We start from the raw sequence: 105,740 nt of genomic DNA, 5'->3' as shown, positions 1-105,740 counted from the left end.
AGGAGCACAGAACAATTGGAGATTATGTATTGGAATTTCAGGAGCGGGATCACGCCTCCAAACACGCTCCTTCTATATAGGTTCCCCCAGTTCTGCAAGCTGTCATTCTCGTTTATGTGCTCCAACTGCCCTCCCATTTTCAATTATTTAACTTCTTTGCTTCTATTTAGTACATGGGGATCTGTCAGGCCCGGGAGCCATCGCCAGTCCCCTTCGAGGCCTTCCCCAAACTGCAGCTCAAGTTATGTCCAAGCATTCACCTTTACCTACTAAAATGCTGTCAAACCTAAAATGAGGACGTGGGCCCAGCTAGTGAAATGTGCCTGATTACAGATCATCAACTAGCATGAGTGCCTCTATAAAAACTGAAGTTTTGACAGTTTGCCAGTCTGGAGCATTCAGGTGTTAACACAAAGCTAAGGAGCAAAGACGCTGAGATGATCCTAGAGAAGAAGTTGTTGCTGATCGTGGGGTCATGGGGTCATTTCCAAATTGTTTCCACACTGAGAGAGGTCTGAGAAAGATTATTCACCAGTGGAAAACATTCAAGACAGCTGCCAGTCTTCCTAGGATTGGACATGCCAGCAAATTCACCCCAAGGTCAGACTGTCCAATACTCAGAGAAACTGCAAAAAACCCAAGAGCTCCACCTCAGACTCACTATTAAACTTCATGGCAGCATGATTAGAAAAAGACCAAACAAGTTTAGATTGTTTGGAAGGGCTGACAGGAGAAAGCCAGTTTTCCTCTTAGGTTCGCAAAGTTGGATCTGAACAAACCACAAGACGTCTGGAACAACGTCATTTGGACAGATGAAACAAGAGTGGAGCTGTCCATTAAATGGTCATGTAAAAATAAATATTTCACGTATGAAAATTTTTCCTCTATGACTTTTTCTATTTATGGCAAGAACTGGCAAAAGTTAATGTTATTAGGACACATGCAGGATTTAATAGAAAAGCACTTCCCTTCATTTCACATTTGCCTCTTTCTGTAACCGTGGGTTACGTTGGTCTTACCATCAGATGCTAAATTGAATTAATGAGCAAACGCTGAAGGAGTTTTAGTTGTGTTTGTTTAATGTGCCTATGTGGGGTTTCTTTAGATAATGCTTTGTGATACAGACAGGAAATCTCAGTGATAACCATGTTATCCATTTTAATGCAGAAGGTGCACAGAGAAATATCCAGTATTTTTGTTGGTGTGCTACTGTGTGAGCTGTTTGTGAAAAATTACATCCTTCCAACTGATTTCACTTTACCCGAGGTAAATCCCATCTAGTGTAAACTAAATTGCTTTGGCCAACACAGCATTTCTAATTTTGATGACAAAGAAGTTTCTTATTTTTCTCCCTTGGTGCTTTATCTAAAAGTATTCCTCACCTAAAGAAAAATGAGAAATTATTCATGAAACGCATTAAATATGCCAAAAAAAAGACCCATCGTCCTTTTTCAGCGGGGGCTTTTAATCCAGATTGAAACCTGATGTATAAAAGAACCTGCTGTGCTTCTACCTACTCACACACAGACACACACATACTGTGGATTTTCCTCCTGTATAGTTGAAGGGCCATCCTTGAAGCCTTGCTTAGAAAACTAAAAGCAGGATGACACAGTCAGGAGAACACTCTTGTCACCGTGCAAGAAATCCTTCTCTGTCACCTGTTTGACTGAACAGTAAACACCACAGAACGACATATCTAATAAATAAGCCACCACCCGTGATTTCCCTTTATTTACTCCTCTTTGACGTGTCGCAGAATCGCAGGGATCAAACTTTCAAGCTGTTGCCTGCAGATAACAGGCATTAGGTTGTGGGGAGTGCTGTGTAGTTGTGTGATCTTTTGCAGCTGTATATCATAAACTGTGTGTAAACAAAGCTTCTCATCCAGTGACAAAGTACTTGTGCATAACAAGTCTCCAGTGATACATAACCTGACATGATATTTGAGTTTCCTGTAAAATATTGCCGGCGCCGTTCTTTTTACTCATCTCTTCTGATTGTTTTCATTCACTATGAGGAAGTCTATGTACAGAGCATGATAAGAACAGTGTATACAATGGAAACTTTAAAAATAAATCCAGACACCACTGAGATCATTTTCCTCGAGACACGAGACACTTTTTTTGTCTCATGAAACAGATAAATCTTGATTAGAGACTGTTTTCAGGGTAGGTCGTGGCATGTTTTCAGTCGATTGATTGGGTAGCACTACAAGAACACTACAAAAGGAGGACAAGATAACGAACAGTGAATGAGTTAACCGGTAAGTCTGTGGATGCGTGTCGAGCATGGTCCAGTACTCACAGGGGACAAAAGTCAGTCTTAATGAGACAAAATGTCATTTCTGTCATCCTTGTGAAGTGTTGGGGGTAAAGGGTGAACTAAAGTTAGGTTAAGATTGGAGTTATGTGCACTTTTCAATCCTTTCAAGAGCTGAAAGAGGACTGTTGTTTAGCAGAGAAGAGCTGCATGAAAGAACTGCGTAGAGTTTTAGAGATAACAGAGAGAGAAAGAAAATGCATTGCATCCCTAGTTTAACAGGGGTGTGCAATCAGCATCAGGTCTTTTATAAAATGAAAACAAACACTCTGAGTGGTAACAGTGAAAATTTACTAGACGATAGGGGATAGACATCTTAAATTAAACATAGGACCAAATAAATCAAATTAGTTGGAATGTCAGTCAATTTAGACCCCATAAAATGATCGACATTTATTCATATTACACCAGTTAAACTTCAAAAGAACTTCAAAAACTGCTGGAAGTGTGCAAAAAAAAGTAAACAGGTGGATTTTTGTATTGATTATGAGAGCGTCTTATTGTTTCTCCTTTTTGGAAACAAGTAATTGAAAATATCAGCCCCTCTCTGGGTAAGCGTCAATCAAAATCTTCCTAGCTGTGCTTAGCAGGACACCGGTCTCTTCTACCATCAGATGTACAAAAATGCAGACTTGTTCTAGCAGGGAGTTTGTGGAATACTTATAATTAATAATAAATAGTTATAATTAGCATGGTAAGATGGACTTCCTGAAGCACATAACGGTGCATTCACACTGGGGAAAACAGCGGCACAATCAAAATTATTTGCATGATTGCTTGAATATCTGAGACTGTGACCACTCACAACTGTCTTCAAAGCAACTCTGGTGAATAAAAACAGTGAAAAAACATCCATAAGATGGCATCGGTCTCCTATCAACCTGCTGTTAGTCATATGGAGTCCAGCTGGCAAACACGTACACCTTTTTTGATAATACAGCGATTAACAGTGATGTATATGTGAACAGCTAAAATCTGTAGCCATAAATAGAAACTCACATTTACTACTTATGTTCAGAATCCAGGCAGAATGTCATCGATCTAAATTAAAAATTCAGAAATTCAATGACGTAGTTGCTACAGGATGACAATTTAACTGCAACCTTACAGAAATACAACCAGAATACAACCAGCTGGCAGCCACCTGAGTCGAGTCTCCAGCTGCAAAGAGACACCTCACAGATGAGTTCATCGGTGAACACCGAGTTTTTCTGTGCATATAAATTAGACAACAGTTATGTGCAACACTTCACCAATCTGTGTGAAGGTGATTGGAAGTTCCTCCCACCAGGAGCCCTTGGAATTTCTTTGTGATCAAAAGCAGCTGCCAAAAGTTTGAAGGCATTGCATGCTAATCGTCAAAGTTTGTAACACTGCCAAAATAATTCAACTCCAGATTCTTTTTGCTTGTCGAAAAAAGTTTGCTGTCCTATTTTTTTAGGTTTATGCCAGAGGTGCCCTATCATTAAGAGTTTTAATGATTACCAAAATCATGTCTGTAATGGTTAATCCACCATTATGCACCAGCTGTTTAATCAAAATGACATTTTTATGCTAAAATGTAATTGTTTATTATTTTGTTGTATATCCATGAATTTTCAAAATTAATGTTTTAGAAAAAAGCTGAAAAATTAGTAAATCAGGTAATTATTTTTTGACTAAGATTCATAATTACAGTTATTTACTGTAATAGAAAATAGAAAATTAGTTATAGCGGTTCAGTGTGTCGTCTCAAATTAAGGTATAAAACATGAATCCAGTTTTGCCTCATGAATACATTTTTGTAGTTTTAAACAAGATTTTGACAAACTTCTAAAATATTTGTTTTTTCTTTTGTTGTGGCAGGTTGTCTACTACATTTGTCGAGCACTGTATGCTAAACATTTTAATATGTTTATGTCCCCATGTTATTTGCATTCATTATGTTGATTTTTTAAAGTTTTCTTACTGTTGTACTTCTTGGTAAGTGTTAAGTGTTAATAAGTGTTCCCAGATTTATGTTGGTTATTTGTTTTAGCTTGAATTATTTTGGGGATGTACTGAGTGTCTTAATATTGCATTACACTTACTTTTAAATATGTGTGGTTAAAAAATGTAATTACAAAAAATAGTGTTTTGCAATCACGGATAGGTTTATTTGTAATATTCATACAGTGTTGTGGTTTAATTATCCATATTTAAGGTTAAGGTGCACAAGCAACAAAATCAACAAATGCAATCCAAATCAAATCAAATGTCAGCTGGTTTTCTATAACAGAATTAAAATAAAAGTAAAGGTCACAAAGCGTGAACATGAAGAAAACAAATAAACACTCATCAAACTTACTGAATTTAAGAGTCGCATTTCTCACAGTGTTTTCTGTTCATTTGTGTTCATGCACCCAGGACGAGATGGCTACAAGTGTTTGGCCTAGAAGCAATAAAGAGGGAAATTGATGGCAAAAGTAAGAAATAATAACAATAAGTGGAGATCGGAATAGTCTTTTTTCTTCTTATCAAAGTCAGTATATATGCATATTTATATATTTAAATGAAGGAAGTCTCTGTTGTTCTGGGTACAGTTGCAACATCTATTTGACTGGATTTCAAGAAGTGAAGTCATGTGATCACATGATGGACAAGTGGGAGCAAGTGTGTCCTGCAGTTCTGCCTTATCAAGACAGAGAAGTTTTTATTTTGTGTTCGGAAACTGAAAGTCAACTAACTACAGGGAGTAAGTAAGTGCATTTATAAAGCATCTATCAAGATACAAATCACAAGTTGCTTCACATCAAACAAAGACAAACACAAAATAGATATTAGCTTATGTAAGTTTGGAGCAGATTTAGCAAAATTTGGTGATCATTCCAGTCAGTGCATTGCTACAAAACCTTCTATGAACATCCCAAACGTCCCACTAAATATTACATGGTTCTCCAACAATATCCATTGTGCATCAATATTACTTGCAGACAAGGATATTTAATCTTAGAGCATCACAGGTCTCATTTAGCACTACCAGCCTTAGACACTGAGACAGTGACACATGACCATGACTGACTTACAAGATGCAATTAAAAGCAAGATATCTGGATGGAGCCTGCAGTGAAATAACCTTGAAAAAGTCAAGTGAAAGATATCACATAAACAGGAGTTTAGCAAATTGCCGAAGGATCCTCGGTGAAGATATTGAACCCAGATTTTTTTCAATGCATCCATCAGAGTCTGAGTGTGTGTTTGGTTAAAAGGACTAAGTTTGTGTGACTGAGTCCTCAAATTGAGTAGAAAATCGTTATCTGAGCAAGTCATTTTTTTGCAGCTCTAGACCATAAAGATGAAATCATGTAATGATTTTGTAAGTTTCAATAAATTTCTACTATAGTTAGTGTTATTTCTGTTTGAGGGGTTTTAACTTAGTCTGTGTGGTACCAGTTAAATACTTCATCCAAGGAAAGAAAGTAAAACAAGAACAGATGGCATCATATTTGCATAAAGACTTCTCTCACCTGGAGCATATTAAATTGTCTGATTGTAGATACAGGTGAAAAACAGGCTTAGTCAGAAAGAAAGAAACAGATTTACACTCTGGATCATTTTAGGGAGATCTTTAAAATTATGAGGGGAGACACATCAAGCTGCTGTTCATTGGATCAGCTGCATGTGTCTGCTGGCTAAATCCGATTGGCCAGATGTAAAGCCATATGCAAGAGAGCTGAACGTTCACTACAATTTTCTCCTTGAAGCCTCTTCTTGAAACTAATTTGAAAAACCTTTTAAGCAGCACAGGGCTGTATATGCTGCTGTCACGTTTTGGTTTTTGGATGTCACGTGTCAAATGCTGCTGCCCGACACACTTTGATTGATTACCCTACTGCCACTTTAATATGGATCTAGCATCGCAGACTGTGACTGAATAACAACGACCCCGATAAACAATTAAAATCTGGATCTGGAGCAAGAACGGAGCAAGAACACCACAGACGTCAGCAATGACATCAAAGGTTACCCCTGGTCTATTAAGCACAGTCTATAAACAGTTGACCTTTTCTTTCTTTTCTAATCCATCTTTTAGCAAACTAAAATTTGGTCATCCATAGACACTCAGTCAAGTCTTATTAAATATGTAACCTCCTATTTAACTCAGAAATCCTTTCTTGCCAGAGCTGCCCTGTGGGTTTTAAGCACAATATTGGCAATCACAACTGCCAAGAGGACTCATGGGAGCTGATCATCACTGTAGCAACACACACTTCCTGTCAAGCCTGACGGATGGTCACTCTGCAGCAGACTTGCTCAAAACCATCACTAAATCCCCATCTGTCTCAGTCTACAATTCAGGAAGGCAGACAAAAGCCGATCTCTGTAAAATAAACACTCAACACCTCCTCACCTCGCACAGGTCTCTCCTGATGCTCATGAATTGGGCTACAGCCATCATAATCCACTGACCTTGACTGCAATGCAGCAGGTAAATATACAGCTGATCACCTCGGTGCCACAGCACAGCGTGACACAAGCCGGTATCTCAACACAACAGGTCTTTTCTGAGTACTAAGCAGGGACCTGGGGAGAGACTGAGCCGAAGATAACCTAATACAGCTGCTCAAGAGCCCATCCTTCCTGTCAATCCTTTCGCACAGCGCAGGAAGGTGAATAAGGAGGAGACGCAGGTCACAAACAGAAATGAAATGCTGTACAGGAGGGATGGAGGGCTGTTCAAATGAGAGTCAGCATCTTTCAGTTGAACCAATTCTCTGACTGAAGCCAGTCCAGCAATTACAAAACCACATCTGTTCTGTAAAGATGCATTAAATGGACACACATCAGAGGACAGCCCTCTTACACCACACAAATAGTCAGAGCAAGGATGAGCTAAGCTTCTGAAACTCTAAAGGTAGGTTATACTTACTGCCCGAGCTAACAGGACACACACCAGCCAGTATAACATTAAAACCGCTGTCAGGTGGAGTGAATAACATCCATCAGCTTCTTATAAAATGTATCTCAGGTCCAGACATTCATGTGAATGCTAAATTGACATGCACCAATCCCCAAGGACACCAAGCCCAAGGCCTGGCCTTCAGACTCCCAAGATCCCAGTCCAATCAGGCATCCATGGGATGCAACGAAACAGGTCATGATCAATGCCACCAAAACCTCACCACAGGGTATCCCAGAGGTCCTGTGTCTCTCCCCCTGACAAGTTAGAGCGGTTTGAATTACATGAGGAGGACCAGCACAGTAATGGGCATGTGGCTTCAATGTTGTGACTCATTTTAGTATTACATATAATATATATCTCCTGATTAACCAGGATCCGTTAAAACGAAAAATCTTCCCACCCTGGTGAGTGTGTCTCGTCCCACGTGCAACAAAAACCGAGCAAGAGGAAGACAAAGATGAAACCAGCTGAAAACCCTAATGGGCAAAGCGCTTTTGAAGCTCCTCCTGACTGCTCCGAGGAATTCCCACATGCTGGAATTCTGCCGGAAAAAGACAGACAATAAACCTCGGTCGAATCTGCTTTAGTAACGGCAAAGAATAAATTACACTGATGATTCATGATCAGAAAAATATTCCCCATTTAAATAAATATTGATGTCAAAATGATGAAGCGTTTTAATTTTAGATGTTTTATGTGCACTGAAAACTGTTTTTTCTGTCAGGTTTTTCATATCGCACCTTTCAGTTTACATTCCTTCAAAAATACAGATAAATAGTGCCTATTCAGTGACAGGTGTGGCTGTGAGGAACTGTCACTGTTTGTTGACCTTGGCTTATGATGATGCATTTGGATGTAGGCTTACATGAGTATGCGGTTACTTTCTGAGGTCAGATAAAAAGAAAAGGAGAGAGTAAAACTGGATCTCATTGGACATTACTTTCATACTGATCATTCCATGTTTGAATATGTTTTTGTGCGTTATATTTGTTAGAATATCAAAGAGAAACCAGACCAATAAATAATTACAACACCATTGTCTTTGTATGCTGCAATTTTCAGAAAATTAATCAATTAACAGCAGATTCTTCTGCTGGGGATTAAAAAGTAATCACAGCTTATCTCGTGGAGCAAGTACAAAAAATAAAAGGGTGGACAAAAACATTATATATATATATATATATATATATATATATAATGTGTTGTAAACAACCCTATCAACTACAACACCTAACAGCAGTTCTCAGTGCTGAGCTTAAGATCCTGCAGCTCTGTTTTGTTTTCACTCCAGCTAATGGTGCTGGAGGTGTCCAATGGGGTGCCTTTGGTAAGCTCTAAATAATGCAGCATAGTCTCGACACTGGTATTTATGCTATTTAGATGCAGAGCGTGTTTTTAATTCCAAGACTGACAAGCTGGATTTCTGCAGGATGAAGACAGACGATAAACAGTGTCAGAGAGTGATGTTAAAGTCTTTAGACAGATCTTTGGTCCACAAATTTTAAAAGCACAGATGAATGAGGTGAAAAATGGTCTTATGGTCTATTTATCACAACACAATAATAACACAATATTCTGTTGCGTCCTGGTATGTTGGTGGATGTTATTTCACACATATTACCCACCTTGCTTGCAGGACCAAGCAACTCCCTCTGGAAACATCATGGCCTGAAGGCAGTGGCCAGCAGGACCGTGTATCCCACCGGCTTGTTATTTATTTTTGACATAAGGGAACATCATCAGGCAGGTGGCTTTAATGCTGTTGGTCATCCTTGTAAGTCTTTATGATCAGATCTGAAGTCTTTCTTCTTTCAAAATAATGACAACAGAAATGACACAGCAGCTTATCCCCCCCCCCAGAATAATTCATGTGTACTCAGTTAAGGGCATTTTTCCAGTAATGAAAGGAACATTCGACCAAAGCCTTCAGTATGGACATGTTGCTGTGTGTGTGTCTCTCAATTTAGCACAGTTTCAGTGTAACAGACATGCTGGTCCACTGTTCGGATGTCATGCTTTAACTCTCCTACGCGTGAAATGGACATGCATGATCAAGTTGCAGTACCAGCAGGGGGAGATACTGTGTTATACGTCTTGTTGTGATATCTCGATGCTCCCGTTTCTTCTGTGTGATTTGTTATTGCCACCCAGATAGTCAGATAGTCACCCAATATTTCAGGTGCTCTATCCACATCCGTTTTAATTTTGATGTTAAAAGTGGAGAAGGAATATAAATGGATGTGAAAAAGTTAAAACCTGAGGTGTGGTATATGGAGCACACAAGCATGAAACCTGCTAACTAAAATGAAATTCAGATTAACATTGTTTTACAGCTTTCCATTTTTTTAATTATCCATTCAAAGAAACATTTTATCGCTGCTAGGTACAGATCTGCCAGTTTCAGGACTGGTCCCGAGCCAAGATTAATAGGATGGATGTACCTGGAAGGGTATCTGGTGTGACATCTGTGCCAAATCATTCATGTGGATTCAGGTGCAGATGAAAGTATTACATACACATACATAAGTTCTTACATTCATGGTCCCCAGAGGAGGAAGCCTGCTGACTTTGGTGATCCCTTCACTATTCCTCTTTAGCCACTTAGATGTTAAGCATTCTGAATCTTGATCATCTGAATGATCAAAACCCAAATATTTTAGAGTGCCATACATGAAGTGTGTTTTTATGATGGTGTCGACAAATCAGACTTAAAGTGATTCTTGATTTTTATTTAGGGAAACCGGCCTCAAAAGTTTCAAGAGTTCAAGAATTTGTTTTGGAGGTCAACTCAAACCAGAGGAGGCTAATCTGGACATTAAAATAAAAGTCACAACAAAATCAGCATTCAAATGAGGACACTCAGGGTACAACCTGATCCAGATGAGTTGGCTGTAATTTATAATTACAGGTTTCTGCGCTCCATCCAATCATCACATATTTATCTGCAGTATACAGTCCGCCCCCTCTGTGACAGCCCACATCTACTCAGTATTCTCTCTCTTAGAGCTTGAACAGCTGTCCTTGCTTTTGATATTAAAATATATGCATATGGCATACTGCATATACAGAGGGAAATACTGAAATCTAAGATGCTACTTTCTCACCATTCATTCTGATAGATGCATATTTTGATTTGTTGTAATATTAATATTGAGGAAATATTTTGCATCACAGCCATTTGAGATGATGATTTTTTTTGCTATTTGGGTTCAAAAAAGTAGCATAAAATGTGTTAATGTTAATTATGTCAAATCATCATAAAGTCCTAAATTCATTTCTGAGCAAACCAGCTAATATGTTGCCATTTAAAACCCAGTGATTATACGCGCGTGTAATGTCAGAGCAACTGACTCGAACCCTTAAAACTGTAACTGCAACGTTTTTAATGAAACAATTTTGTTATCTCACACATAGGATGAAAAATGTCTCGCTTTATGTAGCGCTGCACACAATTTTTATTCCTCGTCAAACACATAATGTAGCGCAGCTTCCCAGATATCACTTTGTTCTGATTTTCAAAAGTCACAACTACGGGACACTTTTCTAAACCCTGGCTTTTATCCAACAGTTGTGAAGAAAGCAGGAAAGCTGTCACGATGAGTCAAAAGCAGATTAACCTGCCGCTGTCTTTTTTCTGCCAAAATCACAAGCTGTGCAGATTTTGAGGGAATATGATGGAAACTAACACAAGGTAAAACAATGCAGCTACAAAAAGGAAGTGGAAACTACTTATAACACAATTACCAGTGTTTTTGGGAGTCATTTTTCAGTTTTGTATGTGGAAGAATAAGTAGTAATTTAATTCATGTATCTAGTTTAAGCTGGATATATCCAAATTAAAAATCTTCTCCTTTTGCCTTTCAGTAAGGCAGGGGCTCAATATTTATTGCTCCTTATAGGGCAGTAAATATCATTCGCTGAACTTGGTGTTTATTAAACTGACAAATAAGACATTAGCCTATATAAGTTAAAGCCCTCAGCATAATTTTTACACACCAGCCACAAGCTGTCTCCTTAACAACAAGGCCAGTTTTTCTATTGCCAATAAATATTTTAGAAGAGAAATGGCGGCCAATGAGGTTATCCATCATAGAGCATACTGTAATCACATTACCACAGGAGACCAAAACACTTTGTAAACAGTGACCCAGAAATAATAAGTGCAGACAAATAGCACATTTGAAACAATTAGTATCAGAATAAATGCAGCACTCGTATTTCTTGCTGCTACTTCAAGGAAAGTCTGGAGATACATGTGAGGTAGTGTTTTATCACAATATATAACTGCAACATTTGGGTTTATCTTTATGTTTAAAAGTGTGTTTGCATGCTAATAGTGATGCATTTATCGATTCTTTCAATGAAAGTCTGGTCTAATATTCTCCTTACAATACTAGGACTGCATCTCTCCTCTGTAAATAATGCGCCGCTGTCTCTCTGTGATGGGGATTGTCAGATGCTGAAGATTTGATTAGGTTTAAATGGGGAAGAAGACCCGTGTTATTGCTTTTAATCTAACGTAGCTAAGGCACGATAAAATCAGACAGCTGTCGCTTCATCCGACAAAGTCAACCTTTGAGGGCTAAATCTGTAACTTTAGAAAGCGTGACAGGTAAGGGCTGAAAACTTTTTCTTTACAGTTGGTAGAAAGGAACAATTAAATTAGAAGATTAAAAACATTTATTTAAAAAGTGCAAACAAATGCAAATTAAATGCAAATGTGGGACACTTGGCATTTGTTGACACTTTAATTGCATTTTCTACTTTTTGGAGATGATCTTTCCCTTTGGGTTTTGTTGGAGTGACAGCGAAATATGAAGCTGAATGTGATAAAGGACAGATTTTTTTTTCTAATTCTAGACAAGAAAGGAGCCGCTGCCACAAGTGGAGGAGCTCAGGTGAAGTATTGTAGAGTTATGGTACAAAGGATTGTGAGATTGATGATCAGTTAGGGGCACTGCTGCCAGGCTTTGTATGAGAATGAGGAGGTGAGGCGAGCGCTGAGCTATAAATGTAATATATGTAATTTATTAGTCGGCTTTCATTCAAATGCTCACCTGTGTTCACAAGCTTTGAAAAGTGACAGTAAGACTGAGATTGCAGATACAACCAGCCGTAATGAGTTTTCTCCACCGGGTGACTGGTGACTCCTCAAAGAGATCTCAGTGGTTCTGCAAAAACCTCAGCGCCAACCCACTCCTGCTTTGCATTGCGAGGAACTACACATGAAGGTGGTTCAGGTAACAAATGAAAATGCCAAGTTCGCTTTGGAGGTGTCCTCAGGCATGACCAACTGGGTGGACGACCCAGAACAGACACTTAAGTGCTTGTTTCTTCTCTCTGACCCGAGTAAGATGAGGGAAAAGACCATTTGTGTTCACTTAGAAAGATCCTTTTCAATTTTCTGTTTTAAATTCCTAATTAGCTTCAGTGCTAAGATGGATAAGAAGTTAGATGGATACAATTCCTATTTTAAATATTTTTGATCAAGAAGTAATGACTTAAACTTTACTGTCAAACTTCTACAACCTTACCGTTGGACAAGTGTGACTTTACTGTCATCTTCGTCTGTCTCTGAACAGCTTGTACTCTGAAATTGATTTCTTTCTGTCTGGAGATCAGAGCATGCCCTGTCCACACCTCTGCAATCCCTGCTCCTTTTCTTTATTGACAAACCAAGGGCAAAAAAGAAAAAAAAAGGGGGGGGGAGCACATCTCTCTGTCCTTTTATGTGCTATCAATTCCAAAGTAACACAAAAAACAGCCACGAAATTACTTTCCGGCTTTACTGGAAGGAGTAATAAAGCAGCAACAGAAGCATTATCATTCCCACACTGGACACAGAATCTTGGATTTGGTAAAAGAAATGCGATGAATGTTTACTGCCACAGAAACAGGAGGGTTTTCTGTTAGTATCCTTCTCATGAGATACTTTAATTATTTCTGACTCAATTCACAGCACCCCACCCAACTAGCCCGTTTTGATTTTAGAACTGGGTCACCTCCAAAGATATGAAAGTAATTAGAAGGTACCCAAAGAAAAAAAATGCATACACACTCTTGTTTCACATCCATTTAAATTAATGTGCAATGTGCAGCCAGCTTCACACACACACACACACACACACACACACACACACACACACACACACATTTATTTATACATATATATAAATGTCTTGCACTCAATTACATGAAATTAATTTCTCTTGTTTTAAGGCAACCAAAGATTTCACAAGAATATTTTATGTTCAGTGAGCTTGTGTGGAAAAATCACTCCGCAGGAATTGTTTTGCCTTTCCCTGCTGGTGGGAAATGATCCAAAGCTGTCAAGTAACCAAATAAGTTAAATAAATACAAAACATGGATTTGTGATGCTCATTGAACAGCTTGTCATGTTGAATATCTGTGATCAGCCGCAATTGGTAATCGGTTGAGGAGGACGGTTTAATTTCCATTAAAGAGCTGATGATTTTTCTTCATAAGCACCTGTCCAAGTGAGAGGAACAAATAACATATTCCATCAAAACTCGGCTGTACCTGGTTTATTTTGAGGGTTTTGTGTGTGCGTAGGCACCCTGCCAATTTCTTATGAATCTCACGACCGTGACGACGTGTTTGTGTGAATGTCGGGAAGACAGTGTGTTGCACGCGTGTCTGGCGCATGTCTGTTTGGTGAAAGGAAGAGGCAGACAGGTGAAAAGAGAGATGGAAAAAGAGCGAGACATGTCGCATCACCCTCAGGACGTCTCCTCTTTCTGAGCAGCTGTTGTCTGAGAGCTGGAAGCAGCACTGCGGCGCCCTGTCAACTCCTTCTCCCACAGAAGCCCCTGTGCATGCAAAGCAGGAGCAGCCTGCCCTCTCTCCTTGGCCACGCATTTCCCGCCCCTTCCCCCCCGACTTTATTCAAATCAATTTCAAGCCATCAAACGTAGTGTGCTCGGTAATACTTACAAGACACACAAACACAGCAGACAGCAAGTGAGACAATTTTATAGGAAAGAACATTTCAAGGGCAGAGACTGATAAAGAAAAGCAATGTATTGTTTTGTTTTTTCTCCAAACCTGATTGATTGTTCGCTATGAGATGCATCAACTCCCCTGCACAGGGAGAATAAATGAACACATTCATTTATGAACACATTCATTCAAAATGAACACATTCATTTATTCTCTTGGTAAACTCCTAATATCCAATTTTACTCTCAGCTGTCAAACATCACCGATGACTAGAGAATTAAACCTCAGTTTTTTAAGGACTTTATTACTATTAATTGAAACAGGCCATAGCTAAATCAACAGACTTAAAAACTATGGGAATGGTTACTTGTGGGCAAATAACTTCTAACTTCTTCTGGTTATACAGGCCTCCACCAGAGAAATGGTTTTCTGCCTACCCTGTTAATACAAGCTGAATTTTATAAGAACAAATAATGATAACCTTCATGTATAGAGCAACTTTTTAACACTACAGTCACACTAGGGGAAACGGTGGTTTGAGACCATGGCTAAACCAAAATTATTGTCACTTTTGTAGAAAAAGAAACTCAGTTAGCTCCGATCTTCAAAAGGGAGTAAGACAGAGTCAGTCTGCTATCAGTTTGTGATTGAGTTTGGTCAAGTTGGCAATTGTGTTCAACTTGTTTGTGATAATACAGGGAAGAACTGTGATAAATCAGCAAAAAAAAATGTCTGAAACAGAAATTCCTCCATAAGTAGAGACACAGCTGCTGTCGGAAGGCAGTTTGGCAGAAAATCGGCAGTATTTGGCAACCTTGTTTTTATGCAGCAATATAACCAGAACACAAACATGTGGCAACAAGGTGAGTCGAGTCCCTTATTGTAAAGAGATGCATCACAATCTGTTTGCGTTTATAAGTTAGACACAAATAATTGCTCTGTTAGACCGGAGACTGTTTGGAGACAGGTTGCCCTCCAACCTGTGCTATCACCTTGCGATCAAACTACTGAGCACACAACACCCTACTTGCAATCAGTCCCTGACAGCAAGAAAATCCAGTGTAATCACCTAGAAACTACAGATTTATTTATTTATTTTTACTTTAGTGAGATTGAGCCATAAACCAGAGTAGCAAGTGGCTTCACATACATACAGTCAGCAAATTATCTCCTAGCAACCCCAGACTGATCAATCTGAGCACATTTGTTGTTGTTTGCATTTTATGAATCACACTTGGCCTTGAGTCCTCTGACAAGGAGCTGATGACATTTTCTAGGATCTGATAAATACCCAGTGTTCATGCTATGGTATCATCTTTCAATACTACTAAACCTTCAGTAATTTAATAACTTAGTATAGGGGCTTAAAAAAATTTAAAAGTTTCCCTACTGTGAAGACACTTGATGACATTTGATGCTGTGAGAAATACAGATGTAGTGAATTTATGAGACCAGTCTGAATAATGTAGAAAAATGAGGACAGAACCACTTCCAGTTTGCATCACTGTCAGAAAACAAGCAGAAGACCAATGTGGCACAGAGGCTAGCAGCAAGAAATATCAGAATATTTTTTTGTCAGGTAGTTCAGTTGTGTTGCTCTTGTCCATTTGATGCCCATTGATTCACCATCAGCAGTGACAGTTTTTGTTCATGACTCGAGGACGCAACAGTTCACGGCTTGACAGCTGCAAAACAACTTGCTGACACATTAGAGAAAATAAACAGGTAGCCTGTGATTAACAAAGCAGTCAGTGTATTTAATGCAGAGCAAACGACAAGATGTGAAGATATGAGTGAGTGAAAAAGCCTCAAATTTACATAAAGAGTAAACACTGTGTGACATAAATGCACTTAATGCTAAAATACACAATATGTAAATAAAATCAACCTTTACAGTGATTGGGGGGGGGGGGGGGGGGGGGGAACCACACAATCACAGGAATCAATCAAGAGTTTAGTCCATTGCTAGCAAAAGGCTGCCACCACATGGTGCATGTTAGTACTGCATGTTTTTAATCAACAGCTTGTCATGATGATGTGAAAATGAACGTTTTTTTTCTATCAAAGCAGATACATTATAAATCTAGCGTGCCAGAAACCAGATGTATGAGTGCATTTTTCCACTGTACTGCATTGTTTTCACAACACACAAACATGAAACAAAACAAAAGACTTCTGTTTCTTCACAGTTACTGACTGAGCCCTTCAAGATCATGTGGGTTATGGAAAGATATGCCCTTGTAATAACCTGGAACTCCTCCCAGCTTCTTATGAAGGATGCATAAATAAGACTCCCTACATGCCTGAGCATGAGTTCACACTCTTCTACTGACTCACACAGGGCAGGAAATCATTGCTGATTGTTGAATGATCTGTGGTTAGCAACATTCAAACATGACCACAGACAGGAAGATCACAGCAGCTGTTTTGGCAGATAGGAGTGGCTCGATCCACGACATTCTTGCGTAGCATGCTACTAACAGTAATATAGACATGCAATGCAGTAAGTATACAGTCATGTTTGTTTCTGTTTCAGGTGTTGTTCAAAGAAACCATTAGAAGTGTTGGAGGGAGTCTTTTGGATCTGACAGTGGATGCAGATTATCAGCTCTTTCGTTGTTATCAAAGTTGGCTCATCACATGTGGCGATCACCACTCGGCTCTGAATTCAAACTGTAAACATATTTCAACCAGGCTAGAACTGACGCAGGACGCAACAGTTTTAAACAGAAGCCACACCTCAAAGTTCATTTAGCAACTTTTCTGTGGTTTTCGGTCTTCTCAAGATCAAGAGTCAACTCTGGGTATCAGGTTTTTGTAACAACATCGACAAGAAAGTCCTTAAAGAGCAAAAGAAAAAAACCCAAAACTGTTTGGAAATCATTCTGCTTCTATTTAAAAAGTGTAATGTGAAATATAAGTGAAGGCTACGGTACTAGTGTTAAATTGAGAGGTTGTTCTGGTCCTTTGAAGTCAACATGACTAGACAGTTACAAGAAACTGGAAAAAGACGTGACCGCTGTAAACATGTAACACATATTTCTACAGGTCAGCCTGACATGTATTCATTGTTGACGAGTAATTAACTACATGTGCTTAAATCAGTTTGGCAGTAACTTACTGTCAGGTAAACTATGTTTATGTCTGTGAAGTGTTTCAAGTAATTGAGTTACTTTACAGAGCTACAGAAACTGACTGAACCAAAATGATATGACCCCGTAAATGCATTATGACATTGTGAAAAGCACAGATGAATTTTTTTCTTTGAGACCAGTTCAGATCTCAGGAGTCTTCCAAGAATCTGTCTCTTCCCCTTGTACTGTTCTGACCATCTCTCTCACGCACACTCTGGAAACAAACCGCATCCGGACACTTAAAGTAGATCCTGTGTCAAAGGATCAATTTGTATATATGAGTTTTTGAGTCATTTCTGCAAATATGGTATTTCTGTCTAATTTATGCTCAAGATTTGTTAATCTCAAACAAGCGATAACACATATTTGGGTCAGGGTTAAAAACAAAATCACACTGATGATGTAGAGGTCTCCAAAACTCATGAATAAAATATGATACACTTGGCGTTTCAGTGTTAACTAACTAGCTGCTTACCTGAATAAAAATTCTGCCCCTGAGACAATTTCGGAAGACTTATCTTCATTAAATAACAAGCTAGAGTTGAATATTCTGCTTCTGAAGAAATCCTGTCTTCGTAACTGCTTTAGCAACTAAACTCTGACCCAGTGTTCAGTGAACATTCAGTTAAAAACAAGATCTTTTGTCTATTTTTGTTGTGAGATCACGAGTTGCTCATTAAAACCTTCTGAAACTGTATTAGGTGTGTCCTGCCTCTGACTCCTTTTCGTGAACTGTGACAGACATTAACTGTTCAGAGAAGTTGGACCATGTTATTTAAGAAGCTGAGCAACCCCAGTTGGTGTAATATCCCTGCATAGACCTTGATATTCCTCCCACCAATCCTTTGAATAGCGTTTTGTATGAACATGAGGGGGATTCCAGTAGAAAAATCATGATGTTGGATTTTCGTGACCGCTTCTCCTGGTCACGGTTGTGGGGAGCTGGAGCCTATCCCAGCTGTCACAGGTCTACACACTGTGCACAATTATTAGACAAGTGAGTATTTTGCACATATCTTTTGACAATTTTTATGCATATTTTCATACTCTAAGCTTTCATACTCTAAACATGAACACTTATTAGATTTAAGCACATCAGGTGATGTGTATTTGTGTAATGACGGAGAGTACTGCCTAAGGAGACCAACACCTCATATCAAGGGGTGCATAATTATTAGGTGGCTTCTTTTTCTCAGACAAAATTGACTTAAAAAAAAAAAGAGGAGGATCTAACTGACAGTAAAATGGCAAAAAATGTCAGAAGTCTTTCAGAAGGATGCAGCACTCCTGAAAGTGCAAAGATATTGGGGTGCGATGACAGAACCATCAAACATTTTGGTGCAAACAGTCAACAGAGTTGCAAGAAACACCCAAGTTTTGAGAACAATCAAACGTGAAGCTATCATATTCCAGAATTAGACCCTACCTGGAGTGGTAGATTCAGTGCTCACAGATATGGCCAAGACAAGGAAGGCTAAAACACAATCACCACTGAACAAGACACGTAAGTTGAAGCATCAAGACTGGGCCAGGAAATCAATAATAACAGATTTTTTTAAAGGTTTTATGGACTGCTGAGATGAGTGTGACTCTTGACAGACCAGACGAATGTGTGCGTTGCTGGATTCGTAGTAATGGGCACAGAGCTCCACTTTGAATCAGATACCAGGTGTGGGCTGGTGTTAATAAACATGAGCTAGTTGAGCCTTTTAGGGGCAGAAGATGGACTCAAAAAAACTCCCAAACCTGCTGCCAGATTTTAGAGCACACATTCTGTAAACAGCGATACAGGAAAACGTCTGCAACTTTCAAGAAGACCATGATTTTGATTTAGCCCTTCCTCCTAAACCGTACTGAGAACTTGTGGGCCCTTCTTAAACAGGAGCTTTAGAGTAAAGGAACACAGCACACGGCTCTAAACAGTGTCTGGGAGGCTGTTGCTGCTGTGGCACAAAAAGGTTGATTTTCAATAGATCAACAAACTGATGGACTTATCAGTTTGTTGATCTATCATATCATTCTTCTTCTTATTATTATTATTTTATTTATTTTTTGCTTCTTTTTTTTTTTTTTTTTTTTTTGCATTTTTGGGTTTATTATAGCGAAGAAGACATGTAGCCCACCCACTGAGCTAAACAGCCCCCACTGAATTCTTTTTTAATATCAGAAATGTTTATTTGTAAAGTTAGAATTGTTTGTTTTTATTATTCTCACTTTAACTAATGAAAATAAACAACTGAGCTGGGGTATCCATGTTGGATTTTAATTAACATTTTGAAATGACCAAATGAAATGCAGATGTTCAGAGTAAAGTTAATCCTCAGAAATACAGCTTGCCTAATAATTGTGCACACAGCCATTTACTCCCAGTTTGAAGTAGGTTATTTTAAACTTTTTCCTGAAAGTAACTTAAAGCAGATTTCTCTCTAGAGCTGATTTGCTTGTAACTCAGGTTCCTAAAGTGGGATGTTGCTGGTAGTTTAACACAATAAATGTTATGCTCATGATTATCGAAATATTTAAAATTAGGCTGGGTGTGCAACTATGTTCTGAGGGCTGCTCTGGTTGCAACAGGTGGGTTTATACATGTGGATCCATCCACCTGTGCAAAGGGCAGATGTACAGTAGTATTCAAAAGTAAAGAAAGCCCGTCTGGAAATATATTTAAAAAATCGTTACCATATGTGAAGGCTACTTGTCTATTTTTTTCTTACTCTGCACTTCATGGCAAACCCTCACACGCGGCCTCTGAATATGTAAAACTGGTCATTTAAAGTGCGCCCTGTTGTTCCTAAGAGTGTGTCGTCATCGAGACGATCGTTGCGGAAGTGGCATGCGCTGTTTGCAGAGGATGAAACCTGCTTGGCGAGCACGCAGGGGGAAAAGAGCCGTCAGATGAGCAGGCTCTGTCACAGAAACACACAGGTGGATATGGATCGTCTGGAAGCACGAAATCCGCTTTGAATCACTTTGAGTTCATGTGAGACTCCTCTGTGCTCCCTTTAAAAGCGGGCTGACCAGGGAAGATCTTTTTTTGGAGCAATGGGTGCACTACAGTCCTCACCTGGACGGCCAGAATATAGTGATCTGGCGGAAAAGACGGGCTGTGAGTAGTCATCACCGGGCTGTTGTTTGCATTACTTGAAAATGCTTCATTTTCAATCAGACGTGTAGAATCAGCCTGCGTAAAAAATGCAAAACAAAAACAGGAACTCACTGCGGCGGAAATAACATTTTAATTAATTCTTACTTTAAGGCAGTCTTAAAGGGGAAATACGTCCATGTCAACGTAATGCTCAACATTTGGTGTTTCCATTCAGTTACCTGTTAGTCATCACTGTGTATAAGATAAACCAGTAGTTGTGGTGCATTACAGATGAATAATTTAAAGTGCAAGTGAATGGAAGTGGAACTTTACCCGGTTTGCAAAGAGAGGTGGTGTTAATAATAGATCGGACTCTATTGAAAGCTTTGACAGCAGCCATTTACAGTAAACACCCAAAAGCTGAAACTCCAGTTTTCTACTTTTCTAAATGACCTTATGGTTTCACCTGTATGTTCTAAACAGGTGAGTGTGAGAGATGAGAGGCAAACCAAACTGTTTTACATGAAACGTGAATATCCAAATTAGCTGCCTTGAAAGCTGAAAGTGGACAGCTGAACTGGCATTTTAGTGGAACTTAATCGTGGTGTGCAATCTTTACAGGTAGTTTGTCCTAAAGTTTCCGTCTTATTTCTCAGTTTCATTTGAACAGATTGGAGTTCTGCATAAAAGATTTAAGCAGCTGAGTCACAATGAAGAGACTCTACGGTAAGCTGATATTTCATTTGTTCTTGAAACAAATATTCTTTGGAGCGGGAAACCTGCTCTACAGGATTCTACGATTGTGTCTCTTATGAATGAGCTACTCCTGAAAGTCTATTTTAAACCCTCAGGAGAGATAATTTCAATGAAATCGACGACCTAGCGTTCAATCCCATCCGCGCACAGATCATAGAGGCGTTTTTTGACAGAAGGTACAGTAATTAACCATTGCCTTTAATCATTTTACTTGTATTTTTCAAAATCATAAACAATTCTTACATTTAAGATGAAAAATGATGGAAGAAATTGTAGATTTAATGTATCAGTTGTTGTCAGTGCATTTGAGAGCATCTGATTTGCTGTTTTCTTCAGAAACTTCCATCAGAATGGCGAGGGAAAAGTTCAGGAGATTGGCTTTGAAGAGTTCGTGGTGGTCATGTCCCATTTTAGGCCGCCATCGGCGCACATGACAGAAGAGCAGCGTGGAAAGACCAGGAGAGAGAAACTGAGATGTACGTCTCAGTATAGATCGCATGAACTTGACTGCTTGACTTTTACCTGAAGATGACACAAAGTCAAACCTGCGTTTGTTTGTTTTTCTGCAGTTTTATTCAACATGCACGATACAGACAACGATGGGACAATAACTCTAGAGGAATACAGACATGTAAGCTCGGGGGAACAAATGATCGTGCACAGTCACCTTAAGTTTATGATCATTCTCAACTGAGTTTTTAAGCTGTTTAAAAATACTGACTGTAAAAGTAAATTATCTTTGTGTTTTACATGTAACTCTAGTGCTGGGGTTATTAGCTCAATTTCCTCCAACACAACTGATTGGCTGCCAGTAACAGACAGGATGATGCGATTACAGCATTACAGAAGTGATATCTTACTTCAGCTGTTGTTCACGTCTGTTCAGGTGGTGGAGGAGCTGTTATCTCGGAGTGGGACACTGGAGAAGGAAACAGCCAAATGCATTGCTGATGCAGCCATGTTGGAGGTGGCCAGTATTTCAGTGGGTCACATGGTATGTAAGCTAAAGCATCTCAAGATAACATTAAGGTGTCTGGATAAAGTCAACAACTTCACTTTCTGGCACACAGGAGCCTGATGAATTCTACGAGGGCATCACATTTGAGCACTTCCTCAAGGTTTGTACACATAATGCACATTATTAAACAATATGCACTCGTTGGTCACTTTGTTAGGTACACTTTGCTAGTTTTCTGTTTGGTTTGCCTTAAGGATGGCCTTAACTCTTTGTACAGGCCATCTGAGTACAGTGAACTTATTGTCACGTTCAGGAAACCAGTCTGAAAAGAACTGAAAGATGGGTACACCGTGGTAGATATGGTCAGCAACAATACTAAGGGGCTCTGTGGTGCTTAAATGTTACTCAGCTGCGATGAAGGGAACCAAAATGTGCCAAGAAAATACCCACAACAACATTATTCCACTGTCAGAGGCTTGAACTGTCGGTACGAGGCACTTCATGTTATTGATACCAAATTTTGACCTCACCATCTAAATGTCATGGACAAAATCTAGGCTTATCAGACCGGGCGACGCTTTTCCAGTCCTCCTTTGTCTGGTTTTTGGTGAACCCATGCAATCTGTAGACCATATCTACATGCCTAAAAGCACCGAGGTGCTGCCATAGTTATTACGAGCATTTAATCAGGTGTGCCTTAAAAAAGTGGCTGATGAGTGTATGTGTACGCTTTAACTTTCTTTTAACTGATCAGTTTGCATTTAAATTGGAAACTGGTACTAAATAACTGAGGTTTGAATGTAAAACTGTGTTTTACAGTTGCTGGACGGATTTGAAATTGAATCGAGAATGACCATTCGCTTTTTGAATATGGACACGACAACCTTGTGTAAGTGAGGTCGGTATGCTGAACCATGAGGTGCAAAATGACGTTTTCACTGTATTGTCTGTTTAAGTTTATTGCTCGCACTGAATATAAGCCTTATTCATGTTTGAATAACTATGCAAATCCTAAGACTATATATATACATATGCTGGATGTATTTGAAGTAATTTGACTGTTAGCAATACTTGAGATAATTACTACGCACTTCTAGCAGTTGGACAAAGCAATATTAATCAAATATCCAGTGCTAGCTAACCAACAATATGACTCTATGCATGCAAGTATGGATGCTTGATAAACATCTAAAAATGTTATTGCCATAAATCAATAAGTCTCAGTAGTCAGGGATATAAAGATCTGTCTTTAAATGTATCTGGATATGTCTCTATTAAGACAACAGCCTTTTATTAATGTCACAAACATGAACCCTCTTGGTGCATGCTCTTCACGTTGTATTTGCACAATAAATGACCCGATGAAACTGTCCTGACTTCAGTTCATGATGTGGATACTTGATAACAGGAAATGGGAGTGCTGTTCTGCATGAATAAATGCTTCACGGCAGAATCGGTTTAACATTTAAGAAGAAAGTCATGATGTGAATCTTATTTAAGTCAAACCCCTTTTCATGTCGATTCTGCTTCGTCATGCAAAGGTCATTACTCCCTTTTATGGTAACTGGCTGTAGAGGGAAACAGTCTGGTTACATTAAATGTTGGAACTAAAGTGATCACAGGATTTCTCAGAAAAGTCAACGTACCCTGAGAATGGATGACTCATAGAAATGGTTTTAATTAATTGCTTTGTCTGTGGTATAGAATTTCCTTCCGATACTTATACTCGGCAACTTCTCTTTAATGATGAAAAGACGTCACAACACGGTTAGTCAGAGATCAAAGAGAAGCCGTGTTTGGTGTCTGTAAGCTAACGGGCTTCGTGTGAGACTGTGACGTTCTGATGTACAAAAGCATCATTTTACAGCTTTACTCATTAACGAGGAACTTAAAATCGGGGAATAAAATCTTACGTTTGCAATCCTAGAAAGCAGACTTTTTAAAAAAAATGGCTGGCAACTTAGGAAAGTGGAAAGCATAAAATAGGAAGTCAGATGTTTCCTGGTGGCTGAGTGTTTACAGTATAAACCACATACAATAACCAAAGTATCCCTATTTTGAGTGTAGCTGAAAATGACCTCTTTTGATTTTTCTCATCCTGTTTTCTCCCCATGTGTCTGTAGCTCTACTGTCCCGACACCGAAAGGGCTTAAAATATGAAAAATAACTGAAATACCTTTAAAAAAAACAACAACCCTAGTTTGTTAACATGAATGGATGTTAGTCTTGGAAATGTTTTTGCAGTGGTGCATCATGACTTTAAATAATGACTTGAACCCGTGGTTCATACTGCCCCCTACAGGTCAAACCACGTCAAAGCATATAAAATAATCATGACCGTGCACCTGCTTCTCTTGTGGTAACTTGTGTCTTCATCTATAGAAGATGCTTCAGATAATAAAACTTTATCATTACTCGTGTAGATTCACTGATCTGCCACAGAAGCATATGTCACTGTGCAACTTTGGCCTTTAACTTCACAAAGCTGCACTCGTGATGATACTTGTCGCTTCTGTTTGGTGACGTCTAATTTAAGAAGGCTTCAGTGTTTTAGTGGTCCCACCATGTCGTCACCATGTCTGCTGAGCATGACCTGTGTGTCAGTGAAATAACAGACACTACTGATTTCCACCCAGTAGGCAGTAGTCGTGGGTTAATCAAGGGGGATTCAAGAGATATTTTCGGAACAACTTGACTACAATGTAGACTGGAGAATGACTGTTGCCCTGAGGTACCCTCTGTGTTTGTGCCTTAAATAAGCCAGAGTTATAAGAGGGAACTTGATTCATGACCCAGAGTGAATCCCCCTTCTACTTCCAGTTTCCCGACAGCTTGTGACCTGAGGAAAGTTTAGCTAAGAATTACTTCACTCCAGCAAATATCCTTCTTGTCACTGTGTACAGAGGTGACATCTCTGGAGAACCTGTTCATTATCTGTGTGGGGTTGTTTTTGTTTTTTTGTTTTTTTGTTTTTTTACAAAGGGTGTATACTTACACATTTCCTTTTTGTAGCTGCAGTTTCTTCTTTTTAAGGCACACAAGGATACACAGCACACACTATTAATGTAGTGCACAACTATTATCTGAACCACACACACCCACACCTTGTGACTAGCCAGACAGCCCGCCAGTTTCATGAAATCTTTCCTATCTGATGCAGCCTTGTTTTGAACACATGCGTCATTCAGAGTTGATATCACGCAGTCAGCGTCTCAGCAGCTTCCTGATTTTCTTTTAACCCTTCTGGATGGACTGATTCTGTGCAGATCACAAGCTGCAATGTTTTTTGTTTCCATCTTAACTTGTCAGAAGCAAAGGAAGAAGAATTATTATTGTAGAAACATCACTTTATCTTAGATTGTTGCCATTAAGTAGGCACCAGTATTAAACTCCATGCTTTTTTTTTTCTGATGGTCTCTGACAAAAATGATTAAATGGATGCTGACCACATAGTACAGATGCAAAGTATGTTTTTAATTGTTGTGTGTAGGACAAATAAGTTTACATCAGCAACACGGGATTTTCCCAATGGCATTTTGCAAATTAAATACATATTGCATGGACATAACATGTCTTTAACAGCATGACAATTAACACAAAAGAAAATAAATATTAAATACCATAAATAAGCTTGCATTGACACTCCAGCCACTTTTACACTTACATTTGTTTTTCTCAGGAAACTGACTGTGTAAGGCCACCTTCTGGTCATCTTCAGAATGCATTGATTGGTGTCCTCTTCGTGCACACTTTGCTTTTTAGATTCCTCAGTTCTTTGGAAACGTTTGACATGAAATCCTTGTAGGTCTTCAGGACCACGCAGCCGTACACCTTCTGCTGGAAGACGTTCTGAGCTGGTGGTAGTGTTGTCGGCCCCCCTGCCGGCTCAGGTATGGGCAGGTTTGGGAAGAGGCTCTGATAAAATGTGTTTATGAAACTGGCCAGACTCTCAGTGCGACCCCTGACTCTGGTGAGCTCTTTCAGGAGAGGGCTGCCAGGCGATTGTAAGTCTGTCTGCTGCTTGTACACACGTTTAAAATGTGGGAGGAAAGCTTGGAGATGCGTGTAGATGCTTGCTATCCTTGCTGGGGGATCCAGCCCAGAGATGTTGGGATCAGGGATGTCGTTCACCGACACCTTGCAGAAGAGCTCTGACATTTCCCCTTGAGCGGCTTTCTGCAAACAAGGGAAAAAAGGAAAGGAATCAGCCTACATAGCTTATAAGTGCACAAGTATATCTGCCAGTATACTGGTAAAGTAGAGCAGTTTTGTGCCTGTAGTCTACTCACATATGTCTTGATTAGGTCACCAGATTCCTTGTGTACAATTCTGGTGATCTTCAAAGTTTGCTGCAGGAGATTCCCACACTGCTGATTCGTGCTTGCTGCCACAGTTTTTGTTGAATCAACAGTCATGAGCAGCAAGAGAGACAGTAATGCTGAGGAGAAATGAGCTAGTCAGTTATGGTTATCCTTCATCACATTGGTGGGTTTAAGGGGATCTTCGTATAAAAACCACAAGTGCCAAAAAAGAGATTTTTTTTTTTTTTTTTTTTTGTACAGCAAATATGTGGCAAGTAAAAGCTTACGGTGCCATTTCCAATATTTTATGTAGCATTATGTTAAGAAACTAATAAGCGTTGTAATTTCCTTTACTGACGCAGAAAACGGCAAACTGCTCTTAGTTTCACAACAGCTGTAAATCGCTAAAAATAACCACATCCCTATTGGCAAGAAAAGATGCAAAAGTGTTCAGTGCTTTATATTTAAAGCACAAAAAGGAGACAAAAAACTATAAAACTTACTTGCTGCTGTTTCCATGAACTGCTGAAAATGCATATTCTTTACATGACCATTCATTCTCCTCTCGGTATCACAAGCAAATTGTGCGGACTTGTCATAATCACACTGCTTTAAAACTTTTTAAAGACAGAAACCGCACATTTGTCAGAGGAGGAAATGACGTGCACTTGTGAGGCAACCAAATTTCCCAGAATTTCCTCCTTTCGTTCACATGTGCATTTTTTTTTTACGCCCATAACAAGTAAAGTGGGCAATGTATCTAAATGCCTGCTCCCTTAATAGGCATGTTGGGGCATTGCCTGCTCGTTAGGACATGTATGGACATAGGGTTGTGGCATTTAAAATAAGACTTCCATTTTTGTGCATGGAAAATAAACACTTATATTTATATATTTCAAGAAAACTGAAAGAGTAACCTGCAGAATTTAGAAAACAGTGTCATACATGAATGAAAATCGTATCAGGACTGAGGTCAACCTACACTTTTCACACATGCTCACCAAATTGCTTCCTACCACTCTTTAAATAGCAAGGGTGAGAAACTGGTCTGTGCGTGGAGGTAAAAGTGAGCTCATCACTGTCTGTGCAAAGCTGGGTGTTGATAATTTGTTTGTTTGTTTGTTTGTTTGTTTGTTTTATAGATCTGAAAAGAAAACTGTATAGGCATTTGTATAGGCATTCATGCAGGAGGAGTCTGATATTACTCAGGATCTTTCAGTTTGTGTTTAGCTTTCAGTGGCTTCGCTGGCGTAGGTATGACCCCAATGATTCAAAAACAAAACCACATGACTAAAGTGTCCTGCTGCTACCTGGCAAAGTTCACTCTGACATAACCAACAAATTCTAAGGTAAGTGCTGAGGGAATGTTATTTTTGTTTGGACCACAAATGTGAGGGGGGGGGATTTTGAAAGCTGTTTCATATTGGGGTTTTTTTCTACCTTCTGTTAAATTTGGTAAATAGTTCTCCTGAATTTCATCTCTTACTCCTAAATCCCCTCCTAAGACCACGTGTCCTTTTGCAACATTGTTTTCAAACGGGTGTTTGCACAGGAAGCCGGCAGGGTCACAGGAAACAGGTCACATTTCTCAATCACAAATTTTCTGAGTGCGTAAAAGGACTGGGCCTGCTTAGGTAAAGCATGCGATCTGTTGCATGGGCTGACGTTAACACTGGATGATCTCACTGTGACATGCTAGTGTGGTGTGTCTTCCAGAGATTTATGAGTAAACATTAGACATCTCGCAGGATGGGAAAATATGAAAATAACATAAACTGGGCTTTTTTTTTTTGTTGTTGTTGTTGCTAATCTTACAGTCATCCCCCAACACTTCTGCTTGGAGACACCCGATGACGTCTTTTTGGCTCACTATCTGCATCACTAGGGTTAATTTTAGGTCAGACTGCAGGTCAGACTGCATGTCTGCAGGACAGAAAAGTGGCAATCTCCTCTGAGGTAAAAGGAACAGGTAAACTTTTCACTGAAAGTGAAAAAACCTCATGAGCTGGCACCATCCCTTTGTTTTCTGTTGATTATCACATTTTGGTTTCAATACCCTAGATGTATTGTTGCTGAACTACTGACTACTTGAGAAAAATGAGGGGGAACTCAATGCGCCACATCCCTGTCAGCACTACTTCAGGTAAAATCTAACCACTCTTTTGCCACCTTCAGGGGGTTTCCAGTTACCCCAGGGGATTAAAGAGGGGTTGCGGCGAGGCTGGTAACTGCTGCAACAGATGTCGGCAGTTCAAGGAAACTACAGTGAGATTCCTGCTCACATATAAAGTAGAGGCATGCTAAAAAAATAAACCACACTCAGTACCTAAATCAAGCAGGCTTTCCCTGAAACGTGAGGAACCTGGACGCTCTGCAGTGCAACTCCCCTCTCACTACTTGCTCCAACTTCAGGTTTCTGTTTTCACAAGTTAACAAATGTGTGTTTGCGTGCTTGCAACCTACAGTAAATTATGATAAACAACATTTTATTTGATTTGATGTAGGTCACTGCGGTTATAATGCACTAAGAAAAGCAAAAGTGAGACGATTTGCACCACATGACAAAGCTTTACAAGAAAATTTAACCACAAATGATAAGAAATGCACTCTGACATGAGATGCAGGATGATAATTGAGAGTCCTTGTTTTCAACAGAATCTCTTTTATTTTTGTCTTTGAACTGCACAGGAAATGGTGAATAAAGTTCTTTAGGAAAGTCCCCTTTATTCTAACTAAATACATCTTTCTAGTAACATAAAAGTCACACAAATTGTAATTGTTTTGCAGCTCACAAACAAACTTATTCAAGCACCCCAGCAGCACTTTTTAAAAAAAATTGTGTCCACAAGGCTTTCAGTTACACGTGACCAAGACAAAAGGCCTTACTGCATATGAGAAATGCTGTCATCAAATTTCAGAAAGTTCATGAAAACGTCAAAGACTGTAAATCTTAGTGGAGCCGTTCGACCTTAGAAAACAAATTCAGAATATGGGTGTAAAACAAGAGCATTTAAGTGCTATTGCGTTCCGACACTGAATGCCATCGCGTTCGTCTGCTGTACCCCGGGGCGCGTCTTCTAGCGTTCAGCCCTGTGAGGAACATAACCAAACATTAATACAAGTTGTGGCTCTGACGTGAAAAGAAAAGAAAAAATGTAACAGGGTTGCATTCAAGACCACCACATTAAACAATGTTCCAAAAACTGTCCCATGATAAAATAGCATTTATTTTTCCATACATATACTTAATTTTCTTTTAAGAGGGTTTCACTGCATGGGGTACTCTAAATATGTCATGAGTGTTTGAAAAACATAGTAGTGTTTTGACTCAGAGTGGGGGCGGGGGTGGGGCTCAAAATGCTTTACATTTTGTAAAAATCAATCGTCTCTCCGAGACAAAACCCACAAGGCTAAAAGTGGCATTAGAAATTAAGCACCAAACAATTACCCTTCCATTCAGTAGAAATGGAATAATTGTGCAACCTGTTCAATGACCATAACAAAGATGGCAAAAAAGATGTAAATCTTATCATTAGACAGTAATAAGGAGAATGCAATCCGGACCCACATGCTGTTGTCTGCTGTTGTGGAGTCACTGATACTGATATAAGAAGTCTGTGGTTCCATTCACCTCCATCTTTACAATCTCAAAGTCTAGTGATTTGACTTAGCAATATATTGAGCTATTGTATGACCATTTCTCTATATTATAAAACGAAAGAAAACAAAGCAAAATCTTTATCATTAGACTCTGTTATCAGTAACAGACGAGTGTCTCTGTATATTCTAGCTATGTTCTCATGTACAAATATTGATATCAAAAATTATACAGCACAATTCTCACCATTTTCCTTTACAAGAACTTTGATTAGTGAACATTAAATGATTCACAAGTTTAGATGAACTCAAAAACAAAAATGGTGCCGGCCTCAGTAGGTAAAATATAGATATAACAAACACGTAACTAAAATCTGCTTCAGGCACAACTTAAATAAAGGCATTTGTGAAAATTATCATATCAAATATGGCGCTTATGTCCAGTATCCATAGGCCTAAAAAAATGCTATGACCACTTTTATTTACAAACAGCTAAAATCTCTGACAGATTCATGCTTCACTTCACAACCTGAATTTGTCCTTAAAGTGCATGCAATAATAAGCAGTTTTACCAAGTGGGATCTTGAGTTGTGATAAGATAAATGGGCTGATCAAGCTTATGCCAATCGAGTCTACATATCAAATGAAAGAAAAGATCAGAACTGCCTAGAAAAGTGAGGGTCCACAGTATACTGTATGCATAAGCACAAAATGGAAGTATGACTGGAAAATAAAGATTAAAAAAACTCTGACTATCCAGTGACCCCATACAGTAATATTCACATTCAGAGAATAAAATAAAGAGAACAAAATGAAACTAGTAAAAAACAAAAAACAAAACAAAACCAAAACAAAGCAGCTTAACACCACGGGGGAATCCGTAGCTCACATTCCACAATGTCCCTCCATGTAACACACATTAAGCCTCATATGAACAAGATGGGTTTCTACTTAAACATACCAAAGTGCCCATTTTACTAAAATTTCCTGATTTATTCAATTCATACCAAAAGGAGAATATGGCATGGAGGAAAGAGTCTTTTATTTCAGACACATAGGCTTTTGAGTTACACTGACTAGGTTTGACTTTTATTGACATGTTGTTGTGTAGATTCTTTTGTTTTACCCCCCCACCCCCCCACCCCCTCCCTTTAAAGTTTCACAAAAGAGGCTCTCATTGCACGCAACACCCCAATTCAAAGATGCAATATCTAAGAGCAATGAAAAGTAATCCAGTTTTGTCACCCTGGGTGGGACAAACGGTCAAGTGGACGTGAAAAGGGCACGGATATGTTGTCCTTTAGAGATAAATCCACTTTCATCTGTTGTCTTCTTTGGGGAAGTCTATAGATCCCAGGCTTCCAAAGCCGAGGCTTCTACTTTCTGTGTCAAAAGCATTAATTTCTCTGTCCTGACGTTCCAACAAGTGCTTAATCCGTTCGGTACGTTCCTTCTGAAGTGCAGCCAGTTCCTCCTCAATCTGCAATGAAAACACAGCATGGTAAATGGAATTAGATTCATTTTACCTATTTTTTAAATCTGTAATGGCATTATGGTTGGAGATGCAACAAGCACTGGTTAAATGTTGCCTATATGCAAAGGAGCTAAAGCTATCTAACACTTGGAATCCAGCTGCCTCGGTATGAGCAAAGGATCAAAGCTGCCATGAGTGAAAAAAAGAAAAAACGTCGATGTCCTCGTATCTGGTTAAGTTATAAACATAGTGAAAAATAATGTAAATTTGGTAAGGTCAAATATGTAAAGGTGAAGATCCTGTAACTTATTGCACTTTGAGGGGAATTGGAAAATTTAATCATTTCTTTTATTATAATTACAATATCCTGTACTGAAGAAAAGTTTATTTTTCCTCATATATGCCGTCAATCATAGTTCTTAGTAAGAAATTGAATTGGAAAAAAAGTAGGAGTAGGAGGAAAACTGGAAATCAGAATCAACCGCAAAAAATTCAGCTGTTGCATCATAATTGTTGTCAGTAATTTCAACATGTTTACTGTATATAAAGATGTTGCAAAAACCTATTACTACATTTCCATTAAAATTCATATTTTTGTTCTGTTGATGAAAAACTGGGTCTTTATGGGTCTTTTTGGCTTCAGGTTCATATTTAATATCAGAAAACTGTTGGGTAGTGAAACACTTGCCCATTGAAGGCAGTGTAGACAATCAAGACAATAAGACCAAAGGAGGAAAGAAAAACAAAACAAATCACACACAAAAAACACATAGGAAATGAAAAAGTAAAATGAAACTAGATTAAACTAGACATGGGAAGAAGGCATAGGAGGAGATAGGGCACAATGGGGGAACAAAAAACATATTGGAACCCAGAATTGAAGATTCATAAAAGTAAGGAAGTATTTGTAAATCAAAATGTAGATATTAAGCAATCTAAGAAGCAAACAAAAAAACGAAAGAAGGTCCTTAAAGGTCCAAAAACTGGAAACCCTGGGTCCCACGCTGGGTATAGACCTGGACATTTCAGAATTCCTTCTGCTACTTCTATCAGCAGTCACATCATCAATAAACACTAGTGACCCAGTGCTACGCAGCCTTACATGCACGTATTATAACACTGGCTTCACCATGAGTGACAGAAGATGTGGACTGCTTTGAATCATGAGCTGTTTCTCTCACTCACCCACACTTTTCTCTTCCCATCATTCTGGTAAAGGTTAATCTTGGTTTCATCCGTTCAAATGATTTTCAGCACTATGCAGGTTCTTTGTGATGTTTTTTAGCGAAGTGTAATCTGAAGACTTCTTTTCTTAAACATGAAAATAATTCTATCACGGCCCACTTGATGGATTTATTTTGTTTTATCAGCCTAACACTGGACTGCACCTCAGCATGATGTTTATTTTACAAATTATGGTCCAAGTTATTGTAAAATAGATGATAATGGAGGGGATACATGTGTCTGTGTAGCGTCTTCTTATCTTTTCACTGCTCACTTGTGTTGTCTGTTTTCAAAAAACTAAGACACCAACAGACAAAATGACGAACTTCAGTTTGCAAAGAAGAGAATCCAAATACCGTCATTTATATACAGTGTGTGGCATTTTGTCATTTCAAGTATCAGACAAATAAAAACCAGAGAATTTCCTCCTTGGCCTGAGGAGGCAGGAATGTGTGACCCAGGTTTAACTATCTAAAACAGTACTTCATTCAAAACTATAAAGGCAGTTTCACAGTGTCATTAGAAGAAGACTCAAAACAACCACCAAATTATCACCACAAGATGTTATGAAATTACTTTTTATGATCTTTCAGTTTGAACCGAAAGTGGCGAACAGAACAACGCTGTCATCATTAGAGCCCTGCCATGTCATGGCTTTCCTATATTATGAATAAAACAATAAGCATATTTACCATGTTGTCTATGTCCACAGTGCACTTGACTACAAACTAGAGCGCCACTGTTATGCTGTTGTCAGCTGATAAATTGTCTCTCTGGACGCAGATCTATCTACCTACCTATCTGGCATCATTTTCATAAAATATGGTATCATGCTGGATTTATTTTAGAATAGCTTTGATGCTAAACGTACCTTCTGTTCAAGGTGCGCTCTCCGTATGGAGACCTTCTGCTCAAGTTTCTGCTGCTCGCGCTCATGTTGGGTCTCCATCTGTGACTTGGTTTTTTTCTGGTAAGCGTCCAGGAGTTCCATCTCTTGCTTCAGCTGCTGCTTCAGAGCTTGGCACTCCATTTCCTGCTCCGCTTCTAATCGCATCTAGAAACACGGCGAGACCGAGTTAGCGACAAACATCAGAGAGTGTGGCTGTTGAAATTCCAGGCTCTTGTGTTGACGAACGAGCCCCGTTTCAACTGTTTATAACAAACTGCTGCGTACCGCTTGTGAAGCCATCATCTCGTTGATGCTCTTCTCATACTGCTCAGCCAGTATGGCCAACTTGCGTGTCTGCTCCTCTTTCAGGCCCTTCAGGATGGTTTTATGGTCACCTTTGGGAGACACCTCTAGCTGATGGTTCCTAAGAGCCTTGTACTGCTTATTCTGCACCTTACATGTGTCCTGAAACTGTTTTTTGATCTGCATCTCCAGTGTCTGCAACAGAGATAATGATTAAATGTTAGTCTCGTGCTCTTTTCTTGGTATATTTAAATTTAAAGCTGGTTCAGTTGGTTGTTCATAACTCAACTGATTGATTAGGCTTGTGGATTCAAAGCCTGAAGACTGCTCAGTCTACCCTTTCAAAGTATACAAAATAAAGTTGTATGAATAAATAAATAATTTGTTTGCAGCGCCCTTGAACATTTATTTCCATAAGTGGGCTTCTGACCACTGTGCTATTAGATAAAGAGAGACGAGATTTAAACTTGTGAACACGCATGTTTTGGAGGAAGCAGTTCTCATGGCAACGTGATTAATGGTTTTCTACAGGTGACTACCGGGCTAAATATTTCAGTCAAGTCGAATGCTATGAATGCATTGCACAGCACTTGCAGAGCTTCAGCGTAAACGCATGACTTCATCAGGTTATTATGTAGATGTTCATGGGATGTAAACTCTCCACCACACAGAATAGCAGCAAAGAGTAAATCTCGGGCACCTTGAGGTTTCTGGGCTGCTGTCGTTGCTCCAGAGTGTGTTTTCTGTGCAGTTCCCTTTGCCGACGGTTATTGTACTCCTCCTGGTTTTCAAGCTCTGTCTGGTGCTGCAGCCGCATGAGTTCGATGCGCAGCTTCTGGAGCATCTGCAGCTGCCTGCGCTCCAGGTCCTGGGTGGACTCATCCTGCCGGATCATCAGGGCATGTTCCATCTCCTTCTGGGTCCTCTTCTTGTTCAGCTCCTGGGACACGAAAATGGACCATTTTGAAAGACAGTATTAATTTGTCATATATCTTAATACAGGTTTTCTTCTTTTTCTTTTTTAATGTTGATTTAATGTTAAAACTTCTATTTATCTCCATGTGTTTGTCTTTGCTGAAATACATGAAAACTATGTAAGTGACATGCAGTTACAATGCCAGTACTTCCCTCTGAAACCCTTTTCCACTGTGGAAGAAAAACCCTTGCACTCTGTACAACACCTGGATTTTTGAGTTTTTTAACCTTTTCTTGGTTGTTATCATTAATTGTAAAATTAATGCCTCAGAGTTTTTTGTACCGTTGGTAGTGCACCAGAAGATATCCCTTTATGAATGATATCCTATGATCTATAATTGTCATTAATGTAAATAAGTGTACATTATCCAAGAAATTACTAACAGTAAAAATAACTCTTAGTTGCTTCCTTCAAGCTACAAAAAGTTGTTGCGTCCACAAAGCTTCTGAAAACAGAAACAATCATCCCAAAAGCGAGTGACTGTGAATGCTGTTTCATGGTGGTATAGTCTTCTTCTTTCGGCTGCTCCCTTTAAGGGTCGTCAGAGTGGATCGTCTTCCTTCCTACCCGATCCCTGGTATCCTCCTCTGTCACACCACCCCTTTGCGTGTCCTCTTTCACTTCATTTGTGGACCTTCTCTGAGGTCTTCCTCTCTTCCTGCATTGCAAGATTGAGATGTCCAAACCCTCTCAAGCTTGACTGCCTCTCTAACTTTGTCTCCAAACTGCTCAACCTGAGCGTTCCCACTGATGTACTCATTGCTAATCCTGTGCATCTTGGTCATTCCCAGTGAAAATCTTAACGTCTTCAGCTCCAATGTTTCCAAACCATACATCACAGCAAGTCGTGCTTTCATCTTGTAAACCTTCCTTTTCTTTCTCGCTGCTATCCTTCTGTCACAAATCACCTCTCACACTCATCTCCACCCACTCCACCCTGCTTGCACTCTCTTCTTCACCTCTCTGTCCGTTGCTTTGGATGGTTGACCCCAGGCATTTACACTCATCTACCCTCTGCTCTTCTCTCTGCAGCTTCACTGTTACACCATCCTCCCTCTCATTCACAGTCTTGGTGGCACACAATGTTACGTAACATCAGGATATTGTATTACTGTACCTCTCTCAGTTGCTCTTGTTCAAACTCATGTTTCCTGAGCAGACTCCGGCGTTTCAGAGCCCTGCAGCTGCGATCGTACACCAGCCTCTGCTGGGCCAGCAGGTGAGCTTCCTCCTCAGCCTGAGAGCGCTGCATTGTTTCTTTGTGCCTCGACAGACGCTCCTGCTTTTCCTCCTTGGGTATACAAGGGTCATTGTCCATCTCCTGCAACGCAGCACAAACCGTGTGAATGGACTTTGGACAAAGTGAAGATTTTCTCAAAGAATACATGCTTTGCGTGCAACTTCATAAACTTATTTGTTGATGATATTTACTTCCTTGATCTTGTCTTTGCAAAGCCTGTATTCCTTTTTCTGGTTTTCTAAGAAAGAAGTCAGCTCTTTCTTTTGCTGAGCAACAATCTGCTGCTGGATCCTCCTCTCTTCTGCTGCAACTGACTTCATCTGTGAAGACACATTCAAATAATCAGATTATCACCTTTTTATAGAATCCCTTCCTTACGTAGACACAAGTGCAGCTCAGAGTGAGTTACATCACACCTTAGTTTTCATCTCATTCACAAATAACACCTGCTGCTGAGGCTGTACCTCTTTGTCTGTTTGAGCAACATGGCGTTTGGCCAGTCTTTCCAGCTCAATGTAAGTGTTGTTCGCATGTGTCTCCAATTCCTTCTGCAGCCGGAGCCTATGCTCATCCATCTCGGCCTTTAGCCTGTTCTCCAGGGCGATCAGCTGCTTCTGGTGCTGTCGCCGCATGCGCTTATACCCAGACATCTGCACCCGCAGCTCAAAGTCCTGCTCATGCTCCTCGATCTACCTGATGCCCTACATGGAAGAATATGGGAAGCAGGAAGTGAAAGAAATCGAGCAGCCAGAAACATGAAGCCACACACCGTACAGAAAATACAAACTGCAAACTAAAAAGCAATCAGAAGCCAGATCAGCAAAAATCCATAACAACATCTTTTTGTTTGTTTGTTTAATCATCCGAAATTTGTAAGATGCCACTATTCAGGAATCAGCACAACAATCTAAGATGACTGAGAGAAAATTCAACCTTTTACAATCAGCGAGAAAAAAAAGCAAATAAACTAAATCTCACTGGTAAAAGACATCAAACGGTCATTTACATGGACTACATATAAACACAATACACACACTTCAAAGCAGGGGCAGAGAGGGAAGCTGAGGATGGAAAAAATGACATCCATTAACAGGATCTGGTTGCCATGACTACAGATGTACAGCTGAGAACACAGACATCCCTTCCCTCCCTCCTCATCCTCGCGCCGCCAAGCACGCACACACAAGCTAGCGCACACACGCACGCGCAAACACACACGTATTTTTATTGTTATTATTGTCAGTATTATTTGCTCTACGCAAACGGCGGTGAGAGGGAGTTGCGTACCAAAGATGCTGATTTGATGGTGGCAATGTGTTCACAGATCTTGCAGTCGAGAGACCGGCTCTTGCGAGAAGTAGGCCGCAGCTCTGGCCTGGTGTCCCTGTGCACAGCCTCATCCCTCACGCAAGCATGGTCCTGCAGGGAGGGAGGAAAAGGGGGAGATAGTGGGGCTGGGTACTTCCCAGGCCCTCCGCACTCGCTGTTTCTGCTAGAGCCGCTATTACTGCCGAATCGCCCTGAATGCAGCACAAATCCAGCCTTAAATGCATCCTTCCCCTGCTTGTTCCCCCGCTACTGGCTGCAAGTCCTTGCTAAGAGAGAAAAGGGCATTGCCAAACAATTGCAGGCAGCACCGAGAAGGCAGCCACTAGATGAAGTCGCTCTTTTTTTTTTCTTTTTTTTTCTGGCGTCCCCCTCTTTCCAAAGAGGAGGAACCGAATGGCTCCGGTGGATACGGGTGAATTATGCAATGCCTACCATTGATGATAATCGGAGAAAGACGGCACAGAGATGTCTTTTACAGCCACTCTTCTTTTCCGTTTCACAATGCCAGAGATGTTTGGGAGGAAATATAGTTTCCCTGCGTTCCTGTGGTCGCATGTAGTGCCATATTTGAAATGCTTTGAATCAGATAAGGCACATCCAAACATGGTTTTCCCTCGAATATGTCGCCCGACGATCCGTTTGTATTCCACTCGAATTTCTGTCCTACATTTACAGCGCACTTGGTCATGGTAGGTGGTTCTGGTGCCTTCTATTCATCTCTTTGCTCTGTCCCTCTTCTACACTCCCCCTTCCTTTAAAGAGACACCACAATACTACTGGCACATCTCAACACTGGTGAAGTCATTTCACACAAGAAGAGATGTTCAAACAAACATGCATATGCAGGTGTTCGTAAAGGTACTCGCATCAGTTATTATCATCAGAGCATCTTCTTGAAATCCTAGTGAAGAGATAGTGGGGCATTAGACAGCATTAAAATTCTATAATGACTTTTACGCCTTTTGAATAAAACTCTGATTTTATTTCATCGGAAGTAAATGATGAATTATGTTAATTTTTGCAACAATTCTGTAGCTGTCGGTAATTTGCAGTATAGGTAGAGTAACGAAAAACACTGATGGGTGCTATTATTCCTGCCAGTACTCCATGTGGATGCTGGAGGGAGACAGAGGGCATAGATTTGGGGGTGGGTGGGGGTCCCTCTCCGTGGTGCTGAAGGGGCAACCTTCCAGAGAAGAGGCGCCAGAAACTGCAGTTCCTCTAGTGGCCACTGGAGGCTGGCTCCAGAAGTGAGTCGATCCCCATGGGCTCCCGTGTTAAAATATTCAACTTTAGAGCATTTAAAGGCATGATTACCACCTGGTAAAGAAATCAGTTTTGGCCTCTGTGAGTAGTTTTCCCCTCATAACAACTCTAAGGGTGGTGATAGAGAGTGTGGAGATAGGGGCATGATCACTTTAACTATGTGTGTGAAATCTTCAACCAATCTAGGAACCTTGTCTCAGCAGTTTGTTCAGCCTAACGGACAGACTTTTTGAAGTAATTTTCTTATCATGCTGTCAGCCACCAACAAAATTCTGATACAATCCTGGAAGTCTGAGACACCTCCAATATTCAATAGGTGGCTAAAGGGATACACTTAGAGATACAGCAGATGTAGATAGAGCAGGTGTCTTTCAGAAAATTTGCTTACCAATTATCAGTCTAATCGCAAAGTTATATTGAATCCTTTTTGGTCCTGCATATTAACAATAACAGTTGTACTATGAACACTTTTAATTCAAGTAATAATGTATCCTAGTTTATATGTGAGCCTCCGACCATTGTTCAGTTGGTTTTGCGTACCTTTATCTTCTAGGTCTGAAAAAACAATAAAGAAATGGTTAAAACAAATGACTGACACATGCCCTAACACTGGCAGGTGTTATGACCTTTATACTAATACTAGGGCTTGATACATGCTACAGACCATCCAGGAAGTTTTTACTTTTTATTAGCCTGTTAAACACTAATGTGTCTGTGCATTGTAACCATATAGTTTATGAATGCACTTTGCTAATCAAGCTAGCTAGCATTATGCACTGTTAGGGGTGTGGCTGCCATGTGTGAAAGAAGTGAAAGATGAGAGACATTTTTTCCTGTTCATTTGCAGATGCTTCCAGTGGTTTAGTGGTTGATAAATTTGCTTAGAAAGCAAAAGGTCAATAGTGTACTTCCACTTTGGAAACTCCAAACGGGTTGCATCAGGAAGGACATCTGGTGTAAAACTGCCAAATCAAGCATGCCTATGACAAGGGAGCAGCTGAAACAACTTTTAGAGTTTATTGGTAAAAGACCCCAAATATTTGGCTGATTTGTTTCAATTGTTAGTACATTTTGTTTTTAGCTTGTTTTTTCCTAGCTAAAGTTAGCATCATATTTAATATTTGAATTATGCATGCACTTTGTTACCAAATTAGCTACATGTTAGCATTAACACTGGGTAAATCCCAGGATCTACCCTTCCCTCCAAATATGCTCATGATGGAGTTAACAGACAATCATGCCAGAAACCAAACTCAAGTATTTAAAAAAATGGTAAAAAACAAATATGAGTGGCACCCGATTTTAATTTTATTTTTTAAATGTTGACTTTCTCTAGTTTTGAACTGGCTTTTCACATTGGTAGTAAATGCTAGTAAAGGACTTTGCAAATGTACAGTTCTTTTCACAATTTGTATCTTAAGTACATGTAATTAACAGTATTTTCTATTTCAGAAAAAGCATGCTGACTGCCATTCATCTGTTTCTTTGTGACACTTGATTTGCCGCTTTCTACTGATCAAATGACGCTCACAAAAATGTCAAAATCTCATACTTTCACTGTGCCTTCTGTTTTTTCACCCCAAACATTTGTCATGTAGTATTCTGTTTCAACAGTAGATGTCACCCTTGACTTCAGCATGGGGACAGACTTTTTTAGACACTTTCAAGCCAAGATGAAACTGCCACTGTGTTGTGCAACTCTTACTCAGGAAAAAAAAAGTCACACCCAAATGTGTGCAGAAATATTTATTGTAGCAAGCTCAACATCACCAAGAATATGACAATGACCACACGTGTTGTCGGGATCTATTATTGCCGAGTTCTGAAGGCTGTGAACTGATGGAGAATTTTAAATGGAGTCTATGAGCAACACTGCTCGTGTCTCCTATGAACCTTTTGGTCTGTAGACCATTAGAGAGAAGTAAGTCTGTCCTCCCACAGTATGAGCTAGGGGATGTCCCTACAGATTGCCTCACAAATTGCACACACTGAGCCATCACATTGCCGTAAGAGTCCCAGATAGCAGACAAATCTTGGCTACGTTTGGGGGAGCCTGACTCACCCTAAGTTGGCATGGCCCTATCTTAAATGGACTGGAGAAGAAAAGTAACATTACACATCACTTTTTCCATTTAGTGTTGATGAAGAGCTTTATTTTATTTTTTTATTTGTAGCTTTTGCTCGTTATTTTATGTATTATAAATCTTTTCAAAAACGAATACTGTGCAACAAGCTTCTAACCTGGAAGGCGTACCCAAGCTGAATAGGTGGTCTTAGAGAAGAGCTGTTTATAAATCTCTACATGATGAAAAAAGTCTCATGAGGAGGAAATAAATTCCCTAATGTGACTCTAAGTAGAACTTCAATGCCCTCTTGTGGACTGTTTGACAAGAATTTTCTGCATACCTTAAGAAGCACAGCTACTACAGATTAAACTGATTTCTCTTAATCCTGCAATCTGCCAAAGTAAGAATGCATTTATGAACAGAGGATGATGTTTGTTTGTTATTTTCATTTGTTAGGGATTATGTGATATCAGGACAGCTTTATAATGCTGCTTCGTCAAGAAACCATCATATCAAATTTCAGGTCAAACTCATAAATCTAATCTTGATCTGAAAACATATGAAGTGTCACATTATTATGTTGAACAGTATGAAATGTTCTCTAGTGGAAATAAACCAGCCTGGTTAGTAAATTTGCAATGCTAGAACAATTACGTTTTCTCTTTAGGTCAGTGCTGCAAAGGTTGCTACGCATAACCTGAGCTACATCAAGTTCTGCTCACTGGTTTCACTTTTGTTCATCCTGCTTCTGTCTGATCTGAACTGGTATGACAATCTCATTGCCTGGGATGCTGCTTGATGTCCCTGGCACGGGGGCCTCTACAGACAGGACTCCATCTGCAGACAGGGATGAACTGATCTGCTGCAAGTCAACCCCCTGTGGCAACCTTAATGAAATGAAAAGAAAGTTGGTAAGCAACTAACAGAACAGTGTATTTGTAACATATATATGTTTAACACATTTTGAGAGACTAATTAAATAGATTACAACCTATATATATATCAATGAACTCTATTATTGCTGCAGAATCATCTGTGTATGTGTTGATATTCTCACCTTCTGTAAGCTATACATACTGTTTAAAAGTATTGTGCCACCCCTCATTTCTTTATATTTTCCTTCCAAGGAATCAGATTTTCTTATAATTTCTGAAAGTGATCTTGAGCAATAGCCATCCAATAGTTTCTGAAGGTCTTTCAAAGTTTCTCCTTTTTTAAGCTGGCATATCTCAGCCTAGTGTGCAGTGTGTCCTTAAAAAAGTTGAGGAAATTGAAAAACTGGAGGACAAAAGAAGAAGTGGCAAGCATAAAACACCGTCTAAAGCAGATGACCGGTATCTGAAAAAGATGTCCTTAAGAAACAGGGGGGAAATCCAGCAAAGACAAAACGTAGGACCTAGCGGGTGCAACTGATCCTTCTGTTGATTTGCGTGTTCACCAGAGCCCGGACCTAAATGTTTTTGAAGCAGTGTGGACTCATGTTAACAGAGAAGAGAACAAAAGGCAGCCAACATCCAAAGAAGAGCTTTGAATGTCCTTCAAGAAGCCTGGAGAACTGTTCCTTAAAACTGCTTAAAGAAATTCTCAGAAAGCTTGACTAAGAGTTCAAACTGTGTAGACAGATAAAGGTAGTCATACTAAATATTGACTTTCAAGCTCATTCGAATGATAAAAACTCTGAACGGAAAACTCTTATATACTTAATGTTTGCATGTATGTTTTAATGGGGCTGTTGTCCACATCAGCAAACTCCATACCCGATACGCACGTGTTTTTATGGTGTGAAGATATGAAGTTTCATGTGCTTCTCTGTGCTGAGGTGTGGTTTTTTTTCTGTTCTCAAACTGCTCTCCTGTAGGAGCTCAGTCTGAGAGGAGTTCTTTTTCTCCTTGTCTCCCCTCATGTATTGTTATTTCATTGTTTTTCTTACCATCCTACCTGTTTCCGATCTGTCTTCCCAATGTGATGTAATGCATTTATGGTCGGAAGGGGTCAAATTTTCACTGCAGGTAACATGTATGTGTAACATTGCATGTGACAAATAAAGGCTTGATTGATTGATTAGTAAATCACTACAGCTATTTCCCAATTTACAAGAAAAGATAAGTAGAAATGACTCATAGTGTTCTCTGACAACCTACTTGTATTTACGAGTGAAGCACCTTGAAACCAGTCCATGCTCATCCTGTCTTTCTTCGTGGGTTCCTTGAAATGAAAAACAAGCAAACAAAAGTGCTTTTTACACTTTTCATCACGTATTTCATCATAAATCTATCTTATGATCAAAAAAACTGACACTACCTGATATTTGTAAATAGCCCTCTTTGGTTGTGATTGTGATCTCTTCAGGCGAGAAGTGATTAACATCCAGATTAATCTTCCAGCTGTTTGGCCCTGTTTGGATCTCTGATACTCCACTTGTCAGTTGTCTCAATCCCTTCTGGTCTGTGGGTCGCATACCAATAAATGGGGGGAGAAGGGGACTTTGTGTGTACCCTGGCCATGAGAAAGATGCCAGTCTCTTCTTCGCCCAGTCTAGCCAGTCCAGATCACCGGGCTCCAGGAAGGGTGGAAGACCAAAATCCTGAGCAAAGATACGGCTCGGCTGTGTCCAGTTTGGAAAAGGATCCCATTCCACATCTCGGCGGAAAATTGGACGGGATAATATTTTATTTTCTTCACCCATATCCTAGAAAATCAGATCAATATGAAGGAACAGGTCTGCAAAGAGTATCACTCCACTGTGACAAACAAGTCTTGTCTGATCACCAAGACCCAAACAACAGAGCAGCTGTATTTTTATTGCCCAACAGAAAGTGTGCAGGAGGTCCAAGGAAAGGCGTTCTTTGGCATCTGCATGGTCCAGTCTCACACTTTAAATACCCGGGTGGGTCATTTTAACACTTGCGTGGCAGTAAGAGTGATCTAAAGGATGAGAATGATTTATGAGATGAGCTGGGAGTTACTCCTCTGTTGCCCGGGACATGGAGGGGATAATGCTAATCATTTGTATTTATATCTCTGGAGTGTCTGTGGCAAGTTGTTGGTGAATGACTCTGGAAGCAAGGTTATTCAGCAGAGGCCTCTGCAGTCTTGTCACATACTGGTGCTCTTTGTCCAAAGAAAATACAGCCTTGGGTTGCGTGAGGGAACAGCACGTACATTCAGAGTAACACAGTAAACAACAGTGTTACGTTCACTTTCTGAACCCAAGATTGACTTGAAAAGATGAGATCAAATCGAAAACAATAACGCGATAAACGTGTGGGACAAACTGTTGTTTACCACAAACTAAAGACGTGTTTACAGCCAGGACAAAGCGACAGACTGAGAGACTGACGCCGTGGAGTGGTTGTGAGGAATTTCACATGCACAGATGAATCTGGGCAACAAGGGTGATATGCTGAACAAATAATGAACCGAGCTTGAGATTCATAAATCAACCAGGCATCTGAGGTGGAACTTTACTAATGAATTTATTAATGAGGAAATATCTGAAATCTTTTAAGAGCAAGAAGTCAAATTATCCCCAAAGGGCAGTTAAAGTGCGTTTTAAGGACTGGAAAGATGACATTACATTTATGGATCATCTGAGAATAAATACAGAAAGTTATTATTAGTACTCATATATAGGTATGACTAAAACAATCAGGACTAAATATAATCATTCTTAGGCATACACCTGAGCTGTAAGATACCACGTCTTGGATTTAGTTGCTCTTAACATGTTATAATATTGTTTTCACCATACCAGTGTAAATGTACAGCACTGCAAAAGGCTCAGAAACTCACAGTAACAATGTGATGTTGGGTCTGAGTCATATGTGTGTGCCAAAAAACTGTGGTTAGTTTGATTCAAGAATAAGATTCACCTTCTCATATTATATTTTAATACAGTTTAAAAACAAACAAACAAACAAAAAAACACAATAGCCAACTGTATAAGAGCATTTATTAACATTTAAGAAATACACAACCAAGAAAGTGCAGCGTTTTCTTCTCTAAATACACAATAGTTTAAATATTTATATTAGTTTTTGACATTGTCATAAGAGGAGTGTTTAGGCAGTGGCAAGGAGCAGTTTGCTGGAGTTCATCAGTTTATCTAATAAACTGGGTGCTGTATTTTACTGAATGACTTCATTAAAACAATACAAAACCCAAAAGAAAAGCAACACAGTTTGACTTTTCAACACAAACGGAGGTTAAATGTGTTGCACTGTATGTAGATATTAACTGTACAGAGGAACCTGTTCCCAGAGGAGCAGCTAATCAACAGACTAAGCAACTGTTGGAGCCCTGGGTCCAATGAGTTGGTCGCCCGAGGACCGACAAACTTTAAACTGTCCAAAGTTTGCAATGGCAGTAGGAGAGACCTGACATCTATAAGGGGGACACACATAACTCCATCCAGCCCTGCTTCAAATACTGTGCGCAGTTCTGTTTAAACAAACCCAACAAAAGGCAACAAAAGCAACTCAGCGACTATGAAGAGAAGTTATCTTATTAGGAGTGCTTAAAAATAGTGTTACACAACTACGTGCTGCTAATCAAGCCTTAAATATGGGGGCAGACACTTGTTTAACACATCAAACGTTTTCTTTTGTTTACCATAATTTAACTTAGCCAGCACGGGAGTCAGAATCACGACAACAGCAGTCAACTTGTTAGTGTAGACAGGAGGCTGGAAGAATATAGAAGCTAGCAGTTATAGTATTAACAGTTCACATGCAGTCGACTTGGCCTTGGACATTGTTAATAAATAGACATAGCCTCTTCCATTTCTAGATTAATGTTTTACCCATTGCCTGTTTAGCTAGATTAATGTTTAATCTACATTTATAGGTGTGTCATTGTGGATTCTCCCCTGAGCTCTAATGACTCTCCGTTTCTGCTGAGTGTTCATCTTTTCTGAAATTGAAAGGGATACAAAATAAAAGTTAACTCAACTTTCACTCAGCAACAGGTACTATAACATAATCCTGATAAAATGAGTGCATATTATCACTTTATTCATCCACTAATAAGATTAAGTAATATCTTACTGTACCTTTTATGTTTTCTGGAGTGGAGCACGATTACTGTTATGATCACAATTAGTGTCAGCGCTCCGATGACTGAACCAGCCACAATCCCTGCGGTATTACCTGAAGGCACAGATTTAAATGAGACTCTTTTCCCACTGAGTCAAGTTATCCAGGACTAATGGGAAAAAAATGGGACTTGCTTGTTAAGTGTGTAAGAATCAAACAGGAATCACATGATTCAGAGTTTGATTTAGCTGAAAAACAAAGTAGAAAACATGATCTTTATATGGTTTTTAAAAAAAGGGTGCAAGTCTTATACGAGGGTATCATGTCCACAGTACAGATTTTGTATATTTGCGTGTTTGTTTTTTGTCCTCTCCAGCACACATCAAGTGCAACGAGACTTCTTGGAAAGATCTAAAAATAGCAACTGCCCTGAAAATGATGCAACCGTACATGAAAGGATGATCTTGAACACTAGACTGGCCAAAATTTCCTTCACTTTTCTACTTTGCTTTTTTGTATTGTTGTTGTTTTTACTTTTTTGTTCAGACAAAAGCATCTCAGCAACTATTCTGTAAATTGCTATTACAGACATTTGCAGGTCACAGATGAGAAATCCTGACTGTACCCTGACCTTTCATGTAAGAACATCAGCAGGCCAAATGCGTCATTATCAATAGAAAGATCTACAGCCTGACAATAAATCCTAATGGCTTTGGTAAACCTTTGGCCCTTGAAAGTTTGCAGGTTAGAAAATAATCTCCTGACAGGCATTATATGAGTTCAGTGAAATCTCTTTTGTTACTAGAGTTATTGCTCGTCCTCGGCTTTTATTTTTCTTCTAAAAAAAATTCTATCTGCTGCTGTACAGATGAGGAGAATCACCCTCCCCTTTGATGGCTGATATGGTGGAAAATCGCTTCCAGATATTTAATTTTTGTGACCAGAAAAATTCAAACTGGTATCTCTAAGAGGATCGTGATGTGATGCTTTTACTTTTTCTATGCAAAAAACTGGGCTGTTAATTTAGATTTTCAGTTTAGTCCTCATTCCTTTGAGAGCGGGATGCATGCACAATCTTTCCTATTCTTTGATTCTGCCTTTTCTGTGAAGAGTTCTGTTTTTCATCAAATTTAGGTCATTGCCTGCATATTATCTGATTGAATGGGTGCTGATAAATGCACATCTTGAATGTCTAATCCTATGAGTAACAATTAAAAGCCTTCAATATTTCCTTGGGAAGTTACAGGGCAAGTGTGAGCGCTGAAGCTGAGCTTTTTTTTGCTTATTCGCAAGGTTTATAGTACAAATCCAAACAAGAAATACCGGCAATATATTACAGTTGAAGAAGTAAGAAGATGATTTCTTTGCACTGCATGTTTGTAACTACTAAATAAGTAAATAAACAACGAAAAGGAGGCCTGTGGTAAAAAAAAAAAAAAAAAAAAAAAAAAAGGTGAGAGTGCTGCTTCTTCTTCTGAGGTATTTTTCCAGTGACGCAATTCTTCTTTTTTTCTGATTCTGGGAAAAGAGAGACTGAATTTAAAAATTAGCCATGTAATATGATTGATCAGATCCATCCTCGTGCTAAATCTTTGTTTTTCCAATTTGACACGCTTGTATGTAAGTCGTTTGATGATATTTTTGTGCATTTCACACTCCTGCTCAAAGACGGACACATTTGTCACCAATCATCTGTTGATTTCTGAAGATCAAAATCTTGCTATTTATTGATTTCATCATTTATTGATGTCATGATGTGTCCATACTGGAAGCCACGCAGCGTGTCTCCTCTCCAGACCACTGGCCGTCGGCCTGGCATAGTCGCACTGCTGATCCTTTGAGATTGTAGCCCTCATTGCAGGAAAGCCGCACCTTAGCTCCTTGTAAGTAGGTGGTTCCCTCCTTTTTCCCATTATCAGGTGGTGAAAGCCACCCACAGGATAATACTGCAAAGTATGACAATGTCATACCAAGTGGTACATAATAATCAATGGAATATCTTTTGGATAATTTTTAAAACTTTTTACCTGGTTTTAGATCCTCTACAAGAGAAACATGACTCTGGAAAGACATTCTCGTAGCATTTCCAATTCCTGGACTACGACCTACCAGGATGTCATACCTACAGTACATAAGCAAAGATCAGAAAATGAGATTTTATGTCTTTTAACAAGTTTTGCCATATACCATATTATTTCCCATAATGCTACTCAGTATTTCTCATGTATTCCTGTGTGTGGCAGACAGTCAATGTGTAGTTTTCACACCCAGTGGAGGATAATATAATTGATGCACTGTACGTGTGACATCATCAGTGTGTTAGTAGCCGAATTAAACTTTATGTGCAAAATTAGCACACATTTATTTAACCGTTTAACATTTACTGACATATCTGAAGCAGATATGCTTCATAAAAACATTACACTTACATTCAGTTTGTTATTATAATAATAGAAAGCTAATCAAAGTTTTCACTCATACCTACAGAATTGAGAGCCTTCTCCGGAGCATATCGTTGCTGCCTGATCGGCGAGTGGATCATCTGGACTCTCGGGAACCAAAAACACTGGAATAAAACTGGTGTCATGTCTGGGGGCATGGTAATATGTTTCCAACAAGTATTCTGAATCATAGGTGAACAAGGCAGACTCGTTGGCTATTGCCCCTGTAAGACAAAAACAGAGCTATACTTTCATTTCCCACCACAAATATCATAGAAAAACATGCTCTTAGTATTAAAGCAGACACATCCCCTGACAGAGAGCATTATCACAAAAAACTGATGGATTTAATTCATGTGACATCCTTTGAGGATTAAAAATGAAACCAACCACCACCTACCACAAAACTGCAGTTCCTTGGATGACCACTTGAGGTTAGTCTTTTTTCCTAATTTTGCCATCAAAGCAACAGGGGTAATTTCTTTTAAATAATGACATAAACGTCAGGGTTGGTGTCTAGTTGACTGCACTAACCGACGGTTAAAGAAGTCTGTGTTCCAGTTTCCTTGATTGAAATTTTAGAGTTTTATTTTTATATTACTTTGCCAGTATCTGTCTATGTGCGATGCACTTTGCTAACCAAGCTTTCTGCTGTTTTCATGAAAGCTAGCATTGCACTATACACTCCTGCCTAACAAAAACTGACTGGGTCAATAAACTTCTCAGGAAAGTGTTTACAGCGGTCAGGACAGTAAGCTGCATCTCCACATTCTTCTACAGGGGCAGGAAGTATCGTTGTAACCACAGCTATTGCCCCCTTGTGGCAAGTTTAAAGCACTTCGACACGGATCACACTTATCAGACCTGGAAGATATGTTCAGGTTTTATGTTTATGTTTATTGTGATATCACAGTGGAAAGGTCTCGCTGTCACAGGCTGAGAGCATGGGTGCAACTTGGACAGATTCACCCGTTAACATGCATATCTTTGGGAGGAACTGGAGTACCCAGAGGAAACCCTGCACAGGACTCCATTCTGTGAAGCGACAATGCAAACCACTCTACCCCTGTACCAGTGCTGTTCTGTCTTTCAACCACCTCAAATCTTAGATTTGCCAACTGTTACCCTTACTTCAGAAAAAATAAGTAACAATAGCAGTTTTCCCACAAATTAGTGATGTAAAGGTTTAGCGATTTCTTACAGCTGGCCCCAAAGCTGAACAGCTCCTCTGGATTGCTGGAGTTCTGCACAATACTCCCGTTGCTGAAAACAAGGTCATCTTTGGCATCACCATTCATCTTTCCCAAAAGTCCAAGAGTGGCGTCTTTAAAATCCTCCGGCAGGAGCACAGTGGTTGTCATGGTTCCCTCTCTCTGTCGGACTTCCACCCCGGCTCCAGAGGGAAACATCACAGTCACATTTGTAGACGTAGGAGAAAACAGAAATGCACCTACGAGAGAATAAAAGACAGTTTGTGCCATTAAAACAGTGCTTTATAGATGTCTGCAGTGTTGGAAGAAGTACTCAGCCTTTACTTATATAACATATAAGACAGCACCTGATATAAGTATATGGCTGTTATCCCTTTCGAGATGGTTGCCTTGAGCCTCTTACATTTAAGTCACTCCATGCAAACACCAACCTTTCAAAGTAAAATACAGGAGTCACATGAGTTTTAAAGGACAGCTACTGAGCAAATATTGTGTTGGCGTTGCTGTTTCAATGCACTGCGAGCCACTGCACATTTGCAGATCTCCACAATGGCTTGCCTCACAATGGAGGACATTTGGGCTGGCTGTTGTCCTTCATATGTCAAGACGTTGCAGAAGAGGTCAGCACTGATGGGGAGCAGTTTCACTGCAAGACTGCAAACAAGATGCTCCTGGTCAGGCTCTAAGCCTCATGCTCCTTCTTAATAATAGTGTCATAGCTGTACACGCAAGGCCTCAAGGCCTTCAACACAGAAGCTGATGTTTTTTCTCCACACAAGTATGAACGTTTTGATTGCGCCTTGTGAAACCTGTGAATTCAAATCTTTACAGAAGAAAGCGTAAAACTGGGTTTTTAGCAAACTGATATTGAAAGTAAAATCAGCTGCACAATAGAAAACACAATGTTACAAGAGTACGAGAGCCCACAAGTACACTCACTTCCAAAGAAAATGTTCGGAGTGAATACAGTTTTTAATAAGGGTTCCAAATAAAACCAGTTTGTTTCATCATGAGGAATAAGATAAATCAGTTTCTCACCATTTAAGTCCATCCAGGTCTGCTCAGTAAATGAGAGCGTTTTCTGGTTGAGCAGCACTTCGAGGTCACTGTTACCACTGACCAGCCGTACCTCGATGATGTCAGAGGACGCTTCTCTCATAGCAACAGATGACAGCTTTGTGGCGTTGGTTGTTTCTAATAGTGGTATAATGAGGTAAATAAACTGCTGTAATAGTTTTCTTTCTTCAGTGACAGCATTTGTGGAGCATTGTTCACAGTGGTAGTGTTAAAGTTCATTGGCTCACCCGTCACAGGCTCTGTTCTGCCTTGGATTGTCAGCTGTTTTTCCGCTGATGTCACCAAAGTGTATTCCCCTTTGCCATTGAAGGAGTAGCTAGTGCCGTCGAATGTTATGAAGTGAGGGTCTCCAAAGACCACAGCTGACATTAAACACACAACAAAAATAAAGACACTAAAAACTAATCTTGTGAAACACGCTGTAATACCAGGGCTAACTCACCTGACTCGGGGGACTTGTAACGCCTGCAGTCACTGTAGGGCCGGTGTTTGAAGTAGTAATGGCAGTTGTCAGACCAGAGGCAGCAGTAATAGAAGCTGAGGACATCGTATATCCAGTGAGACTGTCCAGGGATTCGAGGAGGTTTCTTGTAAGGAGGTGAACCCCAGTCATGCGCTCGGTCTGGAGTACTACCCCCAATCGAGTCTGCTGTCAGGACCTGAGCGCCGGTGCTGTCGTAGCAGCACTGCTGTCCTGCTCCGTACTTGGGACTGTGGATAAATTTCCCAAACAGTGTCAGTAAAATCTGTTAAAGCCAAAGGCAAAAAAAATAATTTAAACAAGACTCCACAGTCATTCTAGTGGGTAGCACAAGCTTATGACAAGAACATTTTTTCTAGAGTGTTGGCATTTTTTTACATGTGTAAATAAATAATAAGCTAAAAAGGAAATTCTGAGAATTTTATAAATATGTATTTATAAATCCAAATGCAAGACTATGTTTCTCTAATACATACAGTATGATGCCCACTTTTTAGGCCAAAACACAAAACGTTTTGTGTAATTTTAGGTGCAATCTTAAAAACGTAACTGTGGAATAAATAAACTTTGCACTAATCTAATTAATGAGACAGGAGCATAGGAGCGACACAAACTGATCCAATGTTGAAGACTCAAAAACTCAACTCAAACAAACCAAGTGCAAGTTAGACAGTTCAACAAGCTGAATTGTATGGAAGGAAGCACAGCAGATTTTTTGATTTGACACCATCACAGCCTCACATCTATGTGCTCCCTTCATCACAGGTTATCATAATAACACCAGAACAGAAGTGAATTTCCTTCATAGCCATTATTGCATTTCGTTCCACATCATTACACTTTGGTATTGCCCTAGTTTGTACATTTTAGTCTGATATTACTTGCTAAAAACTACAGTTACAAAGCTGCAAAAACTAAAAATATAAAGCAAAACAAAACGAAAACAACAAAACTTAGACGTCCTATAAAAGCGTAGTTTCTGCAGCCTGCAGATGAGGGTGCTTTTGTGGTATGTGTTCAGTAATATATTGTGTATTTATTGAGTAGGACTGTAGTTAGTCACTTAGCTAGTTAGTTATAGTTATGGGTTATGGGCTATGGTTCGTACCTACATCAAAACTTAACTGGTGTAATGCAGCGGTCCCCAACCTTTTTTGCGCCACGGACCGGTTTATGCCCGACAATATTTTTCACGGACCGGCCTTTAAGGTGTCGCGGATAAATACAACAAAATAAAACTAGTACCGGTACCGAAAAAAAGAAGATTTATTCATAACACACGTGAAAAGACCAAGGAAAACCGAGTTAACGATAAAAACGATAACAAAATAACGCTGGAAACCGATAAAAACCCTGAAAACCATACATTTCGCACCTGAGCCTCAACTCTCGCGGCCCGGTACCAAACGACTCACGGACCGGTACCGGTCCGAGGCCCGGGGGTTGGGGACCGCTGGTGTAATGCATGGTGTTTAACTGCAGTGTCCTGAAAGTAAGTGGATATATGGTAATGAAAGTACAAAGTGTACTACTGCTCACTATCAGCCCAAATATAGTAATAAACAAGTGAAAACATGAGCCCTATTTTGTTATATGATTTGTTTTAACTTAAAACAAATACTTTAAAATGAAAAAAAAACTTTATTCTGCACATATGCTACGTATTTTCTTAATTCGAATGCATATGTGGGGTTTAAAATACTTGAACTTGAACCACTCTAACCAGAAGACTCACCTGGCTTGTATAGCCCTCACACAGTGAACACTCCCAGGATGGTAGGTGCACACACTCCCTTTCTCTATATCACACCCATAGTCAGTCTGAGGAGAAAGATAAAATGTCTGTGACCTGGCAGCCAAATGTGCAATTCACTGTGATCACGTGTTCACTGTAACTTTGAAAACATATCCCATGTCCGGCTTATTGTTGAAAAAATGGAGATGTTATGTTGCAGTTTGTGAATAACTTTCTATTGTGCAACCTGAAGTAAGGAGATCAGCTTCCTGTTTGAAAATAGCAAGTGCTGTGGATGATGGGTAGAGGTGTTGTAACCCAGTCCAGAAGCTTAATTATTCCATGAACAATAAAACCATACAAATTTTTGATTATATTATAACATCCTTATTTGTGAGGCAATAACATCTGAAATGTTCAGCTTTCATGTTCTCATAAATCCCATGATTAAGAGAGACCTTCATGAATTTAAACTGATAAGCAATGACCATTTACAAACGATAACAGCTACTGATAATCATCATAGACATGTGAAGTAATTATACACGTTTAGTTTCTGCATTAAAAATCTAAACTGCTGATGATCTCTCAGTCCCCTAAATCCCAAATATATTTTTTAGGCTTTTTTTAGTTCCAGCTTCTATGCATGAGGTTTTTTTTTTCCAGTGTCTCTCTTCATCTCTTTGTCCAGTGTTCAGTTCATTTGTGTTCAGTGTTTCTATTTATTCCCATGTTTTACTTTGTTTCCCATGCATTGTCTCTGGTTTTACTTCCTGTCTGTTATTTACCTTAACTGTGTTTTGCTGTGTTTAGTTTCCCTCCCGTTTCCACTTAGCTCGTTACCTTGTGTGTATTTATAGCCTCAGTTTGACTGTGTTCTTTGTTTTGTCTGTTAGGTTCTCATGCGTTCTCCATTGTGCTTCCTTTTTACTGTCTGTAGATGTTCCCTTCTTCCTTAGCAGTTGGACTTAAAAAGTACGGTTTTGGCATTGCTGTTACAAATGTGTGCAACCAAGTTTTTATTTTCTGCTCCTCTCACTTACATGAAACCTGCCTGTGTCTGCTCTCGCTTGAGCCAGCGTGCAGGGGCAGTCTATGATCTCACTGAGGAAGTTGGGCAGCTGATTTTCCAGCTCGTCCCATGCCAGACATTTATCCAGGGCCCAGCCTGCTGAGTCCTTCCTGAAATTCTCCTCCAGATGCCACGCCAGAGCGTGATCCTCGGTCCACGCTGCCTGGACATTCCTGAGCATAACCAACAGAACTTTTTGTATACCTCAATTGTAAAAGAGATATTACATGTAGAAATTAAATTTTTAGACTTAAATGTTTTTCAGGCTTCAACTTGTAGGATTTAGGGCATTCTTTTAGCAGAGGTGAAATTTATATCCATGTATATAATTTCTTTTGTGTATAATCAAACAAAATATGTGTATTCATTACTTTAGAAATATCAGAAAGCACACACCAAAGACTAGAGGCTTTTTTACATTTAGAAACGGAGGGTGAAAGGAACCTATCCCCATACGCCACACAGTGGAACACTAAATGCTAATAAATATTGATCTTTGGACGATGAAAATCCTTAATCACTAAAACAGTCGCCTATATAAGCACAGAGAGTGTTTGCACGTACCACATGCCGTCAGGATGGCTGCTGGAGCTGACGCGCACAGAGCCGAGCTCCCAAAACAAAAAGCTGTTCTCGGCTGGTTTGGGCAAAAAGCTGAAGGAGCCATTGTTAGGATGATCCTTTGCAAGAGAGTATAAATACTGCCATTCACCCAGCCAGTCCTCTGTATAGGGCTCTCCTACAGAGAAACACTGTGGTTAAAATCATGTATTTCTCCAGTCAACAAACTCATATGAGCTATAAAGTGTATGTAGAGAATTTCACCAACCTGTCTCCCTGTATCCCCAAAGCTCTATATTGACCTTTTCTGCTCTTACTAAAGAGGTATTCCACGTCATCTCAAGAGTGCCTCCAACATTAGGTGTGCCATAGTACTGCCATTTTGTTGAGTTGTCCAGAATCGCCTTGAACTTAGAATCTAGCTTACCAGTATGAACTGCAACAGCACAAAAAAATCATGGTTAATGTGATCTCCATATCAAATGGAAAATGATGGGTTCTAATAACACCCATAAGAGTGTCTAGCAGGTATTACACCTGAAAGCCAAGTTCCGGCTCTAGTGAATGTAGTGCCATTGTCTGATGAAATCTCAAAAGGAATCCATCCTGTTTCATATAACAGCGGGGAGATACAATGGCCTGTCCCTCCGTCATCCACATATCCCACCGTATTAATGTTGCCATTGAACCTGCCATAATAAAAGAATGATTAGCAGGGTTGTGATCTGTATTTAAACTCTTTAATGTTAACATAAATAACACAGTTGTCCATGAAAGTCCATTGGATTCGGTTATTTTACATGAATAAAATGTTAGCTCAGTGTCCACTTATAAGCTCTACAGAACTACAGATGTCTTACCTGCAGTCAATCTCTGAAGCCGTTTCGAAACTTGCATCAAGTATAATAAAATCTGTGCCACCGAAAACAGACCCAGAATATGGAGATATATCCACGCAGTACTCTTTATAGTCTGCGCAACAGTTCGCCAGAGATGTGCATGTAGTGTGGCATGAACAGGAGTCCAAGTTTTTCCCACAGTTCTTTTCACATGTTTGTCCTGTTCAAAATAAGTGACAGAAGCTCAGGTGTGGAGTCTTGTGTGAAAGAAAAGGCAAAATATTCCACTCTAACCAGTGGATTAAAGTGTTGATTCAGCTGATTTGGCTCATTATTGAACATTATGATGGATTCACGAAATATTTTAATCAGTTTTACATTATTTTGTTATAGTAAAGTAGTATCATTTAAAATATATAGGCTTTTTTGAGAGAACTGTTGTTGCAAATTTACTACTCACTACATCACGATTGAAAACCAGAGATCGCACATTTCTTGATGATGTTGTTATATATATATATATATATATATATATATATATATATATATATATATATATATATATCATACGGTGCACTTACCTGATGTGCTGGAGATGCATGAAAACAGAAGGGCAACTATTACAGCTGTGAACCTTCCCATCATGACAGAGCCAAACTGTCAGCCAAGATTTCGACTACACACTCCTGGCTGCTGTTCTACTTTTGTCCCACATATATATATGCTCAGCATTTTCCTAAACTTTGGACCTTTGATAATCTGCGTGTACAAGCATCTGTTTAATCATCAACAACTGGATAACATTTAAGGCTTAACCTTCACGTGCCTCCTTTCAACGATGTCTCGCGTCACACTAATCACACTTGAAAGGATTTATAGTCACATTTAGCTAAAGATACAATGCGTCTAGAGATATGGAGATAAAAAAGAACAAATATTAACCATCTTCAATAAAACACAATAGAGTATTTTAGTTAGTGGTTCTCTAGTGTGGGCCACTAGTGGTGGGGCAAAGTGCCTCTGCAAGAGGGCGTGAAATAAAGTAAAATAAATAACTGATCGAGGAAGAATAAACAAAGAGTTTGCTAATGGTATCTTGCTATTTATTTCATATTTACACGTTTACAAATGATTAATACAAAAATTGGGTTTGGGGGCATGAACCCACTGAACCCCATTAAGAGTTTAATTGCAGGCTGTGATACAGGCCTGTATCACAGCCTGCAATTAAACTAACTTACTAACTAACTAAAACAGTTTTATGCATCCTGATGTGCCAGAATCTTGAACCACAGTTCACAGACAGCCAGTTTTATAGTACAGTGGTCCCTCGTTTATCGCGAGAGTTACGTTCTAAAAAAATAACCCGCGATAGGTGAAATCCGCGAAGTAGCCAAGTTTATTTTTTACAATTATTATAGATGTTTTAAGGCTGTAAAACCCCTCACTACACACTTTGTACACTTTTCTCAGACAGACATGAACATTTTCACGCTTTTCTCTCTTGTTTAAACATTCTCAAAGTTCAAACCTTTGTAGAAAAATAAGTCCAGTACTATAGAATGAAACCAAAGACACCCGCAGGCGCCTTTGACGGTGCAAAAATATTTCATCGACATTGTTGTGTTTGTTGGGGAGAAAACTTACAAACACACAGTACAGCACTTCAGAGTCACACTGCTAGCGATCAAAGATTTATGTAAATTTGACAAGCTGAACGCGCTCTGTACTGTACAGGAGACACGGCACGAGATTGATTGACAGTGGTCTACAGCCAATCAGGACGCAGAACACAATGCGCTGTAAAATAAGGAAAGAAAAGGAAAGAAAAAGCATGCAAAATTGCGCACAAAATATCCGCGAAACAGCGAGGCCGCGAAAGGTGAACCACGCTATAGCGAGGGACCACTATAAACGCAGTTGTAAAACTGCTGTAGGGTCATGAGTCCTCCAGTAGAGGGAGCTCCGGCCTTTGGAGTTATCACACTGACGCACATTAATGACCAGGAAGTCAAGCTGGTCCAGACTTCTTCAGTCTGCGTGATGTTATCATTATGTTGATAACATATCTAAGAAAAACAGGTTAGAGAGTGGCTTAATTCTTATCTAAGACTGTATTGACTGAGTTAGTGTGCTGTAAATGTACTTCAGAACTGCGTAATAGCAGCATGTACTACATAAACATAATCTGCACAATTCATTGGAGTTTCCTCTGCTAGACTAAACCATAATCTGACAATATTGCCACAACAAGGATGTTTTAATATAAAGGTACAACATGACTGAGGTATTATAAATGTTACAGTCATGGCTTTGCACACATATATTTCTTTACTGTTATTAAGTAATTCTATGAATATTTTGTATATATAATACAGTGTACATACATGAATCTGTTTGTTTACATAGAGATTATTTCAAGTCCAAATATCATGAACAAGTAGAGCTGCTGACATTGTAAGTAAGAACTTTCTACAGCTAAGTTATTGGCGGCATTTGGGTAATAACAGAATATACTTCATTGTATAACATTTTAATGATAAAGTATAAAGCTGCCTTTAATAATGTAAATAGCCACTGAGCAGGATTACAGGGTAAGCATGGCTGTTGCAACTCTGAGGCTTAAGGAGCACCATTAATCCCACAGCACTGGCATCTTCATCTTGACTTGGTTTTTGTTGACTCCTAAAAACACAAAGAGCTCAGTCAGTTGCTCATGTGTTCAGTAATAAGTTGTCATTGTCTGAATTACAGACTCACCACCATCAGATGGCCGTTCTTTGCCCTGTAGACCATCGACTCCTGGCCACTCTTGAAGTCGACAAACCCCTCTCTGCCCGGCTGAATGTCAAACCGCACACTGCATTTAAAAAAAAAAAATATATATATATATAGATATATATAGATATATAATTATTTATGATTATTTATGATTTTTACCACTTTCATATTTCAAATTCAAATATTGCCACACATGATGCAGACTCTGTACCTGCCCTGCACCACATGGATGCAGTTCTGCTTGTTAGCAATAACATTCAGCTTAGTCAAGGCTTCAAACAGAAAGTCACACTGCAGAACCAGATCACCCTGAAAGGACAAATCAGTGCTCTGTTAAATGTTGTGACTTTTCTTCCAGAATCTAAATGGCAGACATGAACTGCTTTAATTTATGGTCTCTCCAACAGTTTCTTTAGACATATTTGACGTACGCTATATGGACAAAAGTACCGGGCCACACCTTTTAATCTTTGAATTCAGGTGTTTTCAGTTCCTTTACCACAGTCAGCTTTTACAAACATTTGTGAAATAACAGGTTGTTATAAAGAGCTCACTGAATTCAAGTGTGACACTTGTGTGATAATAGGACCCAATCATTGTAACAAGTCAGGTAGTGAAATTTCTTTCTTCCTAGATATCCCAAGATCAGCTTTATTAAGTATTTAAACAAAAGTGGAAGCATTTAGGAAATATGACTGTTTGTTTTTGTCACTGAAAAGTCAAAATTTCAGATTGTTATTTTAAGATTTTGACTTACCAATTCAAATTTAGGCTGAGTGTTGGGCTGAGAATTACTAACTCAAACTACTGAGAAAATAATTTTAAACTGACCCCAAAAAACAGGCAAAAACCATAAAAATTTGGGTTCTTACATTAAAATTATGAGATAGTAATACAAAATTATGACTTACGGATAGGAAAAATGTTTTTTGAGTCAAAGAAAAAAAAAATTCAGATGCAGAAACAAGCTTCCATAAGGATCAACAGTGACTCATCCATGACAGACTGTATTAAGTTACAGAGCAGGTTTGCTGAGGCTCGTGTTCCATAAAATTTGCCATTGTTCTCCTGACTCAGTAACTGCAACGCTCCAAACCTCCTCTGGTATTAACATCAGCACAAAAACTGCACTGGGAGCTTCATGGTGAGGGTTTCCTTGGCTCCTCAAGCTGTAATGTGTAGTTAGCCCAGTACTTTTGTACATATAGTTTATATTTTTCATCTTAAATTTAAAGACCTGAAAGTGATCATTATAAGAAAAACACTCCAAAATGTTTTTAAATGTCTTTGGTGTTTTAATAATGGTGCCAGCGGTTGTGAAGTCCAGACACTAAATGATTCACATCATTTTCATATTCATTAAGCTATTTAGCGAACTCTTGTGTCCTACTGATTGGAGGCATTATCACGCTGGAAGAGACCACTGCTTTAGTACAGAAATGTCTGACCAAAGGATAACAGTGACCACTTAGAACAACTTTGTACTGATTTGTGGTAATCCTTCCCTGGCCCTCCCTACAGCATGATCTTCCACATCCACTCACTTTAGGGTTTAACATTTGAGTTTTGTTTTTCATTTTATTGGTTGCCCATCTGTAGAGTATAAACTGTATAATGTTAAAACTTTTAAGATGGCTATGGACAGCGGTGTGCAGGTACCTTTTGCTTGCTGTCATCACACGTGACGTGAAGAATCAGGAAGTTGTCACTGAGGTTGCTGACTGACACACCTTGAAAAAACAAGGTTAACCTTAAAATACTGATAAAATAACTGTAAGTTTATATACTGCAGATTAAAATTTTTTCTTTGTTTTATTTCCTCACTTGTTACCTTTCAGTGAGCTGTAATCTATCCGCTGTTTGATCTTAGCCTCTTCCACCAGGTAGGCAGCTTCCTGGGTGAAGATGAGCTGCCGGAGTCGAGGTCTGAACCCGTTCCTGTCGTACTTCACCACAGGTACGCTGTACTGTGGAGGTCCCGCTCAAAGATCAGAGAAGGTGAAAAAACAAACAAACAGATAACCACACACACGTCAAAGACAGTGTGCTGACTAAATACTAATATTATAATTTACCTTGACTTTCTCATGTTGAATCATCTGAAGCACCTTGATGCTTATATCTTCTGCACCTTAACAAATATTAATAAATTTTAACAATCAGTGAGAACAGCAATTGCTCAGTCCATCATATATTTAGCAGCAGGAGAGGGTTTGCAGAAACAAGTCCATGCATTCGTCAAACTGTAGCAGATTAGTGTTATATATTCTGTCTTGCATTTAAAATCACATAAACTACTGTAGTCTTATCTATTTTATGCATGTAAGTCCACTTTATGTTAAGAAAATAGTACTATAGTCTTACAGATCCTGGTGTCTGCGAATGGTCTGCACACACTGATGGGATAGTTTTCTTTTTTCCCTTTGAACAAGGCGCTGGTCTGTGCTTTTAACAGCAGCTGCAAAGAAGATGTTAAACAGAGAGTATTTTAAGATCAACCTTGGAAATCTGTTGCACAAACTGCTTCCAGAAATAACACATCATGTCATGATGTAAAGAAACCCAAGAAGAGATGAGAAACAAAGTCATTGACATGTATCAGTTTGGAAAGAATTACAAAGCGATTTTTTTGGCTTTGGGACTTCACTGAACTACAGTGAGAGCCACTGCCCAACATGTCAACCTCTGGGTGGCTCAGAAAAGTAACCAAGATAAAGGTTTTGGAGTGGTCTAGTCAAAGCCTGAACCTTAATCCAACTAGTTTTAGGTTTGGGAGCAATGTCACATAGAAACAGGTGGATTAGGAGAGATTTTTTGCCCTAATAAATGGAAAAAATTGTATTTACTCAAGTTATGCTTGTCTAATACTAGGATTTCTTTGATGATCTGAAACATTTAAGTGTGACAAATATGTAGAAAATCAAGAAATCAAGAATGTAGGTATAAAAACACTGGTGATAGGTAGAGCAAGTTTAGGTTATGTTATACATTTATTGAACTTCCTGCTCACGTACGACGGATTGTACCTGTGCTTTCCTTTGGGGAGTGATTCCTCGAACGTACTTCCTCACCATGTGGCGAATGTAGATCTTCTTCAAGACCTGGGAAACCTGGAGGATGAACATGAGTGTTGAACGGGCTCTGTTATGTGATATTACAAAAAATGCAGCCTGACATTTAAATATCACTCACTTCCTGCAATATAGGAGGAGGAGTGAGCCAAGAGTCTTTTTCCAGGACGGTTTTGGGAAGGTTTTCCTTGAGCCGCGTGAGGTAGCTGTGCCTCACAAAGGCCAGGTACTCGCTGTTGTCAGTGCAGGCCGGTTGATGTCTATTCATGAAACCTTTAATGAACCTGGAACAAATCAATAGATCGGTAACCTCACTTAATAAAAGTTCCCAAATGGCTCTCTCACAGCCATTACACCCACCTGTAAGCATCAGCAGCCATTTAACTGTCAAACATGTTAACTTACTTCTTGATGACCTTGACAGCCCATGCTCTCCTCTGACGTTCCCTCCTAGCCATCATTCCTCTCCAGCAGGTCTCAATCTTTGTGGCTATTTTGATTAGACAAGACATTGTTTGTTTAACGTGTTTTAAGTGTAGTAGGAGCTTATAAAGCAAGATGGTTCGGGACCATTAACTAATAGGTTATAAACAAATGTCATGCCCTACCAGCCTCTCTCTGTTTTAGATAGTCTCCTTTCACCTTGTAGCCTTTGTACTTTGCCTGAATCCTTGTTGCTGCAGTACAGGTTAAAAGGTTGAAAAGGTTGTTGATGTTTACTATAGAAACAAAAATAAATTTTCAGCGCAATATCTCACCCAGCTTGTGTTTGCAGACTTGAAAAGCATCTTCTGTTGCAAACAGAGTTCTCGGGTGGCGGATAAAAATCTTTGTCCTTGCGATGAAGGCAAACAGAGAGATTTCCAAAAATGTCTTTTTCCAGGTTAGTCAGCAGCACCCATCTGAAATATGATACTCATCCGTTCTGCCTACCTTCCCATCTTGTACTCATCAGATTTATAGCCCAGGTGTTTGATCAGACACCTCACACCTTCTGCTGCAGTTCCTTTCCAGTTGGGCCAAGTGTCAGGACACAGAGGTTTATACCTGAGCACAGAAGGTTAGCAAAAGACAAAAGAATCCTGATTTTTGTTTTTGTTTTTCATTTTGCATGAAAAACATTAACGTAACTAACTGAAGGTTAGAGCAGTGTCAGCGTGCTACCTCTGGAGAAAGATTTCATATTTGCGACGATAAGCAAAACCAGCACGCCTGACCCTCAGGTGTTCCATCAGTCCCAGGTATTTCACCTGATGCCTTACCAACACGTCATCAAAGTGTCCTGCAGGAGACACCACAACACTATGAGGTCAGCAGCAGCATGTGCTGATTAAATCTAGACTGACTAGGATGTCTCTTTATAGAAATACCAGATTTTTGATACTCAAGGTCTCACCTGGCTGCTTGGCTTCATTGGGTTTAATGCAGCGGACATACCAGGGTTCTTTCATCATTAGGATCTCAGTCAGACCCACCAGGCTATTCTTAAACTGAGTCACTACCTGAGGAGTCACAGGAAAGATTACTCCTAAATTCACTGACATTGGTGAGACACCAAGTTTCTATATCTTGTATTGCTCTTACAGTTTCAGGTCTCCTCTTGCTATCCGGTTCAGTAGAAGGAAAACAGTGTTTGATGATGGCGTTCTTGGACTGCCGCATAACCTAAGGAGAACAGGAAAACTGTGAGCATCTAAAAGGTTAGGCAGTTACACATTTGTAGGCATCATTTCAGTTCCTGTTTGCATTATTTAATAGGGTTATTAGAAGTCACGTTTTTTGTAATGAGGAATCACCATCCACCAAACTGTCATCTTTACTGGGTTAAATTACATAACAGTTAAATTACCTCTTTCCCATTTCGATACAAAAGATCATTGTTTTTGTCCAAGAATCCTGAAAGTTTAAAGAACAAAAAGAAGCTTCAAGAGTGAAGCTATTTGCTCTGTAGTACGTCTGTAAGCATGTAGTCAGTTCGCTGGGTTTATGACACTATTGACACATTTTAGCATTTTTCTGTTGTTACACTGACTAATTCAGTGGCATTATAACAGAAAAAAAAAATTTCAATAGTATTTAACGTCTTACCAACAACACAGTATGTAACTTCCCCAGCATAGTGGAGGAGGCGGAAGTCTCCTCTTTTCAGAGTTTTCCTCGTCTTTTGGTCTGCAAGTTTGTGTCTGCAGGAAATGTAGTTAGTGTAGATTTGTATTATACTTGTAGTTTGATTGTTTGTTGGCAACATTAATTCACCACGTCACCTGTAAAAACTCACGTGACAAAATGAGGGTGGCCACCAATCTTGTCCTCCATCTTTTCCAGGAAGGTGAGATCTGTGGCCTCTCCAGGCCGTAAACATTCCTCATCCTATGAGAGGACAGCGAGAATTATGGCATGTTTTGGTTCATCAGCACAGTATTTGATGTGATGCCTTTTTTTTACCAGTAAAGAAATTATTCCTCTGAATTTCTCCTCCACAAGATCACAGATGATCTTGTTGTTGAAATATGGCACAGGTTCCCACTGTGTAAAAGAGAGAAAAAACACAGAAGAACATTATTTTCTTCTTGTAAATCAGCTGTTCTTGAACCCACATATGTGAAGCAAATTGACTGAATAATCTTATTACTTCGATTCCTTCCAGCTCGTACTCCTCCTGCTCTGATTTCAGGGTCAGCTCGATAAAAAGCTGCTGCAGCTTCTCATTGCAGTAGTTGATGCAAAACTGTTCAAAGCTATAAAACAGAAATTAGTCATTGTCACTGTCTTTAATTTGACACCTTTTCTACTGAAGAATCAGTCTCTCTATGCATGATCTCACCTGTTTACACTGAAAACCTCAAACCCATAGATGTCCAGAAGGCCAATCACGGTCTTCCTGGAAGAGTCCTTTATATAGAAGTGCACATATAATAGGACAGGGTTTTAACACTGAGATCAGACATGCTGTAGACAAGCACTTCTAAAGCATTTCAAGCTCATGTGCTGACTTTACTTTGAGCCAATAAAATTACACTGTGCCCAAAAAGACTGCCAGATATTCAAATCAGATGTTTGCAGATTCAAAATCTGTCAGTAGACTACCTCAGGACTGCTTCCTAACCTTGTTAGCCCAAATCACTCCCTCTTTCTGTGAGAACAATAAGTTGGGTTGCTTTGTTGCTCACCATGTTAGCCAACGACTCATTGATCTTGTTGACTAGCCAGCTGAAAGTGCGGCCGTAGATGGCTTTGGCAAGGGCGTCCCTGGCATACACTGCATGGTCCACAGAGAAAGGACTAAATACCTTTAAGATCAGAATAATGTCAATTAAGGTAATTTAGCATTTCAAGCAAGTTAAAATTATTTTATAAGTTAATGTATATGCTACCTCCTCTGATTTGGCTTCGATCTTTCTGTGGGTTAAGCCCTGTTGTAGCACCTGGTTAGGAATTCCCAGCAACTGCAACCAGAAAAGAGAACCAAATCATGTGGCATCAAATTTCTTCGCGGTATCATCAGAAAGTTGCATGAAGGGGGACAAATTGTTTATACTACCTGCTGTTTTCTTGGATTTTACCTTTGACACCCATTGCATCTCCTGGTTGTTGTTAAGCATGGCGTATCCTCGAGCATCTGCCTCGAACTTTATATTTCCCATGTGGAGCACGCTGGCAATTATTCCAAAGAGGTTCTGTATGAAATCCAGAGATAAATGGTTTTAAATTAATCTCCAACACAAAGACTGTACAAAGATTTAATGTGCATCCTCACCTCAATGTCACTTTCGCTTAAGTCTATAACAGACAGGGCCTTCCGTACTGTCTTCCAGTCACTTTTATCATTGATAGAGCTGACTTTGGCACAATTCCCCTGAAAAAATCAATTAAAAAGTTCAGTAAAGATGTCGGGTTTTTTTTTTTTTTTGGGGGGGGGGGTTATAAGCAGCATGAATGTAGTGCATTATTTCCCTGACCTGCACCAAGTAGCGGTAGTGCTTGCAGTTTCTCTCTAGACCAAGCCAGCGGAGCAGATCTTCTTCTCCTCCTTCCACCAGTTGGTAGAATATATGGAAGTTTCTTTCTCCGTGGTTCTGGTGGACCACGCGGGACTTCTCCAGCAGGTAACTGAGAATGTGACCCCCAACTGCACCACCCTGAAAGTGAAAAGGTAATCTTTAACATGTAGTAAATGCCTAAGGTTTCACCTTAGGCATTGCAACATGATTTAGATTTGTCTACCTGGTGGTCAAACTGGATGTCCATATATTTTCCAAAGCGGCTTGAGTTGTCATTCTTCAAGGTTTTGGCATTTCCAAAAGCCTGAAATTTGAAAACAAAACAAGGAAGAAATTGTGTTTTAAAAAAACTGCACAGGATCTTGCATAGCAGAAGCTTTACCACACTCATCCAGGACACTGACCTCAAGCACGGGATTGGAAAGAAGCAGTCTGTCACGGACATTGTTGAGGACTTTGGTACTTGGACAGCTGACAGCATAGAACTGAAGGATTTTCTTTGAGGCCTCTGTTTTTCCGGCCCCACTTTCCCCTGAGATGAGGATGAAGTGGTTGTTGAACTCAGACATCATTGTGCGGAAGGCATTGTCTGCCAGCGCATAACTGAAAGCACAGCGAGAGGTCAGAGGCCAACAAAATCACATTTTTTTATTTTTAAGATGAGGCAAATCATCAAGTCAAAGAGTTCTTTGAAGCTGAGCTATAATGCTTTTGTGATTGTCAGCATATTCACAGTCATATTGCTAACATGGTATTTCTACCAGTTACATGTTAACAGTGCTCAAGATTTCATTTTACCGTACTTGTATTTACTAATCACCACAAAATGCAATAACTGAGGCTGATTTAGTCATATTGTATCTCACATTAATGTATTACAATCATCCAGTTCAGTCTTCTGGGGACCATCAATGTCCATTCGGTAATTGTCAAGATGGTTAAAGTCTATCAGCCAAATGTCAGCTTTGCGGGATCTACAGGTAGGTCAGGGATTTGCAAAGACAGTAGGATTCATTCATTTGCTAGGAATCATGAATCCATCTGTTCTTTCATTTGCTGAGATATTTTAATATGGAATAAAGGCATGCCAAATAAATCTGATCATTAAGAAACTGAATTTTCACACGAAGCTTTAGAACAGAATTAAACACGTTTACAGCCTGGAACAAAAATGGTTTGGGTTTCTCTCTTGTGGCCAGGAAGAGGGAGGTCTGGACTCTGTTTATACTGCTAGGCCTAGACAAGTGGCAGAAAATGGATGGATGGATGGATGGATGGATGAACAGATGGATGGATGAACAGATGGATGGATGATGGTGGATGTCAGCACAAGTGACTATATCTTCTAGCTGCCTTCAGCTAAATGGAGCCACTTTACTGAACCACAGCAGTGTTTGTGGTTTTGTGATAACTTTTTGAATATACAGTACCAGGGTGGATGAGTCCAAACTATAACCTTAACTATGTGATAAATAGTATGGATTGCAGTTTGAAATGTCTGTGCTCCTTTCTTTGTGATGAATGAAACAATATCAGTTTACGACCCAGTCTACAGAAGCACCTTGCTAACCAAACTAGGTAGCGTTAGCTGATCCCTTAAACACCACCCTGTTCTCTAAAACATGATCAAGTCAAAGTTGTCAAAGGCCAAAATGCCAATCTGAAGTTTTAGCAGAGTGCTAATCCACAAACCACTGACGTCACGGTGGCTAAGTACATCTTTTATGTACAGTCTACACAAATGACATGCCAGAAACAACTCTTACATGTGAGGTGGCAGCTCAAAGAAGTTGACTCCCATGTAGGTATCCATTTGCTTCTTGCTGTAGATGTCTAACTCTTTATATGGGTTGACTGAGACGAGAAGAGTCCCAATGTAAGTCTGTGGAGAAAGACAAGGAAAATAACTTATGGTCTGCAACTCTTGCTTTTGATGATAGTGATTGTTTTCCTTGAACATTACGTGACATTATGAGAAGGTTCCCGGCAATGTGCTGTCCATGTAGCTTAACAATGATAAGTAATTTTAGCAAAAGAAATAAGTTCAGTTAATCACTTGTCATGACCCAGTGGGTAGCACTGACCTTTATAGTGCTCACTCTGCAAATGAAAAGAACCAGAGCTGCTGATTCAGCAATACGCAGAGCCCGATTCAGCAGAAGACAACGCAGCATTAGGACGTTGTGGGGTTGAAGGTTGAGGGCATAATGTTTAATTAGAGTAAGAGAAAGTGAAAGGCTACCCAAAATGACACCACACAGGAAAGACTCACGTAAATTAGATTCTCGTGGAACCGTTTCCTCAGGTTGTCCAGGCAGGCAGTCTCACTCGTGTAGGTGTCCAGGAGAACAAAATCCTGGATGCCAACGCGATCCCGGGCTGTCAGGGAGGCCTCCATGTTTCTCAGGATACGATTACACCGTTCCTCCAGGCTCTAGGCCAAAGAAGGAACCCATCAGTGAAATTAGATATCATGCTCATTTTAGTTTAGTTTAATGTGAGCAAAAGCACCAATGCCAGGGTTAGGGGTTAGGGTTAGGGTTTGTTTTGTAAATTAATCAAACCATTAATTTACAAAACAAATGAAAAACCATCTGCAATGTTTATCAGTCAGTTTACTGGCGCTTAGTTTCATGGCTTTTACTTGGTAGAAAGATGATGAGACAGGTGGTTAATGTCTTTATCAGTAAGAAGGCTGTAAAACCGATGAAGATTCAGACGTCTGGCTGTTTAAATTGACAGCGACCACAACCACTCTAATGACTGATCCATCTTTAATTTACAACAGAATGTTTCCTCATGCAAAATCATGCAAAATCTCCCCCCTCAGGCACTGCACCTCTCACGCTTTGCAAATCCATCCAGCTGACCTGACTGGACAGTTCTGGTTTGTTGGCCAGTTCTGATCCACAGGCTGTATATTTGACACAGCTGAAGTCAAACAACATTACAAAAGCTACTCTACAGATAATGTGTTATTATTATCCCTGCTGTTCGGATGGGATGGATGGAACATGTGCCCCACCTTTTTCCTTTGTGTCTTCAAAAATTATCCTGTTTTTGTTGAGGTTTTCATCAGTGAGGAACACATGCACACACACATACTTACAATCTTGTCAACCTAGGATATATAGTAAATGTCCCAATGGGCACCTAATTTCCTGAATGTTTGTCCCTATATCTGTGACTTCCAGTCAGAGCCATTTCTGGCCTTGGCTACATCCTCTGTGCTCATGATAAATCTAAATTCAGCCACCACTATCTAATCTGCTGCTGTTTCTTTTTAAGAGCCATTAATCTTGTTCATGACAGGGATATATTGAGCACCAAAAAATCCATGTATCCTAAATAGTAAGCTGATAGTAATGCTAAATGCCTCTTTAAAAACACAAGACAAAATAAAAGAAAAAAGGTATTAAGCAAAAGTTGACACAAATATAAATCTGATCAACTTCAAAAGCCCACGAGTAGTAACATGTATTTTAGTATGCATAAATACAGGATATGTTCCGCTGCTTAATACACAACTAATTTTATGCGAGGTAAAACGATCAGCAATGCACTTTAATTACGGTGCTGCGATGTTATGAAAGAGCCGTCCAGCACTGCGCTTCAGTAGTTCAGCTCTCATCACTGCCAAGTTGACCTGTCACTAAGTCAAAGTAACTGACACTGACAGGTCAGTCTCCAGTGAAACAAGCTGCTGATCTACTGACCCAGCAGAAATTCACATCAAAATAAAATGAAAGCGACGTGTAATTATGAGATCATTAAAACAGAGAAAAAATTGTTCGCATAAAGCTGCTTACCACTAAGATCCTCAGTGTGCGTGCCTCCAGGTACCTTTTCTGAACTGAGCTGAACATCTGGGTTTTATTGAAGGGAACACAGGAAACTCTGATAGATTACAGTCTCTGCTTCCTTCAATAGGAAACCATCAATAATGTAGTGAGTGCGCAACAAAGGAAGCTTCGCTCTAAATATGTATCTGTGTGCGGGGGCGCATGTGTAGATAGATGCAACATGGGTGACAAATTAAAGGAAAGACTGAAACCCTTGACCCCGACAGTGTCAGGACCCAGTGTTTCTGTTATGGGGTATTTTGGTGATATACTTCAGGTACACTTGTTCCCTTGGAGGGAAGTGTTACATCTTATTTTTGTTTTGTTTTTTTAATTTGTAGTCTCCTTCAGGATGAAAATGCCACATCCCTCCAGCAATCCATGCATCAAAATCAACCCAATTCAACAACTATTTGAGACTTTAAACTAACGTGTTACATAAAACATTCCTGTAAAATCTTCCTTTAATTAGTCCCTCAGTTTTCTTGTACTACAAACTTGATTATTGCGTCCATCCTTTAAAAGAAATGGGGAAAAAACTGCACAAAGGTATACTTCAGCAAAAATGAGGAGATACTAATCACAGTAAACAACATCCATTCATTTAGCCATCCAGCTGCTTGTCCAGTTTTAAGGTCGCAGTGGTGCCAGAGCCTATTCTTGCTGTCATAGGGTGAAAGGCTGGGTCATCACAATAACACAGGCCTAACTCAGAGTGACTATTAGAATCACCAATCAATCTAGCATGCATTTCACTGGGCAGTAAGAAGAAGAATGAGTAACCAGAGAGAATCCACCTTAAGCAAAATAATGAATTTAAACTTAACCAAAGTCAGCGATATGGTTTAATGACTGCAAAGCATGTAGAAGAGATTTTTTTTTAATAGAGATTGACAAAATTAAGATAGCTGAAAAAATGTCTGCAAAACAGTTTCCAGTTTTAAAAAAATATATATATTTTATCAGAAACGTTTGTAAATATGCTTCTGTTTAGTTTCTATCAGACTCTGATTTAAGACAGTAGACTGAAATATAACAGCAGTAGTAGTAAAACCAGAAACTGCAAGGGCAGTCTGCTGTTGTTGGCACTCTGTAGGCATCTGTTATTGGATGTTTCACTGGGCAGCGAGTGCAGGGCAGGGATTTTCTGCCACTCAAAGGAAATCTGACCTTTGCTGAACACAAATCAGGCAGGAAAACCGAACTATGCTGCGAGAGGATGGAGAAAAAGCAAAGAGGCGATAGATAACAGGTTGGCTTTCTTGGCACACTGTCATCTGATTCAAACTGGACACTAAAAAAAACAAAACAAAAAATGTGTAAACAAACAAAACACAGCACGCTTGTATGAAATATGAAATGAGCACCTATTGTAAACATCACATTTGAACAGGAAAGTTTATCTGACTGGTTGACCATCACCCGAGAGGGCGCTCCATTGTCCCTATCTATCCAGTATGGTGCAGGATCCTGTTACCCAGCCACAAAGTGGCAGTTAGGCTCCTGAAAGAGATAGCACTCCTCGTGGGCCATTGACTGACACCGTGCATCACCCAGGGCAACACACATTTAAGGGGCTCCAGGTGTCTAAAGAAACCCGACCTTGAACAGGCCTCCACCACACCGGTCAAGTACTGTACCTAACAAGCCACAAAGCCACAGCGCTATCTTTGGAAACGTTCTTGCATTTCTGGCAAATAAAGATTTTACTAAAAATGCAATACTCATGGGGACAGTAAGCAAACCTTTTGTTTATGGCGGAACAAGTGAATACACAATTCACAGCCTTTTAGCCAACTGTTCATCTTGTCCTCTAACAGAGGAGATACTCTGTTATATTGATACTGATTAGCATATAGTGTCCAGTATTTACTGTCCGTGTTGGTAGAGAGAAGAGCAAGCAAGTACTGCGTAGCTCTGATGCCTCTGATATTATACAACATATACAGCATATGGTTACAGTTGCACAGCATTAGTAATAATTTCTGGATTCTGTTCAAAACTGCATTAAGTTTTCTTTTCATCCTGTAACTTTAACTTTAAAACAAGTCTTTACCCTTAGATGATTTATGTCTCGACACCATGAGAAATGCAAATGCATGAACACAAACACACACACACACATCCACCACATCTTACTTGAAACCTATTTTAGTCTTTTTCTACACTCCTGAGGGAAGTATCGGCCTCTCAAGGCACTAAATGTGCCACTTTCCTGAGGAAGTCTTATGAGGCGTGTTTAGAGCTTTTTTGCCAAAAAACAAAAAAATATTAGAAAAAAAACTGTGAACTTCTCCATCAGCTGAAAAGAAGATTAATACGGGCTGTGTGAGGGGGGAAAAACAAAAACAAAAAACAGGGATAGCTATTACACCACCATATTCTGTGCCAATAAAATATCTGATATTACACAGTTGTCTTTTATTATGCTGGAGCGATCATAATAATCATAACGCATCTTTAACCCTTAGAGAGAGACCAAATCTTTCTCATTTTGTCTCATTTTACTGCTCCAGTCATACAAACACTGCATGACTGTGGCTTTGACACAACTGCATCCAAGTTTAGTTACCTCCTTGACTTCCAAAGGCTTGTGCGTCATTGTTGGGTCAGTCTTTTGTGATGAACTTGATAAATCCAAATGTCACTGAACTTCAGTCCACATGTATGTAAGTCGGGCAGACACAGCCCAGGACAGCAGTTTTAGTAATTGAAGATTTCTTCCATAGTGCAGTTTCTTCAAGTCAGCACAGGTACGTAACCAGTAATCGATTCTCTGCTTTGATGCTCATTGGTCTCTAATCCACATACTGGCTTGGAGCTGTCCTGTTAACACAACTAGGAACAGACTGGCTTAAGAGGAGGAGGAGGTGGAGGTGGAGGAGGGTGGCACTGCTGCTTCCTGCAGGGCTGGAGTCCCTGCATTGTTGGTAATGAGGCCGTAATGAGCTGCCTGGCTATGGAAGGACTGGTCTACTTAAACTTTCATGGAGCAGGCAGCAAACACTCATTCAGCGCTTCACCTGAGTGTTGAACAGCTATGCTGTGTGTTTAAGGAAGATAGTGCATGCATGTAGATGCGTGTGTGCATGACTGTGTGTGCATGACTGTGTGTGCGTGTGCAGCTATGTAATACAAGGATGCAGTAACTTTATCCACCCAAAGACCCCTTCTCACCCTCCTCCCCACAAAATTACAGCGCAGGTATTCGATTACTGATCTTTGATTAGGCAGATGCATTTCAAACTAATTACTTGGTGCTCTATAGAGAGCGGATGATCACACCAGTTTGGAAAAAAGTTTTTAAGTTACACTTAAAAATTCTAAACTGATTTCACGTGATTATGTAAAGCAACGGCACTGATTTAATAAAGTCCCAATTATTTTTTGTTAGCTGTTGAAAAAATAAGGAGCCAAGAGCTGCAAAAACATATCTGTAGTTAAATCTTAAACAAATATTTGAATCTGTTTGACCACTTTTTGTTTATGATTAAATTGACATTCACCGCATGTGGCTAAGACACCGCTTCACCCTAAACAAGCCGGCAGGAAGGAGGTGTATGTGTATTTAATTTAATTTAATTTGTGCAGCACCAGGCTGACTGGAGAGAGATGATGCTGGAACTTGCACCAGTGAACATCCCCAAACTTTCCGATACACTGAGCAGTTTTATCATAATAGATCACATCTGGTGCTTCGGTGTCTTCTTTTTCTTGTGGGTCAGCTGGCTCGGTTGTGACACGTATAACGTTGCCCTCTCATTCATTCTCTTTAAAATTTAACATTGCTTCCTCCAACCATCAACAAAGGCATCTTGCATTACTACCTGAAGATCGGAAGAATCGCACGGTGACATAAGAGAGCATTCTGGTAAAATGGCCATTAACATAATGTAATCCATTATGCAACAACTGAGAGATTTCTTTGAAGAGGATTCCTTATACACTGTGCCACAGAGGCCATGTCTTATGGAAAAATGACAACTCCTTTGGCATTTTATTCCTGAAGTGATTACACACAATTATGGTTGAAAATATTTTTTTTCAAATACTTTTTTTTTAGCATTAAATCAATAAAGAAGTGAGAATATGGATTTGTTTTAAATTGGATGCCTGACATTTAAAGTGCAATTTTATACCTTACAACAAGAAAACAGAGATCTTACACTATCTATCATATGTTGTACAAGCAGGAGCAGTTCTTGTTATTTAAAGCTGCTTACTGTTATTGCCAGTGTCATAGCTGAGTTATAAAGCAAGTCTTGTTGATAAGATTCATTGCATCTCTTCAGCAACTGAACCAAGGCAATAATTCAGAATGACTCAGATCTGGTTTCTAAAGATTTGAAGGATGAGTGACCTCAGGTATCCTCAAAACACTGTTTGTTCAAATAAATGCTCACACACTATTAAACATTCAGATAATTCCTTATTTGTGTAAACAGATTGCTGTGACCAGGGCAGGACCCTGAAGGCCAAAACCAGCTGTGAGGTTATCAGTTTTAGAAGCGTTGCCTTCAGTGACACAATAAGTGAGCAGCAGCAAACTGTTTAAGGTATTTAAACACGACTGACTCTGCTAAACTAAGCGCTCATAGATCTGAAATGTTTTGTCTTTTTTGTAGATTTCAAAGCTTACCTTTTGCTCCATGCTGCAGTTCGCTGTGCAAGTCAGAGAATCTCAGCTGAGATTTTGTACTGCTCTGCGTGAGCCCGAGCACCCAGCTGACTAGGGGACAGTGTGGCACACTGTATATTCTACCTATACACTGTATTTACAGCCGTCCCATAATGCAGCAGCCTCAGCATGTCCTCACAGCGTCCTACTTTTCAACAGCTTTTATTTTCAGGTTGGCCTTATTAACTTACAAGGGTACTGAGAACTGAAGGAGTCAGCTACTCCCAACAGTCTGAACTATTCAAGAAGGTACTCTTTTACTTTTTAACCCAGCAGCTGTTCAAGTTTCACAACTAGTGTAATGTTTTCTATGTATGCAACATTTACATTTCAGCACTGTTATTTCAATCAAAGGTGATGAATAGTCTACTTAAACCTGTACTCAAAATGCAACCCTGAGCCCAGAGTCAGAGGAGCAGGGGGCCTGAGAAGTAGTCAAAGCTTCAAAAGCCCTTAGCAAGCCCCACAAGAAGATGAAGAAGAAGTCGTAATTGAGTTTCTTCTCAGTGAGCTTCTGAAAATAAACAGCATTATTTGACATGATGAAAATGTGAGTGAACAGACAGCAGCATCCTTTCCATAGCATGACTGGCTTTTGGGTAGAGGGTGACAGCACAACCTACTGTCGGCCACAGGTTATGACAGATACTCAGCTGCAAATGACTGGAGCGCAGTGCTGGTATAAATAAAGTTACTGTTGTAGGCTATATGAATCAAAGAAAGTCTTTGCCTGGCTTTTAGCTCCTATTCTTTCATAATAATAATAATAATATTAATACTTAAAGTCCACAAATTTAAATTTAAATTTTGATCACCACATTAAAATCTATAAGTAGGCTATATGAGCTTTATTTTTCAAGTTTATGTGTTTGATTGATTGTAGTGCACTGTAATTATTTGCAGTAACAGGAAAAAGCCTGGATTGGTGGGTTTGTTTTTCTTTATATTATTACTTATAAGAAAATTTGCCGTTTGAACGAACTCCTGAGAACCGAGCTCTTGTCTGGGATGCACTTTTTAATTACTCCAGTATAAATCTGAGATTAGCTGGATCTAATCCAATGATATGAATTACGCTTCCGCTTTAAGCAGGAAATCGTTGCTTTGTCTTAAGTGTTTCCCAGAATGTGTTTATTTTACCTCACAATACAATAACATCAGCAATTCTTTCAACATTAAAAATTTTAATTAAAAATTATAATCTCCTGTTAACCTTAATATTTATTTAAATGTAACCTATCATTAATATATAATGTCATAAAGACCTAAGTGCTCTTTTTGCTATCTGTCCATAAACGGTCTGTACCACCGAGTGAGATTAGCATCAAACTAACCTGCTCTCAGGTTAACCAGCTCAGCTTCGACCAATCAGGAAACTTGGAGTCAAGCTCCTAGGGGATCAGTTTACACTAGAGTAAAAAACAAATAAAACAAAACAAATAGAAACTTAAAAAAAACAACAACCAACCACATAATGATGATATAGCATCAACTTGAAATGCAAAAAGAAACTTTCATTTCCAAGATATGTTCTGGTCGATACCTTTTTTTTTTTTTTTTTTAATAATAAATTCTGCTTAGAACAACAAATAAGACTTCGTGGGGACATTAAAGTCTTGGAATATTTCTTCCGGTTCCTTTGACAATCTATTTAAAGATATTGATCAATTATGTGATAGTACTTCGTTTTAATCCAATGGGATCGCTTCTTTGACCAGAAGCCAGTTTGACCACACGGCACTTCTGCTTCCTGCTCTAACCCCTCCCCTCTCCGCCCTGCGGGTGTTGTTCTCTGATTGGGTGTCTCCTTGAAAAGTTGAAGTGACTGCTCCAGCAGGTTTGTCCGCAAATCACCTGTGCGCTGTGAGCTGGAACTCAGTGCTCTCCGTGACGACAAAATGGACAACTGGCCCAAAACAGCAAAGATCTCTTACAAGCGCTGGAGAAACTCTGAACAGTGGTAAAGAGAAAAACACGAGAAATATGAGCTTTCTTGCTTTTGTAACCTCATCAAAGTTGTCTTGGCTGTTTCAAGGAAGGACCTGCTATGTTTACATACCGGAGTGTGAGCCACAGGGCTAAGTGCAAATAGCACAGGGCTAAGTGCAAATAGCACTTAGCCCTGAAAGACAAACTATGAAAGAGAAACTTTTTTTTTCATGTCTTCTTCTTGTGTGATGGCACTTAGGGGTGATGCAGATTTTGTGGGTCAAACTGATGAGGACCAGGGCACAGACGCTGAGATTTGCACCATAGCTTCAAATTTTGACGCAGAGGCTACGCAGTCTTCATCCGCCTCTGGGTCTAATAAACCCGAAGGTGTGTACAATATAATTGTTATTTTGTTTTAATTGTTGTGTGTGGAACTGTGGTGGCGGTAAAGTAAGAAGGGCATTAGAAAGTATTAACATAGAAAGACCCTTTGTAGCAGTGTTGATCAGCTGGATTGGATTTTGATAAATGTAAATGTGGATATGGGTTAATTACACATGAAAGTAGACTCATCTTATATTGGCCATGTCCTGTTTTTAACTGGCCTAAAACATAAAAACAGAAGAACTGCTTTGTTTTAATCTGTTATGCATCAAATTTGATTCCTTTATTATATATTTTCACAAGGCAATGAAGTGTAACGGTGCTGAAAAAACCTTGTGAATTTAGCACACTGTCCAAGATGTAAAATGACCTTTGAGTGTGTGATACTGAATAACATGCTAATGCCGGGTTTTGTTTCTGAGACTGATCATGCAGTGACCGATGTGTTTTATTAACAGAAACCTTTACAGTGGATGATGCATTGGAGGCAATCGGATTTGGAAAGTTTCAGTGGAAAATCTCTTTCCTCACTGGACTGTCATGGGTAATAAATCTTAAAATAAGCCCAAACAGCTTCATCAATGTGCAGATACTGCACATCTCTAACTGGATGCTCTCCCTCAGGTAGCAGATGCCATGGAGATGATGATCCTCAGCATCTTGGGGCCCCAGCTGCACTGTGAGTGGAGGCTCCCCAGCTATAAAGTGGCACTCATAACATCGGTAAAGTCCCTTTACCTTTTATTGCTTTACTAGAGATTTTTGATTATATAACATAGTCAATGACCTATTTTTTTTTTATTTTTTTGTTGGAACAGGTGGTTTTTATCGGGATGGGGATCAGTTCACCGATTTGGGGAAATGTCGCCGACAAGTACGGCAGAAAAGTAGTGAGTCTCACATCTATGATTCTCATACATGATTTCATGAGGTTTGTAAATGATCTCATGTATTTCCTGTATATGTGTCTGTGCTAAACAGGGTCTGAAAGTTTGTATGTGCTGGACTTTGTACTACGGCCTGCTGAGTGCCTTTGCTCCAGCGTATGGCTGGCTCTTGTTCCTGCGCGGCCTTGTAGGCTTTGGTATTGGAGGAGCTCCTCAGTCGTAAGTTTGATTCTTCCTTCATGCATAACAAGATACATCAGTAGTTCCTTAATGAGCGATATCGAAGAAAACAATATGAACATAAATAAAGATTTAATCTTGTTTTAGGGTCACGCTGTACTCAGAGTTCCTTCCCATGAAGGCGAGAGGCATCTGCATTATGCTGATTGCGGTACTGCGGTCATTGTCTTATAAACTCTCTTTTGATATGATTAGCTGCACTGCACTATATCATCCTAACTGTTTGTCTGCATCAGGCATTCTGGGCAATCGGTGCTGTGTTTGAGGTCCTCCTGGCCTTGATGGTAATGCCTGATCTGGGTTGGAGGTGGCTGCTCGGCTTATCCACAGTACCATTGGCAATCTTTGTTTGCTTCTGCTTTGTAAGTATGGCTGCGATGGGTAGAGGTCCGCCAAAATAGAAAAAAAGTTGAAAGTCACTCAGCTCAGTTTTCTGTGTTGCAAAGTGGTTGCCGGAGAGTCCTCGTTTTGATGTGCTGTCGGGAAGACGAGAAAAAGCCATGGCAACTTTAACGCGCATTGCTAAAGAGAATGGGAAGACCCTGCCTCAAGGCAGGCTGATCGCTTATAATCAGGTGGGGATGAGATTTTTTTTTTTCTGGATATGAATCTAAATATATGCAGTGCTTAAATGTTCAAAATAAAATGTCTACTTTCTATTTTTGTCTTTAATTACTCAGAATGAACGTGGACTGTTCAAAGATCTCTTTGCTCCTCAGTACTGGAAGACCACGCTGCTCCTGTGGTTTATATGGTTAGCTTAAGTGACACACTCTCTAAGATAAGCCTTCTCTATTTAAAGGGAGTCATTTTTAAATCAGTGGTTACCAGCTCGGCATCATGGCCTTATTTTATCAAGTTTTCGATTTTTGTTGTTGTTGTGGCAGTTATAGCATTACCATTACCACAGTGACTTGTATACAGGGAACCAGGAACAATACTTAAAATCCTCTGTTTGGACTGTGATGTGATTCCTAATGCAAGGGGGAGTAACAGTAGTACCTGATTGACATATTAAATGCTTTATTTTCAACTTCTCGCAGAACTAATGTTCTAAAAAAATTATCTTTTTACTTTTGTCAAAAGGTTTTCCAATGCCTTCTCCTATTACGGGATTATCCTGCTGACAACTGAGCTGTTCCAAGCTGGAGATTTGTGCGCGAGTATGTTTACAGCTTCCTTTGTGCAGAGCTGCTTTTAATGTTTTCAATTGTTGAATTAGAACAAATCCCAAATGCTTCCTTATAGTGACCCAAGGAGCCAAGATTGAGCCATACTGCAGTCTTGAATGTAGATATTTAACGTCAGCCGACTACAAAGACCTTTTATGGACGACCTTGGCTGAGTTCCCAGGTAAAATACTCGCTGCTTGCAGTCTGTCAGAGGCGTGGTGTGCAGTTAAGTTGAAAGTCTGACAGCTGACATAGAGAAAATGTCCATTTTTTTTTTTGGTAATTTCCCATCAACTTAATAGTAGTTATACTGTAGAAAAAGTGGCAAAGAAACAGTGAATTTGAAAACTATTACTGGTTTGCAAAATGTCCCTGAAATACTCATTTCTTTTAAACTTTGATAAAGAAATGTATGTTTTTTTAATCCGTGTTTAATTGTGGACGTGCACCTTTCCTTTTGTTCATGTCCAGATCAACATGCAGTGTATTGATTAGTGGCTCTGAGCTGCAATAGCTTAACGGTTAATCAGCTGGAAGCATGAGCATTTATTACAAAAGTGATTATAGACTTCAGGTACAAATAAAAAAAAAAATAAATAAAAAAAAAGACAGCTGAAATTTAGGAGCAGCTGAATTGTGTGGCTTCATAAATAATTATAGTTAGAAATGAGACACAACACGACACCCTCAAGAGTGATGGGGATGGGCATGCATACGCGCTTCACTATATTTACTGGGCATAACATCAGTTTAGGCAGGTTGTGAAGTCTAGTTCGGCCACACAAAATAATAATTTTGTCTTTTTGAAAAAGACTGTTGCACTGTTATGTTCATTGTGAGGACTTAGACAGAGACAGGGATTATTCTCGCTTCCAGACACCACATGGGAGTGGTTCATCCTTATTCTACTTTTTCTAAATCCACAAGAGTATGTATTAAAGATAGATGAACCTACTATGACATCACTCATTTCTTAGGGAAGTCCCATTGTGAAGCTTCAAGATGCGCATTTTCTCTGTCCCCGTATTGGTGTTTTGAAACTGAATACAGAAAGAGTCCCTTGGCTTGTTTCCCTCTAGATTTCCATGCAACTATAAGTCTGTTTGTAACTACAGGAGGCATCCCCTGCTGGCCATTATACAGAATGCATGCTTAATACAATTCAATATCACTTTTCAGACCTCAAAGACAATCTTTAATACGCAGTCTACATACTGATAAAGCCTACTAAAGACAATGCTTTGACGTTTTTCAGTGATTTGAAGGTGGGCAGAGTATAGCATACAAACATGTACATTCTCAGAATAAAGAGAACGAGATACAAAAAAAGTGCTCTTTAAGAGAATGACTCCATCTTTCTGTTGAGTGCAGTCGTTGATCGTTTGTTTTTGATGTTGCTTTCAGGTTTTTTAGTCGTCCTTCTACTAGTGGACTATATCGGCAGGAAGAAAAGCATGGCACTGTGTTTCCTCATGTTTTCCTTGTGTATTCTACCGTTATACGCTTGCATTGGGAGGTATGTTTGTTTTTTAATATCATAGTACAACAGCAGCTAACCCAAACATGCTTGACATTAAAACACCCAGGCTGATTTGTAACTCTTTTTTTAAATTAATCCAGGATAGCCCTTACCATCTTCATCTTCATTGCCAGAGCCTTCATCTCTGGTGGATACCAAGTTGTTTTTGTTTACACACCAGAAGTACGTATCACTTTTCAATTTAGCAGATTTTGTTTGTTTGTTTCTTTTTTCAGGCAGGTCAAATTGGACAAACTGTACTCACTGACTTTTCTTTCTTTTGTTTAGGTGTTCCCTACAGAAAACAGAGCTTTAGCAATGGGAACGTCAAGTGCCATGGCCAGGTTGGGTGCCCTGGTTACACCCTTTGTGGCACAGGTATGAAGCAGTCTCCTATTTTTGTGTTTTTGAACAAGCTAATAAAATGTTTTCAGTAAATTTTGTCCAAATCTATCTCCTAAATGAAATTCTTTTTTTTTTTTTTTTTTAAAGGTCTAAGATGTTAGGTTCTCTATTACATGTAACAGCAATAGTACAATGCATACACACAATGGCCATGTTGTTAAGTAAACCTATCCAGCTATTTATTGGCATAAATGTCTAATCAGCTAATCATGTGACATGTAGGCTTGTAGACATGGTCCAGATGGCCTGTTAAAGTTCAAACTGAGCATCACAATGGAGAAGAAACATGATTTAAGTGACTTGACCGTGGCATAGTTGTTGGTGCTGTCTGTATAAGAGGAACCTACTTGTTTTATCTTCTTGTGTTGTGGTTTGTTGGATTAAGTGTGTAATAGCTATGGACGAGGTTGATGCAAATGGGTGTTCTTGTTTAACAAACAGAACAAACCATTTGTTCCAACTGACCATTACCATCCCTTTATGACCGCACTGCCGTCTTCTGATAGCTCCTTCCAGCTGGGTAATGTCACCACTATGTTACAAAGCTCATCATCTCCTTAAACATGACATTGAGTGCACTGTACTCAAATGACCTCAGCACCTTTTGGATGTGAGATTCACATTATGGATGTAGATGCTGCCAAATCTGCAGCAACTGTGTCATGCACGTGCCAAAATCTCTGAAGCAAAAGGAGGTCAAACCCAGTACAAGCAAGTGTACCTAATACAATGTCCGGTTATTGTAAATTTTGAATCAGTGTGACTCGTTTTCAACTCGGCTGAATAATATTATTTGGCATCCAGCGTGGCAGCGATAATTTCCATACCTCATATTAGATATTAAAAGCATTACAATAGGCCTCTTAAATTAAACTGTAAATTGAAATGTCTGCTCTTACTGTTACTCACCAAAAGACTGTATCACTGAGGGCTAAAAACAAGTATCCAAGAAAAATAATCAGTGAAACTGTGTGAGGTGGGATTACGTAATGCTGCTTACATGTTTGTGAATCTGCATCTGTGTCATTTCGACACACCCAAGTTTTGGAACTCGGCCAATAAAAACCAGGATCAACCTCAGTTAGATTTGGCCACTATCCCCTTCTAGGCCTTTTTCTTCTACGGTAACAGTTCACTCACAGTGTTTATCCTGTTTTTCTTACGCGATTTGTCTAACCGGTAACACTTTCATCATGGAAAGCACACCCAGTATGCACAATGATTGATTTCTTAACTGGTGAATTGAAAATGTTCAAATGTAAGTGATCACACTGGGACTTCAGCCTTAACATGATCAGGAAATGATATTTCCGTTTTCACAGAGGACTCTGCAGTGACTGTGAACGACTTCTTTCTCCATGGTTTTACTAGAGTTCAAAAACCAACATTATTGTCAGTGATTATTTAAATAATATCATAAACTATATGATAGTTTGACAATATTGTGACTTGTGGTAGATTTAAATTAGTCCAGTCAGGCTCTTTATTATTTAAGAGGTGTGTTTTTCTCTGTTTGGCCTCTCACTTTTTGTGTTTTGGTTCTAGGTGTTGCTCAGGACGTCTGTGTATTTGACTCTGTCGGTGTATTGCAGCTGCTCTCTGCTGGCTGGCGTTGCATCTTGGCTCCTGCCCATCGAGACATTGGGAAGGAATCTGCAGGAGTCCAGTCTCGACCAGGAGACTGGAGGGCAGACGACCTCCACCACCAGAGAGTCAGATAATACAACGGGCTCAGCGGACCAGTGACGGATGAGGCAGGAATATAATAAAAAAGAAAGTGTAAAACCTGTTCTCCCACCTTCCGGTCTCCTGCAGTTACGTTGGTTGTCAGTTTAACGATGGGTAGACTCATCTGCGCGACGATGGGTGAAGAACAGCAGGGGGGACTCTCGTTCCAGACGGGGAGTGACAATTGAGGCTTGGCCTAATGAGAGCGGAAGAACACTCGTTGGACTGGTTTGTTTACTCAGTCTTCCACTCAGGCCATAAGAGGCAACAGAGGGACATTCTGGAAATATTAATGACTTGTCCCCATGCTGTCGATACAGGGGGTCTATGGCTTTACTCAGTGTGGGTTCAGATTTGCTCTTTGTATTTATTTATGTGTAAAGTCGAATGTAAAAGAATGCTTTCTTCCTCACAAGTTATAGTTGCTCACAGTTGTGATCTTTATAAAAGATTAATTATTTAAAGGAGGCACATTGAGCAAATTTAAAAACTTGTATGTCAGCAGTCTTAGATATAGGATTGTCTTTAAAAATAAAATAAATAAATCAGCAGTGAAAATAATTGTGTTGCAACTCTAATTAGTTAACAATTATTCTAAAAATAAAATTCTTTCGAGCCCATTTTTAGTTGTAGTCTGGGGTGATATGGAGGACAAAAACGGCTAAAAATAAATCTACATAAACAACTCCATAAATCGGTAATATGACATTGTATGTATAAAAACCCATACATTTCATTTGTACCTAGTATCTGTTTCAAGTTCATATTTAATTGATTCATATTTAAATGTATTTATTTAGACATCATTAATTCCTTTACTTCCCACTTTCTAAAACCTAGCATCTACATTTTTTCTTATAGATTTGTTTATACTTTTTTGCATCAGTATGCAAATGAGGGAAATACACTTCATTATTTGCAGTGGGAAATGGGGGGAATAAAAATGTATACATATTTGCAGTTTTTAAAAAATAAATGGTAAACATGAGCATTTTTTGTGACAAAAAATTGTGAAAAATTAAGCATTAATTTACTTGACATTTTATAAAATTAATATTTATTTTTATGTATTATTTTGGTACATTTTCTTACCAATGAATGCAGAAAGGTTTTCTGTAATATTTTCATCTATAAATATTATATGAGATTATATAATAAATATAAAATTAATCGTTTTTTGTTGTCTTAAAAAAACGTCTTCTCACAAACACTATGTTTCATAACGTGAGCACATTTTTATAATTATCATTAAATATCGTGAATATTTGTTTTTGGGAGTTCCTAGTCTGGCCTGTCACCTTGACAACATTGGCCCAATGACAGCGCACACGCGAACTAGGCCAGCCAATCACAGGCATCCGGCAAAGCTGCATGTCATTTCTTCCCCGCTTGCAACCTGCGCTGTGTTTTTGTTTGTCTGTCTGCACACCAGCGAAGAAATCACAGTCTGCTGCTGCTGGCGCGGAACGAAAACCCAGGAACTCTCTCTTCTCTCACTTTCCGCCCATGAGGACTCCGGTAACCGCAGAGGACGCACGGAGCAGGACTGAAAGGGAGCACGGCCGGGGCAGTGGAGTCAGGTGCTGCTGCTGCTGGATGAGAGTCTGACTAGGCATTTTCTCCCCGGTGACAGCGACAATCTCAGCGGCGCATCTTCCCGGATAGGCGCTCCTCCTCCCCTCCCCTCCCTTCCCTTCTCCTCTCCTCTCCTCTCCTGCAGCTCACTGACCATGGCTCTGGTGACACTGCAGCGCTCTCCCACCCCCAGTGCAGCATCGTCGGCTAGCACGACCAACAGCAGTGCGGGGGAGGTGAGTGGAAATGCCGGGGGCTGGGTCTTTGTGTGTGTGAGGGGGAAAACGCCAAGAATGCGCCCACGGGAGTGTGTAAAACATAGGTTGGGTGGCGTTTGCGTTTGATATCCTGCAGGAAAGGGTTAACCTGGTTTCCGTCATAGTGCGTGTGTCCAAATGTGTGCGCTTGTGTGCTGCAAACTTGACATATTGTTACAACAGGGAGTTGTTTGTGGCTACAGTGGCAGGGGATTTGTAAACAAAAATCCTGCAGAGGGGGAGGGGACGGAGGGGGGGCTGTCGGATTTAGCTGTCAAGACACAAAGTGCTCGTTTTGCTGCTGCACAGACATTCGCAGGTCTCGGTGTTGCCGAGGTTTTTATTTGCGAGTAGTGCGGTCACCAATTTGGGAAGGAGGTCCTTAAATGTGGGGAGAGCGAGCCAAGTGTTTTTGCGAACTTCTAGAAATTTCAGAATTGCTCAGATCCATAACTGCACCATGAAAATGCGCTTGGCCCTCACCGAGACGTCAAATCCCGCGCAGCACAACGCAGACAAACCGATCAGCTCCGTGCTCCTTGTTTCCAAGTTACATAGCAGGAAAAAGGGTTGTTGGTTCTAGTCGGGTTGCGTGGAGAAGTGATGCCGACTTAGTGGAGTTGGAGGCATTAAACCTCCACCTGTGAAAGCAGGGGCGTCAGTTAGAGATGGAGCACTGTTGGACGTTTTTATCCACGTGAACTCCTAACATCTGTGCTCGTGCGCCACTTTCTGGGTTTTTAGGAAAGTGGATTATGCGCTCAGAAGTAGGCTGAGGCACAAAAATAAGCAGTGACAAGCCTTGCTTTGAAGATAGGTGGGTGCTTCATCTCACCATCACTATTCTGCTAGAGTCAGCCGGCAGGAAGGAGAAATAAGTGTGTGTGTGAGAGAGAGAGAATTAGTTTTTCGTTTTTTATTCCTGAAATTTGAAGGTGTCCTAAGGATTGAGCTGTCAGCTCTTTGCAACTTCATAGCAGATTAGTTCACCAGGCTGCAGAGAGATGGCCAGCAGGTGGCGCAGGCATTCTTTCGTCCATCTCTGCATGGTCCTTGAGACATTCAACTTATTTAAGAGCAACTGCAGCCAAAAATTCAGAAATTTCGAACAAAAAATGTAAAATCCTCTCAGTTGTAGTTGTGTGATATGTTTAGCAGGATACTCAAGCGTGTGGTCCATGTGTGTTTGGTGCCTGCATTTCTATTAATGCAAAGCACTCTTAACTTTATCCTTGTTATGAAATAGTTCTGTTCCTTTCCCACTGTTCCACTGTTCATGATCATCACAGTTTTTATTTTTTTGTAGTATAAATATACTGTATGCTGTTTCAGATTCGCTCTTTGTGCTTGTCTTTCAGGATTTCGGAAGCGATGATGAGAGGAAAAATAATCAGAGGTAAGACACTTTTTTAGGTTTTTTAACATATTTGAAGCTCTCTAGCGACGACATTTATAGCAGAATACAAAAGTATTGCGTTTCTTATAGTGGTCTTGTTTTCTGAACAACAATGCATATCATACTGTTGTTATAATGAGATCTGAAATTGTAATATAGCACATAATTTTCTTTGTTTTTGGACCAATTTAAGGAGAATCGGGCTAAGGATAGTTGACTTCAGATGCATTTGCACTACTTAAAATAGAGTACATACAAGGCAGCAAACCTGACACTGACTTAACAGCTGTAATGATGGAAGTCAGCATCTCAGCTATGTCCCAGGAAGCTGACAGGATAAAGAGTGGCTAACGTTCAGCTTCATTATGTACTTGCATTCGTACATTCACCTCCACTGCCTGAAACAAGCTGCTTTAGCACCTCTCCCTTTAAGGTCACCTTGTCCTTAAGCCAGCTTTTTCCCTATTGGCTCCCTCTCACAAACAGAAGGTATGAAGTGGGTGGATGGGGTTTCTGTGTACAAGCCAGGCTATTTGTCGGATATGGCCATATAAGGAAGTCCCGTTTGACATCATAAAGAGCCAGGAGTGTTTACTTGCATATACGCTGACCTTTGGTGACATTTAGCATGAGCAGCCTCCACCGTGGCGATTATATTACTGTAAAAGATGTAAGGAGAAGCATTATACATGCACTTTAGTCACATGTGAAATACTTTGTATGCCTGTTTTGAAAAATATTTTAGAGATCAAAATTGGACTGCACGGAAACGCAGGAAGTAAACAGGTCCGATCGTAATTTGGGTATGTTTAGTGTATCTTTAGTTTTTTTTTTTTAATAGGTGCCTGCTGAATTTGACTATTTCTGCCAAATGCTTCTGTGCAATAGATAATGTACTAGATGTCAGGAAGGGTTTGTCGGTATGGATAGTAAACATTAAAAAAAACATGTATACTTTCAAAAAAGAGAGTTAAAAAGGAAGGTTTTAAATGATGAATGATAATTATTGTATTTAATAGTATTTTCATCAGGCCTGCAGTGGGAATATCTGCAGTAAGCGCAATGCAAAAGAGTTCCTGAAGATGAATTAATAAAAAGAGGGAGGAAAGAATTCCCACATGCCATGCATACTCAGCGTGTGACATATGACCTTACTGAATAATTTGTTAACAAGCTGAAAATCCTCAATTTCTACATATTTCAATTGTATATCACAGATTTTCCATCCATCATTGTAAACTACTTAAACACACAAAAGAATCACTGCAGCGGCAAGATGATGCAGTAATGCATGAATACATTAGTGGCAAAATGAATGCATCTAATAGTTTTTTTGTGTGTGTCTTTAATGGAAAAGATTTAAATAAAAGTAAATAAACTGAACCAGGAAAATTAATGCTATTAAATTTTATACATTAATGTCTTTATTTGATTTTTTTCCCTGGTGGCCTGTGAGTCATAATGAGTCACATATTTATGTTTGATTTTTGGCCCCGGTTTCTCAGAGCTATCAAGGAGAAAAATCTGCTGGACGAACAGTTGATTTAACTTGACAAGGCTTTAAAAAATGTTTCTCGCACTCCGTTGCATAACAGAGCGCATAAACCGCTGTCCCCGCTCAGTCACGAGGCTTTTCTTTAATCAACTTGACGTCACAAAAATCATGACTTGTGTCAGCAAAGCTTTGGCACAGACTGCCTTTGTGCTCGTGTTTGTGTGTGTGGGTTTGTCAGAGTTGAAACGGTCGTATCATGCTTTGAGCTTCTCCGCTGTTCGCAGATTCATCAGCGTGTAGTCTTAATTTAGAATTCTGCATGTCAAACTTGAGACTGACGCCAAGTAACAACCCCCACCCCACCCCCGTGCGCCCTCCCCTCCCTGGCATGAATGATGGTATTGTGGCCGGGCGTTGCATACGGAGAGCCGATTGCTGAATCACGAACTGTGAAAGAGGAGACGGGGGAGCCAAATCTGAACGGAACCCGGCGGCACAGATCCGGAGGTTTCAAGGTTTGGGATGGAAAGAAAGCTGAAAGGGGAAGAGAGGAAGGACAGGCAGGTTCAACCCAAACACGCTGTACAGAGGTAGATGTTAATAAGAGGGAGGGGGAGTGGGGCGTTTTGACTGAGAGAAGATGCTTCTGGTCATAAAATCCTCAAATAAAGACATGCTCACCGTGCTGCCTCACTTTGTGGAGAAAGCTACTTGGACTCGGACGGAGATCTGCCGCATGTAAGTCTTCACAGCAGCACAAACAAGATCACTCTGTATACTAGATTCGTATTAGCAACAATCTGCAAACAGTGGCAGTATGGAATATGTGACCTCTTTTACTTTAAAGTCATGAAAACATTTGTAGGAGAAGCGGCTTTAAAATCTACATCTTAAGTCTTATTCTGATGGTTGAGAATTGAGTTTTTCTTTGTGCTCAGTGAATTTGTTCAGGGATTCTGTTTTTTAAGCTAAATCCTCCGTGACTTCATCTCATTCGTCTTCTACATACAGTTGAAGAGGATTAATGATAGCACGTTGCAGTGGAGCTGAAACAAAAGGCCTTGTGATGGCCCCACTCAGTCATACCAGGCTTTGTGTGTTTTTGGTCAAGAGAGGAATGAGACTGTGGTCAAACAAAGCTACACACTGTTCTGTGTGAGAAAATACGCTGAAGCTCTCCTCCTGCTTAGTGCAGCCTTCATAACAAAGTCATGACCCAGGAGTGCTTCATTCAGCACAGGTGGGCCGAGCAGAGGAAGTGTGAACGTTTGAGTGCATGTAGATAGCTGAGTGTGTGTGTGGGTATGTGTGTGTATGTGTGAGGTCCATAAAGGTCAACAAACCCAATCAAGTGGAGTCTGGTCACCATTACTGTTAAAACTATGGGCTGTTAAATGTGCTGGATCAGGACTCTGCTGACTTTCAGTCCCAGATGAGCCATCCATCCTGCTCAGTGATCCAAACAGGACTAAATAAGAAAAGTACCTGCTCACGCTGTGTGCTGTGTCCCGACAGGCCTTTCATACGTTACTGGTGTGTGACTTCAGCTTAAATTTGGCCAAGTGTGCAACACAATGGAGTATCTGCACTCACCTGTTTACAAAAACTACAGCAGGTCAGTCAGTTAAAGCCAAATCATTGTTTGTTTTTTTTAGTAAACAGAATCACTTTGGACTTCAGGATTTTGTAATGAAATGAGGACTGTAAGGACGTCATTTCAGAGTACAGGATATTGTATAGAGCAAAAAAAGAAGTCTTTTCAGAATAATGGCTCATTGTGTGCACAGTTAGGGTTGAATTTTATGAAGTTTTTTTTTCAGCTTTAACAATTTTAGTTTAACAACCTTATCACCAAATTTTTACATTTATGTTTATATTTTGAAAGTACGCTGACAATTTTTGACATTGTCTTTTCTGATTTATAACTGCTATTTGTTATTCTTACTAAGAAAAAGTTTAAAGTGTGTTTTCAAGCTGAACTACATCGGTTTAAATCAGGTGATTGTTTGAGGTTGTCAGTCTGTTGTTAGCAAGATTGAAACAGAGGTGGAGTTTGGCCCGGTGTGAAGGGGATTAACTTTTGGGGTTGGTGTGTTTGCTGCTGTGAATTCAGGACATTTTGAAAGGATTCTTTTACCATTGAAGACGAAGCCAAAAAAAAACTTAATTTACGCCATTTTGGACAAAGGTACTGGTCCAGCTGCTTGAACACCGTAGCCCATGCGATGAAGCTCCTGGCGCACCGTTTCTGTGCTGATGTTAATGCCCGAGGAGGTTTCTCTGCAGATGTTGAGTCAGCAGACTTTCATGCATCAGGATTCAGTGACCCTGCTCTTCAAGGGTTTGTGGTCTGCCACTTCATTGGCTGAGTTGCTCAACTTACAGTCAGTAGTGGATTAAAAAAAATCCACAAACTGACTTGTTGCAACAGCGGCATCATGTTACAGTAACACGCTGGAATTCAGTGACCTCTTTAGAACAACCTTTTCTTTCACAAGTGTTTGTAAAGGCAGACTGCATGGTTCGCCTGAAGATTTGTCTATATAATACATCTTCACAAATGCATATCAGAGTAAAATATGAGAAACTGTCAGATATCATTTTGTAGTTCTCCAGAAAATAACTGAGTTATCCAAATCGTGACGTCCTTCTGGATCCAGGGTGGGAATTTATGCATGCTGTGGAGGGAATTCTCTTCTTCTGCTCTTATTTTGCCGTTTGAATTCACTTTCTTCACTTCGTGATTAAATCCTTCATGATAAAATACTGGATGAGATGCCATTTTCTTTTTCTATTTCAGTCCAAAATAATAATAATAATAATAATAATAATAATAATAATAATAATAATAATAATAATAATAATAAAGACTGAGAATGGAGTTAAAGTACAACAGATGTGATGTTTTTCAAGGAAGTGAGATAATTTAAACTTATTGCAGCACAACAGATTTTCCACGAGGCAGTCCGTTCTTTGTGACTTTTAGCTTGGCATACATGAGCTGGTTAGCTGTGAGCGCTACCATGCAGCCCAACTTGCCCAAAAGTTCAGTATTTCTTGTGGTTGGATTGTAGGGTATAGAATGAAAAATTAGGCTGCCTATGACCAAAATGTAGTTGTGTCCAGGCATCAGCATCACTGAATTTCTTTTGCACATCTACTTTTCAGCCTCAGCGAGAGCTTCTTCATGGTCAAAGGAGCCGCCCTCTTCCTCCAGCAAGGTGGCAGCACGCAAGGACCAAAGACCCCGACCCACCACAAACATGCAGGTGGGAACAGAGTCACGCAAAAACACACAAAGCTTTGTGTCTTTTCTCTTTTACCCATGTTCACTGCACAAACAAGACCCCAGACAAAAGCAAATGTGTATATGCCGAGTCTTTTCTCCGTGTTTGTGGGTTTCGTTTGTGTTTAGTCTGAAGCATCACATAATTCGGTCTGACCCGAAGAGCCCTGCAGTTCAACGCCAGGCTTACATAGACTGTTTCATACAAGAGCACTCAGCGGGCACAACTCCCCCATAAGGCCAAGCGTTATGCTAAAACTTTGATGTTTTTATGATGATGCCAGCATTGTTACTATGGAAATCTAGTGCAGTATATTAATCTTTTTGTGTCATATAATGTTGTATGGAAAAACAACCTTATATTGTTTTAAAGAAAAAACAAAGTGCTGATGTCCCCCAATGAAAAATGAAAGTTTGATTCAATGGAAAATGAAGCTTTTTCCTAATTCGTGTGGCCCTGACCTTTGACCTATGACCTGCTGCAAGGTCAATGGTCAGGGCCTTTGACATTTTTCTTGGTCAAAGGCCCTAAAAATGTATTATTTTTATTATCTTTGATTGGAGCAGAATAGGCTGAAACGTTTGGCTTCTATAAACTGTAAAATCGTCAGACTTTAAGCTATAATAATGTGGTTGTTGCTGAACCTGTTGCTAAACTTTATGGCGTTGTTGTAATGTTGTAGGGCAGCGGTCCCCAACCCCCGGGCCTCGGACCGGTACCGGTCCGTGAGTCGTTCGGTACCGGGCCGCGAGAGTTGAGGCTCAGGTGTGAAATGTATGGTTTTCAGGGTTTTTATCGGTTTTCAGCGTTATTTTGTTATCGTTTTTATTGTTAACTCGGTTTTCCTGCATCTTTTCACATGTGTTATGAATAAATCTTCTTCTTTTTTTCGGTACCGGTACTAGTTTTATTTTGTTGTATTTATCTGCGACACCTTAAAGGCCGGTCCGTGAAAATATTGTCGGGCATAAACCGGTCCGTGGCGCAAAAAAGGTTGGGGACCGCTGTTGTAGGGTGTGGTATTGAAAATATAAAAGCGGCATTGTGCAGCTCTCTGCATGCTCTTTCATGAGATATATTACTCAATACAGTTTCTTTGATAGTTTTTGGGTGGGCGCCACTTTAGCTCAGTGGGTGAGCGTGTCCACATGCCGCATGACCAGAGTGTTTTCTCCCTCTCTTTCTCCCCAGTTTTCTGTCTTCACATTGCTACACTATCTAAAAGAGGCAAAAAAATAGCCTTTAAGGATGATAAAATTTGACTGGGCACTAACAATAAGGTTGAGGGGGAATGCTTAGCCAGCCTAGGTACTCATGTCCCCCAAGCTGTAGAATATTGTTGTGAAATTTGAAGACGATCCATAAAAACAATTGTGGGTGGCATAAAGTTTTTACTGATTTTCACATTTGGGGTGACCTTTACCTGCTTTTCACCAAAGTTAAATCAGCTGTTGTTGGCATCTGCAATCACACAGAATTAGAAAATGATATCTTGAATACTGTGGATGCTAGACTGCTAACAAACAGACCAACAGACAGACAAACAAACAGTCGATTACAAACTCCGTCCCTTTGGGGGAAGAACGATCAAGTCTCAAACTGTGTGCTGGTGCTCATTTCCAGCTTCACCGTTTAATTATTAGACTCACCTATAGCAGGTCTGCATGCTCCATAGTTCAAAACAATCCTTTATGCAATTTATGTTTAAAATCTTTGGAAATGTGTTTAAAAACTGTTGAAATATGAACCTAACAGACTGAAACTGTGAGATTGCCATTCAGCTCTATCAGTGACTGACATTCGTGCTTGACTCTGCCAGTCTCTTTCACTAACACTCTTTGTATTTTTTGTGTGTGTCTATAAAATTGTGGGCAAGGGCAGGAAAGGTCAAGTCAGTTTGTAAAACCTCCGCTAAATATTTAGTTCAGCACAGCTGGGAGGTTAAACGATTTAGATTTATCTTCATTGTGAGAAATGTGCAAAATTTTCCTCCCACTGAAGAAAACAATAGAAAAAGCTGAATGGTCAGTTTGTAGTTGACCTTCGGAAAGTCCAGAAATCACGTCTCTAAAGCTCATGTCTGATTAAAGTGTGTATCTATATTGTTAGTGCGATCTTCAGTATGTCTGTCAGCTGATTATTGTTAGTTTCAGTTGTTATATTTTATGCAAATAAACATACAGAAGCATGAAATCCACTTCTTTGCCATGGTAACCAAGCAAAATCCTGTCCATATCAGACGACAACACTGTGACGCTGACCTTCAGCGAGTCTGGCATGCAAAACGCAGTTTAATCAGTTCCCACGTGAGGAAAAATGTGAATTATGTTAAAGGCATTGTTGTTGAATCATTTCACAGTCTCGGTGTTTCACTTTCAGGTGATTTGCCTCAACATCTGCAGGTCATGTTTAAGATTCTCCGGTCTGAAGATCGCATTAAGCTGGTCAGTACAAAGATGTTGCCATGTGTTGCTTTGTTTTTGTTGCTGGAAGCGTTCATTTCATTTATTTGAATCAGCAAAGATGAAATCAGAGACTTAAAAGTAAAGACCTGCTCCACTAGTTAACTGAGTGTTTTTATAGTAATGTGCAAAAGTCTTGAGCCCCATCACCTGTCTTTATATTTAGCTTCAAAAGTTCTCCGGGCTTTCTGAAGGTCTTTCAAGGGTTGTCTTTGGACACTGGCTGCTTTTCCATTCACTTTTAGTCCAGTCATTACACCTGATCATTTTCAGAGAAATGTTTTATAGAAAGTACATAATATGTTCCAATTTGTTTAGAATTTATGCATCTATGAAAAATGTCATGGATAACACAGTTTGACAGGCTTAAATTTGTATGTTTGTGTTAACAAGGTGATTCCCACAGAGCTATTAGCCAAAAACTTGTAGTGTCATGTACTGTTCACTACTGCCTCATGAGAAATGGTCTCAGTGGTGGCTGTCAAGAAGCTATTCTTAAGGAAGAGAAAAGGTAAAGAACTGGCGTGTAGATAATTGTTGTGATGGCAGATCCATCCATCCATGAAACAAAAAATAATAGAAGAGCAGGAATAGGCCAAACACCTGGGATTGCAAACATATGTAAAAACACAAATGTTGTTCCTGAGCTTGCAAAAAAGTTTCGTTTTTGAAAAGAGCTGGGGGTTTTTACCCAATCAAATCTGCAGAATAAATCCAGAATGTGGCCACATTTTATTGTTATCCAGCAGTACTGCTGTAGAGTCCAGATGCAGTGTTTTGCAGTCTCTCCTTTTGTCGTGCAGGCTGTGCGGTTAGAAAGCAGCTGGACAGATCGAGTGCGCTATATGGTGGTTATCTACACCACTGGCCACCAAGATACAGAGGAAAACGTCGTCCTGGGAATGGACTTTACAGATAAGGACAGGTAATTAGTCTCTCTGCACATGCACATTTTATCCGTTTTAATGAGATTTGTTAACCTCATGTTGTTGTGATCTACAGTAAGAATTGCTCTATTGGGATGGTGCTGCCGCTGTGGAGCGATACCAACATACATTTAGATGGAGATGGGTAAGTTTCACTTTGCCACATGCAGAGAACAAAAACACTAATGGATGTTTTCATTCTGATCACTTCAAAATGTGAGGCAAGGGTTTTCTAGCGAGGCTCATTTCGAGCCTATTCTTTAGGCTTTAGCGCCCACCAGTGGCAGTGGAGGGAGTTACACAGATATTTTTTTTTCCTCTGTGTGATAACAGTTCTTGCTGACCTGTTAACATTGTCCCTGCCTCTGTAAGCTGGAGGAATGTTCCACTGTTTGGTGTCCTGAATAGACCCCATGGACGAGCCCTGTCCAGTCTGTGTTTACATCCCCCTCATTACTCTTCACCTCAGTCCAAACTAATCTCCTTCTCCGCCTTTTCTTCTTCTTCACTAGAGGCTTCAGTGTGAGCACAGCAGGGCGGTCACATGTCTTCAAGCCTGTGTCTGTGCAGGCCATGTGGTGAGTTCTTCATGTCTGTCTAGAAGTGGGGGTTGCGTTAATACGCCGATACCCAACATTTTTGCCAAAGCGATTGGGAAATGAATTTAAAATCAGTTAAAAATGTGTACGTTTGTTTGTGTTAACTTGGAGGATACGGTTCGTGTCTTTGTGTAAGTTGTGAAGTTCTGTTACAGTTGTGCTCAGACATTTACATACACTCATCACAGGCATGAATGTCATGGGAATTTTGGGACTTTTAAGGATTTCTTGGAAATTAGGTGCACACATATGAATATATTTTGATATTTCGTAATTATTAACAATATCAACAAATATCAAATATAAGCAATGAAGAACTTCAAAGAACTCGGTGAAGATCTAAGAAGGAAAATTGTGAATTTACACAAGTCTGTTGAAGCCATTGTTAAACATCTGCAGATTTTAGGATCATTAGTTCAAACAACTGCACATAAGTACAAGTTATTCAGATGTGGCATTGCTTTGCCACGGTCTAGAAGAAGACCCGAACTGTCACCCTCAGATGAGAGAGAATTGATTAGGATGTTCAGGAACAACCCAGGAACCATCAAACCTTAATCTTGCCATGAACACTGCAGCAGCTGTCAACCATGGTGGTGGCAGCATCGTGTTCTGGGCCTTTTTGCTGCCAGTGCTGCTGTTATGTTGCACAGTGTGGATGAAATAATGAAGGAGGAGGGCTACCTCCCAATCCCTCAACTTCATTCAAGGTTTAATCAACTTCAATCTTGAATCAGCAGCCAGACATTTGAAACTTAGACACAGTTAGTTAGGTGTTATAACAGGATAATGATTCAAAACACAGCTCAAAACTGGTTTTGGAATGAAGAAAGCAGCGGATTACGCTTAAAACCGACCAATTTAAATGAACCAATTCTTGTACGTCTTGATGGTCAAATATTTACTCAGAATTATGTCAGAAGCTTTTTGATGGCTACCAAAATCTTCTGGATACATCTTGTTTAGATACTTTACCTTTTATATATTTGAGTCTGTTTTCCACTGATGACACTCCTACCACACTCTGTGTGTATGTGAGCGTTCACATGCCACCTTCTGGTCAGCTGACAGAATTACCATTAATGTGCAGGTTTCCCTTCTGTTCAATGGGGATCTTTAGCAGTTAAAAGTTTGCGTCATGTTCCTGCAGGTCCGCCCTGCAGGTCCTCCATAAGGCATGCGAGGTGTCCCGCCGGTTCAACTACTTCCCAGGGGGCATTGCTCTCACATGGATGGCCTTCTACGAGAGCTGCATCACCTCCGAGCAAAGCTGCATCAATGAGTGGAATGCTATGACCGACCTGGAGAGCACCCGGTCTGATTCTCCCACCATGTTCGTCGACCAGTGAGTACCCAGCATAGCAACTCACCTCATGTAATGAAGGAAAAACGGGCACATCTTTTAAGTCATGCAGTACTAATTAATTATCCTGTATTTTTCAAAGAAGATTTAAACAGATCTCATGCGGCCAAACAGATCATAGATCAAACGTGCCTGCGCCGTGTGTCTTCAGTCGTAAATTTATATGCTTTGGACACGAGCTGCTGTTCTTCTGTTTCTGGCCTTTGTCTTCATCAGTGGGGAAACACTGTTATGCAAATTTTCATTCAGACCACAGCACTGATGCATTGACTCATTATGTGCAGGCCAACTGAGCGAGAGAGAACTGAATGTGCCATTAAAGCCAAACTACGCAACATCATGATGTTTCAAGACTTGGAAAACATCACCTCAAAGGAGGTACGTGCCAAATCAGTATTTGTCATTCAACGGGCAAGGAATGGTCTAAATTTTATTTTATCTTCACATTTTAGGAAAGAATACACTAATTAAAGATTCAAATTAGCTGTCTATAAAAGTTTAAGTGTGTTTTCCTCAATAACTAGTCACTGCAGATCTTTGTTTTTATGCATTCAGGCAAAAGGCCTTATTTTAATCTCTTCAGCACAAAACAAGTTTTTTGTTTGTTTTTTTGCATTTTTGTTAAATAAAAATTAAAAAACTATTTTTGGCTGCTCATTTATTTATAAGGAGTCCCAGAGCAGGCAGCAGCACATGTTTTATTTGTCAGATTTTTACACTTTTACACTTTTTACACTAAGGGATTTGCCTCCTGGGATTGAACCAGGGACCTTTTGTTTGTAGAACCCTTACAGTATTAAATAATGGTACCAATGCTTAACCTGTGGTTGGTAATGCATTTGGAAACCATGTTTTTAAGAAAGTGGGGGTTCATGTTAATTCCTCATCCTCAGATCCGTAACGAGCTGGAGCAGCATATGAACTGTAACCTCAAAGAATACAAGGAGTTTATAGACAACGAGATGCTTTTGATCCTGGGTCAGATGGACAAGGCTACACTTATCTTTGACCATGTTTATTTGGTGAGTTGTTTGCATCTTGTAGTATAATTTAGAATTCTGTTTACCCGTCCTCCACACTGATAGCCAAATACTCTTTCACTGTGGTATATAGTTGGTTTAAATACAGTTATTCTGTGTAAGTTTCTGCCTTTCTTCCTCTCTAGGGCTCTGAGTGGAACGCTTCCAACCTGGAAGAGCTACGTGAGTGTGGGTGAGCTGAGAGCTTAACACTAACCAAAGAATCTAACCTATTTTTCTTGGTTTAATCCCACTTGTCTAATTCTCATTTATGTGTCTCCTATAGACATATAATTGAAAAGTCTGTTAAAATCAGACCAAATTTAAGTGCTTGGCTTAACTTTGTGCTTGAAGTTAAGTATGAAAATATGCAGAGCTTTAGTAATAACCATAGATTGCATATAAATTATGAATATTGGCGTCATGCATTACTTAATGTAGTTTGGATTTGAGCTTTGTGGCCATGGCTGTCTTGGTGTTTAAAGACCAAACATCACAAGTGAGGCCAGGATCTGGCTGAGAAACTGAAGGAGAGTTCTCTTGTGGTAGAGATCTGTCAGTCACAAGGGTGCTATACCCTACACCTTACTGTTATTTCTCTACATTGCACCACAATTTACAAAATTAACATGTTGTATTCAGTAAGAATTTAGACCCATCAGGAAAGTGTTTACTGATATCATACATTAACAGAGTAAAAGACCTCCCTTGTAGCCCATAGAAAATACAACATGACTACTTTTTGCAACCAGAGGAGGCACCTCCTGCTGGCCATTAGCAAGTAATGCAGGTTTATAGCATTTGTATCTGACCTGAAGGCTACATCCAGTTTTTATATCCAGTCTATATGAACAATATGGTTCATGCTCAAACACCACATAGAAAAATAATTGGTCAAAGAAGAAAGTGCAAGAAGAAGAAAGAGAGAAGCTGCATGCCTGCATGACTTTGGACACACGAAAGACTTTTTCTAAGTAGAATGGAGCCTTTTTGTCAAATTTAATCTTTGCTATTTGTCACAGCAAATCAAGACCTGGTTGTGGGTGAGCTCTTTCAGGACTCACTGATCTTTTTTGTTTTGTTTTGTTTTTTCCTGCTATGATAAAGGTCTGTGGGCAGAGGAGTAAATATTAACATGATGGGTTTTTTTGCAGAGTGGGTTTTATTCTGAACGTTACCAGAGAGATCGACAACTTTTTCCCAGGCTTGTTTTCTTACCACAATGTCCGAGTGTACGACGAGGACGCCACTGACCTGCTGGCCCACTGGAATGACACTTACAACTTTATCGTCAAAGCCAAGTGAGAGCAAAACAAACCAGTCATCTTGGGGGTGGGAGGGGGCGTGCTACTGTTGTCTAAATTCATAAAATGGGGTGAGAGTGATTTTTCTATTCTCTTGATCCAATAGGAAGAATAATTCCAAGTGCCTGGTGCACTGTAAGATGGGGGTGAGCCGGTCTGCCTCTACTGTTATTGCCTATGCAATGAAGGAGTATGGCTGGTCTCTGGAGAAAGCCTACAACTTTGTCAAGCAGAAACGGAGTATAGCTCAGCCAAACGCCGGCTTCATGAGACAGCTGGCAGAGTATGAGGGAATTCTAGATGCCAGGTAAGCAGGTCTATGCTTTCACTAAGGTTTGCACTTTGCAGAGCCAACAGATGGAACCACTGTGTTTCATGAAGCTAATTAAGAGATTATAACTCCGTGTGGTTTTAGTTATTCTAGTCACACTTAATGCCTAATTCACCTTTGCAGCAAACAGCGTCACAACAAGCTATGGAGGCCTGGAGCAGATGAGGAGGGATCGGATGATTTGCAAGCCTCGGGCCATTGTGCCGGTGGAGGGGAAACACCGGTGCTCAGAGAAGAGGAAGCCTGGGGAGGCTGCGGGGCATCTCCCTGTAGGGGTATGGGTCTGGAGATGGAACCTCTAGACTCTCTTAACTATAATTATTACTTTAGACGTTTGTCAGACTCCGCACTTGACAGTGAGCCTTCCACTCCAGTTCGGGGACCCCCTCTGCTCGGTATGGAAAGAGTTTTTATTGAGATTGAAGACGTAGAGAGAGATGCCCTGCTGGAGGACGAGGGTTTCCCCATGGCCCATTTAGCCCTGCCTGGTGAGGGCACAGCAGCCCAGACCTGTGGACGCCTTGATCCCCTCGAGGACATGAGGCTGAGGCTCGAGTTCAGTACTTTGGAAGAAGAGGATGAAGAAGAAGCTAAGAAAGAGGAAGCTGAGATGGCAGCTTTGGCTCAAACGCCTGGAAATTCAGAGGGGAAGAAAATGGGGGAGGAGGATGAGAGGAGCGAGGAAAGCCGGTTAGGGTTAGCCAACCTGAACACCAACAACAGTAACCGCCTAGCAGCCAAGCGCAGCTGTCCTGCAGCTTTTGATGTGAGTTTAAAAAAAAAAAAAACATTTTTAGTTGAAAGATAAAGTCTTTAAGTTGCATTTTTAAACATCTATTTGTCGTAGAGGTAAATGTTGTAAAGTGAACTTATTTAGTTTTCATGTGACTGACCATATGCTGCATTTTGTTCAATTTTTCTCCATTTAGGACAGTGGTAGCACAGGAAACCCTTTAAAAGTGAAGCCCTCCTATCAGTCCTGTAAGGACTGCATGCGTCTACCGCAAGGGCGGCGCTGTGACCGTCCAACAGGAGGCCGTCCCCACCGCCTTAACCCCTCCCGCCACTGCACTGTCCCTTCCATATGCATAGATCCGCCTGGAACGAATTTTGCTTCCACATCGAGTCTGCAGTCTCTTTCCAGCCCTGCAGTTGTACCACCTAACTTGATCCAGCCCTCTACTCAACTGTACCGCTGTTCCACCTGTGCCCCTGACGTCACAGCTGTTCCCCTAACCAACCACCAGAAACTGGCCTCACCCATGAACTGTGAGGAGGCGCCTCCTGACCGCAGCTCAGTGGAAACGGAGAACATGGATGAACCGCAGGGTGAACAAGTGTTAAGGGAGTGTACTGACGCCATCAGTGACGCTGAAGATTTAAAATTACAACCTGGTGGAGCAGTAGAGCTCCCGCAGCTGCAAATGCCAGGACTGGGGATAGAATTTGGTCTGGAACTGATGCGACAGAGGGCAGAGCAGCTTGAGAAGCTGCCAAGCATGGCCATGGAGGCCAGCTCTCAGTAGGACACCTGCCTTAACACGGTGGCTCAAGCAAAGATGAGATGGGGGGATGAGAAGTGGCTTGCCACTGTCTCAGTCTCTTTAATGGCTTTGAGAAGTTAAAAAAAACCTGCTGCTGTGGTACCAGAAACAAAGCACTGTGTTGATCTCCACTCTAATGTCTCGGCTCCATTTAAACAAGCTGCAGAAGCTCAGTGCATTGACAGAGAGCGCTCCGTCGTAGACTTCCGGCATTGAGATCCAGATGAGGCCGATTGCTTTCACTATGTGCTTAAGGCCTGGATGCTTCAGATCGAGCCAGGGTGGAAGACTTTCCCGTGTGTTTGAGGCCACCGTGGGCTATTCGAACTGCCTTTCTCACCACACGTGCAGGATCACCCCCTTTTCCCACTCCCCAGCCGAGACGAGCATTACGCCGCCATGTTGCCATCAGCAGACAGGTTTCAGTGCAGCAGTGGCAGTTCGTAACATCTAGTTGTGGTTCCTTTATGATTCCTCAGAGTGCTTTATTTAAATGTCGATGAAAAGAAAAATACAGAAGTAGCACGCTTCTGTCAGTGTACTCTGTTTCCAGTATTCATGGAGGAGCTCAATAAGTAATTATAGCTGAGCCACTGTTTCCTCATATTACTACAGATAACTGAACCATCACTGAGCTTAACTTATATTTTACCTGCTGCAGCTGCTTTTGCATTGTGAGAGAACATTTCATGTGAAAGCATACTAGTTTATATTAAAGAAAAAAGTGGATGTGACCATAGCCTTTTTAATGCCTCTTTGAGAAGCACCGTACCTCGGGCCAGGAGCGTCTCAGACTGTTTTTGGTCAAAGACTGTTTTGTTCTTTCTGCTCAGCGGCTACTTCACCCTGACCTCCTCCAATAAAGTTAATCTAATCATGTACTGAAAGCGCTTAGTTTAGTCCACGCATGACTTTGCAGTATTACATAACATATCTCCAACACATTTACACACAAATGTATCGAACAACAACAAACTTCTACTTGAGTTTTTTAGCATTTGATTTTCTAATAATTGGTTACATTGTAAGTAACAACAAAAAAAGGTGCATTCATTTTTCAAGTGGATATTGAATTGATTCAGCCTAACCTGATCAATCATCTTATGCATAAGAGAACGACAGAAGACAAGAAGATTGAAAGGCATTTAGACCCCGAGCAACAACCAGATCATTTCTGATGTAACCAAAGCTGTAACATGCACGGACACTCGGATTGCATCCACAGATATTTTTAAATTCACACAAATCACATATACAGTTGAGCACAACTCTAGTATCCATTCACACCATGCACAGTCATATTTCTGATCTATTTCAGTACATTAACCCTAAATAATTTGAAGCAGACTAAAACAGACCAGGAAATCAAAATATATAGATTTTTTAATCTCTTGAAAGTTTAAGGGATTAGTTGCGTTTGTTCGCCGTGTCAAGTGGAGCCCATCCCTGTGTAATGTATAGCTTATTTGCTCTAATGATAACATTTGATCCAAGTGTCAACTGGTTATGCTGTAAAATTTGTTCATAATATACTGTGAAATGGAAAAAAGTAACTCCAGTCACTCTTATATGAAAATCAGATGATATTTATAACTTATTGTACTGGATTTCCTTTATTTTAAATGCAGAGAAGGTAATCTATGATATCAAGATGATTGCAAAGCTTAGCACATGCAGGTTTTCACACATGTGCCCCAGGCAGTTATTTCAGAGCTTTTTCTCATTTTTTATTTATACTTCTTTCTTTCTTTCTTTCTTTCTTTCTTTCTTTCTTTTTTGTTCTTTTTTTTTTTTTTTTTTTTTTTTTTTTTTTTTACAGTGTCGCATAGCCTAAGGCTTCTTCTGTTTTTTGTTTTTTTTAAAGCTGTTTCCTAAGTGGTGTGCCACAAATCCAAAGTTGCTGTGCCACAAGGTTTATTCTCTGTAAAATTCTCTGTTTGGTTGCTCTGTCGATTCCCTTACTGGCGCGCTGGGTGTGCTGCTAAAGGATGCCTGTTTGTCTGCAGAGAATGCGCGTGCACGATGTATTACTGTGTTTAGCACTTAAGAAAAATGAAAACTGTGCAAAGAACGAATGCAAATCATTTGGTTATCTTCAACTGTGCATTTATTCTTTATTTTTGTGGAAATTTGGTTTGTTTTTAATTCGATAAGTATGAACAACAGTGCAACCTCTGTTCCTTTTTCTCCCCGGACTAACTGAATCAGAGGGAGCTGCAGGTTTGCTCCACTAATTAGATTAAAATATTTTGGTGCTCAATTTAAGCTGGTCTTTTCCTTCACATGGCCATTTGAGTGTTACGTAACACAAGATGATTGAAAGAGCTTGCAACTGAACAACTTCAAACTGAAAAAAGTTTGAATTCAGAAATTGTAACAAGTGATGAACTTGCAAAGGTTTGTGAAAGACAGATTAAGGAAATATTATATGGAGCTAAAAAACTGGTATGCTTTAATGTAAGTATGAAGCTACAGCCATTATCCAGTTAGCTTAGGTTAGTGTGATGACTGGAAGCAGAAACTCAGTTTATGGGTCTCTGTGTAATCCACCAATTTATTTCACTACTTGACATATTATCTCACTTAAAAAATGTGAAAAATCTTCTTTTTTTGTTTGTTTTTGTTGTTTTTAGTGTTCATGCTATGCTAACTAGCTTCTGACTATACCAATCAAATGCCAAGGTGGTGTTGATTTAGTCTTCAAACCGGTCGAAGTAAGCATACTTTATCAAATTTCAAACTATTTCTTTAATGTATTAAAGGTGGGATTCCACGTTAAGCCAGTTTTTAGCATTTTAAAGCTCTTGGCACGTGGACCTGATTAAGGTTGACAAAATTCCTGCATCCCTGCACCACAGCACTATGTTTGGCTGGTTTTGTCCCTTTTTTTCTATTTAAGTGCCTTAACCTCAGCCTTAGCTCTAACATAAAGCATCACAGGCTTTGCAAATTTTCTGTGAGTGTGTTGATGGTCTGGCTTTTTGTACATTACTTAACCTCACTCCCAATAATAACCATTACCCTTTGCAATGTATAACTTAGCACATATTATAATGTATGCAAACACACTCGAGCATTTACAGCAGCATCTTCTCCCTCAACGCACTTGGTGGACTTCCATTTATTAATAGCCTCCAATAATGATGTATTTGTTTGATATTGTTGAGACTTGTGGTACATTGTATTGGTTCAATAGCTGAAGAACCTTATTTGCTGGAATGAGAACTATCATTTACATTAAACTGTTAGATAGGAGGAATTTATCTTTGAAATTTACCAGTCTGTACATATTTTTCTCTACAATTTGCTATTTGAGTATATTAGCTTGCAGACATGGTCAATATTTAAGAAGAAAGTATTAAAAATGCTACTGTGTATTGATAAGTACTCATAATTAAGTTCTCGTGTTTGTACCACGCAAAATATTTTATATAATCTCTAATTTAGGCAGTTTTCAGGCTCTATGGAAAATGGCTGTGTTTGTTTTATTGCATTAGTCCCAGGCATCAGGCCTCAAAATGACAATCCCACTGAAGAGCCAAGCACTGAGGACGTTAAAAACACGTTGTAATGTAGGGAGGGAGGGGGGGTATTTGAGGTATTTGAGTGTATTTATAGAGCACAAGTCAGCCCCAAAGCACGTGAGCTTGAGTGGAAGATGTAAATAAGTAAAAACCTCCCTGAGAGTAAGATTTTGTTACGTTTGATGCTTTTTGTTAACTTTTGTGTACTGTACATTGCCAATGTTCATGTGTATGCACTTTTTTTTACATTTTGTTAATATGTTGTCCAGTCTAATGTTTATCATGGAAATAAACTATTTCCTCTGCATTATCTGTGTAATCGGTTGGATTTTGCATGCATCCAGTGTAGACAACACACACTAGACTAAAGAACAACTCAGTTTAAAATTTTAGCAAAGCGTGTCATCATTTGTATAAACATATAGACTCAACAGCCACTTTGTTAGTTACATCCTTTCAGCTGCTTGTTAACACAAATATAATCAGCCAGTCACATGGCAGCAACTCTGCATATTTAGGTGTGAAGACATGCTTACGATTACCTGTTGCAGTTCAAACCAAGCATGAGAATAGTGGAAAAAAGGTGATTTAAGTGACTTTGGATGTGGCATGCTAGTTAGTTCCAGACAGGCTCGTCTGAATGTTTCAGAAACTGCTGATCTACTGGGATTTTCCCACATAATCATCTCCAGGGCTTACAGAGAATGATCTGGGGGAAAAAAGAAAATATCCAGTGAGCAGCAGTTCTCTGGGAGAATGGAGTCTTGATTTCTGCTGTAACATTTGAGTGATAGGGTCAGAATTAGGTGTAAACAAGATGAAAGCATGGATCAATCCTGCCTTGTATTAATGGTGGTGTAATGGTGTAAGGGATCATTTCTTGGCATTATTTGTACTCCTTACTATCAATTGAGTATCATTTACCAGTGTGTGAATGTGTGTGTGAATGGGTGGATGACTGGTTGTGTTAAGCACTTTGGGGTCCTTAGGGACTAGAAAAGCGCTATACAAATACAGGCCATTTACCATTTAAGCACCATAGACTACCTGAGTATTGTTCCTGACCATTTCCATCCTTTTATGACATCTTCTGATGGCTGCTTCTAACAGGATAGCACACCCTGTCGCGAAGCTTAAATCATCTCATACTGGTTTCTTGTACAAATGGCTTCCACACCTTTGGGTGTGGTTGAACAGGAGGTCTCATCTATGATCTGCAGCAACTGTGCTATCATGTCAACATGGACCAAAATCTCTGAGGAATGTTTCCAACATCTTGTTGATTCTTTGCGATGAAAAAATAAGTCTGTTTTGATGGGAGTTCAACCTGGTACTAGTAAGGTGTACCTACAGTTTAAAAAAAAAAGCATCCAGTGAATATATATCATATTTCTTTAGATGCAGTCTAGTTATGTTGGTACGTTACTACTAAAGAGAATGTAAGGGAAATGAAACAAATCTGACCAGCAAATCTTCTGGTCTTGTCTTTCTCTTTTAGTCAAATGGACAGAGCAGAAAGCACCCTTATTGAATTAGTCAAATGAAGACGGTGTGACATCACAGGGCAGGTGACTGCTGGAAGAGCAAAAAGCCCAAAGTCCTACGGGCATGCGAAGCATCTGTTTGAAACATCACCCTCAGTAAGTAGCTTCGTCTTTCCATCTGCTTTCTGCAAACATTTTTAGTGTTTTCATGTCAGTGGTTCTTAGATAACATTCAAAACTATGGACAGTTAATTGCTCGAGGGGAATTCAGAATAGTTTCAGAAGGTATTCATTAACAGTAAAGACTACAATAGAAAGCTAGTAGAAAAATGTGTGTAACTGCCTCATGACATTTAACAACATAAGAATTTTCATTCAAGCTTTGAAAAGTTCCATTGCTGTATCACTATTTACTATCATTAGATGTTTAATATGGTTAAATAATTACATATGTATGGTAGATGTTTAATGAAAATGTTTTTCAAGTTTAAGAAACACCTTATTGGAGCGTTTAGTTTACTTAAATCCATCATGCCACCTTTAAAATTGAAGGCCATTTATCTTTTTATGACCAGCCGTACAGAAAGCTATGGAAATTTTACTGTCAGAGTAGATAATGCATCTCGATATCATCCCGTTGAACTGACTGTCTGAATTTGAATTTGAGCTTGTTACTTTGTGAGTTAACACTCTAAAGGAACAGTAATGCAGTTTTAACTGGAAAAACAAAGCCTATCCAGAGACCAGGCTAATAGTTTGGGTACTCCAAGTCACAAGTCTCTTATAAACCGTGCGCCTACTATTGAAAGCATGACTGACACATGAATGGGAAATGAAGAGGGGGTGGGGGTTTAAAAGTCAGTGTCACAGATGCCTCCGCCGGCTGCCCTTGTAACACAGCCATCCCAAAATAACACTTTAACACTTTAGATACAGTAAAGCTGCAAGTCGAGCTGTTTTTAGCCGCATAACAGATAACCAGAGCAGGAGAAATAACGATGAATGATGAATTACATCCTACCTTCCCATCAGACACTCACAGTATTATTAAGAGCATTATTTATTTAGTTTTAGATACGTATTTAAACATATTTTTGTATGAACCATCTTCCCATTGGCTATCACTTTAGCATCACTTTATTTAATAGAATAATATATTTTTACATTCAAACAAACAATTTTTTTTTAATTGGTAAAGATACGCCACAATCTTTATCTTATGTGAAGGGAGCTAAAACAGGGGTCAAGGTTCAAAGATAACAGTTCTGTTTTTATCTTATTAG

General features: G+C 39.8%; 8 protein-coding genes across 11 annotated transcripts; 3 read left to right on the top strand and 5 right to left on the bottom strand.

Annotated features, from left to right (window-relative positions):
- Positions 1 to 20,163: 20,163 nt before the first annotated feature.
- Positions 20,164 to 23,512, top strand: tescb (tescalcin b). The gene is made up of 8 exons (XM_084935186.1): positions 20,164 to 20,443; positions 21,079 to 21,148; positions 21,274 to 21,354; positions 21,515 to 21,654; positions 21,748 to 21,809; positions 22,065 to 22,172; positions 22,249 to 22,296; positions 22,956 to 23,512. The coding sequence occupies exons 1-8, from the start codon at positions 20,380 to 20,382 to the stop codon at positions 23,031 to 23,033; spliced, it is 651 nt and encodes a 216-aa protein (XP_084791312.1). The 5' UTR covers positions 20,164 to 20,379; the 3' UTR covers positions 23,034 to 23,512.
- A 2,052-nt stretch (positions 23,513 to 25,564) lies between these two features.
- m17 (IL-6 subfamily cytokine M17) lies at positions 25,565 to 28,947 on the bottom strand. Its single transcript, XM_084935184.1, has 3 exons — positions 26,941 to 28,947; positions 26,426 to 26,574; positions 25,565 to 26,312 (listed from the first exon to the last, which is right to left on the bottom strand). Exons 1-3 carry the CDS (start codon positions 26,993 to 26,995, stop codon positions 25,851 to 25,853), a joined length of 666 nt encoding a protein of 221 aa, XP_084791310.1. The 5' UTR covers positions 26,996 to 28,947; the 3' UTR covers positions 25,565 to 25,850.
- Positions 28,948 to 29,056: 109 nt separating this feature from the next.
- Positions 29,057 to 38,260, bottom strand: taok3b (TAO kinase 3b). The gene is made up of 8 exons (XM_084935183.1): positions 37,428 to 38,260; positions 36,605 to 36,841; positions 36,332 to 36,460; positions 36,018 to 36,221; positions 34,625 to 34,864; positions 33,907 to 34,119; positions 33,604 to 33,786; positions 29,057 to 31,514 (listed from the first exon to the last, which is right to left on the bottom strand). The coding sequence occupies exons 2-8, from the start codon at positions 36,788 to 36,790 to the stop codon at positions 31,353 to 31,355; spliced, it is 1,317 nt and encodes a 438-aa protein (XP_084791309.1). The 5' UTR covers positions 36,791 to 36,841; positions 37,428 to 38,260; the 3' UTR covers positions 29,057 to 31,352.
- A 2,206-nt stretch (positions 38,261 to 40,466) lies between these two features.
- LOC146383755 (heat shock protein beta-1-like) lies at positions 40,467 to 43,792 on the bottom strand. Its single transcript, XM_084935185.1, has 3 exons — positions 43,103 to 43,792; positions 42,943 to 43,006; positions 40,467 to 41,688 (listed from the first exon to the last, which is right to left on the bottom strand). The coding sequence occupies exons 1-3, from the start codon at positions 43,485 to 43,487 to the stop codon at positions 41,529 to 41,531; spliced, it is 609 nt and encodes a 202-aa protein (XP_084791311.1). The 5' UTR covers positions 43,488 to 43,792; the 3' UTR covers positions 40,467 to 41,528.
- A 947-nt stretch (positions 43,793 to 44,739) lies between these two features.
- Positions 44,740 to 55,893, bottom strand: LOC146383754 (sushi domain-containing protein 2-like). Its single transcript, XM_084932462.1, has 16 exons — positions 55,833 to 55,893; positions 55,273 to 55,471; positions 54,950 to 55,101; positions 54,681 to 54,848; positions 54,416 to 54,590; positions 53,823 to 54,024; positions 52,780 to 52,865; positions 51,006 to 51,274; positions 50,791 to 50,925; positions 50,525 to 50,680; positions 49,477 to 49,725; positions 48,316 to 48,499; positions 47,862 to 47,956; positions 47,601 to 47,780; positions 45,852 to 45,948; positions 44,740 to 45,712 (listed from the first exon to the last, which is right to left on the bottom strand). Exons 1-16 carry the CDS (start codon positions 55,891 to 55,893, stop codon positions 45,676 to 45,678), a joined length of 2,445 nt encoding a protein of 814 aa, XP_084788588.1. The 3' UTR covers positions 44,740 to 45,675.
- A 348-nt stretch (positions 55,894 to 56,241) lies between these two features.
- On the bottom strand, positions 56,242 to 68,970 carry myo1hb (myosin IHb). 2 transcript variants are annotated; one of them, XM_084935181.1, is made up of 32 exons: positions 68,914 to 68,970; positions 67,377 to 67,538; positions 66,871 to 66,986; positions 65,509 to 65,707; positions 65,328 to 65,408; positions 65,063 to 65,242; positions 64,861 to 64,959; positions 64,667 to 64,780; positions 64,478 to 64,549; positions 64,274 to 64,393; positions 63,928 to 63,995; positions 63,736 to 63,841; positions 63,549 to 63,629; positions 63,382 to 63,473; positions 63,192 to 63,286; positions 62,953 to 62,999; positions 62,688 to 62,768; positions 62,500 to 62,605; positions 62,268 to 62,385; positions 62,037 to 62,150; positions 61,862 to 61,938; positions 61,712 to 61,780; positions 61,509 to 61,593; positions 61,225 to 61,387; positions 61,059 to 61,142; positions 60,397 to 60,490; positions 60,108 to 60,163; positions 59,864 to 59,999; positions 59,692 to 59,762; positions 58,244 to 58,341; positions 58,012 to 58,111; positions 56,242 to 57,936 (listed from the first exon to the last, which is right to left on the bottom strand). In XM_084935181.1, the coding sequence occupies exons 1-32, from the start codon at positions 68,968 to 68,970 to the stop codon at positions 57,910 to 57,912; spliced, it is 3,168 nt and encodes a 1,055-aa protein (XP_084791307.1). In that variant the 3' UTR covers positions 56,242 to 57,909. The 2 variants fall into 2 exon arrangements, with proteins under 2 accessions (XP_084791307.1, XP_084791306.1); XM_084935180.1 differs by lacking the exon at positions 68,914 to 68,970 and having other exon boundaries at positions 67,377 to 67,569.
- A 6,443-nt stretch (positions 68,971 to 75,413) lies between these two features.
- svopb (SV2 related protein b) lies at positions 75,414 to 82,919 on the top strand. Of its 2 annotated transcripts, XM_084935178.1 has the most exons (16): positions 75,414 to 75,584; positions 75,813 to 75,943; positions 76,399 to 76,484; positions 76,565 to 76,663; positions 76,759 to 76,830; positions 76,922 to 77,046; positions 77,155 to 77,218; positions 77,304 to 77,429; positions 77,514 to 77,642; positions 77,748 to 77,821; positions 78,154 to 78,230; positions 78,316 to 78,420; positions 79,644 to 79,755; positions 79,860 to 79,941; positions 80,047 to 80,136; positions 81,709 to 82,919. In XM_084935178.1, the coding sequence occupies exons 1-16, from the start codon at positions 75,523 to 75,525 to the stop codon at positions 81,907 to 81,909; spliced, it is 1,635 nt and encodes a 544-aa protein (XP_084791304.1). In that variant the 5' UTR covers positions 75,414 to 75,522; the 3' UTR covers positions 81,910 to 82,919. The 2 variants fall into 2 exon arrangements, with proteins under 2 accessions (XP_084791304.1, XP_084791305.1); XM_084935179.1 differs by lacking the exons at positions 75,414 to 75,584; positions 75,813 to 75,943 and having other exon boundaries at positions 76,397 to 76,484; positions 76,569 to 76,663.
- A 331-nt stretch (positions 82,920 to 83,250) lies between these two features.
- ssh1b (slingshot protein phosphatase 1b) lies at positions 83,251 to 103,280 on the top strand. 2 transcript variants are annotated; one of them, XM_084935176.1, is made up of 15 exons: positions 83,251 to 83,702; positions 85,082 to 85,119; positions 89,783 to 89,883; positions 92,281 to 92,345; positions 93,167 to 93,288; positions 93,366 to 93,434; positions 93,802 to 93,867; positions 95,039 to 95,233; positions 95,536 to 95,629; positions 96,145 to 96,273; positions 96,417 to 96,463; positions 97,425 to 97,571; positions 97,681 to 97,881; positions 98,029 to 98,671; positions 98,835 to 103,280. In XM_084935176.1, the coding sequence occupies exons 1-15, from the start codon at positions 83,622 to 83,624 to the stop codon at positions 99,429 to 99,431; spliced, it is 2,595 nt and encodes an 864-aa protein (XP_084791302.1). In that variant the 5' UTR covers positions 83,251 to 83,621; the 3' UTR covers positions 99,432 to 103,280. The 2 variants fall into 2 exon arrangements, with proteins under 2 accessions (XP_084791302.1, XP_084791303.1); XM_084935177.1 differs by lacking the exons at positions 83,251 to 83,702; positions 85,082 to 85,119 and adding an exon at positions 87,027 to 87,352.
- Positions 103,281 to 105,740: the final 2,460 nt, after the last annotated feature.

The sequence above is a fragment of the Perissodus microlepis genome, chromosome 7 (assembly GCF_051167445.1).
Source record: "Perissodus microlepis isolate ML-2025 ecotype Zambia chromosome 7, ASM5116744v1, whole genome shotgun sequence".
NCBI classification, from domain to species: domain Eukaryota; kingdom Metazoa; phylum Chordata; class Actinopteri; order Cichliformes; family Cichlidae; genus Perissodus; species Perissodus microlepis.
Note: the sequence above shows the minus strand (reverse complement) of the source record. Positions and strands in the feature narration are given on the sequence as shown.

Coding starts and splice junctions, on each gene's coding strand:
- tescb (XM_084935186.1), top strand. CDS start 20,380: ATGGGTGCACTACAGTCCTCACCTGGACGGCCAGAATATAGTGATCTG. Junction 21,355..21,514: donor GAGGCGTTTTTTGACAGAAG/GTACAGTAATTA, acceptor TGTTTTCTTCAG/AAACTTCCATCAGAATGGCG. Junction 21,655..21,747: donor CAGGAGAGAGAAACTGAGAT/GTACGTCTCAGT, acceptor GTTTTTCTGCAG/TTTTATTCAACATGCACGAT.
- m17 (XM_084935184.1), bottom strand. CDS start 26,995: ATGAATGGTCATGTAAAGAATATGCATTTTCAGCAGTTCATGGAAACA. Junction 26,575..26,940: donor GTTCATGGAAACAGCAGCAA/GTAAGTTTTATA, acceptor ATTTCTCCTCAG/CATTACTGTCTCTCTTGCTG. Junction 26,313..26,425: donor GTGACCTAATCAAGACATAT/GTGAGTAGACTA, acceptor CCTTGTTTGCAG/AAAGCCGCTCAAGGGGAAAT.
- taok3b (XM_084935183.1), bottom strand. CDS start 36,790: ATGTCTGGGTATAAGCGCATGCGGCGACAGCACCAGAAGCAGCTGATC. Junction 34,120..34,624: donor AGCAGCCCAGAAACCTCAAG/GTGCCCGAGATT, acceptor TCTCTGTTGCAG/ACACTGGAGATGCAGATCAA. Junction 33,787..33,906: donor AGATGATGGCTTCACAAGCG/GTACGCAGCAGT, acceptor CCGTGTTTCTAG/ATGCGATTAGAAGCGGAGCA.
- LOC146383755 (XM_084935185.1), bottom strand. CDS start 43,487: ATGGGTGAAGAAAATAAAATATTATCCCGTCCAATTTTCCGCCGAGAT. Junction 43,007..43,102: donor GGGCTATTTACAAATATCAG/GTAGTGTCAGTT, acceptor TTTCATTTCAAG/GAACCCACGAAGAAAGACAG. Junction 41,689..42,942: donor TGCTTCACTCGTAAATACAA/GTAGGTTGTCAG, acceptor CATTTCATTAAG/GTTGCCACAGGGGGTTGACT.
- LOC146383754 (XM_084932462.1), bottom strand. CDS start 55,893: ATGGGAAGGTTCACAGCTGTAATAGTTGCCCTTCTGTTTTCATGCATC. Junction 45,949..47,600: donor GACACGCTGCGTGGCTTCCA/GTATGGACACAT, acceptor CTGTGCCTTCAG/GTAATACCGCAGGGATTGTG. Junction 45,713..45,851: donor CACTCCAGAAAACATAAAAG/GTACAGTAAGAT, acceptor TTTCAATTTCAG/AAAAGATGAACACTCAGCAG.
- myo1hb (XM_084935181.1), bottom strand. CDS start 68,970: ATGTTCAGCTCAGTTCAGAAAAGGTACCTGGAGGCACGCACACTGAGG. Junction 64,960..65,062: donor ACTACCGCTACTTGGTGCAG/GTCAGGGAAATA, acceptor TGATTTTTTCAG/GGGAATTGTGCCAAAGTCAG. Junction 64,550..64,666: donor AGATGCAATGGGTGTCAAAG/GTAAAATCCAAG, acceptor TTCTGGTTGCAG/TTGCTGGGAATTCCTAACCA.
- svopb (XM_084935178.1), top strand. CDS start 75,523: ATGGACAACTGGCCCAAAACAGCAAAGATCTCTTACAAGCGCTGGAGA. Junction 77,219..77,303: donor TCTGCATTATGCTGATTGCG/GTACTGCGGTCA, acceptor TGTCTGCATCAG/GCATTCTGGGCAATCGGTGC. Junction 79,756..79,859: donor TTATACGCTTGCATTGGGAG/GTATGTTTGTTT, acceptor AAATTAATCCAG/GATAGCCCTTACCATCTTCA.
- ssh1b (XM_084935176.1), top strand. CDS start 83,622: ATGGCTCTGGTGACACTGCAGCGCTCTCCCACCCCCAGTGCAGCATCG. Junction 83,703..85,081: donor CCAACAGCAGTGCGGGGGAG/GTGAGTGGAAAT, acceptor CTTGTCTTTCAG/GATTTCGGAAGCGATGATGA. Junction 96,274..96,416: donor TCTTTGACCATGTTTATTTG/GTGAGTTGTTTG, acceptor CTTCCTCTCTAG/GGCTCTGAGTGGAACGCTTC.